Raw genomic sequence first — 144,179 nt, forward strand, 5'->3', positions numbered from 1 at the left:
TCCAAAGTCTGGTTTGTTCTCTCCGTCTGCCCATTGGTCTGAGGGTGAAATGCAGAGGAGAAGGACAACTGAATTCCCAGCTTGGAACAGAAAGTCCTCCAAAATGTAGACACAAACTGAACTCCTCTGTCAGATACAATGTTCTCAGGAATCCCGTGCAAGCGAACCACGTGTTGCAAAAACAAGGGCACCAACTCAGAGGAAGATAGCAACTTAGGGAGTGGTACAAGATGGACCATCTTAGAGAACCTATCACAAATCACCCAAATAACAGTCATTATCTGAGAGACAGGCATATCAGAGATAAAATCCATTGAAATATGGGTCCATGGCCTCCTGGGCACCGGCAAAGGCATCAACAAGCCACTAGCGCGAGAACAAGGTTTAGACCGGGAGCAAGTCCCACAGGACTGCACAAAATTCCTGACATCACGAGACAAGGCGGGCCACCAAAAAGACCGACTCACCAGATCTCTAGTACCAAAAATACCTGGATGACCAGCCAATGCAGAGCAATGAACTTCAGACATCACTCTCTTCCTCCACTGGTCAGGAACATACAACTTTCCACTGGGACAACGCTCAGGTTTGTCCTCCTGAAACTCTTCCAGAGCACGTCTCAAATCGGGCGAGATGGCAGAAAGAACTACCCCCTCGCCTAAGATGGTAGCAGGCTTAGTCACAACAGGAGAATCAACAAGGAAACTCCTAGAGAGGGCGTCTGCCTTGACATTCTTAGTGCCCGGAAGAAAAGAGACCATAAAATCAAAACGTGTGAAAAACAAGGCCCACCTAGCCTGTCTAGGATTCAAGCGCTTGGCCGACTCCAGGTAAATCAAATTCTTGTGGTCAGTAAGGACCACGACTTGGTGTTTGGCTCCCTCCAACCAATGTCTCCACTCCTCAAATGCCCATTTCATGGCCAACAGTTCCCGATTCCCCACATCATAGTTACGTTCGGATGGGGAGAACTTTCGGGAAAAGAAAGCACAAGGATTCATTTTAGATGTCACAGGATCTTTTTGGGACAACACCGCTCCTGCACCAATCTCAGAAGCGTCCACCTCCACCTGAAACAGGAGTGAGACATCAGGTTGCCGCAAAACCGGAGCAGAAGTGAATCTTCGCTTCAGCTCCTGAAAGGAAGAAACAGCCTCCGGAGACCAATTCAGCACATCAGCACCCTTCCTAGTCAAATTCGTCAATGGCTTGGCAATATCAGAAAAATTAGCTATAAATTTCCGATAAAAATTAGCAAAACCCCAAAACTTCTGGAGGGCCTTCAAAGAAGTGGGCTGAACCCAATCATAAATGGCCTGTACCTTGGCCGGGTCCATTTCAATAGTTGACGGAGACAAAATAAATCCCAAAAATGAAATCCTCTGTACCCCAAAAAGGCATTTCGATCCCTTGACATACAGGGAATTCTCCCTCAAAATCCGGAACACAGTCCGAACATGTTCCACATGAGAGTCCCAATTCTTGGAGAAGATCAAAATATCATCCAGATAGATCAAAAATTTATCCACAAAGTCTCGGAATATATCGTTCATGAAGCACTGGAAGACAGAAGGGGCATTAGTGAGCCCAAAAGGCATCACCAGGTACTCAAAATGTCCCTCCGGAGTATTAAATGCCGTCTTCCATTCATCCCCATGCTTAATGCGAATAAGATTATATGCCCCCCTGAGGTCAAGCTTGGTAAACCAGCAAGCACCTTTAACTCTGGAGAATAGATCAGAAATCACGGGTAACGGATACTGATATTTAACAGTAATTTTGTTGAGGGCACGATAGTCAATGCAAGGCCTTAATGAACCATCCTTTTTAGCCACGAAAAAAAAACCCAGCACCTAAGGGTGAAGAGGATGGTCTAATATGACCCTTCTCCAATGCCTCCTTAATATAGGATCGCATAGCCTCGTGCTCGGGTACAGATAAATTGAAAAGCCGAACCTTGGGGAATTTACACCCCGGGTTCAGCTCAATAGCACAGTCATAGCTCCTATGAGGAGGCAAAGACGCAGACTCATTCTCACTAAATACATCATAAAAGTCAGTCAAATAGTCAGGAACATCATGCGACTGGGGAGAGGTGGAGAAAACAGGAGCATCACTAAGGGCACACCGACAACCCCAACTCACCACAGACAAAGATTTCCAATCCAGAACTGGATTATGGATTTGCAACCAGGGAAACCCCAGAACAATGGTATCATGCAAATTATGCAACACCAAAAATCTGCAATTTTCTTGATGGTCTGGGGCGACCCGCATTACCACCTGGGTCCAAAACTGAGGTTTATTCTCCGCCAAAGGAGTAGCATCAATACCCCTCAAAGGGATAGGCAGCCCCCAACATATAATGACGGTGAAGCAAGATGAAAACACTAACACAGATAGAAAGATAGGTTGAGCAAATGATGGGGCCCAAGCTAACTACATAGGACAGGATAGGAAAGCTGCTGTCTGCCATCCGCAAAAACCCTATCAAAATGAGCCAACCGACTGATAGGAAAAACAGGCCCTGAAGTCGCTAGGCGTCAAAAGACTATATCAGCACTCAGGTATATTCTGAAGACAGAGCAAAAGATCAACAAATCAGAGACAAAAATGGAATTCAGCTCACCCCCGGCCGGGCATGGCAGAACTCCCAAAAAACAAGGCAAAACAAAAACAAAACTGAAGAGTACAAAGCAGAGCAGAAAAACTTAGCTTTGAGATGCAGGAATCAGACTGGTCTCCAAGAATCCAGCAGGAAAATCACCAGCCTGGAAGAAGGGCGTCGGCAGCCTTATATCCAGTCCTCAATTCCAGCCACCCAGTTAACATCTAGCTGCCCAGGTGTTTGGTAATCAGTCTCACTACCTTCCTTCACCAGAGGAGGGAGTTCATCAGACCTCAATGATGAAGGGAAAAATGAACTCACAACAGGAGTTCTCCTTCCAGACTCCCTCTGGTGGTAACAGAGGGTAGTGAGGCGGATTTGATCGGTGGTGATCTGCCACCTGAGAATGAGGATGACGATTGGACTTCAGGAGTCTCAGATTGGATTTAAGGCAGCCGACGCCCTACTCAGTTGCTTGTGATACTTCCTGCTTGTCAGTTCTTGGTTCTCAGCTCTGTTCCAAGCTAAGTTTCTCTGTTAATGTTCACACTTGACTTTGTTGCTTTATGCAGTTTTTTGTGGTCAGCCAGCCCCGGCATGGGCTGTGCTGTATTTCCACTCTTTTTTATCTGTGTTTGCCAGTTTGCTTTTTGTCCCTTATTTGGCCTCTTTTTGCTCTGTCTCAGAATTTTTCAGAGTGCTGATATAGTCAGAGAAGTCTAGTGACTTCAGGGTTATTTTTGCTGTCAGAAGTGTTGGACATTATTTTTGTAGTTTTTTTTGCAGATTGCAGACAGTGTCTTTCCTTTCCTCTCCTTTCTAGTTAGTTTGGGCCCCATCGTTTGCTCAGCCTATTTTCCTACCTGTGTTTGTGTTTTCATCTTGTTTCACAGTCAATACATGTGTGGGGACTGTCTATTCCTTTGGGGTCTACTCTGGGGCAGTTAGTTTTCCCTTTTCTTACTTTAGGCTTAGTTAGTCCTCCGGCCGTGACGAGGCGTCTAGGTTCATCGTAGGCATGCTCCACAGCTGCTTCTAGTTGTGTGGTAAGATCAGGGATCTGCAATCTGCATAGTTACCAACCTCTCTGGTTTTTTCTGGGCTTAGCATGCTTATGTTTTTTCCTCCTTGGTGACCCATTCATCACAGTGTGTGTGTACGTGGTGTACGGCGTGGAGCCGTTTGTGTATGAGGTGTACGGAGCAGAGCCGCTAATATACGAGGTGTATGGAGCAGAGCCGTGTGTGAACGGGGTGGAGCTGTGTGTGTACAGGGTGTACGAAGCGGAGCCGCGTGTGTACAAGGTGTACAGAGTGGAGCTGCCTGTATACGAGGTGTACAAAGCGGAGCCACGGGTGTACAAGGTGTATGGAGCGGAGACACGTGTGTACGAGGTGTATGGAGCAGAGCCGTGTGTGTACGAGGTGTGCGGAGCGGAGCTGCTTGTATACGAGGTGTATGGAGCGGAGTCGTGTGTGTACGAGGTGTACAGAGTGGAGCCGTGTGTGTATGATGTGTACAGACCGGAGCTGCGTGTTTATGAGGTGTACGGAACGGAGCCGCATGTGTACAAGGTGTACGAAGTGGAGCCGCATGTGTAAGAGGTGTACAGAGTCGTGTGTGCACAGAATCATCGAATTGGAAGTGACCTCCTGGGTCATCTGGTCCATCCCCTTGCTCATTGCAGGATTCACTAAACCATTTCAGACAGATGTCTGTCCAGCCTCTATTTGATGACTTCCATTGAAGGAGAACTCACCACCTCTCGTGGCAGCCTGTTCCACTCACTGATCATCCTCACTGTCAAAAAGTTTTTTCTAATATCTGATCTGTATCTTCTCCCTTTCAGTTTTATTCCATTGTTTCTAGTGTTTCCATGTGCAAATGAGAATAAGGATGATCCCTCTACACTGTGACATCCCTTTAGATATTTGTAGACAGCTATTACCGTATTTTTCGGACTATAAGATGCATCGGACATAAGATGCACGCAGGTATTAGAGAAGGAAATTCGAAAAAAAAAATTGAATCAAGAAATGTGGTCAATTCTATACTTAATAACCTGGTATTCATCGCCCCATCCTTATCCTGGTATGATTGGCCCAATCCCTATCCTGGCATGCATGGCCCCCAGCAAAAAATAAAAATCATTCCTACCTTCCCTGCACACCCTCACAGCGTCCTGCTCCAGTGCAGCAGCTGCTTTATGCTTGGAAGCAGTGAATGGCAGTGATGTCATGCGCTGCTTACAAGCCACCGAAGACAGCTGCTGGAATACTTGCTGTTCTCCACGCCGGGACTATGTGTGTGGAGCGCAGTGAGTATTCATTGTTCTTTAGTGAGCACAGTGTCAGCCGCAGCCGCCGGGTTACTGCAGCTACTGGGCTTTCATGTGTGCCGCTACTAAAGGAAAGACAATATAAATTGAGGGGGCACCACAGGAAAGTCTAAAAAGGATCCAACTCCAGCCTATATTAGCAAAAGTCCCAACACAACCAGAAAAAAGATATAGGCCATAAAGAGGGGATCACCAAGAGGCATGGAAATCACATATAAATTTTATTAAACACATAAGAACACAAGAAAACCATTAAAAATAGGGATGAGCGAGTATACTCGTTAGGGTTCGGTACTCGGCGAGTAATGAGGTACTCGCGGTACTCGAATCCTAGCGAGTAAATTTCATTACTCGCCTTGCAATATTTGGATCTCCCACCCGGCATGTGTTAGCCAATCACTGTGAAGCTGCTGCCTTCTTTGGTGTGGCATTACTGTGATTGTCTGGCCGCGCAGCATCACTGTATTGCTGGAGCCCCTTGAGAGCGGTTGCATCAGCTGATGTGGCTGCTCTCCAAGGGAGATCGACGTGGGACCCTCGTTATTAATGGGATTACGGCAGAAAGTTAAGTATAGGTTACTTTATTATTTTTTTTACAGGTGATCAATGGCTTCGGGGAATTAGGTGCGTGCGGTGAGTACGTACTCTATGTTATGTGTTGTATGTGTGGTGCCCCTGAGGGTTCAGTCACCACAGAGGTACTGCACTTCCTCCTGAGGTGTAGTATTCCACTCCTCAGGTAAGATGGTAAAACCTGACCAGACTCCAGCACCTGCACCTAGCACAGACACCTTAGAACAGCAGAGCACCCTTTATGGTAGCTGCTTTGGTTCATGAAGGGTGCTGGGAGGTGGGTGGAGCTTAGATTGCACTTAGAGGGGAATGTTATGATTGAGTCACCGTAGGAGGCAAAAACAGAAATGCTAGCTAAGTCCTGAAAACCAGAGAAGTTGGCAACTATCAGATTGCAGACCCCTGAACCTATCAACACAACTAGCAGTAGCCGTGGGGGGTTCCTACGATGACCTAGACCCCTCGATCACAGCCGGAGAGATACATAGGCCTAAAGAAGGAAAGGGGAAATCTAACTGCCCCAGAGCAGACCCCAAAGCAATAGACAGCCCCCCACATATAATGACGGTGAAGCAAGATGAAAACACTTACACAGACAGAAAGACAGGCTGAGCAAAGACGGGGCCCAAAAACTACCTAGATAGGAACGGATAGGAAGGCTGCTGTCTGCAATCTGCCAAAACCCTATCAGAGACAAAAGTCAACAAGCTGATATAAAAATGGCCCTGAAGCAACTAAGCTTCAAAAACTAAATCAGCACTCAGGTACTTTCAGAAGACAGAGCTTACGGAACACTGCACACTCCAGCAGGGAGTGGCAGAATCCAAAAAGCAAGAAAAACAAAAACAAATCTTAAATGCAAAAAAGGCAAAACAGAAAACTTAGCTTTAGGAGAGCAGGAATCAGACTGGTGTCCAAGAGTCCACAGAGAAATCACCCGCAGGGCAGAAAGGGCGTAGGCAGCCTTAAATCCAGTCAGAGACTCCACTCAGCCAATCGTCTTCATTAGTCCCAGGTGCCTGATAATCAGGCTCACTACCTTCCTTCACTAGAATAGGGAGTTCACCAGGCCTCAGTGACGGAGGGGAAAATGAACTCACAACAGTACCCCCCCTTGAGGAGGGGTCACCGAACCCTCAACAATGCTACCAGGGCGATCAGGGTGAGCCCGATGAAAGGCACGCACCAATCTTTTGGCATGAATATCAGAGGCAGAGACCCAGGAATAATCCTCCTGACCATAACCCTTCCACTTAACCAAATACTGGAGTCTCCGTCTAGCCAGACGGGAATCCAGAATTTTCTCTACCTCATATTGCAAGTTACCTTCAACCAATACAGGGTCCGGAGGTGCCACCTCAGGCACCACTGGCTCAACAAACCTCTTCAACAAGGACTTATGGAACACATTATGGATCTTAAATGTGACAGGAAGAGCCAAACGAAAAGAGACCGGATAAATAATCTCCAAAATCTTGTAAGGTCCAATAAATCTAGGCTTAAACTTAGGAGAAGCCACCTTCATAGCAATATTCTTTGATGATAACCACACCATATCACCAATCTTAAACTGGGGACCAATGGTCCTATGTCGATTGGAAAACCGCTGGGCCTTTTCCTGGGAGAGAGATAACTTATCCACCACTTGGTCCCAGATCTGGTGCATTCTCTCCACCACAGTGTCAACACCTGGGCAGGCAGAGGGCTCCACCTGCCCTGAAAAAAATCGAGGATGAAACCCAAAGTTACAAAAAAAAGGTGACATCAAAGTGGCAGAACTAGCTCTATTATTTAAAGCAAATTCGGCCAAGGGCAAAAACGAAACCCAATCATCCTGATCAGCGGAAATAAAACATCTCAAATACGGCTCCAAGGTCTGGTTTGTTCTCTCTGTCTGCCCATTGGTCTGAGGGTGAAAAGCAGAGGAGAAGGACAACTGAATTCCCAACTTGGAACAGAACGTCCTCCAAAATTTAGACACAAATTGAACTCCTCTGTCAGATACAATGTTCTCAGGAATCCCGTGCAAGCGAACCACCTGTTGCAAAAACAGGGGCACCAACTCAGAGGAAGATGGCAACTTAGGGAGTGGTACAAGATGAACCATCTTAGAGAACCTATCACAAATCACCCAAATAACAGTCATTCTTTGAGAGACCGGCATATCAGAGATGAAATCCATTGAAATATGGGTCCATGGCCTCCTGGGGACCGGCAAAGGCATCAACAACCCACTAGAGTGAGAACAAGATTTAGACTGGGAGCAAGTCCCACAGGACTGCACAAAATTCCTGACATCATGAGACAAGGTGGGCCGCCAAAAAGAGCGACTCACCAGATCTCTAGTACCAAAAAAAACCCGGATGACCAGCCAATGCAGAGCAATGAACTTCAGACATCACTCTCTTCTTCCACTGGTCAGGAACATACAACTTTCCACTGGGGCAACACTCAGGTTTGTCCTCCTGGAACTCTTGCAGAGCAAGTCTCAAATCGGGCGAGATGGCAGAAAGAACTACCCCTTCGCCTAAGATGGTAGCAGGCTTGGTCACCACAGGAGAATCAGCAAAAAAACTCCTAGAGAGGGCATCTGCATTGACATTCTTAGTTCCAGGAAGGAAAGAGACCACAAAATCAAAACGTGTAAAAAACAAGGCCCACCTAGCCTGTCTAGGGTTCAAGCGTTTAGCCGACTCTAGGTAAATCAAATTTTTGTGGTCAGTGAGGACCACAACTTGATATTTGGCTCCCTCCAACCAATGTCTCCACTCCTCAAATGCCCATTTCATGGCCAACAGTTCCCGATTCCCCACATCATAGTTACGTTCAGATGATGAGAACTTTCGGGAAAAGAAAGCACAGGGATTCATTTTAGATGTTACCGGATCCTTTTGGGACAACACTGCTCCTGCACCAATCTCAGAAGCATCCACCTCTACCTGAAACGGGAGTGAGACATCAGGTTGCCGCAGAACCGGGGCGGAGGTAAATCTACGCTTCAGCTCCTGAAAGGAAGCAACCGCCTCCGGAGACCAATTCAACACATCCGCACCCTTCCTGGTCAGGTCAGTCAATGGTTTGGCAATACTAGAAAATTTTGCTATAAATTTCCGATAAAAATTAGCAAAACCCAAAAACTTCTGGAGGGCCTTCAAAGAAGTGGGCTGAACCCAATCATAAATGGCCTGTACCTTGGCCGGGTCCATTTCAATAGTTGACAGAGACAAAATAAATCCCAAAAAAGAAATCCTCTGTACTCCAAAAAGGCATTTTGATCCTTTGACATACAGAGAATTCTCTCTCAAGATCCGGAACACAGTCCGAATATGTTCCACATGGGCATCCCAATCCTTGGAGAAGATCAAAATATCGTCCAGATAGATAATCAAAAATTTATCGACAAAGTCTCGGAAAATATCGTTCATGAAGCACTGGAAGACAGAAGGGGCATTAGTGAGCCCAAAAGGCATCACCAGGTACTCAAAATGTCCCTCCGGAGTATTAAACGCCGTCTTCCATTCATCCCCCTGCTTAATGCGGATAAGATTATACGCCCCCCTGAGGTCAAGCTTGGTAAACCAGCAAGCACCTCTTACTCTAGAGAATAGATCCGAAATCAGGGGTAACGGATACTGATATTTAATAGTAATTTTATTGAGGGCACGATAATCAATACACGGCCTTAAAGAACCATCCTTCTTGGCCACAAAAAAAAAGGCACCTAAGGGTGAAGAGGATGGTCTAATATGACCCTTCTCCAACGCCTCCTTAATATAGGACCGCATAGCCTCGTGCTCGGGTACAGATAAATTGAAGAGCCGACCCTTGGGAAATTTACACCCCGGGCTTAGTTCAATAGCACAGTCATAACTCCTATGAGGAGGCAAGGACGCAGACTCATTTTCACTAAATACATCATAGTAGTCCGCCAAATAGTCAGGAACCTCATGCGACTGAGGAGAGGTGGAAAAAACCGGAGCCTCACTAAAGGTACACCGGCAACCCCAACTCACCACAGACACAGACTTCCAATCCAAAATTGGATTATGAATCTGCAACCAGGGAAACCCCAGAACAACGGCATCATGCAGACCATGCAACACCAAAAATCTGCAATTTTCTTGGTGGTCTGGGGTGACCCGCATGACCAACTGGGTCCAAAACTGAGGTTTATTTTTAGCCAGAGGGGTAGCATCAATCCCCCTCAAAGGGATAGGCGTTTGCAGAGGTGTCAACGGAAATCCACAACGTTTAGCAAAATCCAAGTCCATTAGGTTTAGCGCTGCTCCCGAATCCACAAAAGCCTTGGCGGAAAAGGTGGACAGGGAACAGATCAGAGTAATCGCCAAAAGAAACTTAGGCTGAACCCCACCAACAGAAAACGTGTGTGCAAAGCGTTTCTCACGTTTAGGACAAACAGAAATAATATGTGAGGCATCTCCACAGAAAAAACACAGCTTATTGCGCCTTCTGAATTCCTGACGTTGCGCCTTAGACAAAACTCTATCACATTGCATAGGTTCAGACGTCTGGTCAACCGGTGGCAACACCTCTCGTGTAATCCTGCGTTCACGTAAACGCCGATCAACCTGAATGGCTAAAGACATAGAATCGTCCAGGCCAGAGGGAACAGGAAATCCCACCATAGTATCTTTTACGGCTTCTGACAAACCCTTCTGAAAGAGAGCAGCCAAGGCACTATCATTCCAGGTAGTAAGGACCGCCCACTTTCGGAACTTTTGACAGTACAACTCTGCAGATTCTTGACCCTGGTTCAATGCTAACAGGGTCTTTTCAGCCTGATCAATAGCATTAGGTTCGTCGTACAGCAACCCCAAGGCTTGAAAAAAATGCGTTCACATTAGTCAGAATAGGGTCATCTGGTTTCAAAGAAAACGCCCAATCCTGGGGATCGCCGCGCAGCAAAGAGATGACAATTTTAACCTGCTGCGCGGGGCTCCCTGACGAGTTAGGCTTCAAAGCAAAAAATAATTTACAATTATTTTTGAAACTCAAAAATTTAGATCGATCCTCAAAAAATACATCAGGTATGGGGATCTTTGGTTCAACAGCATGTGAACGAGCAAGGTAGGCGGAAATTCCTCGCACTTCAGCAGCGAGCTGCTCCACACGATCAGACACTTGCTTTATCTCCATTGAGAGAAAAAAAAAATTCCCCCTACGGCCTCAGAGATATAGAGGAAAGAATATACACACCTTTTTTTTTTTTTAAACACAATTCTTTCCTGCTATTGAGTACCCCAGGATCTGCGGTTTGGCGGGTGATTCTGTTATGATTGAGTCACCGTAGGAGGCAAAAACAGAAATGCTAGCTAAGTCCTGAAAACCAGAGAAGTTGGCAACTATCAGATTGCAGACCCCTGAACCTATCAACACAACTAGCAGTAGCCGTGGGGGGTTCCTACGATGACCTAGACCCCTCGATCACAGCCGGAGAGATACATAGGCCTAAAGAAGGAAAGGGGAAATCTAACTGCCCCAGAGCAGACCCCAAAGCAATAGGCAGCCCCCCACATATAATGACGGTGAAGCAAGATGAAAACACTTACACAGACAGAAAGACAGGCCCAAAAACTACCTAGATAGGAACGGATAGGAAGGCTGCTGTCTGCAATCTGCCAAAACCCTATCAGAGACAAAAGCCAACAAGCTGATATAAAAATGGCCCTGAAGCAACTAAGCTTCAATAACTAAATCAGCACTCAGGTACTTTCAGAAGACAGAGCTCACGGAACACTGCACACTCCAGCAGGGAGTGGCAGAATCCAAAAAGCAAGAAAAACAAAAACAAATCTTAAATGCAAAAAAGGCAAAACAGAAAACTTAGCTTTAGGAGAGCAGGAATCAGACTGGTGTCCAAGAGTCCACAGAGAAATCACCCGCAGGGCAGAAAGGGCGTAGGCAGCCTAAAATCCAGTCAGAGACTCCACTCAGCCAATCGTCTTCATTAGTCCCAGGTGCCTGATAATCAGGATCACTACCTTCCTTCGCTAGAATAGGGAGTTCACCAGGCCTCAGTGACGGAGGGGAAAATGAACTCACAACAGGGGAAAGCTGACAGGAAGTTAGGTCAGTTCCCCACTGGGGGAAGCAGAGGGAGGACATCTCTGCAGGAGTTCCCCTGAGGGGGAAGGAGAGGAGGGATGTAGATGCAGCAGCTTCCTGTGAGCTGGAGCTGCTAGCAAGGAAAGAGAGAGAAAGAGAAGGATCAGTTGTTCAGAAGATAGAAAAGTATGGAACGTGAGGAGAGAGAACTGGGATCGGAGATAGAGCAGAGCTCTTTCCTAAGTTTAATGCGCCAAAGGCCGGGCGCCGGTATCCGAGGCTGTGTGTGATACTAATGATCCTATAGCAGAAACCAGAGGAATAGAAGTTGTGACCACTTTATTCCCACCTAAGACTTGACGACACAGCAGCAACGTATGAGAACCGGGACATGATTGTAAGGAGTCCCCGAAGTAGGCTACAGCTGCCTGTCATGCGAGTCGAGTTCTAAGGAACAGCACAAAGGAGGAACTTGAGTGTAATTTATAACTACAAGTACTTCAGATTAGCGCTAGAAAGGAGACGTTCAGAAAAGGCACACTGAAGGGAGTGCTGGAAGAGTGTGCTCCGTCTGCCTGGGAGTTGGCTGCGCCCCTGACCTGGAGGACACAGCACTGAAGCGGGCACCTGTCTATGCCAGAAACGTGAGTAAAGCATTGGAACTGCATTCAGCTGTGTCATTGCCTTCTTCCTGCGCCAACCTACTCAGCACTGCTACATCTCTGTGCCCAACACTACACCATCTACCTCAACATCTATTCTACCGCTGCCCTGGGACTACAGCTCTGCCTGAGGAGAGCTATTACATCTTTGCTGCACCACACCATCTGTCCGAGAGGATCTGCACTGCAGCGCTGGTCCCCCTTCTGACCAGATACCACAGGTGGCATCACGAACTATCTACATATAAACTTTATTCAATTCCACCTATTTTACATGGACACCCAGGGCCATGGACCGGGTCACTGCCACCGCGACACATCCCCATTAAGACACCGGCCCGTTACCAAGTAAGGTCAGGGAACCCTCACCTGCTCTGGGGGTGATCCATATGTTATGTGTATGTACTGTATGTTATATGTTGTATGTTCTGTACTGTCATAGCTGCACCATGACTTCATTCATGGGCAGTCTTTACAGCACTTGCTGTGATTCTTGCTGTGTCTGCACCTGACTTACGATCTTAATCACTGCTCATTTCAGCGGGTTTTATCTGGCTTCATAGCATCTCTTTGTCCCTTATGCAACTGTTTATTTATACAGGATGGTTAGACTTCTGTTTTTGGGTAAGCTGCGCTCTCTTACGGGTTCCATTATTCACATATGGAGGGTTTTTATTCTTTCTATAAGCTGCCTATAGTCCTTCAATCTGCACAAGGCATTTTGTACTTATTAGGGATATATGTGTGGATATTGTTCAATAGTTCTCACAAGCAGTGGACTGGTTATTTTCTCTTTTGATGGTATGCTGTTTATATGGGCATTCAGTAGATTACACACATTTGGGTCTCGTGGGTAATGGCCTTGTCATGAGCCTATGTACTGTTTGATTGTGTCACATGTGTGACCATTTTAATGTTTTTAATGGTTTTCTTGTGTTCTTGTGTGTTTAATAAAATGTATATGTGATTTCCATGCCTCTTGGTGATCCGCTCTTTATGGTCTATATATTTTTTCTGGTTGTGTTGCTACTAAAGGAAAGGAACATTCATTGCTTTCCATGCCTATGGGAGTGGAAGTCAGTGAATATTCATTGCTTTAAGTAGCCGGCCCATGGGCGTGGAAAGGAGTGAATATTCAATTTTCTTTAGCAGCGGGCACAGGAGTTAGCCGCAGCAGCCGGCTCCAGCCTCCTGTGACCCGCTGCTCCCCCACCTCCCCAACACAGCCAGATCAGGGAAATCTGGACTCTGCCCCCTCCTGTGATAAACAGCTTATTGCGGGTGGGGTCAGCTGGGGTGGGGGTGAGGTTTGCTTTCTCAGCTCTGCTGCATTGCTAAACCTAAGCATTCTGATTGTGTCAGAACCACTGCACGCAAGAAACTAAGTGATACACTGTTGGATTCAGCTTCTCTTTGCCTACGTCAAGCTGCTCTCAGATGAATTAGCAAGAACCTGCTGACAGATTCCCTTTAGACCACGTTCACATGTTCAATATTTTAAATCAATATTTGTAAGCCAAAACCAGGATTGGGTGAAAAATTTAGAAGTGGTGACGTGTTTCTGTTACACTTTTCAAATAATTGTTCCACTCCTGATTTTGGCTGATGTAAAATTCCTTCCAACCACGTGAATGAGGCCTCACAAAAAATCCTAAAAAAAAAATCCTATAGAAAAAAAAAATTATATACTGAGGTTAGAATATTAATTTCAGATATAAAAACATATCAAGGATAGATCAATTAAACAAAAAAATGTTGTGTGCAAAAAGTAGTAAGATATTAACCCCTTAAGGACCGTTAAATCCATCTCTTTACTGACCTGAGATATAAGAGAATAGCCTCCCCATACAGGTGACAATCCAGCAACTGTTGGCTGTGCACTATAGCTGACAACTTGCTGTATCACAAGCGATAAGTGTTGGCACGGCCATATCTGTTTAACCCCTCTAGATGCTGCTGTAAATAGTGACTATATCATATAAATGGTTAACAGAGTATGGGGGCTTCCTCTTTATCCCCATTGGTACCCTAAGATCGTGATTGTGTGGTCCTGGTGATTGCCATGGCAATTCACGGCCAATTAGCGGCCTTAGGCTCCTGGCTGTTGTAACCTGTTCAGAAGCTAGCGGCATTTAGGTGGTAAAAATACACTTTTTCATTCCTTTCATGCCACTTTGCATTAATTCCTGAAAATCACCTGAAGGTTAAATAAACTACCAGACAGCAGTTTTTAATATGTCGAGGGGTGCTGTTTTTAAAATGGTGTCACTTTGGGGGTTTTCCAATATATAGCACCCCCAAAGTCACTACAAACCTGGATTGGTCCCTAAAAAAAAATGTAAATTTCCTTGAAAAATTGTATAATCGCAGCTACAATTTTAAACCGTCTAAAATGCTAACAAAATAAAATAACATTTTACAAATAGTGGTGATTTAAGGAAGACATGTGGGAAATGTTATTTATTAATGTTTTCTATGGTATGACTATCTGGATTAAAGGGATAATCAAAGTTTGAAAATTATTAATTGTTTAATATTTTTGTCAAATTTCTGATATTTTTTTTATAAATAAACACAAACTATATCGACCTAAATTTACCATTATCATAAAGTATAATGTGCCGCGAAAAAAACAATCACAAAATCACTGGGATTTCTTGAAGCATCCCAGAGTTATTACCACATAAAGAGACACTGGAAAAAAGTACAAGAAACTAAATAAACAAAAACGTTGCTATAACTAAAGAAGTAAAAAGCAAAAAGTGCGTTTAAATAACACAGGGTTCTTAGTAATATGTTTTTTGATCAAAAATCGCATGAAAGCCATCTCACCGTGGCCAAGATGACCCTGATCGAGACGGTCCTACACTGTCTAATATTAAAACCTTATCATGTGTCAAAGTCGACCTCAGTGTGTGAATAGGGCAGACAAAAGGACCAGGTCCCGACCTAAGGACACCAGCCCGGGGAGGTTTTGAAATGTGATTTACAGCTCAAGAGATGAGGCCACTGGTCAGATTTTAAAAATCTGGCCCAATCACTAAGGGGTTAAACTAAATAGAAATCTGGTATCACTATAATCATACTGATGTAGGTAACAGCAGGTTCGCAGGATGCAGTGACGAGACACGAGACTGGTTGAATTTTGAAAAGCAAACTTTTTATAATTTAAAGCCGCTAGGGCTATACTAAGCAACCAAAAAGGGGTAACAACAGTTGTCCTCACAGGGACTCAGTACAACCAAACACTATTTGAAAAGAACACGACTAACCCGGCCGAGGCCGGTTACTATGGGGCCACAGTATGGCCGTCTACGGGTCCTTATACTCTATAATTTCACTTATGCGTCCTGACGTCCCTCGGCGCCTCTGTGGAAGCTGCGTTGTTGATGAAGCTGCTTTGGTGTCTTTGTTGAGGCTGCTGTGGCGTCTTTGATGAGGCTGCCTTGGCGTAGAAGCCGCTGGGCCCAGCTGCTGAAGATTTGGAATAGTCTTCGGGCGCCTCAGCGCCCAGGAGGAGTTGGGGCACAACAGGCCCCGATGGAGTCCTGAGATGGACTAACCCCCTGTTGTAACAGCGGGGTTGCGCTTTTTAGCGAGTTCAATGGACTCCTGTCCCCAAGCAGGGTTGTGTCGCAGTGCTCAAGAGTGGCGGTTTACTGGCCGCGCGCACAGCCTGGGGCTGTGTGCAGAATGCCTTTGTTGATGAGGAGCAGGTCCCAATTGCTGACTGCAGCGGGGTGAAGGTGGCTGTATGCGGTGATAGACAGGCCGCAACCATGGGCTGACGTGAACCAGCAGCGTCCGCGGGTGGCAGCAGGCAGGCTGCAACCGCGGGCTGATGGGGAATGGCAGCAGCCGGGAGAGGGAGCGGAGGGCTCGAGCTCAGCGGTAACGGCCGAGGATGACCGGGGGCAGATCGTAACCCGGGATTGGGGTGAAAGACAGTCCCCTGTCGGTAAGCTTGGCACCTCTTTCCTGAGGTCCACTGCGTATCTACCCTCTGCTGCTGGTCTCTTCTCTGAACTGTCAGTGTCCTTCCCGCTCTCTCACGCCTCCTCCGTGTCTGACGTATCACCAACTGCCTCCTCTGCGTGCTCCCTGCCCCTTTTATACTCGCCCCTCCCCTTGCTGTCCTGTCACTCTCAACAGTCCACTCTCCTCTGTCCCCCGGGTACTGTTTCCTTAGGAACACAGATTGCAGTCCCCTTGGTTCTGGCCCGGACACTCTGTGGGGGTCCTCCTCCCTACACTGACACGAAGAACAAAGTTGTCTTGCTGTCTCATCATTTATGTGGTGGACAGCGTTAAATAGACTTTGCATGCCGCATCTCCTACCTCTTCATTGTAGGCCAGCAGATCCGGCCGCGTGAAGGCCTTGGAGGTCACTGCATGTTGTAAGGTTGCATCGTCATGAAATGCACCACAATCGTATTGCAGTAACCTCCAAGTCCTGGACTACAGTGAAGAGGCCGGAGACATTGCATTCAGTCACGGAAAGAAGAGGACCAAGAAGCAAGTCGGCCGATGAGGTGAGAATTTTTATTATTTTGTTACCAATATTTACCTCATCACTGACCTCTCCAGACACACTGTTGCCTGCCATCCAGTCCTCTTTCCACTGTTACATGCTGCATCTCTGCATTATAGGCCATTACTTGTAGTTGCGTCCATGCCTTGGAAGTCTGCGCGTCATGAAGTCAAGACCTTACAACACACAGTGACCTCCTGGATGAGGTCGAAAGTCCCAGCCTATAGTAAAAAAGCTGTAAATGCGGCTCAGGACAGTGGAAGGAAGAGGCACAGATGGCAGGCTACAGAGTAGCTGGAGAGGTGAGCAATGAACATCTTAGGTCAGCATCTTATGTTCATAACTATGATTTGTACGCAAGTCGAATGTTCACTCAGCGACTGACTTTAAATTATTTGCCGCTTATAGAGCTCTAATTTTGGTGAAAATATTTCCTCTTCTGTTTGAAGTTTTTGATGTGTAACAAAAGACATTTTGAGGGAAAAAAAAATTCTTCCATATTTTGAACGTGAATATGGCTTCACCCCTGTAAGTGCCCTTCAATCTCTAACAGCCCTTGTATTTATTTTTTCTTATTAGATCAGAATTACACCTTGTGGAATGGTACTGAATGAAAAGCCTGAATTCAATTACTAAAAGTTGTGTCCCAATATTTCTTTCTACGTAAAGTGTAGATACAATTACATAACAATATGAAACACTTAGAACACATTATTGAGTTTTTTAAGTTTTGAAAAATAGATTTCTATTAGTTATTGTATACATTTTTAATTTTATTTTAAATGGATTTTCCAGACAGAAGATTTTAATGAAAAATATAATGTATATATAAAAAAACACCAGTGCTTTCACTAAAGATGAAAATACTGAGTATGAGTTTATGATCTACACTCTTCACAACAGGAAATAAGTGTATCTGTTCACTCAAATAGTAATATCAAAAGTATAAAAACATTACACTTAATTTGCACTGACGTTACTGAGACAACATGATCATTTGTTTTTGAGAGACTCAGTCGGCTAGGGCACTGTCAATGTTGGATCTCATCAGATTCAACCTCTGTATACACGTTTGACTACACGTCCATCCTCTATTACCTCTGGATACTTTCACCACAACAGACAGGCCTATCATCCTCTCCTCTACAGATTATGCGCAGGTGTACAGGACACTGGCAGTATATCCCAAAGTACTATTAACGTGTACCCGTATGTATTACCGGGATATCACAGGAGCAGTGATATAAGAAGGGTGGGTTATCAGACACATTCTGTAAAGCATGGTGCACACACTGAGTCAGTGTAAAAAATTTTTATACGGAAGATATTAATGACCTATCCTTCGAATAGATAATCAATATCAAATCAGTGGAGTCCAACACCTAGAATCCCATCAACCAGCTGCAATATGCCCCAGTGTCTGGCAGGATTTAAACACATTGAATAGAGCTATAATGTGTAGCTCAATTTACGGAGTAGTGGCAGCTCCTCGGTACTGTAGAGCAGAACCTACGCCTTTGAATACAAACTATTCTGCAGGAACCGGCGGCAGCCACTACACGATTTCCAGTTCCATTTCATGTGTCTGCATCCAGCAAATGCTGGAACTTATACTGACTCATTGGAGGATGTACCTGATGACAGAACACCACCGATCTGATATTGGTTATCTATTCTGTTGACAGGTCATCAATGTTTTTTACCTGGACCCCCATTACCCTTTCTTGATAACTTATCTGACTTTATCTGTTATATGTTTTCTTGTATAATTTGAAAATGCAATATAAGGCTTCTCTCTGTGCAAATTTTTATTTTTTTAATTGTCTTCAAAGTATGATTTTCAAGTAAAACAATTCTCATTTTTTAGTTGTGAGAATCGCTTTTCCCATGAGTTTTTTGGTGTCTAACTTGATGTGATTTCAAGGTAAAACATTTCCCACATTCTGAACATGAATATGGCTTCTCCCCTGTGTGAATTCTCCCATGTTTCACAAGATCTGATTTAGCTATAAAACATTTTCCACATTCTGAACATGAATATGGCTTTTCTCCTGTGTGAATTCTCCTATGATTCACAAGTTCTGAACTAAATGTAAAACACTTTCCACATTCTGAACAGGGAAATGGCTTCTCCCCCGTGTGAGTTCTTTGATGTAAGAGAAGACGTGATTTATCTGGAAAACCTTTCCCACACTCTGAACATAAAAATGGCTTCTCCCCTGTGTGAGTTCTTTGATGTATAAGAAGATGTGATTTAAATGGAAAACCTTTCCCACATTCTGAACATAAAAATGGCTTCTCCCCTGTGTGAGTTCTTTGATGTATAAGAAGATGTGATTTAAATGGAAAACCTTTCCCACAATCTGAACAGGCAAATGGCTTCTCCCCTGTGTGAATTTTCCTATGGGTCACAAAATCAGATTTAGCTGTAAAATCTTTTCCACATTCTGCACAGAAAAATAGCTTCTCCCCTGTGTGAGTTCTTTGATGTATACGAAGATATGATTTGATGGCAAAACATTTCCCGCATTCTGAACATGAAAATGACTTCTTTCCTTTGTGAATTCTCTGGTGTTTCCCAAGATCTGATTTATCTGTAAAACATTTCCCACATTCTGAACAGGAAAACGGCTTCTCCCCTGTGTGAGTTCTTTGATGTATAGGAAGATATGATTTGTCTTTAAAACATTTCCCACATTCTGAACATGAATAAGGCCTCTCCCCTGTATGAGTTCTCTGATGTCTAACAAGTTTTGATTTATCTTGAAAACATTTCCCACATTCCGAACAAGAAATTGGATTGACCCCTGTGTGACTTCTCTGATGTATAACAAGATTTTTTTTCTTATTAAAACATTGCCCACAATATGAACATGGAAAAATCTTCTCACATGTGTGAATTCTCTGATGGGAAAAAAGCTTTGACCTGTTTACAAAACATTTTCCACATTCTGAACATGAGTGTGTTTTTTCCAATTTTTCTGCGTGAATTATTTGATGTGTAACAAAAGACGTTTTAAGGGAAAAAGTTTGTCCATTTTCTGAACAGGTTAGTGGCTTCTCTGCTGTGGGAGCACCTAGATTTTTAATGTGTCTTTTGTGGCTTTTATTTTCCTGAACAGTCTGTGATGAATCTGAAGATTGATCTTTGCTGTGAAGGGATGATGAAGATATTAGATGTCCATTTGATCTCCTGGTACAGTCATCTGTCAAGAATAAAACCAATTATTATTTTTTGAAAATTCTATATTTTTTACAACATTTCTCTAAGAAAAAAAGCTTATAGAATGTGCAAATTATTCACTAGGACAAAAACAGTTCAGTTCACAATCCAAAAGTTAGGCCGCAGAACACGAACTAGTAGAGAGTTAGGTTTGACTGTTCGTTCTTTCTACTAAATATTGGGAAAAAAAATTATTACGCAGCCGAAAGTGATACCAATAATAAAAAAAAAAATCTACTCATCCCACAACTTAGGCTCATAATCAGTCTTAAAAAATTGTTTTTACATTGTTAGAAGCAGAAAAGCTTTTGAAACGCAACATGGCTTCCATAAACCAATTCCGCTAAATATGTACTGCAAAAGCCAAATCTCTCCCCTCATTCGGAGTCTTGTAGTGTGCCCAGACCACAATTAGCATCCACATGTTTGGCATTGCTGCAGTAAGAAGAACCAACTTACTGTATTTTTGGACTCTAGGATGCAATTTTTAACGAGAAAAATTCTTGCTAAAAATGTGTGCATCTTATAGTCCGGTGGCAGCTTCCTGTTACGTAGGGGAATGGTAAGACAGTCTCTATCCTGTTCACTTAGAGAACTGCTTTCTCTCCTTCTGCCCTACACTGATCTATTTGACCGATACAGAACAGCAGAGGAAGATACTGGGACCTGCACAGGGGTTGCATAACCTGAGAAACTCAAGAACCTTCCATCCGATTAATTCAACGACCTGCTGGGGTTACATTTTCAGTTTCACTTTGAAGTTCACATGTTCAGCGATTAAATTTTTTTTTCAACTCTTCATTTTTGTTAGTTTGGTTTTAACAGTTGTTTATTTTTACAAATGAGTTCTAACACCGAGGCCAACAACTACTTTTTGAGTACATTTTTATTAAACATTAAAAAGTTTACTGTCCTTCAAACAAACACATTAAAAATTAATAGGAAAACAGCTTAGTGCAACCCTTCACCCCTCCCCCTGGTGTAACCTATCAGTGGTTAACGGACAAAGATTGCTTTAGGCCGGGTTCACATTAGCGTTCAGGGGCTCTGTGGAGGGCAGCGTACTTCCTCTGTTAAGCCCCGTCTACTTCTACATGCGTCCTGAGTACCTATCTTTAACATTGGGTATGCATGACACGCGGACGTGTCGCTTTCACGTGCCCACCGTCTTCGCAAAACGCAACTTGTTGCGTTCCCGTGCGGTCGGTGGTCGCGTCAAAACAATACATCCGCATGTCCTGCGTACCCAATGTTAAAGATAGGTACGCAGGATGCATGCAGAAGTATGCATAAGTAGGCGGGGCTTAAGGAAGTACCCTCCGCAGAGCCCCCAAACGCTAATGTGGACGTAGCCTTACCGATACACAGCCGTCTATTGTAGCACTTTTAAGTGAACAACATTTTTTTGTTTTACCTTCAGGTGCATGTATGAAAAGATTTTGGCGGTTAGACACCCTAGGGCAAGCAACGTAAAGTTAATGTGAAAAAAACAGGCTCTCCAGATGAATTAGGAGTACTTTAAGTGATTGACCTTTGTTTATAGTAATAGCAAATGCAAGTTGGATTGGGAACTGCAGACCCTTAAAATAGAAGGACATGGTGCTTGGTAGCAAGGGGATATGTGAATGTAAACATTTTCTATCTAAGCATTTTCTTAATGGGAATCGGTCACTCTCTGGACGATTTTGATCTATTACTAGGGTCATATAGGTAATAAAAAGGTTAAACCATTCTTACCTGTATGCCTCATAGCTGCGGTGGTAGATCTTGAGAAATTAATTTATAATGTTATATGCTAATGATTTCTTCCAGGTTCCAGGGTGTGCGGTGCCTGGGAGAAATCTCTGCCTCCTGACTTCATTATAATGGTACCCCCCCATCAGCATTACACTGACCTGTTCGGCGATGTAATCCTGCACATGAGCTATACACACGCATGGTTACGCGAACCCTGTCCGCCTTTCAATGGGTAGTGTCTGCATTGATCTTCAGATCTAAACTGTCAAAAGTGCAAACTAAGCAGCCTCGTTCCCATGGTCGTGTGGAGGGAGGCGACCAGGGAGTGTATATTTCCTCCATTTTGCCCTCTCAGTGTACTTTGTCAGCAGAAGTGGTGGTTGGCGGGGTACCTGAGGATATACCAGTGTTTGTGGACAGTGGAGCAGGAGTCAATTTGGTTGACGCTCACTTTGTCCAGACTCATGGCCTGAGGGGTAGGATACTGGACAAACACCTAAGCGTCCAGTTCATTGACTCTGTCCCACTGAGCCAGGGGAGGTTGACCCAAGTCGTTGAAAATATACATCTGCGTATAGGGACTCATCATGTAAAGTCCCTGTCATGCCACGTCTTGGGGGGAATGCCATCACCTATCGTTTTAGGCCTCCCTTGGTTAGAAAAACAAATCCCGGTTATAGATTAGCGGTCAAGGGAAGTAGTCAGCTGGGGTCAGTCGTGTGAGGGGTGCTGCCTGGGGGCTACTGTCTCTGCCGTCTTTCTACAGCCGTCCCCTTCTACTCCAGTGGGGGCAGCAGAGTTGCTGCCAGTGAGTACAGGCAAGTCTCAACCCTCACCATTAGCCAACCCTGAGAGGCGTTGTCCTCGTAGGAGGAGGGGTCAAAGGAAGGTGGTGACTCCTTCTGAGCAATGTGGGGGTGTGAGTGTAACGACACAGGGGGACGCCTCTGTTGTCGGTTCTGGGAAGAGTTCACCATTTTGTGGCAAACGTGTGCATGGCAATAAATGTTCAGGTCTGGACCTGTGTGTGAATGAGTACGTATGGGTGTCCACCAAAAACATCCGGTGGAAGTGTGCTGCAAGGGTCTGGAGTTTTTGGGTGATCGGGTGTCGGCCATTCTCGGCCCGGGGACTTACCAGCTGGAGTTACCCCCAGTAATGCCCATACACAACTCATTCCCCAGGTCGGCGCTCTGGAGATTTGTGGTGCCTCCGGAGCATACGTTGCCACTCCCATCTGCTCATGTTTGCCATAAACCTGAGCGTCAGGTAGTTGCTGAAGTGAACTCTGGTGGAGCTAGGCATCCTCAATGTAGGTGGTTTTCCGGTGAGGTGCGGTGTTGAGGGTCCAGAGGCCCCTCATTGAAGGAGGGGTATTGTCACGATCCATTTTCGGATCTGTGGCAGAGTCTGGACTCTCTTATATAAACCTTTTTCCTTTCTGGAATCGGGGGTTAATAAGGAGTTTTGCCCCCAGTGGCCGCTGGTGTTACTACAACTGTAGTTGGTCGGCTGCTGGGTTTTTGCCCCCCCGGTGGCCGCTGGTGTTACTACATGTTTAATTAGTAAGCAGGTGGTGACCTCCCCCCTCCTTCCTATAAAAGGTCATCAGCTGCTCCCTGTTGGTAATACTGGTCATTTGCTAACCAACCTTAGTGAAGACTGGACCTACCTGGTGCAGAGGGGGTTCAGCTTATCTGGAGCAGTGGAGTTGCTGCTGGATGCTGTTTGGGTGCCTTACTCTGCTGCTTTGAGCATTGGCAGCAGACAAAGCTAAGTTTGGGTTTTTAGTTCCTTTAACCCTCATGGTGTATTTTATTTTTCCTTGTTTGTTATTTGGCGCAGTTCACTTTATTCCCTGTCTCACTTCCTGGGGAGGGGGTTGTGGGTTTAGCTCAGGGCTAAACAGGAGATAGAGACAGGTCGGGGACTTGGGCCTCACTACCATCCAGTGTACCCCCAAGTTAAGGAAAGTCAGGGCACCGCCTTAGCCTGAGGGGCAGTTCAGGGGCCCAGGTTCCACGTCTCCTGTTTTCCTCCTACTGCCTCATGACACCTACTTGCTTTAATTCTCTAATTGTTTTATTTTTTGTTTCTTATTGCACCCCTTACAGCTCTATTTAACCATAGTGGTTTCCTCCTATTTCTAGCTTGTTTATTCCCATACGGTATATACTGTGAACAGGTCCTATTCAGGATGCTAATAAACGTCTCCTATTTTCTTTGTGTATTTTTATGTCTCAGGATATCGTCCCAGTTAATTGCACCAAGATCATCTCTCATCCGTTGGAAATTTGCCTTCCTGAAGTTTAGTGTCCTAGTAACCCCTCTATTACACATCTTATTAAAGGATACACGAAAATTAATTATTTTGTGATCACTATTACCCAATTGACCCCCAACCCTTACATTTGATATGCGGTCCGGCCTGTTGGTTAATATTAGATCTAGCAGTGCCCCCCCTCTTGTTGGGTCCTGAACCAGTTGTGAAAGGTAATTGTCTCTCATAGTAGTCAAAAACCTATTACCTTTGCTGGAACTGCAGGTTTCGGTTCCCCAATGTATTTCAGGGTAGTTGAAGTCCCCCATAATAATGACTTCTCCTTGAGTCGCAGCTTCATCTATTTACTTTATGAGGATATTCTCCGTTGCTTCCATTATTTTTGGAGACTTATAACAAACCCCTATCAATAATTTATTATTTTTTCTCCCTCCCCTGATCTCTACCCACAGGGACTCTACATTTTCATTAGATTCATATATATTATCAAGCAGGATGGGTTTTAAGGATGATTTTACATATAGACACCCCCCTCGCTTATTTGTACGGTCAGCTTATAAGGAGCTATGGCAATTCTATACTAGAACCCTTTCACATGAACCCTATTTCTTGGTATGAAATTAGTAGCTAAACAATGGATGTTAGATTCCCCACCAACACTGCAGGATTCTAGAAAGCAACATCACCCTCTGCTTTTTCTTAGTCCACCATACAAATATTTTTCAGCAAATGATTTTCTAAGTTGGCAGAACATTCTACATATTTTATAATTTGGCTTCTCAGATAATAGATCTGCACCTGTAAGGGTCAGTGCCTTCTAATTCCAGGGGGTAGGGTGATACTCCTGGCTGTAAGCTTTCAACAGTACAGATCTCATTCCAACAGAAGGGCGACCCATGCAAAAAAGGAATGGAGCAAGTTTCAGGTAAGGCTGCAGCCACACTATCAGTATTTAGTCAGTATTTCACATCAGTATTTGTAAGCGAAAAGCGGGAGTGGGTCAAACATGCAGAATTGGTGAACTTGTTTCTATTATACCTTGTCCTCTGATTGTTCCTTGCCTGGTTTTGGCTTACAAATGCTGAGAAAAAATACTGATACTGAGGCCGTAGCCTAAAGGAGCATGTGGTAGTTGAACAGGAGATTAGGGACCACATGATTATAATTCCAGAGGGCAGGGTGGATCCTATGCACCAAATCAGATCTCAATTCAAAAGAAAGGATTCGAATGCCAAATTCATGGGGATAGTTTCAGGTAAAGTTGCATTTAATAGCTAAAGAGGAGACTGGAGACCACTTGATTGCTATACACCCTGACTACACCACTTATAAAGCAGCCACATCGGATAATAGAAGAATCTGTGACTTCTTTGTAGCTTGTGGTTACCACTCACCTAGGCAGTTATCTGTAGGAATCTCCTCTTTACTCCGCTCATCACTCCTCACATATGTCTCTGTAGTATTAATATGGATCAGATCTTCACCCTGAAACAAATATTGTAAAAGTCACAGACAGATGGAGAAGTCACATCTATGATCAGCTCTAATCCTGCCATCTCCACCGTTCTCATTACACAAGAATATATAATCGTCTTATTCTGTCTGCCGCGACCAATCAGCGACAGGCGCGGTCGGGCGCAGCGCTTAATCTGTAAAAAACAGAATTAAAATTAAAAAAAAGGTTATTCTCATCTTCCGACGGCCTCCAATATCCTTTCCACTCGCCTGGCATCGTGGTCCCAGTAATGCTTAGCGCAAAGGACCAGAGATGACGTCACTCTCACGAGAGCGCAACGTCATCAGCGGTCTAAGGTGCAAAGGATCACTGGGACCGCGAGGCCAGGCGCGTGGAAACGAGATAGGAAGCCGTCAGAAGGTGAGAATAACCTTTTTTACATTTTTTATATTATTTTTTTACATGCTATGTTGGTCGTGGCCTACCAATCAGCGACCAGCATAGCATATGAAAAATAATAAAAATTAGATGGCCATGGGTACCATAAATCATTACAAAAAAAAAAATAATAGTTATATACTCACCTTCGGACGGCCCCCGAACTATTTCCCTTCTCTCACCACGCGCCCCGTATCTTCCGGTCTCAGTAAGGCTTTGTGCCAAAGACCGTTGTTGACGTCACGCTCTCACGAGAGTGACGTCATCTTCGGTCCTTCGCGCTAAGCCTTACTGGGGCCAGAAGATGCCGGGGCAGGAGTGCGCGTGAGAATCACGCATGCGCATAGCGCTATCCGGCGCCATTTTCCTGAATACACATTTGCAGTGTGTCGTCAGGAAAATGGCGCCGGACAGGGCGGTATGGGCATGCGGGTACTCTGGCGCCAGTGCCACACTTCTACCCCAGCCTCCGGCAGAATGGGACAGCGCTGGACCACAGGAAAGATGGGTGAGTATAAATGTCTTTTTTTGTATGTGTGCAATTTCCTAAGGGTGAGGGGGACCATGCATACCAGGAAAGGGGAGTGAGGGGACCATGCATACCAGGAAAGGGGAGTGAGGGGACCATGCATACCAGGAAAGGGGGGTGAGGGGACCATACATACCAGGAAAGGGGGGGTGAGGGTGACCATACATACCAACAAAGGGGGGGGGTGAGGGTGACCATACATACCAGCAAAGGGGGGTGACGGGACTATGCATACCAGGAAAGGGGGGTGAGGGTGACTGTCATGTCCCACGACTTGGGAAATCATTTAATATTTGCATTGTTTGTGTTGCATCATCTGTTGCTAGGCAGAAGTTTGCCTTTCCCTGTATTTTGTTCCAACTCTCTCCCTGTAGTCCTGTGATGTATGTTTGTTCCCTCCTTCATTCTCCATTTTGTGATCGTCCCTCCATCTGTATGCATCCTGTTACATGTCCTCTGAAGAATATTCCTTTTTACCTGCTGCTTTCATCATAATACAAGAATTTCAGTTAAAGCATCCCTCTTTTCCTGGAGTCTTCTTACATGAGATCGTGGCTGAGTTAAGCTGTCTGATTAATCGGTATGAAAGTGAGTACAGGTCGATACGGAAGGGGCCCAGAAAGAGAGGTCTATCCAGGCACCATACGTTCTACATATCCATGAGTCAGAATAGTAAAAAGGAATAACCTGCCTTCAGAGACAGTAACTCAAGGACTGTGCTAAATCTCAGTGGAAAAGGATATTTCCCAGACAGACTGTAACCCAGTTCCAGCCAGACCCCAGCGTGCATAGAAGCCACACTGCAGCTGAACAGAGAGGAATATAACTCCCATCATTACACAGGACCCTGCAGCTGCTCCAGCATTAGATACAAAGTATCAACTCTGTGCAGAGTGTCTGTGTATTTCCTGTTGCTGAACAGTGGGAAGTATAACCCCCATCATCAAATCTTCCTGCCTGCAATCTAATCATGTCTGAAGCAAGGAATACAATGTCCCTACCAGACTTACAAGCACAGGAAAGAGACCCAGACCCCCATCCACCATCTAGCGAAAGGGGAAAACGTACAGTCAAACCCACATGGAAAGTCATGGAGAATTTAGAGACTGCAAAATGTGAATTATATAGTGATGTGTCTTCAGTATGGAAGAAAGTGCTGAGTCATATAGACATTGCATCAAGGCCTGCTTCTCATGAGTTACCACCAGAGGGAGTCCTAGAACAATTATGCACAGCATACCAAATGTATATGGAGAAGAGTGACCAATACATTATTCTCCTGAAGAAACTGAATCTCCCAGAGACTTTAAACGAATTGCAAGGTTTCCAGCAGCTTAATTCTGAAAGAGACTGCACTGTACGTGACATTAAAGCCAAGATAGAGGCTAGAATCGCACGAACACCAGATGCATCAACTCGCACATCCAAATCGTGTAAGCACTCAAAACGTTCATCTAAGTCAAGTTCATCAAAATATTCTACTCTTACTGAGCAGCTTATAAGAGCACGTGCTAAGGCTGAAACTACTAAGGTACAAGCTGCCTTTGCACAAAAGAGAGCAGAAATGGACACAGCTGTTGCACAAAAGAGAGCAGAAATGGATGCAGCTGCTGCACAAAAGAGAGCAGAAATGGACGCAGCTGTTGCACAAAAGAGAGCAGAAATGGATGCAGCTGCTGCACAAAATAGAGCAGAAATGGATGCAGAAGCGGCACGCGTGAAAGCGGAAAAGGAAGCTCTAGAGAAGGAATGCGAGCATGCAACAGCCATGGCAGAATTAAAGGTACTCGAGCAGGCTGTCAGTGGGAGTCAAAGAGACAGCGTCAGTTTGTGTGAAATGGAGGCAGAAGACCCTATTGAACGCACAAGAGACTACGTGCTAAGCCAAGATGGCGAACCGCAGATCATCACTAACACTCTTGATGGTGTTGACGCTTCTCTAGAGCACCAGGATGCCGATCCACTTACAGAATCCTGCATTCAAGGTCATTATACCCTCGACAACCACACAGTGCCACCTCCACATGTAGCAGAAACTATACCCACCAAACCAGTTGCTGGACTAAATGCATATGCCACTCCATACTTCCCCATGTTTCAAGGCCAAGACGTCTCCACCTCTATGTACAACACCGCTCAGCCTACAATTGTGCATCCTAAGTCAGAAAGAACAGACATGTCCGACTTCGCAAGGTACATGATTCGCCGTGAACTTACTAAAACCGGTTTCACAAGGTTCGACGACCAACCTGAAAATTACAGAGGTTGGAAAAGTGCCTTTAGAACCGTAACTGGTGACCTCGGCATCACTGCTGCGGAAGAGCTGGACCTGCTGATCAGATGGTTAGGACCACAATCCACAGAGTGTGTCAAGAGACTCAGGTTTGTACATATCAGTAATCCAACGGCTGGTCTCATGGCTGCATGGGAAAGGCTAGAGAGAAACTTTGGCAGTCCAGAAGCCATAGAGGATGCACTGTTTAAGCGACTACAGAGTTTTCCAAAGATATCCAGCAAGAACAGTTCAAAGTTCCTAGAGCTCAGTGACCTGCTGTTAGAGCTCCAGCTGGCCAAGGCAGACACCCACCTACCTGGCCTTAGCTACCTGGACACTGCTCGTGGAGTAAACCCCATTATCTCCAAGCTACCATACAATGTACAAGAGAAGTGGACTGCAATAGGGTCAAAATACAAGAAAGACCATCAAGTTTCATTTCCTCCGTTCTCCTACTTCTGTGAGTTTATAAAAGACATTGCAGAGCGTAAGAACGACCCAAGCTTTTCCTACGGAGAATCCAGTGGCCCAGCTTCACCTCCCTCTAAATACGTGAGCACACGCTCGAATGACAGAAACCGCAGGGGTCCTGTGTCAGTGAAGAAGACGGATATTCTTCCCTTACCAACATCAGCCCCAGGCAAGAGCAACAAGGGTGAAAAGATAGAGAACCCAAATCGTGAGTGTCCCATCCACAAGAAGCCACATCCCTTAAAAAAGTGCATCGGCTTCAGGAAGAAACCGCTCCAAGAACGCAAGGAACTTCTAAAGAAGTTCGGGGTATGCTACAGATGTTGTGCTTCTACTGAAAACCTTGCTAAAGACTGTAAAACTACAATTAAGTGTATGGAGTGTGACAGTGAGGATCACGTACAAGCACTCCACCCATACCGTCCTGACTCTACACGTACTCCTTCCCCCACCACGAGCCATGGCGGGGAGGACGCAGCTCAAACTGCAAGTCATACCACAATATCTTCTTCATGCACAGAAGTCTGCGGAGAAGGTCTCTGGGACAAGTCCTGTGCGAAGATTTGCCTGGTGAACGTATATCCCAACGGTCACCCAGAGAAAGCCGCGAAGGTGTACGTCCTCTTGGATGATCAGAGAAACCGATCACTTGCAAGGTCAGAACTCTTTGATATGTTTAACTTAAAGGGAAATGCTTACCCTTACACCTTAGGTACCTGCAGCGGTGTTACAGAGGTCTCTGGGAGAAGGGTCAGTGGTCTTATAGCGACATCTCTCGACAACACCGTTGAGATACCCTTACCCACACTTGTCGAGTGCAACCAGATTCCATCCAATCGAGAAGAGATCCCAACGCCAGAGGCTGCTCTTCATCACCCACATCTCAAGGGGATAGCAAACAAGATACCAGCCCTCAACAACAGCGCAGATATCCTGATTCTGCTTGGCAGAGACATTCTCCGGCTGCACAAGGTACGTCAGCAAATTAACGGACCACACGACACACCATTTGCCCAACGCTTTGATCTAGGCTGGGTAATTATAGGCGATGTTTGCATACACAAGATGAAGAGACCTAATAACATCTCCTCTTACAAAACACACATCTTGCCAAATGGTCGCAGCACTCATTTTCAGCCATGCCCACATCATTACTGGGTGAAAGAGAAAGTGAGCAACACCAAGAGGCAACAGGAATCCTTCAACAACATGAACATGCTCCAGCCCTGGGACGAAAACCTCGGGTCAACAGTGTTCGATTCCACAAGTGAAGACAACAAGTTAGCACCCACAAGGGAAGATAAAGAATTCATAAAGGTTATGGACAAAGAATTTGTTCAAGATGACTCCAACAGTTGGGTAGCTCCTTTATCCTTTCGTTTCCCAAGAGCGAGGTTGCCAAACAACCTGCAGCAAGCAACTGCAAGGTTCTCATCCTTAAAAAGTACCCTAAAGAGGAAACCAGAGATGGAGAAGCATTTCATTGACTTTATGCAGAACATCTTTGACAAAGATCATGCTGAACCTGCGCCACCACTGAAGGAAGGAGAAGAATGTTGGTACCTTCCATCCTTTGGTGTCTATCACCCTCGCAAGCCTAACCAGATCAGAGTGGTGTTTGACTCCAGTGCTCAGTATGAAGGTCTCTCTCTCTCAACAACCTGCTACTAACTGGACCCAACCTGAACAACAGCCTCCTTGGAGTATTGATCCGCTTCAGACAAGAACCTGTTGCTATAATGGCCGACATCCAGCAGATGTTTCATTGCTTCATCATGAAGGAAGACAGCAGAAACTATCTTAGGTTCCTATGGCACAAAGACAACAATGTCAACAATCAAGTCATAGACTACCGGATGAAGGTCCATGTCTTCGGCAACAGTCCTTCACCTGCTGTGGCGATCTACGGACTGAGACGGACAGCCCAGGAAGGTGAGAGAGAGTACGGATCCGATGCTCGTCAATTCGTAGAGAAGAACTTCTACGTAGACGACGGGCTCAAGTCCTTTCCCACAAGTGAAGAGGCAATTGACCTACTCTCCAGGACACAGGAAATGCTATCCACATCAAACCTCAGACTCCACAAGATCATCTCTAACAGTCAAGAAGTAATGAGCGCGTTTCCATCTGAGGACCATGCCACGAACCTAAAGGACCTCAACCTAGGTTCTGATGTTCCTCCCACACAGCGCAGCCTTGGTCTACTGTGGGATATCAAACAGGACACCTTCACCTTCCAAGTGTCGCCCTGTGACAAACCCTTTACCAAACGAGGAGTCCTATCTGTCATAAACAGCATCTACGATCCTCTCGGGTTTGTAGCATCCGTCACTATTCAAGGCAAGATACTGTTAAGACAGCTCACTGCCGAGAACACTGATTGGGACACCCCGCTTCCGACTCAGAAACAGCAAAGGTGGGAGACATGGAAGAAGTCCTTGAAGTTCTTAGAGCAACTCCAAGTCCCACGTTGTTATTCTCCAATGATTCTTACCCCAGCTACACTTCTTTTACACAGAAGATTGGAGCTGCTACAATTCCTCTCGGGAATTTCGATAACAAGGACATTTACAAACGTCAGTGGAAGCAAGTACAACACATAGCCAACGTGTTTTGGCACCGTTGGAAGACCGAATACTTGCACCTGCTTCAAAACCGTCACAAATGGCAGACACCCAGTCCCAATCTCCAAGAAGGAGACCTTGTTCTCTTAAAAGACAAAGAGGCTCATCGTAACGACTGGCCAATGGGTCTTATCACCAAGGTCATGCCCAGCGAGGACGGAAAGACTCGTAAGACAGAAGTTAAGGTGACAAAAGGGGGCTCTACCCGAACCTTCCTCCGTCCGGTCACCGATCTCGTGCTGCTACTGCCAAAGGAGGACGTCACATGAACTGAACATTGCTCCTGGACGTTGCTCACGGCGGGGAGCATTCCTCCTCATTCCTCAGTTTTTTATTGAACATTGACATTTTCCATTGGATTGCTGGGTTGGTGGAAGAGTTGGCATGTTTCCGGCTTCCCCAATCCGAAGATGGGTTTATAGTCTTGGACTTATCTTCCGGTGTGATCTACGGGTCAACAACAACGAGTTGGACTTTAAAAATGTTTGATGTTTATTATTGCATACATGTTTTTCTCTTTTCTCTTGTTTTTCAGGTTCGAACGACTTCGAAGAATTACGGACATCGTGAAATCCAAGGATTTCAGACGGGGAGTGTCATGTCCCACGACTTGGGAAATCATTTAATATTTGCATTGTTTGTGTTGCATCATCTGTTGCTAGGCAGAAGTTTGCCTTTCCCTGTATTTTGTTCCAACTCTCTCCCTGTAGTCCTGTGATGTATGTTTGTTCCCTCCTTCATTCTCCATTTTGTGATCATCCCTCCATCTGTATGCATCCTGTTACATGTCCTCTGAAGAATATTCCTTTTTACCTGCTGCTTTCATCATAATACAAGAATTTCAGTTAAAGCATCCCTCTTTTCCTGGAGTCTTCTTACATGAGATCGTGGCTGAGTTAAGCTGTCTGATTAATCGGTATGAACGTGAGTACAGGTCGATACGGAAGGGGCCCAGAAAGAGAGGTCTATCCAGGCACCATACGTTCTACATATCCATGAGTCAGAATAGTGACCATACATACCAGCAAAGGGGGGTGACGGGACTATGCATACCAGGAAAGGGGGGTGAGAGGACCATGCATACCAGGATTGGGGGGTGAGAGGACCATGCATACCAGGATTGGAGGGTGAGGGGGACCATACATATCAGGATTGGGGGGTGAGGGGACCATGCATACCAGGATAGGGGGGTGAGGGGACCATGCATACCAGGATAGGGGGGTGAGTTACCATACATATCAGGATTGGGGGGTGAGGGGTACCATGCATATCAGGATTGGGGGGTGCATTATTGCATTATTATTAAATCTTCATAAATAAACTACATACATATTCTGGAATACCCGATGCGTTAGAATCGGGCCACCATCTAGTAAAAGATATAATACTGGTGGATAAAACAAGCCTGAACACAAGACCGTCACAGCCGTCTACACATCATAGGGGAGATCTCATGACACCTCCTCTCCATCTACCTGATGATCCTGAGGAACATTGTGATCTTCTTGTTTACAGTCCTGTGGAAGAAGAGGACGGGGACATCTCTCTGGTGTTGTCCTCTTACTGGATAGATCTGGAGGGAACACATACAGGGACTGAATTCATTCTTTACATACAGATAATTATAGGCCATGTGTATTTAGTCCTGTCTATTACCTGGTGATGTGAGGGGCTGGGGAACCTCCATCATGACGTCCTTGTACAGATCTTTGAGTCCTTCTAAATACTCCCACTCCTCCAAGGAGAAATAGACGGCGACATCCTGACACCTTATAGGAACCTGACACATACAACAATACCGTCATCCCTCCGATCCCTTCATAGTGTTACTGTATAATGTCCCAGCATTCCCAGCAGTGTCACCTCTCCAGTCAGCAGCTCAATCATCTTGTAGGTGAGTTCTAGGATCTTCTGGTCATTAATGTCCTCATGTATCAGGGGGTGAGGTGGAGGCCAAGTAATTGGACTCAGGGTTCTTACCCATCCCTCAGACACAGGGTCCTGACGGCGCTCACTAGAGGTCTTCTTCACTACTGTGTAATCCTGGTTATGGAGAGACACATTAATAAATCTCACTACAGACATTTCCAGAGTCCTCACCTCTCCAGTTCTGTCCATCTGTTATTCCCATAAGAATGATGTAATGTGACGTCATCAGAATCTCTCACCTCTCCAGTAAGCCGGAAGAGGATCTCTAGGATGAGGTGTAATATTCTCTCTGCCATCTTGTCTCTGTCCAAATTCATCTTTGAAGCGTCAATCAAGGTAATTCCATTATGTAGATCTCCACTAAGAGGATTCGACATTGTATGGATCTGAACGGGAAGAAGATGAGCCAATGTAAAATCATAAATGTAATAATATAATTACTGGAGATACAGTGGCTTGCAAAAGTATCCACCCCTTTGACTTTTTACCTATTTTGTTGTATTACAATCTATATTTAAATATTTTTGTACGGTAATCTGATTTGTGTATGATGCATATTCACAAAATAGTCTAAGTTGGTGAAGTAAAAAAAAAATTTAGCCATTAAATTTATGGGATCAAATAACTAAAAATTGGCATGCGCATATATATTCACCCCTTTTGCAATGAAGCCCCTAAAAATTTCTGGTGCCAGAAATTACCTTCATAAGTCACAAGCTTAGTGAAAGGAAGTCCTCCTGTGTGCAATCTTAGTCTCACATGCTCTGTCAGTATATACACAGCTTTTTTGAAAGGCCACAGAGGCTGCAACACCATTAAAGGGAATCTGTGACCTTATTTTTGGCCTATGAGATGCAGCCACCGCCATCAGGGGCTTATGCTAATGGACTTGATGGTACTCCGGGAGATCATCAAAGAATGGGATATTGTGATACTTCTCAACAAGTGTGTCCCTGGCTTGTCTTGCGATCTCTTTGGTCTTCATGGTGTTGTTTGGGTTAGTGGTGCCTTTTGCTTAAAGTGAATCTGTCACCTCATTTTCGGCCTATGAGATGCGGCCACAGCCATCAGGGGCTTATCTACAGCATTCTGTAATGCTGTAGATAAGCCCCTGATGTAACCTGAAAGAGAAGAAAAATGAGTTAGATTATACTCACCCGGGGGTCCGGTCCGATGGGTGTCGTTGTCCGGTACGGCGCCTCCCATCTTCTAGCGACGACGTCCTCTTCCTTACTTCTGCTGCAGCTCCTGCACAGGCGTACTTTATCTGCCCTGTTCAAGGCAGAACACAGTACTGCAGTGCGCAGGAGGCGGGAAAGGTCAGAGCGGTCAAGCACCTGCACACTGCAGTATAACTTTTCTTATCTTTCAGGTTACATTGGGGGCCTATCTACAGCATTACAGAATGCTGTAGATAAGCCGCTGATGGCTGTTTCCGCATCTCATAGGCCAAAAATGGGGTGACAGATTCCCTTTAAGCAAAAGGCACCACTAACCCAAACAACACCAAGAAAACCAAGGAGATCGCAAAACAAGCCAGGGACACACTTGTTGAGAAGTATCCCAATAGCATCAAATGGAAAGAACATGGTACCACAGCAAACTTGCCAAGAGAGGGACACCCACCAAAATTCTAAGCCCAGGCAAGGAGTGCATTAATCAGTGAGGTAACACAGAGAACAAAGTAACCCTGAATGAGCAGCAGAATTTCCCACCAGAAACTAGAATACCTCTCCATACGACCACAATAAGCGTACACTCCACAGATGTGGCTTTTAGGGAAGAGTGGTCAGAATAAAGACTTTACTTACACACAAAAATTGTAAGGCTCTTTTTTGGTTTGCCAAAAGACATGTGGTAGACCCTCAAATGTATGGAGGAAATTTAACACTTTGGCCACCAAGGTAAACGTTATGTCTGGCGCCAAACCAACAAAGCTCATAACACCAAGAACACCATTCCCACAGTGTAATTTGGTGGTGGCAACATCATGCCATAGGGGTGTTTTTTGGCAGCAGGGACAGGGAAAATGGTCTGAGTTGAGGGGAAGATGGATGGTGCAAAATACAAGTATTTATTATTAAGCAAAACCTGTTTCAGTCTGTCATTGATTTGAGACGGGGACAGAGGTTCACCTTCCAATAAGACAATGACCCAAATCATACTGCTAAAGCAACGCTCAAGTGGATTAAGGGGAAAAGTGTAAATGTTTTGGAGTGGCCAAGTCAAAGACCAGACCTTAATTCAATTGAGAATCTGTGCTGAGACTTGAAAATTGCTGTTCACCAGAGGTTGTGAGGTAACAATCACAAAAAAATCCAAAAGGGTGAATACTTTTGCAAGCCACTGTAATAAAGGGAAATATATGAGGAGATAGAACATGTAGATATTTTATTCTTTCTTTGTATGGACCCGTTGCTCTAGTCAGGAAGAACTGATGGAAATGACTAAGTACAGTACTTGTTTGTTCCTGTCAGCCCCATGCAAATGTGTAGGGAAACTGTATGTGAAAGCCTATCACAGTAATTTAATTGCACATTCTGATTCACCAAGAAATGTGGAAGGTTATTGATACAGTGGATTTTCCATTCACAGCTCTTAGGCCGGTTTCTCACATCAGTGTCTCTGGTACGTGTGGTGACTGTTTTCTCACGTATCGGAGACACTGACATACGTAGACCCATTCAAACCCATACATATCAGCGTGTTTTCACGGACCGTGTGTCTGAGTGCAAAACACGCTGACATGTCCGTTTTTGAGCAATAACATGGACCCATACAAGTCAATGGGTCCACGCAAACACGTACCGCACACGGATAACCTCCGTGTGCATTTGAAAAGTCATAGGGTTTCCTTCTCCCTCCTTGACATCCTGCAATCTGGCTTCCGCCCCCTCCACTCCACTGAAACTGCCCTGACCAAAATTACTAATGACTTACTCACAGCCAAAGCTAACATACAATTCTCCATCCTCCTCCTTCTTGACCTGTCCTCTGCCTTTGACACAGTTGACCACTGCCTACTGCTACAGATTCTTTCTTCCCTTGGCATCAAAGACCTTGCCCTGTCCTGGATTGCCTCATACCTTTCTGACCGCACCTTCAGCGTTTCCCACTCCCACACCCACACCACCTCCTCATCCCGCCCCCTCTCTGTTGGAGTCCCCCAAGGCTCTGTCCTGGGGCCCCTACTTTTTTCCATCTATACTCTTGGCCTAGGACAACTCATAAAGTCCCATGGCTTCCAGTACCACCTGTATGCAGATGACACTCAGATCCACCTCTCTGGCCCAAATGTCACCTCTCTGCTGTCCAGAATCCCGGAGTGTCTATCAGCCATATCCTCCTTCTTCTCCTCTCACTTCCTAAAACTCAACGTAGACAAAACTGAACTCATTATCTTTCCTCCATCTCCCATATCTTCCCTACCCGATCTATCTATTATGGTAAATGGCATCATGCTCTCTCCCGCATCTGAAATCCGCTGCCTTGGAGTAACTCTCGACTCTGCCCTGTCCTTCAAAACGCACGTCCAATCTCTTGCCACCTCCTGTCGCATCCAACTCAAAAATATTTCCAGAATCCGTCCCTTCCTCAGTCTTCAATCTACTAAAACTCTTGTACATGCCCTCATCATCTCTCACCTTGACTACTGCAACACCCTCCTCTGTGGCCTCCCTGCTAACTCTCTTGCACCACTCCAGTCTGCCCTCAATTCTGCTGCCCGACTAATCCACATCTCTCCTCGCTACTCCCCTGTCTCTCCCCTCTGCAAATCCTTCCATTGGCTCCCAATTTCCCAAAATGTGGCAGGCTAAAGGGCCAGGTAGCTGGGAGACACCAACATTCAGAACAAAATTATTTAGCAATATGTCCCTAAGGTACAGAGAGACTAGTTTTTTTCACTGCTGCACCATCAAAATCATCTAACAGGTGCCCACTAGTGAGGAGCGAGTATACTCGGTGCTCGGGTTTTTCCAATCATGCTCGGGTGTCCTCCGAGTAGTTTGGCATGCTCGGAGATTTAGTTTTCGTCGCCTCAGCTGCATGATTTGTGGCTGCTGTCCAGCCTGAATACATGTGGAGATTCCCTAACAAACAGGCATTCCACACGTGTATGCAGGCTGTCCAGCAGCCGCAAATCATGCAGCCGAGACGACAAAATCTAAATCTCCGAGCACACCAAAATACTCTGAGGACACCGGAGCAGCGAGTATACTCGCTCATCACTAGTGCCCACAGCTCTCAAAGAAAACTGGCCAGGAAGGGTCACCTAGGGTGCGAAAATAGTCAAGGAGGGGCTTCAGTGGTTTAGGCCTGAGCGGCTTAATGATGTTGAATACACTGTACAAGGTCCTGAACCGGTTAGGCTCGGTCTGAAGGTGCTCAATCTTCTTTTTTGTGTGTGGCATAAAAAAGGGCTTAAAGAGGATAGATTTTTTCAAGGCCACTCTATTTTGCAGGTCTCAGAGGAACAATGGCCTTCACCCCTTAATCCTAGTACAAGAATCTGACATACGTCAGGGTCCTTGAGGTTACGTTTACGGAGTGGATGCCAACCAGTAGAGTGCGCTGGCAGAGGAGAGTTGAGAAATGGGATGAAAACCAAAGAGGGGCGGGACAGAGTCAGAAATATAGTCCGGAGAACCGGTGTCAGAACTAGAAGAACGGAGCCAGAAGCCGAACTGACAGACAGAGTTACGTCAGCTCAGGGTCAACGAGCGGTATCAGAGAAACTAAGTCAGGGAGCAGGGGATCACAGGAAGACAGACCAGCGCCGTGTAATAAACGACCTCCTCTACGTATCCAGCATCACAGGAACTAGACAGGAAAGCAATGCGGGAATTCCTGACGATCTTCTGTTCCAGAAAATATACTAATAGGAATCAGATACATTATATGGAGCCAAAAATGGCGACAAAATCCAACTCATCCTGTAATAAGGAAAACCTGATCCATGGGAGGAAAGAGAAAGGTCCCAGCACCAGAGATAAGGGAGGCAGAGGGCCAGTGGTGTCAGCACTGAAGGGGTTACTGCCCCCTGCGCCCAGTAATGAAGGGGTTACTGCCCCCTGTGCCCAGTAATGGAGGGGTTACTGCCCCCTGCGCCCAGTAATGAAGGGGTTACTGCCCCCTGTGCCCAGTAATGAAGGGGTTACTGCCCCCTGCGCCCAGTAATGAAGGGGTTACTGCCCCCTGTGCCCAGTAATGAAGGGGTTACCGCCCCCTGTGCCCAGTAATGGAGGGGTTACTGCCACCTGTGCCCAGTAATGGAGGGGTTACTGCCACCTGTGCCCAGTAATGAAGGGGTTACTGCCCCCTGTGCCCAGTAATGAAGGGGTTACCGCCCCCTGTGCCCAGTAATGGAGGGGTAACTGCCACCTGTGCCCAGTAATGGAGGGGTTACTGCCACCTGTGCCCAGTAATGGAGGGGTTACCACCCCCTGTGCCCAGTAATGGAGGGGTTACTGCCCCCCTGTGCTCAGTAATGAAGGGGTTACCGCCCCCTGTGCCCAGTAATGGGGGGGTTACTGCCCCCTGTGCCCAGTAATGGGGAATCTCCAGCACCTACCTCCACCTGCAGAGCCGCCCTCCACATATATGGCTGCTCTGTGCGCACAGGACCTGGGATGAGGTCACAGGAGGGGAGGAGTCAGGGGTCACATGATCAGGGGCCTCAGTGTATGCAGGACTCTGCTGTGCTGGTTGTCATGGTGCTGGATGAGGGGAAGTTTCTGTGTGGGGTCAGGAGGGGTTTACAGGGTGGATGGAGGAGCCGTGTGTGTACGAGGTGTACGGAGCAGAGCCGTGTGTGTACGAGGTGTATGGAGGGGAGCCGTGTGTGTACGAGGTGTATGGAGGGGAGCCGTGTGTGTACGAGGTGTATGGAGGGGAGCCGTGTGTGTACGAGGTGTACGGAGCAGAGCCGCGTGTGCGAGGTGTACGGAGAGGAGCCGTGTGTGTACGAGGTGTATGGAGGGGAGCCGTGTGTGTACGAGGTGTACGGAGCAGAGCCGTGTGTGTACGAGGTGTACGGAGCAGAGCCGTGTGTGTACGAGGTGTACGGAGCAGAGCCGTGTGTGTACGAGGTGTACGGAGCAGAGCTGCGTGTGTACGAGGTGTATGGAGGGGAGCCGTGTGTGTACGAGGTGTACGGAGCAGAGCTGCGTGTGTACGAGGTGTACGGAGCGGAGCCGTGTGTGTACGAGGTGTAAGGAGCAGAGCCGTGTGTGCGAGGTGTACGGAGAGGAGCCGTGTGTGTACGAGGTGTACGGAGCAGAGCCGTGTGTACGAGGTGAACGGAGCAGAGCCGCGTGTGTACGAGGTGTACGGAGCGGAGCCGTGTGTGTACGAGGTGTACGGAGCAGAGCCGTGTGTGTACGAGGTGTACGGAGCAGAGCTGCGTGTGTACGAGGTGTAAGGAGCAGAGCCGTGTGTGCGAGGTGTAAGGAGCAGAGCCGTGTGTACGAGGTGTACGGAGCAGAGCCGTGTGTGTACGAGGTGTAAGGAGCAGAGCCGTGTGTGCGAGGTGTAAGGAGCAGAGCCGTGTGTGTACGAGGTGTACGGAGCGGAGCCGTGTGTGTACGAGGTGTACGGAGCGGAGCCGTGTGTGTACGAGGTGTACGGAGCGGAGCCGTGTGTGTACGAGGTGTACGGAGCGGAGCCGTGTGTGTACGAGGTGTACGGAGCGGAGCCGTGTGTGTACGAGGTGTACGGAGCGGAGCCGTGTGTGTACGAGGTGTACGGAGCGGAGCTGTGTGTGTACGAGGTGTACGGAGCGGAGCTGTGTGTGTACGAGGTGTACGGAGCTGAGCCGTGTGTGCACGAGGTGTATGGAGCGGAGACTCGTGTGTGCATGAGTTGTACAGAACGGAGACGCATGTGTACTGAGAAGAGCCATGTGTGTACGAGGTGTATGGAGCGGAGACATGTGTTCAGCTTGTACAAAGTCGTGTGTGCACAGATTCATTGAATGGTAGAGTTGGAAGGGACCTCCTGGGTCATCTGGTTCAACCCCCTGCTCAGTGCAGGATTCACTAAACCATCTCAGACAGATGTCTGTCTAGTCTCTGTTTGAAGACTTCCATTGGAGGAAAACTCACCACCTCTCGTGGCAGCCTGTTCCACTCATTCAACACCCTCACTGTCACTGTGTTTCCATGTGCAAATGAGAATAAGGCCGGGGTCACACTAGAGAGAAATACGGACGAGTGAGAGGTGTAAAAACCAAGCATTGCACACGGACCAATGATTGTCTATGGGGTAGCTCCCATCAGCCGTATATTCTCCAGTCCGTGCCACTCGCAGCATGCTGCGATTGTCAGTGTACTATGCCCGTAATACGCCAATGCAAGTCTATGGGTGCAAGAAAAATACGGATGACACACGGACCAGATGTGTGACTTGCGAGAAATACGCACCTGGTGTCCTTTAGAAAAGCCGGCAATTCAGTGAGCGATACAGTAAAATCACACTGACAGGTTTAATAAAGAAATGAAAGCATAGATATATACACATAGAATACATATATATATACACACATGTCACTGAGACACATATATATTTATATTTCATAGAGTTCTACATAGCAGAATAGCCGCTAATTCAATTGCCGGCTTCAGTAAAATTATTACAAAATCCGACATGAAATGATGCATAGTTTACATACAGTAAACCATTTAATTTCATGTATTTTTATATGGCCCTGACTAATAATTAGATTAGGGTTTGTGTGTAAAATTTGGGACGTCTAGGTGTTAAATTAATTAGTTGGAAAAAAATGCGTGGGCTCCCGCAGCAAAAATCGCAACCAGAGAGGTAAAGCAAGTGAGTGAGGACAGATTTTAATAGCCTTGAGAGAGACCATTGTTTTTGCCCCCCCCGCTACAAAAATCTGCCCCCAGACACCCCAAAAAAGGCGCATCTATATTTATCTTCTCTATTCCCATTGCCCTGTAGCCATGGCTAATGCATTATTAATGGATTAATGTCACCTTGCAATTGGAAGGTGACATTAAGACGATTAATAATGGAGAGGTGTCATTTGGACACTTATCCATTATTAACCCTAGACTATTAAACGATTAAAAAACACACAGACATTAATGAAAAATTCTTTTAATAGAATAAAGACACCTAATTTTTTGATAAGATTTATTGCTTTGGTAATCCAAAACTAAACCATCGAACTGTAACAAAAATAAAACAAAAAAGCAACCATATCCTTACCTCTCTGCTGCTCAATCAGGTCCCCCGCTGCAATCCCTAATCAAATTTGCAGATGTTGCATAGCTAAGAGGGATATCAAACACTAGAGAAGACAGACCAGATTCAGAAAGATCTAGATAAGCTTGAACAATGGGCAGTGACTAATAGAATGGTAAAAAAACAGGGAGAAATGCAGGATTCTACATCTGGGAAAGAAAAATTAATATATCTACAGAATGGGAGGAATAGAAATAAGCAACAGCATGTGTCAAAAAGACTTGGGTATACTAATAGATCACTTACAGCACATGAGTCAACAGAAGGGGTTAAGTGGGTTACACAGGGACCGGTGCTATTGCGACCAGCCCCATGTAAACCACTGCCAAAATGAATTATTTAATCTCTGCGCAGCCTCCCTGGCTGCCTGGAGATGAACTAATGAGTGTGGGAAATAAAAAATTGAAGCAAGAAATGTGGTCCATTCTATACTTAAGATCCTGATATGATTGGCCCCATCCTTATCCTGGTATGCATGGTCCTATCCTAGAACTGTTTGCCTTTTTTGCTGCTGCATCACACTGTTGACTCATGTGCTGTAAGTGATCTATTAGTATACCCAAGTCTTTTTGACACATGCTGTTGCTTATTTCTATTCCTCCCATTCTGTAGATATATTCATTTTTCTTTCCCAGATGTAGAATCCTGCATTTCTCCCTGTTTTTTTACCATTCTATTAGTCACTGCCCATTGTTCAAGCTTATCTAGATCTTTCTGAATCTGGTCTGTCTTCTCTAGTGTTTGATATCCCTCTTAGCTATGCAACATCTGCAAATTTGATTAGGGTACTTTCACACATCAGTTTTTTCCCGTCATGCGCTAGCCGGCGTGTCTCCGGAGTGCCGGATCCGTCTAACGGATCCAGCAAAAAACACGGATCCATTTCTTCCGTTTTGTCGGGTTTTTAATCTGTTTTTCACCGGATTACGAAGGATCCGTTTTGTAAAAACGCCCATGGGGGTGCTCAAAAACATGATTGGCTACGGAAAACCTATTTTTATAGTGTTCTCAGCCCATCTTTCACAGTTTGTAGAGGAGCAAATGCAGGTTGGAGTGAGAGGAGAGAAAGTAGCTGGCTGGCGAAGATGGACGATGTGATAGCAAACATTATGAAGAATTTGGTGGATTTCACTGTTGAGGCGAATCGTTTGAAAGCAATTGTTCTTGAGAAGGAGAGAAAGATACCTGCAGCGCATCATGCGTCAGCGCCGACAACATTTGTGGATCCACCCCATCACAGCCCAGAGAATGACACGTGGGGTTTATTCTACACTCTACATGGAGCTAAGAGGAAACCCTGAGAAATTTTTCGCATATGTTAGGATGAAAATGGAGAACTTTGATTTATTGTTGGAAAGAATTGGACACCTCATCAGAAGAAGTGCCACATATTGCCGCTTCTCCATTTCACCGGCGGAGCGTCTGATGGTTACTCTTCGGTAAGCCATATTTAATTTGATCTGCTTGCTTGAGAGCACAATTGCACTGGAATGTTGTTGAGGGTCGTTTGGAATAATTGTTTTTATAGGTTCCTCAACTGTTGTATTTGACTTATATGTTATGTTATTGCTGTGAATTTGAAATGATTTTAAACTTTTTTTTTCACAGATTCCTTGCAACTGGAGAATCCCTTTCGTCACTCCATTTCCAGTACAGACTTGGTATTTCCACCATATCTGGAATTGTGAAGTACACATGCCATGCATTGTGGGACTCTTTAGTTGACGAATTTATACCAGAGCCCACAATGGAGAGATGGCTTGAAATTGCTGACAAGTTCCAAAAATATGTCAGTTTCCTAATTGCTTGGGTGCAGTGGACGGGAAACATATCCACATCATCAAACCTGCTAGATCTGGATCAGAATATTTAATTACAAGAAGTATTATTCCATTGTCCTCATGGCCATCGTTGATGCAGAATACAAGCGGTTGATATTGGTGCCTATGGCTGGTCCAATGATTCCCAAGTCTTTAAATTGTCAGCAATGGGCCGGCATCTCTATGGAAACACCTTCCAAATCCCACCCCCTAGACCGCTGCCTGAAACATTAGGCCCACCAATGCCTTTTGTTTGTGTAGGGGATGAAGTCTTCCAGCTCTCAGAACACCTATTGAAACTTTACTCCAGCAGTGCATTGACACCTACAAGAAGAATTTTTAATTACAGCCTCACACGTGCACGAAGAATGGTGGAGTGCGCTTTTGGTATTCTTACAGCAAAATGGCATGTTCTATTGACCACGATCAACCTCAAGACTGAAACTGTGGACGAGTTGATCAAAGCTTGTGTGGTCCTGCACAATTTTGTTATCTGCAACGAACACATTTCCAGTGAGGACCACTCTGAAGAAACCACCTTGTATGATTACCAGAACATTACCTTTAGAAGTTCTGCGGCTGTTTCCAGAATGAGGGACAAATTTGCTGAATACTTTAATTCACGTGAAGGACGAATCGACTGGCAGGATGACAGAGTTTGAAAACTTCTTCCTTTACCTTTTTTACCCAAATTCATGTACCTTGTGTAACCACATTATTTGAAATTTTTAACAAATTGTTGTACCTTTCTGTTACCTACATGATGTTACCTTTTAACCAAAGTTGGGTACATGGATGTGTATTTTACCACAATATTTTTACCTTGTTGGCAAAGTTGTGTACCTGGTTGTGTATTATACAAAATATTTTAACTTCTTTTCCTAAAGTTATGTACCTGGTTGTGGATACCCAATCAATTTAACCCTATGTAAAGACTTTTTTTTTAACCTTTGTTTTACTATTTAACCTTTGAAATAAAAGACAGACAACTTTTTGAACCAACAAAATATCAAAATATTTTTTTATTGAATTGTTATTAATCATTTTTTCCTGAAAACGATTTTTATTACTCAGAAAAATTATGATTTTTTATTGCAAAAAAACTATAAATTAACATAGTGTTGGGTGGAGATAATGCTTGAGGGGCTTTGGGACACTTCGACATTGGGAGTGTGGAGAGAGGACGAGGACAGGGATGGTGGTGGTGGTGGGGAAGGATCAGTAGGTAAAAGAGATGAAGGGGTTGAAAAAGAATAAGAATGGGAGGACATGTGGGAGGCAGGAGAGGATGGTTGGGCAAGGACTGGAGGTGCAGAAGATGTGGTTGGGAAATGGTACGGGGAAGGATGTTGGAATGTAGCAGGTTGGTGGTACGGGGCAGTTTGGTGGTATGGGGGAGGTTGCTGGTACTGGGGAGGTTGCTGGTACTGGTGAGGCTGCTGGTACTGGGGAGGCTGCTGGTATTGAATAGGAGGGGGAGGGGGGACAGAGGCTGAAGGGAGGGCAGGTGTGGGTGGAATTACCGGGGTTGGTGGAGGAGCTTGGGAGGTAACCTGCGCTAGAGCAGCGTGGCACGACTGCATTACATGCATCTGCTGGTCAGGAGATAGTCCATCTATGCGCTCCACTACAGACCTGAAAAATGTGTGGTTTGGAGTTTGTCTTGCATCTGAATGCATGCTTTGCAAAAGTGTTTTGACCTCAAGAATGCTGTTGTGGGGCATATTAAAGCCTGCGGCAATTTGCTCAGACAACACTTTGAGACAGTTTTGAAAAGATGCATTCAGATGCAAGAATTCTGGCGCATAGCTCCTTTCCTGACCCCTCTGCTGCCCAGTAACCGCAGGTGTACTAGAGGTGGCAGCGGCAGAAGGGTGGGGTAAAGGGAAAACTATTTCCTCACCAGCAGATTCATGGAATGGAGTTGGCCACGATGCTCCAGCGCTGGTGGATGGGATGGAGGGATCACTTGTGAGGGCAGGCTGTGAAAGTGCAGATGGGCGAGGGCAGTCGAAGTGTCCCTCGGTGGCGGTCTCATGAAGGATCGCCCCAGAAGGGTTCAACTGTGCAGGCTCCCGAGTGCTGCTCACGGTGCTGATGAAGAAAGAGAGAAAAAACAAAATTAATATATTGCTACTGCATGTCCCTGGCTGGAAAAAAAAATAGTTATACATGTTACATTTTTTTTCTACATGGGGTTTTAAATATATACCTTCTGGTCACCATTGTTGTCCAGAGGTACGACGGGGTGTGCGCATACTTGTACTTGCTCCTGCGTCCTCCAGAGCCACTCGGGGCCTGCATTTCTTTGTTGAACTCCTTCTTGAAGCGATCCCTGATAGACCGCCACCGCTTCACAATTCTCTCCCCTGAAAAGAGAAAGCACAAATTGGTTATTAAACAACATCAGGGTTTCCCAAATTCCACTCCTCAAGTCCCCCACGGGTCCTGTTTACAGGATTTCCATAGTGTTGCACAGGTGATATAATCACAGATGCCTTGATGATACTTCCACCATCTGCGCGATACAAATGAAATCCTGAAAACAGAACCCAAATAGGGTCCACGAAGACTGAAGTTTGGGAAACACTGGTTTACATGCAGCCACATTACTGAAATGTGTATACTTACGGTTTTGAATCTTGGCCCGAGCATCGAGGTCCTCCCAGTTGGCCACAAGTTGAGCACAGATTTCCTCCCACATCTTCTGTGTCACTTTGAGATCGGCATGTCGGCGGTCACCCATGTTCCACAGCGGCTCCCTTTCTCGGACCAGATCAATGAGGAGGTCAATGTCCAGCCCCCCCCACCGTCCGAGTCAGGAGCATGCTGCGAATCCTGTTAAAGGAAAAAAAAAATGTTACCCTCAAAACTAGACAAAAAAAAACCATCAAAAAACATTCTACCAAAAAGACCTCAAAAATTTTTTAAAAAATAAGTATCAAAAAAAGGGTGTACAAATTTAAAAAAAAAAAATAGAAAAAAAGGCCAATAAAATTAGTAAAAAATTATTTGGAAAAAAAGGCCCAAAAAAAAAAAAATTTTAAAAATGCCAAAACTATTTAAACCAAAAATTTTGAATAAATTGAGAAAAAAAAAAAAAAGGGGGAAATAATAAGGGGAAAAAATTATTAGAAATAATGAAAATAAAGGTGAAGCAAAACAAAAGGTACTTAAACGAGAACGACCCGCTGTGTTGCACATGCCGACTGCCCTGGGAGGCACTTGGAGGACCTCTTGAACGACCAAAAGATTCCGAAGACTATAATAAAAAACATAAAACAAAATACATTTGTGCTTGGATGTAGGCATATGTGCTGTGTGATATCTGCAATCATCTATTTTTATTTGTTGTCTGCCGTGTGGTGTCTGTACTAAATAGTTTTATATGTGTTGAGTGTACTGTGATGTTGTGTTTCTGTGATGTATGCAGGAAACTTACAAATTGCGAGCCCACTCCAGGTATCTCTCCACCCCTTCTTTCTTCTTCTGGTAGCACCTCTTCAACCACCTCTTCATCTTCAAAATCCTTTCAAGAAAAAAAAAAAAATATTAATAACTCTCTCTCTCTTTATATATATATATATATATATATATATATATATTCTTTATATCATGTCAGGTCTGTCTGTCACAAAAATCACACGTAGGTGCTTGGTTGGTTTCCGCTAGGGCGCGACAAATCAGTGACAGACACAGACGCAGTCCGGAGTTCTAAAGACGCACGCCACCACTAACGTCGGTGGATCAGCGGCGCTAGAAAAACACAATAAAGCAAAAAAGGAATAAAGTCACCATCCAACAGCCTCCAGACTCTGTCCCTACTCTCACCACGAACCAGGCATCTTCCAGTCACAGTATATGCTTTGCTCAAAACGCTGATGATGTCACTCTCGCCCAACGTCATGAGCAGTCTTTGGCGCAAAGCATTACTTGGAACAGACGATGCAAGGAGTGTGTAGAGAACAGAAAGAGTCCAGAGGCCATCAGATAGTGAGTATGTAATTTTTTAAAAATGTTTAGATCCTATCTTTAACTATTGAAGCTGAATCTACTTTACCAAAAAATATAAAAAAATTAAAACATTTTTTACCTGTAAACGCTGTCGATGCGAGGGAGGGCTCCCAGAAGAAGAAGACATTTCCACTACTGCTGGTGGCGTGTGATGATGGCGGCCAGCGTCTGATGCTGGTGGCGTCTGCTGCTGTGCGGCGTCTGGTGCTGGGAGCATCTCGTGCTGCTGCCCGGCGTCTGCTGCTGGTGGCGTTGGCTTATGCTGGGCGGCGTGTTCTTCAGCTGCGCGGCGTCTGCTACTGGCAGCATGCACTTGAGCTGCGCGGCGTCTGCTGCTGGCGGCATGCACTTCAGCTGCACGGCGTCTGCTGCTTCTGGCGGCGTTAGATCCTGGCCGCCGTCTACAACTGGTGCTGGCAGCATCTGCTGCTGCTTGCGGCCTCCGCTGCTGGCTGGCTGATGCCTTGATGGCCTTTGAGATGTTCCTTGGCAGGCTCCATGGTAGTGGCTGAGGGTGAGGGCCCCACTGGCATAATATATGTTTCCTGGGGGTTGGCCAACTTCTGAGCATGCTCAGACGTAAAAACCGGATCCGGCCACCAGATCCTTCTTTTGCCAGATCCGGCGCATTGCGGCGTCCATAGACTTCAATTGTAGCAAAAAAAACGGAATCCCCGGATCCGGCGTTTCCGGCTTTTTTGCCGGAGACAAAAACCGTTACTGTTGCCGTTTTTTCCAGACGCCGGAATGCAACGTTTCGCCGGATCCGGCAAAAAACGGACGAAACGCAAGGCCATGCGGCATGATCTGGTGCTAATACAAGTCAATGGGTAAAAACCGGATCCGGCTTCAGATTTAGCCGGATCCATTTTTTTAAAAAGAAGCTGGATCGCGCCTGACGGGAAAAAACTGATGTGTGAAAGTATCCTTAGTTTACATTTAGTTCCGTTATCTAGATCATTTGTAAAAATGTTGAACAACACTGGGGCCAGGATAGAGCCCTGTGGTACCCCACTTAAAACACTCTTTCAACTGGATGTTCAACCATTTATTACCACTCTTTGAGTACGATCACTGAGCCAATTATGAATCCATCTAAGCGTAGCCTTGTCAATCCCATACTTGGTCATTTTTTCATTAAGGATAGTATGAGATACTTTAATAAATGTTTTGCTGAAGTTGAGATATACTATATATACCGCATTTCCCTGATCCACACAGTTAGTGATTTCATCATAGAAGGAATTTACATTAGTCTGGCATAGTGTAAAGGAAATTTGTGGATAATGTCCGCGCTGCCAAACAGTACAAATCCAGATTATTTATAAGACAAGGTGGTTTATTCTATGGGTTTCAAAGTCTACCTGACTTTTTCAGGAAATGCCAAAAAACATGAAGACAGTGCTGTTACTATGTTTAAATAGCTTCAAACTTAAAAAAACGGCGCCAAAGGAACCACCTGACATATAGCGTCAGAGTTCATGACACAGTGTCACATGATGCAATACATAATATTAGAGAATTTTCTGATTAATACATTAGCATAATTCATGTTTATTAACAATTTATCCGATTATTACATTTTTTGTCTTTTTTTCAGAATTATTTGCAAGGAATCAAAAGAAAAGGAGAGAAAAAAAGAAAAATTGCACATATTTTCCACAGAGGGAAAAGAACCCATGAAGAGATGCCATTGTGCTCCCCATTCAGCCTCCTAGCTCTTTTTTTTATAAAAGAAAAAGGCGAATGAATATTTCATGATCAAATATTTTTATATAAATTTAATATATACAATTTTATACAATTTTTAAACTAATTTTATTTTAGACTAATAAAAATATTTTATTCAAGGTTTTTTTATGGTGGAATTCTAAATTTTCCATTCATACTATTCCACAGACATATATATAGGACCTTGGAGAGGTTCCTTGTTTGGATCCTTGGCGTATGAAGCTGGGAGGCTCAATTACTCAGTGAGATTCTAACCTCTACAACATGGACAAGACCAAAGAGCTTTATAAGGATGTCAAGAACAAAATCATAGACCTGGACAAAGCTGGAATGGGCTACAAAACCATAAGTAAGACATTGGGTGAGAAATACAAAATGACTATCAATTGACATCGATCTAGGGCACCAGGCAAAATCTCACAAGCACAGGTTTCATTGAAGTGTCGCATGTCAGGCTGTGTGCTGTTTACTTACAATGAAGGTTTTATCACCTGATGATTGTCATTGTCTGGACGACAATAACGTATGCATGTTAGTCCGACTGCGCTCCCTCCTGTGATAAACAGCTTACTGCAGGTGGGGTCAGCTGTGGTGGGGGTGGGGTTTGCTTTCTCAGCTCTGCTGCATTGCTAAACCTAAGCATTCTGATTGTGTCAGAACCACTGCACCCAAGAAACTAAGTGATACACTGTTGGATTCAGCTTCTCTTTGCCTACATCACGCTGCTCTCAGATGAATTAGCAAGAACCTGCTGACAGATTCCCTTTAGACCACGTTCACATGTTCAGTATTTTAAATCAATATTTGAAAGCCAAAACCAGAATTGGGTGAAAAATTTAGAAGTGGTGACGTGTTTCTGATACACTTTTCAAATAATTGTTCCACTCCTGATTTGGGCTGATGTAAAATTCCTTCCAACCACGTGAATGAGGCCTCACAAAAAATCCTAAAAACAAAATCCTATAGGAAAAAAAAAAGTTGAATACTGCTGCTAGAATATTAATTTCAGATATAAAAACATGTCACGGATAGAACAATTAAACAAAAAAAGTGTGCAAAAAGTAGTAAAATATTAATCCCTTAATGACCACTAAATCCATCTCTTTACTGACCTGAGATATAAGAGAATAGCCTCCCCATACAGGTGACAATCCAGCAGCTGTCGGCTGTCCACTATAGCTGACAACTTGCGGCATCAGCCACAAATCAGTGTTGGCACCGTCCAACTCTGTTTAACCCCCTAGATGCTGCTGTCAATAGTGACTATATCATATAAATGGTTACCATAGTATGGGGACTTCCTCTTTATCCCCGTTGGTACCCTAAGATCGTGATTGTGTGGTCCTGGTGATTGCCATGGCAATTCAAGGCCAAATAGCGGCCTTAGTCTCCCGGCTGTTGTAACCTGTTCAGAAGTTAGCGGCATTTAGGTGGTAAAAATACACATTTTCATTTCTGTCATGCCACTTTGCATTAATTCCTGAAAATCACCTGAAGGTTAAATAAACTACCAGACAGCAGTTTTTAATATGTTGTGGGGTGCTGTTTTTGACATGGTGTCACTTTGGGGGTCCTATATATTGGAAACTCCCCAAAGTCACTTCACACCTGGATTGGTCCCTAAAAAAAGAAATGTTGTAAATTTACTTGAAAAAATATAGAATTGCAGCTACAATTTTAAACCTTCTAAAATGCTAACAAAATAAAATAACATTTTACTAATAGTGGTGATTTAAGGCAGACATGTGGGAAATGTTATTTATTAATGTTTTCTATGGTATGACTATCTGGATTAAAAGGGATAATCAAAGTTTGAAAATTGTTAATTTTTAATATTTTTGTCAAATTTCTGCTTTTTTTTCATAAATAAACACAAAATATGTCGACCCAAATTTACCATTATCATAAAGTGTAATGTGTCGCGGAAAAAACAATCTCAAAATCACTGGGATTTGTTGAAGCATCCCAGAGTTATTTCTACATAAAGAGACACTGAAAAAACCTACAAGAAACTAAATAAAAAAAACCCTGCTATAACTAAATAAGTAAAAAGCAAAAAGTGTGTTTAAATTGTGAAGGGTTAAAACTAAAATCAAAGGTGAAGTTTCGTTTCTCCATTCTCTGAAGGTTTCATTTCTCCATTTTTGTTGCTTTAAGATACATTTTTTGTAATTGGGATAAAAGTTCAGGCTGTTATGAAACCAGACTGTTCCTCACCAGGTGCAAGATAAGGGACCCGGGGGTGTATTACTCTGAAGAATATGCCATTATACTACTTTCTATGCTATGAAGATACGGACATATATGTAGTTTCTGGTTTTCTTGCAATATTATTGGCTTATAAAGTGAAGCATTACCATGATGCTATTGGTAGTTGAGAACTTTGCATAATTAAGCAAAATATTATAAAAGAATTGACTAAAATAAATGGGACTAGTGATTTGTCTTGATCCTCCCATACAGAGACCCCTGTCTCTGTCTGGTTATTTCCAGTTGCTAGCAACACCCTGTGGATTAATTTGGAAATCACTTGGTCAACCGTGAAGGGTTAATTTAGCCCTCCCTCAATAGCTCCCTCGACAGCTGCCGCCAAACGTGGGGCCCCCCGAATAGGGACGCCTCTGCCCCCGGAGGACAACAAGACAAAGGACCCTCGGAGCGGACACAGGTGCTGGAAAATTGGGACTGATCATCCCCCATGACAACCACGGTAGGTTGGCAGTTATACTGTTCAGACTGACCGTTGGTGTGGCTTTCCTGTGTCTGTTGCTGCAAAGAGGATCTGAGGTTTGTCCTTGATGGTGGGGTGATTCATGGGTGGAATCATATAGAGGTGCAGTCCCCTTGGGGGCCCAGTGCTTGAACCGTACCTCATAAGGGACGGACACCCCGGATTGACCAGTGATTGTGACTCTCTTTATAGTCAAAATATCCTGAAATCCTGATCACTGTTAGTATCGGGTGTGGTGAGGTGATCAAAGATTGGGTAGGATACGTAACTCAGGTATATATAGATATATATATATATCTATATATAACCAGAGGTGTCCGGAGGGATAGTCTGAGACGCCCTCCTCCTTTCACTGAGTACCGCATTGAATTTTGGGCTTCCCAGAGGGGGATTGACTCTGTGAAACAGAGACTGATATGGCCGCCAGTACTGTGCACAACTGAAGTAAGGATATTTAGCTCTAAATGAGAGAATCTGTGGAAGGAAAAGAAGAATTTTGTGGCTTGGCACATAAATTGTGTGACGAAGGTGTTAGGAAGAACAGAGGAAGTGAATTCTGATTGTTTCTGTTACTGCTATATTGAAGAAGAAAAATTGTCTATTATGACAGGGACTGGATGTTTTGTGGTTCAAGTAAGTGACTGTGGTGTGAGAAAGTGATTAAAGAAGAAAGAACTGAGATTGAGACTAATGTGTCAGGCAGACAAATAGTTAAAAGTGATGATTTGAAAGAAGAGGTCTCCCTGCTAGATGATAAGGTCACTCCCCAGGAAATCAAGCCTCTCCTCCCGACTGTAAGCTCTGTGCCCCTTAACCCCAGGGCACCAATATATCCTGGTGCCCCATCCTATGATCCTGCTGAGTGGATTTGTGCTGTATGCGGAGTTACTAATCCTCAGTGGAGAGAGGTCTGTTACTATTGTACAAGGAGACAGGGAGTAGCAGCCCCCACCTTTCCTTTGTTAAACGCTATTATCATCCGCCGCCAGCCTCAGTCCCCGCTATGTGTAATATTGTTAGTGGTTATGATTATCCACCCCCTTTACCCCATCCCAAATAGACACCCATTGCAATCAATTACCCAATCCAGAGACTTCCCCCATGGCTTTCTACAGGCAAATGGCAGAAAATCGAGAGTAATGTGCCGACTCCGGACGATGCATTAAAGTAGGAAAAAAAAAGTTTCCAGAAGAAATTAACCTGCTCCGTATCAGCAAAAAAAAAAAAGCAAGCTAGCAGCCAGCAGCTGCTCCAGTAATCCCAGCTTCCCCTCACACATCCCCCCACAGCAGCTCGTTCACACACAGCAAACTCCAGCCCCTCCCTGCCAATTCTTGTCTGCAATGCTGGCGCTGTGCCCGACTCGGACACTTTCAAAGAGATTGTCATACCCCCGCTGTTTTAATCAGAGTAGATGGCAGACCCAATAAACATACTATTACAAAACCGATCCCTGTGGGACCCTTCCCTAAGGTTACTGCTCAGTTCGTAATCTCTCCTACATGTCCAGTAAATTTACTAGGGGCAGATTTATTATCACAGTTCCGCTCTGGAATACAATTCCAAGATGATGGTCAGATGGTTCTTACATTACATAATCCCTATGTAGATGAAGACAGTGAGGAAATCTGTATTTTGCATGCCTTTCCCACAGTTATGCCACAAGGGGCCCAAAACAGTCCCAACCAGTTTGCAAAAATTATGAGCGAGTGTCTTTTGCTATTGCTGCCACTGTTAGCCTCCTTAAGCATCTGGCAGCACTGAACTGTCGGGTTTCGGCCTCGAGACTTCAATTCTGCCTTGGTCAAGTGATATTCTTGAGTCACTGTCTCCTTCAGGGTGCCAGACACCTCGCAGAAGAAAGAAAAATAGCTGTCAGCCCCCTTCCTTTCCCAAAAGATGAAAATGAACTCCAGCGTTTTCTTGGACTATGCACTTATTTTTGTCAGTGGATACCGGATGCATCCCACATAATACAACCCCTTTACAATGCTTAGAAAGACGGTATAATGAATTATAAGGAAAGATGGCAGTGATGAGGATTACCTCCAACATGATTATTCCCAATTTCTGATTGAAGAAACAGCTACTCCATCAAATGCCAGTGAGAATCCATTCCCAAATCCCGATCTGGTGTTATACATGGATGGTTCAAGATATACTGATGAGTTTGGTAGATTCCACACGGGATATGCTGTTACCACAGAGGACACTGTAGTGCACGCAGCTGCACTCCCACCCTCACAGTCAGCACAAGAAGCAGAACTCCAGGCTCTGTCTACTGCATGTACTTTGGCCAAGAACAGACGGGCTAATATATACACAGACTCACGGTATGCATTTGGTATTGCTCACGATTTTGGGGCTCTATGGGCCAATGGAGGGTTTATTACTACTGCCGGAACCCCAGTGAAAAATGCTGAAGCTGTTAAAACCCTCATGGACTCGATCAAATTACCTACTCAGGTGCTATTATCAAAGTTAAGGCGCACGGTGCTAGGAACAGTCCACAGACTGTTGGCAACGCATTTGCAGATATACAAGCAAAAGCCGCCACTCTTTTACCAGTTGAACCAACCATACCAACTATGGTGACCACACACTCTCAGCATAAACAGTTGCAAGAAGCATTGACCCTACAAGAACCTGATGATCTACAACAGACTGAAGTTTTCTGTCGGACCCCGCGAGACCGCTTAATGACGATGTAGAGAATGTCTCCAAAGGAAGAGGTGAAGCAATGGAAGACTGATGGGGCACGTATGGATCATGATCTCTGGAAAAAGGACCAACTCGTGTGTCTCCCTAAGTGGATGTACCCTGCTATTGCCATATGGGCCTACATATCAAGGAAAGAATAAGGCCCTCGCCCTGGTGCAAAAATTCTACTGGGCCCCAGGAATTTCCACAGTTTTGACAGCGCTCAACCGTGCCTGTAATATCTGTCAGACTTGTAATCCCAGTCAACTTAAACGTGTACCGCTGAAGTATCTTGCTAAGCCCGACTATCCTTTCCCAAGGCTCCAGGTGGACCATATCACGTTGCCCAAGTCTGGAAGGTATGAATACTGTTTGGTTGTTGTTGACATGTTCTCCAGTTGGTCGGAAGCATTCCCTGTTACCAACATGACTGCAAAAACCACAGCGAAGAAACTGGTGATGGAAAACCAGGGGAAGAGTCTTGAGGAGATCATTTGCATATTCACAGTGCCTTCTGGGATAAGTGAAGAGTCTCCACGAGCTCAACGATCACTGGGTTTTGGCCGTTGCAGCTGAAAAGAGGAAATCGGAAAAACTGCGCGCCGAATTTTGGCTCATCTTTCATCGTTTTTAAGAAATCTCAAGATGGAAGAGGCTAGGAGCCATTTGGTGAGCTGCATTTCTTGCTACATGTTCACAGATTTACCAGTGGAAAAGCCAAACTTCACATGCCACAAATGCAAGCTTGTGACCCTGTTGGAGGAAAAGTTGCAAACTCTCGAAGAGAGGTTAGCTACTTTGAAGATCATTAAGGAAGGTGAAGAGTTCATGGACAGAGCAGAATTATCTCTTCATGTTACAGAAAGAGAAGAAATTCGAAGTGCACCTGAAGAAACAGAGGAATGGAGACAAGTGACCCAGAGAAGCAGGAGGATCAGGAGGCAGTCAGCACCCATACTGCTCAGAAACCAGTACCAGGCTCTCACGCAGGAAAACGATGAAGAAATACATCAGGATAAGACTTTGCCAACAAACAGCCACCTTGTACGCCTTCAGAGTCCTCCTGGATGGAGAAAGAAAAATGTTGTGAAGAAGAAACGGAGAGTGGTGGTCATGGGGGATTCCCTGTTGAGAGGAACAGAGGCCGCTATCTGCAGACCGGATATAACTTCAAGAGAAATGTGCTGTCTTCCAGGTGCAAAAATTAAAGATGTGTCTGACAGGATATCAGGACTCTTCAGACCTACAGATGACTACCCATTCCTGCTACTACATGTGGGGACAAATGACACCGCAAAAAACGACCTGGAAACCATCTGCAGAGACTTTGAAGACTTAGGCAAGAAAGTGAAAGAACTGGGAGCGCAGGTGGTCTTCTCTTCCATCCTCCCAGTGGATGGCCATGGAACAAGGAGGTGGAATAAGATTCTGCAGGTGAACAACTGGCTACGTCGATGGTGCCGTCAGCAACGATTTGGATTTCTGGATAACGGAGTGAACTACTTATACGATGGACTACTTGCTAGAGATGGGGTGCACCTTACGAAGACTGGAAAGCAGGTATTTGGAAGTCGCCTTGCTACACTTGTAAGGAGAGCTTTAAACTAGAACAACATGGGAAGGGAAGCAAAAGACCAGAAAAAGCCATACACCTGACAAATGCTATTGAGAACTCTGCTATTAGAAGTGGAAAGGAAGAACAAAGACGAAAGAATCTAATTAATAAAAATATTGGAGAAAGAGAAACCAATCACAAACTAAAATGTTTCTATACTAATGCACAAAGCATGGGCAACAAACAAGGAGAATTGGAACTACTAACACAGGAAAAGAAATATGATGTCATTGGAATCACTGAAACTTGGTGGGACAATACACATGACTGGAATACAAGACTAGAAGGATACAACTTATTTGCAAGAAACAGACTTGATAAACGAGGAGGGGGTGTCGCATTGTATGTTAGAAATGCGTATATCTGCACAGAGATTGAAGCTTCAGAGACTGGGAGTTCTGTGGAAACTGTTTGGGTAAGAATACAAGGACAGAACAATGGAAAGGACACCATTGTAGGCATTTACTACAGGCCGCCTGTGCAAGCTGTAGATATGGATGAACTCTTTATGCATCAAATGGCCAAGTTCTCCAAAAAATATGACATAGTTGTCATGGGAGATTTCAACTATCCAGACATTTGTTGGGAAGCTCTCTCAGGCAAAACTAACAGGTCAAGGAAATTCTTATCCTCTCTTGCTGACAACTTTATCTTCCAAAAGGTAAAGGAGAAAACAAGGGGAACTGCTACCTTGGATCTAATCCTTATAAACAGGGAGGAAATGGTTGAGGAGGTAAAAGTGGCTGGGACCCTAGGAGGTAGCGACCATGCTATTTTAGAATTTTGGATAACTAGAGGCGGAAGACCTGTGAAGACTCAGACGTCAAGGTTAGATTTCAGAAAGGCAGATTTTAAGGGATTCAGAAAGAGAATTGGAGGGATCCAATGGCTGGATATCCTTAAAGACAAAAATGTCCAGGAAGGATGGGAAATCTTGAAAAATGAAATTCTCAAAGCACAGTTGTTAACAATTCCGAAAAGAGGGAAGAATAGGAAGCATTTAAGGAAACCAGGATGGATGAACACAGAACTTAAGCACATGCTAAAAAGGAAGAAAAAAATGTTTATAAAATGGAAAGAGGGAGGCATATCTAAAGAAGAATATAATGCTGTCTGCAGAACCTGCAGGGCACAAATCAGATTATCTAAAGCTGAAAATGAATTGAGACTTGCAAGAGATGTCAAAAGCAATAATAAAGGATTTTGGGGATATGTCAAAAGTAAAAGAAAAGTCAAAGATGCTATAGGATTTTTACAGGATGAAAATGATGAAATGGTAAGACAGGATGTTGAGAAGGCTGAACTTTTAAATTCCTATTTTGCATCTGTTTTCTCTCAGAAAGGAAATGTAACATCAACTGTTATTCACTGTCCTATTAAGGGAATAGAAGAATCCAGGATATCTATAAACAGAAAGATAGTGAGGAAACACTTAGCTAACCTAAATGAATTCAAGTCTCCAGGTCCAGATGAATTACACCCCAGAGTACTGAAGGAGATAGCAGAAGAAATTTTTGAACCCCTCTCCATAATCTTTGAAAATTCTTGGAGAACAGGAGAAGTGCCAGAAGACTGGAGAAGAGCAAATGTTGTTCCTATCTTCAAAAAGGGGAAGAAGGTGGACCCAGGCAACTATAGGCCGGTGAGTCTGACTTCTATACCAGGAAAGATCTTTGAACAAATTATTAAACAACATGTATGTCAATACTTGGATAAGAATGAAGTGATTAAACAGAGTCAGCATGGGTTTGTAACTAATAAGTCATGTCAGACTAATTTAATTTCCTTCTATGATGGTATTACTGATTGGGTGGATCAAGGAAATGCTGTAGATATAGTATATCTTGACTTCAGCAAAGCATTTGACAAAGTCTCTCATACAATCCTTATTGAAAAAATGACTAAGTATGGAATGGACAAGGCAACTGTTAGGTGGATTCATAACTGGCTTAGTGATCGGACCCAAAGAGTGGTCGTAAATGGCTGCACATCCAGTTGGAAGAATGTCTCAAGTGGGGTACCACAGGGCTCTGTCCTGGGCCCTGTATTGTTCAACATCTTTATCAACGATTTAGATGAAGGAATTGAGGGTAAACTGATTAAATTTGCTGATGACACAAAGCTAGGAGGGATAGCTAATACTAGAGAAGAGAGAGAGGATTCAAAAAGATTTAAATAAACTGGAGAAGTGGGCAGCAACTAACAGAATGGTTTTTAACAGGGAGAAATGCAAAGTACTACATCTGGGCAATAAAAATGAAAAAAGCATATATAGAATGGGAGGAATAGGGCTAAGTGACAGCACATGTGAAAAAGACTTGGGTATACTAATAGATCACAGACTGAATATGAGTCAACAGTGTGATGCAGCAGCAAAAAAGGCAAATGCAATTCTAGGATGTATTAACAGAAGCATACAGTCTAGATCACGTGAAGTAATTATTTCCCTCTACTCCTCTTTGGTCAGACCTCATCTGGAATATTGTGTCCAATTTTGGGCACCACATTTTAAAAAAGACATCAACAAACTGGAGCAAGTTCAGAAAAGAGCGACCAGAATGGTGACCGGTCTGCAAACCCTGTCTTATGAGGAAAGGTTGCAGGATTTGGGAATGTTTAGTTTGCAAAAGAGAAGACTGAGAGGAGACTTAATAGCTGTCTACAAATATCTAAAGGGCTGTCACATTGTAGAAGGATCAACTTTATTCTCATTTGCACAAGGAAAGACTAGAAGCAATGGGATGAAGCTGAATGGGAGGAGACACAGATTAGATATTAGAAAAAACTTTTTGACAGTTAGAGTGATCAATGAGTGGAACAGGCTGCCACGAGAAGTGGTGAGTTCTCCTTCAATGGAAGTCTTCAAACAGAGGCTGGACAGACATCTAACTGGGATGATTTAGCGAATCCTGCTTTGAGCAGGGGGTTGGACCAGATGGCCCAGGAGGTCCCTTCCAACTCTACGATTCTATGATTCTATGATTCTAAGATATGGGGTTCCAGAAGTTGTTGAAAGTGATCAAGGTCGGCCTTTTCTTCTCATGTGTACCAAGAAGTTCTGACAATGCTTGGATCCACTGTAGCCCTCCATACTCTGTACCACCCACAATCCAGTGGGAAAGTTGAGAGGTTGAACGGCACACTTTAAGGGACAATTGACCAAAATGATGCAGGAGACTACGGCTCCATGGCCAGAGCTCCTACCCATTGTACTATACCACGTTTGTACTACCCCTATTGTAAAATATGGTTTGTTCCCATATGAAATATTGTTTGGTGCTAGGCCCCCAATTGCAAATTTCCAGCCTCAGCAGTTATCAGAAGAAACTGACCGTGCTGTTCAATGTGTTATTCAGCTTAGTAAAAATCTTGCTAACACCCATGCTCTAGTTTCTTCTTCTCTTCCAGATTGAGCAGAAACCGACATCTGTTATAACCTGAAGCCTGGTGATTTTGTAGTCGTGAAGAGGCATGCCAGGAAGCACGGACTAGAACCCTTGTATGACGGTCCCTATCAAGTTCTCCTCATCACCCAACAAGCCAATAGCAAATAAAAGGGGGAATAATGTTTTGGTTTTTCACATTTTTCATATGATTATTGGTAGAAGTTAAAAGTTAAAGTTAGAAGATATTCAAAGACAAAGAGATGGGGCGGAGCCTGAACGTTGGTGGAGCAAGAAGCAGGAAACCTGAGCTCCCGGACAAATGCACCAAAAGGGGCTCTAATATCACCAGAGCCTTCTTTTTATACCATCCCCGCATTACAACCCAAACCAGGACCCCACTGGATCGCATAGACCCTGGGTGGCAAGTCACGTTCGGGATAAAGAAGGGATTCATATAACTGTGGCCCTGCAGGCGGGAGATTGCCGGAGTGGCGGAAGGATATACTGCTAACAGCACCATCGCCTCGGGTAGAGGACTTCACCCCTGACCCAAGGCTGTCAGATAAGAGAGACACCGGAGCTAACCCTCCCCTGCAAATAAGGTACCATTGCGAAACCCCCTGACCAGGACACATAAAATCGCTACTATTCTCATAGCTGGGGGACGGCTACAGAGAGTGTGTATCACGCCGCAGCATTGAAAATAGTCCCGTCGGGCTTGCAGAAGACACGCGGCCCGGGACCTAGAATAGACGTGCAGCGGCACGCTTCAGCCTCCTCCCCTCTCTGCAATCAGTGAGAGAGATCTGAGGAATTCAAGCGTCTCCTGGAGCTGAGGTAACATTGAAATAACAGAAGCAAGGTGACGGAGTGTCTTAAGCAGAGGGGTCTGATTCAGGGGACAGAGGACCAGGAGAGCATGGTCATTCTCCCTAACTCCGTAGCAATAAAGGAGATAATCAATTAATCAAGTGGGGGCCTGAGACTGTCTGACCCGAGGGGTGCGAGGAGAGAAGGGAGTAATATAAGGAGCCTTAGATCTGTATTAAGCGCTCCCCCCCCACCAGTGCTGTCCCTACATCTTTCATCCCCCCCTTATTTGCTTTCTAATTAACCCATGTTATACCTAGCTGTACGAATATAAGAGAGGATTCTCTGGAAAACCAGCAGAAAGTGGTTATAGACTGCCATCTAGTGACCAGAGCCAGAACGACATCTCTTTCCATTGTTTATCACTTATAAGATTGGGCATAAAATGGAACATTAGCTAAATTCATAGCCAGCGAGAGGAATTCTAATCTTCAAACTGCTCTATTCTTCTCTGCTTTAGATAACTGCAAAAATGGGGAGATCCAGCGTAAAAACGCAAAAGAGCATGCCCAAACCTACAAAGTCCACTACGCAAACAGACATGGATGACTTTCTTACAAAACAAACGGTTCCGTCAGATTCTCTTAAACCATCCAAGCTTCGTGATTTGACCTCATTAGGAGATTCAGATTCTGAACCGGAGAGTGACTCTGACACGGGCAGCACAGCGAGAGAGGCCTTAGTCACTCGTTCGTTCATCAAACGTATATTGTCTAAAGCTCTTGAGCCAATAGGACAAGAACTTGCAGAGATAAAACACGACCTAAAACTTCAAGGCCACAGACTTGAGACATTGGAAAATTCGCAAGTTACCATGACGCAAAGTTCGAACGCTGTACTAGACTCTTTAAAAGTCCATGAAATCCAACTACATACAATTCACACGGTGCTAGAAGATCATGAGAACAGAGAACGTCGTAACAACATAAGAGTTAAAGGCCTTTCTGAAACGGTGGCCTTTGAGGCGTTATGGAAAGCAACACAAGAGATATTCAAAGAACTACTTAATGAATCAGATCCGCAGGAAATCGAACTGGTGAGAGTACACAGAGCATTGCGTCCGAGGCCTTCTCAAGGGGAAACTCCACGAGATGTGATCTGTCGCTTCCTCGATTATCGAGCAAAAGACTTAGTTCTTCGCAGAGCGCGGGAGGCGCAGGAGATCTCGTATGAAGGCTCACAAATTAAACTTTTCCAGGATTTATTGGCTAGCACTCTCAGGAAGCGGAGGATCTTGAAACCGTTCACTGAAGCATTGATAAAAAAAGGCGTCCGTTTTAGATGGTTGTTCCCGTTTGGAGTACATATCACAAATGGAGACAAAGGTATCTCAGCAAGAACATCACAAGACATCAAAGAGGCATGTGAGTCCTTGGGGATTGAGCTGGAGGCCTACCCGGACCTGGAGTCCTTCCATTCGGCGACCCTATTGCATCCGCTGCCAGATGACCCGGCGTGGCAGATAGCCCTGACGCCAAAATCACAAAGGCTGAAAAGGAAGCTGACAAAGACCTCGCTTCCTAAGGACTCCAGAGACAATACTTGATCTTTGGGTTAGACCCAGATTTTGCAGTTAAGTTTTCTTGGTGTCTACCCCAGTTGGGGTATTGAATGTGGTTGAAGCAAATCTGATGGGGTTGGCGTGCTTTTCCAAATATGGGTAAGCACTGCTGCCACATCTATCCAATAATTCGTTGTAAGGTTTCAACCTAGATTTAGTTACAGCCCAAACTGGGCATTCTCCTAGAATGGAGCATTTCATATTTCATATTTAGTTTATAAGGTTGATTGGAATTTTCCTCAAGCTGGCATTCTATGAAACAATGTCAGTAGGTAACTATGGTACGTTGGCATATTGGTCAATGATATTGTGCAACTTAATAACATGGATAATGTTAATATTGTGTTCTCCCCCTCTTTACCTTTCTGTTTTCTCTACCCTTTTCTTTCTTTCGTCTGGTCTACTTGTCCTAGACCCCCTCCCCACACCTATAGGCACAAGGATTCGTCTCCGTCGTGAGCTGCAAGGATGCTGCTGTGTACAGAAACATGATGGATTCGGATAAGGTACACACATTCATCTCTTTTAACGCACATGGGCTGAACTCTCCAAACACTAGACGCCACACATTACAACTATTCAAAAAACAGCAGGCAGCAGTATTGCTTATTCAGGAAACGCACTTCAAACCGGATAAATTGCCCTCCTTTGAAAGCTCGATTTATGATAAATGGTTTCATGCGACAACCACCCAGTCCGGTTCCAGAGGAGTGTCAATAGCAGTGGCAAGGGGAGTGCCCTTCCAGCTAAGAGAAACTATGGCGGACCCTCAGGGTCGTTACATCTTTGTCAAAGGTCTACTAAACGGTGCCCTGGTAACATTGTGCAGTTTATACGCACCAAATAAAAAACTATTGAGATGGGTACTCTCAACACTGAAAAAAATTGATGGCTTTAGAGAAGGTGCATTGATAGTGGGTGGGGACTTGAATGTTGCATTAGAGCCTTTGCTAGACACGACTAAACAGAAAAGTTCGCTCTCACCTAAAGATCTTTACAGAATAAAGTCACAACTGGGATCTCTACAATTGATTGACACATGGAGATATCTAAACCCCTCTGACCGAGACTACACCTTCTACTCCCACCCTCATAAATCTTACCACCGTTTAGACTATATTTTTATATCCAGTAAAATGCTTGCCAATATACAACAGGCGAAAATAATTCCGAATATTTATTCCGATCACTCTTCGGTTTTGTTAAAATTCTCATTATCTAAAGCCTTTCCCCGACATAGAGTATGGCGGCTCAATGAGTCAGTACTTGGAAGTACCGAGGTACAGACACGTATAAACAAAGTGCTCTCCCAATATTTTGAGCAAAATGCTTCACCAGAAATTTCCTCACAGATACTATGGGAAGCACATAAGTCAGTTGTCAGAGGGGAGTTGATATCTATCACTTCCTTTCTAAATAAACTGCAACAAAAAGAAATCCAGGATCTTTATGATAGTATATCACAGCTGGAGCTTACACATAAACATAAAATAGATCAACATAGCTTAGAGAAGCTGCAACAAAAAAGACAGCAACTTAAAGACATATTAAACTCGAGATCTGCTAAGCTATATGCAACATGGAAAAACAGAATGTACGTCCATGGAGACAAAGCATCCAAATTAATGTTATCGCAACTAAGGAAGCGGCAGTCACGTACGCTGATTAACTCAATTAAGAATGAACAAGGGTTCAGCTCGCAAGCTCCTGAGCACATGGAGCGGGCATTCCTTGACTACTATAAGAAATTATATAATCTCCGTCCGGAAGATAACGCCGATTCCGCACTTAAAAGAAGCATGGACACTAGGTCCTTCCTAAGCACTTTAGATCTGCCTGTCTTGTCTGATTCCCAAAAACAATATCTTACTAGACCTTTTTCACTGGGGGAGTTGCAGTCCGCCCTGTCAAAGTGCCCGAAGGGGAAAGCGCCCGGTCCAGATGGATTCTCAGCACTTTACTATAAATCCTTCTCTGGCCTCCTACTCCCACATTTATTGAACGTTTGCAACGCAGTTTTACAAGGCCACCCATTGCCAAACCAAATGCTTACAGCCAGAATATCCCTAATACACAAAGAGGGGAAGGATCCTGAACAATGTAGTAGCTATAGGCCAATCTCTCTCCTTAATGTGGACCTAAAAATCCTAGCAGGGCTGATGGCAAAAAGAATGGCCAAGTCATTGCCAAATTTGATTTCCTTAAATCAGACCGGGTTTGTGGGTGGAAGGGAGGGAAGGGATAATGTCCATAAAGTATTGCACCTTCTTCAATACGCAAAAAATCGTAAACTACCATTGATGCTTCTTGGAACAGATGCAGAGAAGGCCTTTGACAGGGTGGACTGGGTATACCTACGGGAAGTGCTGATCAAGTTTGAGATACCCGAAGCGTTTATAGCAGCCGTAATGGCAATGTACGATAAGCCCACAGCACATATTAGGATTAACGATTTTACAACAGATGCATTTACTATAAAGAACGGAACAAGACAGGGCTGTCCCCTATCCCCGTTGTTATTTGTGCTAGCAATGGAACCTCTCTTAAAGGCCATACAAGTACATGAGGGAATAGAGGGTATTCGCATCAATAAGACACACTATAAAATAGCGGCATTTGCGGACGATCTCTTAGTCTTGATGACTAATCCTTTGCTGGGACTCCCAACATTGATGGCTCTTATAGATCAATATAGCAAAATTTCCAATTTTAAAGTAAATATGTCTAAGTCGGAAGCGCTAGACATACATATATCCCCGAATACCTTAGCTAAACTAAAAAGTACATACCCATTCACCTGGCCAAAACAATATATCAAATATTTAGGTGTAAAGATAGGAAGATCGGATAGAGACCTTTTTCAACAGAATATTCCCCCCCTAATTGCCTCAGTAGAAACCATCATGAAATCATGGAGGGACTCGTATGTGTCGTGGATGGGAAGGAAAAATTTACTGAAGAGCCTAATCTTACCCAAGTTCATATATATTTTCCAAATGCTCCCTATAACCATCCCCAAATCGTATCTTTTTAAAATTAATACATTATTCCGCAGATATGTTTGGAAAAAGCAAAAGCCCCGATTAGCATACAGGACATTAACATTAAACAAATCGAGGGGTGGGATGGGTGCACCAGACATAATGAGGTACTACCAAGCGACAATGCTTACCAGAGTGGTAGACCTGTTGCGGTCTCCTAACAATAAGCAGTGGATTGAGGTGGAGGAAGCCCTAGCACCTTATCCCCTGAGATCCATCCTTTTGGCATATCCTTGTAAAAACATAAACAAAAATCTACCTAATATACACACCAAAGCTACCTTAAAATTATGGAAGGGATTGGTGAAAACTCTAGTTCCCCCTTTGTCCCCCTTACTCAAGTTGGCAGATATAATGCCACATGCATCTTATTCCCGAGACAATGATGTAATCAAACCCGGTTCCCTGGCAAATGTAGCGGTTGATGACCTCTTGGCGGACGGGGCACTCCCCTCCTTTCAGGAACTGAAGAAGCAACCAGGGCTTTCCAACTTGACCTTTATACAATTCGGCTCTATAAGAGACTCCTTGGCACGGTATCTTTTAGGAGCAGACGTTACCCGCCCACTGACTGCATTTGAGACTCTCTGTGCAACAAAGGATAAACCCAAAAAGATAATGTCGTCTATTTACCAGATTTTAAATATAACTGACTGTTGTCTCAAAAGAGCTTATATAACACATTGGGAAAAGGATTTGGGATTCAAGTTTACCCCAAATCAAATATCACACATTTATAATTCATCTCATGGCCCATCACAATGTGTTAGAGCACAAGAGAATTCCTTCAAAATAGTCGCCAGATGGTATATTACACCACAGCAGAACACTTATTGGCGGACGGGGTCTTCTGCTAGATGCTGGAGATGCTGTGATTCGGAGGGAACATACTTACATATGTGGTGGTCCTGTCCACCCCTGCTGCAGTTCTGGCGACTAGTAGAGGATTATATCGGGGAAATTGTGGGCAAAAAGCTTACATTGACACCGGAGATAGTGCTTTTAAATTTTCTGTCACCGACTGGACATAAAAATACTGCTCTGTTGACTCAACACATTCTTTCAGCAGCGAAACTTTTGATACCTATGAACTGGAAGTCAACTACCATTCCATCTATATCCCAATTGCAAGAGAAGGTAGATATGCTATATCAAGTAGCCAAACTGGCTGCCTTGGTGAATGGCTCACTTTCAGCTTTTGAAAGAGTTTGGCACCCATGGACCCGATTCAGATCCATTAGTAGAAGTTGATAAGGCTATGGTGGACTCCTTGCTTGGCTTTATCAGAGTGGACGAAATCCTTGTTGCCTAGTGTTCCCCCCCCCTTCCCCTTATCTCCCTTATATTCCACCCCTATATCCCAACTTCTTCCTCTAATTACTTGACCTCCTGTCCCTTTACTCCCTATACTGTTTTTTTTTTCTCTTCTCTTTTCTTCTTTTTTGTTCTTCTTCATCTTTGTTTGAAATCATGGCATATGTGATGTAGCAGGGGCGTGTGGATGGGAAGAACCCAGATTTGAACCCAGATAATCCTGCTGCTGGAAGTTCCTTTAAGGCTGTTGGTGTCCTTAAACCTCTATATATCAATAGTTTTTGCCATGAATTGATATTTCAAACTATCTGTTTAACTCCCGAAAAGTGGAATTTGTAGGTTATATAATAATTTTGTAAGCTACCCTGTTGATTGCTTTCTTTCGGATGTAACTTGCAGATTTCAATAAATAAAACATTAAAACAAACAAAGACAAAGAGATCAATATGATAAAGACAATGATTGAAATAAGGACAGTTGGTGGTCAGACACCTTCTCCTTTCTCAATCCAGCCAATTGATTTAAGGGAATTGTGGGCTGGATAGCTGGAATCTTACAAAGCTTGTTGCATATTGCTCCCTGTATCCTTGTTGTATATGTGATACTAAAACTTGTTCTTTGGTGTATTTCTGTACTAATGATGATACCAAAGGCGTCGTTGCCCCTGCTCTTCTCTGCACAGATCTCAAAAGGCTACTTGATGGAGATGTTGAAGCAAAGCGCATGGCTACCTACAAAAGATCTCCACCACCGTCATCAAAAATTATTATTTGTAAATGTCAGAATACAGCGGGGACGGGTGCACCGCAACAGCCAAGACTGATAACACGGCATCAGTAGTGTGAAGACCAGTACCCCTCAAGCTGTTAGCTGGGGATAGCACCTCTGATGCTGCACATGTGTTAAAAAATTTATCTAGGGGGGAGTGTGAAGGGTTAAAACTAAAATCAAAGCTGAAGTTTCGTTTCTCCATTCTCTGAAGGTTTCATTTCTCCATTTTTGTTGCTTTAAGATAAAATTTTTGCAATTGGGATAAAAGTTCAGGCTGTTATGAAACCAGACTGTTCCTCACCAGGTGCAAGATAAGGGACCCAGGGGTGTATGACTCTGAAGAATATGCCATTATACTACTTTCTATGCTATGAAGATACGGACATATATGTAGTTTCCAGTTTTCTTGCAATATTATTGGCTTATAAAGTGAAGCATTACCATGATGCTATTGGTAGTTGAGAACTTTGCATAATTAAGCAAAATATTATAAAAGAAGTGACTAAAATAAACGGGACTAGTGATCTGTCTTGATCCTCCCATACAGAGACCCCCGTCTCCATCTGGTTATTTCCAGTTGCTAGCAACGCTCCGTGGATTAATTTGGAAATCACTTGGTCAACCGTGAAGGGTTAATTTAGCCCTCCCTCAATAGCTCCCTCAACAAAATAACACAGGGTTCTTAGTAATATGTTTTTTGATCAAAAATCGCATGAAAGTCATCTCACCGTCACCAAGGTGACCTTGATCAAAACAATCCTACAATGTCTAATATTAAAACCTTACCATGTGTCAAAGTCGACCTCAGTGTGAATAAGAGTAGACAAAAGGACCAGGTCCCGACCTAAGGACACCAGCCCGGGGAGGCTTTTAAATGTGATTTACAGCTCAAGAGGGTGAGGCCACCCCCCGACTTGCACAGAATGCAAAAATTAAAAGAAAAAACACAAAAATTGAGCCTAGTTAACCCCTTTACCCCCCAGGGTGGTTTGCACATTCATGACCGGGCCAAGTTTTACAATTCTGATCACTGTCCCTTTATGAGGTAACAACTCTGGAAGGCTTCCAAGGATCCAGGTGATTCTGACAATGTTTTTTCGTGACATATTGTACTTCATGTTAGTGGTAAAATTTCTTTCATATAACTTGCATTTATTTGTGAAAAAAATGGAAATTTGGTGAAAATTTTGAAACTTTCACAATTTTACAACTTTGAATTTTTATGCCCTTAAATCACAGAGATATGGCACACAAAAAAACTTAATAACTAACATTTCACATATGTTTACTTTACATCAGCACAATTTTGGAACCAATAGTTTTTTGTTAGGAAGTTATAAGGGTTAAACATTTTTACAACACCATTTTATTTTTAGGCACCACATCACATTTGAAGTCACTTTGAGGGGTCTATATGATAGAAAATACCCAAAAGTGACACCATTCTAAAAACTGCACCCCTCAGGGTGCTCAAAACCACATTCAAGAAGTTTATTAACCCTTCAGGTGCTTCACATGAATTTTTTGAATGTTTAAAAAAAAATGAACATTTAACTTTTTTTCACAAAAAAATTACTTCAGGTCCAATTTTTTTCATTTTACCAAGGGTAACAGGAGAAATTGGACTGCAAAAGATATTGTGCAATTTGTCCTGAGTATGCTGATACCTGATATGTGGGGGAAAGCATTGTTTTGGTGCATGGCAGAGCTCGGAAGGGAACGAGCGCCGTTTGACTTTTTCAATACAAAAATGGCTGGAATTGAGATCGGGCGCCATGTCACGTTTGGAGAGCCCTAGATGTGCCTAAACAGTGGAAACTCCCCACAAGTGACCCCATTTTGGAAATTAGAACACCCCAAGGAACTTATCTAGATATGTGGTGAGAACTTTGAACCCCCAAGGGCTTCACAGAAGTTTATAACTTACAGCCGTACAATTAAAAAAATTATTTTTTCCACAAAAATGATCTTTTCACCCCAAATTTTTTTTTCCCAAGGGAAACAGGACCCCAAAAGTTACTTTGCAATTTGTCCTGAGTATGCTTATACCCCATATGTGGGGGTAAACCCCTATTTGGGCGCATGGCAGAGCTCGGAAAGGAAGCAGCACCATTTGACTTTTTTGGCTGTAATTGAGATCGGATGCCATGCCGCGTTTGGAAAGCCCCTGATGTGCCTAAACAGTGGAAATCCCCACAAATGACACCATTTTGGAAACTAGACCCCCCAAGGAACTTAACTAGATGTGTGATGAGCACTTTGAACCCCCAAGTGCTTCACAGAAATTTATAACGTAGAGACATATAAATAAAAAAAATCATATTTTTTTTCCACAAAAATCATATTTTTTCCCCCAATTTTTTATTTTCCCAAGGGTAACAGGATAAGTTGGACCCAAAAGTTGTTGTACAATTTGTCCTGAGTAGGCTGATACCCCATATGTGGGGGTAAACCATTGTTTGGGCACATGGCAGAGCTTGGAAGGGAAGGAGCACCATTTGACTTTTTCAACGCAGAATTGGCTGGAATTGAGATCAGACGCCATGTTGCGTTTGGAGAGCTCCTGATGTGCCCAAACAGTGGAAACCCCCCAATTATAACTCCATCCCTCACCCCAACACACCACTAACCTTAATCTCAGCCTTAACCCTAATGGGAAAATGGAAATAAATACTTTTTTTTTAAATTTTATTATTTTTCCCTACCTAAGGGGTGATAAAGGGGGGGTTTGATTTACTATTTATGGTGGTTTTTATATTTGGCAGCTGTCACATGCTAAAAGACGCTTTTTATTGTAAAAATAGTATTTGCATCACCACATTTTGAGAGCTATAATTTTTCCATATTTTGACCCACCGAGTCATGTGAGGTCTTATTTTTTGCAGGACGAGTTGATGTTTTTATTAGTACCATTTTCGGGCACGTGACTTTTTTTTATTGCTTTTTATTCCGATTTTTGGGATGCAGAATGAACAAAAACCAGCTGTAAGAGAAATGTCATGATCCAGGATGGGGTTTCGCTTTGGCCCGTCCTGGTCAGACAGGGGGTTAATTGTTTCTGCCTCTCTCTGGCAGAGGGCGGCTATTTAATGCTCACTGGACCTGGGTCCGGTGTCAGTTATACTCCTGCCCTCGGCTGAGTTAAGTAACCTCTTGTATACTAGTGCCTTGTGCCTGATAACTTGTTGCTTGTTTGGTTGTGATCTGGTTCTGTCCCTGTTACGAGTTCTGCCTGACCCTCTTGTACCATACCGTCCTCTCGTGTATGACCCTCTGCTTGTGACTCGACTGCTCTCTGCTCGTCCCTTTTGTACCACACCGCCCGTATTGTGTATGATCTCTGGTTTGCCCGACTCTGAGTGTTCTTCCATCTTAGCAAGCAGGATGCTAAGCCCCGCCCCCTTGTGGTCACATGACCGTAGGTCCCGTGCCTGCTTGCTAATACTTCAGCGTTCAGGTCCTCTGCGTCTGTACTTTCCAGCTGTTACTGTCCCCGAGACCCCTACAGCACTGGTGAGTCCCTGCTCAGCGAGGGCTGTACGCCGGCGCTGTCAGGATCCTGACATTATAACTGACCATTACCATTTTTTTTTCTCTGCTCCCATTCACCTGTGTTTGTGATGGATCCTATGCACGCTCTTTCTGAGCAGGTTAAGCAACTAACTCTGATGTCTCAGAAACTCCTTGGAGATCAACGAGTCCTGGCTCAGTCTCAGCAGCTGATCGCTGACACTGTGCAGGGGGTTTTTTCATCCGGGGCTCAGGATGTTACATTAATTTCCCCGGAGTCTCCAGTTAAGTTGCCAGATACCTTTTCTGTAGATAAAAGGGAATTCAGAGTTTTCAAGGAGAAATGTAAGCTTTTTTTTCTTTGAGACCACACTCGTCTGGGAGTGAAAGCCAGAGAGTGGGGGTCATTATATCTCTGTTAAGGGGGGCTCCACAGGCTTGGGCTTTCTCCCTTCCGACCACGGCCCCTGAGCGTATGACTGTGGATGCATTTTTTGAGGCCCTGGGGCAAATTTATGATGAGCCTGATCGGATGCATATGGCTGAGGACATGGTGATGAGTGTGTGCCAGGGGAAACACTCAGCCGAGTGGTTTTGTTCAGAGTTCAGATGATGGGCTGCTGAGGTCTGCTGGATTGATGCCGCCCTCCGTGGTTTGTTCCGTAGAGGCCTGTCTGAACATCTGAAAGACGCCTTGGCTCTCCACCCTCCGCCTGATTCCCTGGAGGAGGCTATGACACAGGCCATCCGAATGGATCGCAGGCTATGGGCGAGGGGAGTGATGCAGATTGAGACACCGTTATTCTCCCAAGGAAGGGGAGCCAGTCCTATATTGGAGACCATCGACCTCAAAGAGAAAGAAAGAAGACAACGACTCGTGGGTAAATGCTGTTTTTTCTGTGGCGATTCTGGACATTGGAAAAAGGATTGTCCCTCCTGTCCTCTGACCAACAAGCGACTGAGCCCGGGTGATTGTCGTGGAGATCACCCAGGCTCTCAGATACCCTTTTCTGCATTTTCAAAAATGTTGTTGCAAGTGAAACTTTGTTGTGGGAGTGTCTCCACATTCACTTCTGCCTTCATGGATTGCGGATCGTCATTAAACTTTATTGACTGACTTGGTATCCAGGTGTAAGTTAGGGACAGTTAGGTTGGAGACTCCTATTCACATTGTTGCCATTGACAAAACACCACTGGTTAAAAATGACGTTATGATTCGTGCAGAAGAGTTTCTCCTTAAAGTAAGTTCCTTGCACCAGGAACATATTTCATGTTTTGTTATGGACAACCTGCCTGCGGGACTGGTGTTGGGGTTCCCCTGGTTACAAGTGCATAATCCAGTGATTAATTAGGAATCTCGGGACATTGTTAAATGGGGTCCCTATTGTTCTGAGAAATGTCTTGTTACTGTGTCTGTGTTGTCCATGGGTCTGGAAGGTATTCCGGAGTGCCTGAAAGACTATACGGACCTTTTCTTCAAAAAAGAGGCCGAGGTTTTACCACCACACCGCCCATTTGATTGTGCCATTGACCTGGTTCCAGGTGCTAAATTGCCCAAAGCCCGCTTGTATAACCTTTCAGGTCCAGAACGGGCTGCAATGAAGGAATATATTTCCGAGAGCCTCCGGAAGGGACACATTCGTCCTTCTGTTTCTCCCGTGGTGGCGGGGTTCATTTTTGTAAAGAAAAAAGACGGTGGTTTACGCCCATGCCTCGATTTTCGTGCGTTAAATAAGATAACTGTGAGGAATACGTATCCCCTTCCACTTATTCCTGATTTATACAACCAATTATCCGGAGCTAAGTGGTTTTCGAAACTAGATCTACGGGGAGCATATAACCTTATCAGAGTTCGGGATGGAGATGAGTGGAAAGCTGCTTTTCTCACTACTGAAGGGTTGTTTGAAAATTTGGTCATGATTTTCGGTCTGACCAATGCGCCAGCAGCAGTCTTCCAAAATTTCATAAACTACGTGTTCTCTGATTTTATTGGACGTTTTATGGTGGTATATTTGGATGACATACTGATCTACTCTCCTGATAAACAGGCTCACATTGGTCATGTTCGGGCAGTTCTCCAAAGGCTCTCTTTGCTAAACTTGAAAAATGTCTATTTTGTGCTCAAGAACTGTCGTTTCTGGGGTTCATTGTGTCTGCAGAAGGGTATCGCATGGATCCTAATAAGGTGCTGGCCATTGTCGAGTGGGTTCAACCTTGTGATTTGAAGGCTCTGCAGCGTTTCCTAGGGTTCGCTAATTATTATCGCAAATTTATAAGGGGGTTTTCACATGTGGTTAAACCCCTCACAGACATGACTCAAAAGGGGGCTGATATCAAGAATTGGTCAGCCGCAGCGGTAGCGGCGTTTCAGTTTTTGAAAAAATGTTTCATGTCTGCCCCGGTTCTTATTCAACCGGACCCGTCTGAACCATTTATTGTCGAGGTAGACGCCTCAGAGGTGGGGGTGGGGGCGGTATTGTCCCAGGGACCCGCCACTTTGACTAATTTGAGACCTTGCGCCTTTTTCTCAAAGAAATTCTCTCCTGCGGAGAGAAACTATGATGTTGGGAATCGAGAACTTCTGGCCATAAAGTTGGCCTTTGAAGAATGGAGGCATTTTTTCGAGGGGGCTGTCCATCCTATAACCGTAATTACGGACCACAAAAACCTAGCTTACATTGAGTCAGGTAAAAGGTTGACTCCCAGGCAGGCTAGATGGTCAGTTTTTTTTTCCGATTCAACTTCTCGATCACTTTTTGGCCAGGATCCAAAAATGTCAGAGCGGATGCCTTGTCACGCAGTCTAGATCCGGTGTCCCCCCCGGAACCTCCATCCTCCATTCTTCAGCCTGGGGTGGTGGTGGCAGGTGTTTCTAACATGTTGGAACGGGAGATTCAGGAAGCCCAGTCTCTTGCACCTCCGGCTAAGCCGGTGGATAAACTTTTCGTGCCAGCTCAGTTTCGTCTCAAGGTCCTCCGAGAGTTCCATGACTCAGTTCTGGGTGGACATCCAGGGATCTCGGCTACCCGGAAGGCCATTGCTAGAGTATTCTGCTGGTCTTCTTTAGCCTCTGATGTTGAGGAATATGTGTCTGCATGTGATGTTTGTGCCCGTGCAAAAACCCCCCATAACCGGCCGGCCGGGGAATTGGTACCACTGCCAATTCCTGAGAGACCATGGACCCATTTGTCCATGGATTTCATCACCAACCTTCCCCCCTCCAAGGGTAATACCGTCGTTTGGGTTGTGGTGGACAGGTTTAGTAAGCAGGCACATTTTGTACCTTTGGCAGCTCTACCTAATGCGGAAACATTGTCCAGATTGTTTGTTGAGCATGTGGTGCGGTTGCATGGGATACCCTTGAATGTGGTGTCTGATAGAGGAGTGCAATTTGTTTCCAGATTTTGGAGGGCTTTTTGTAAGAGGTTGGGTATTGGTCTGTCCTTTTCATCCGCTTATCATCCAGAGTCTAATGGGCAGACCGAGCGGACCAATCAGTCTCTGGAGCAAATTCTGCGTTGCTTGACCTCAGCCCGACAGGATGATTGGTGTTCTGTGTTACCGTTGGCCGAGTTTGCATTTAACAACCGCATTAACCAGTCTACGGGTACATCTCCCTTTTTCTGCAACTATGGGTTTCATCCACATTTTGGAGAATTTTCCCATTTGAATTCTGGGTGTCCTGGGGCGGATGAGACAATCCAGCAGTTGGAGTAGGTATGGCGGGAGGTCCAGAGTAACATTACTAAGGCTCAGGATAAATTTAAATTTTTTGCAGACAAAAAACAATCCGCGGGACCAGTGTTTCAGGTTCAGGATAATGTATTGTTATCCACCAAGAATATAAGGCTCAAGGTCCCCTCCGCGAAGCTTGGACCCAAGTTTATAGGTCCCTATGAAATTACTGAAGCAGTTAACCCGGTGGCTTTTCGGTTGCGTCTCCCGCCATCTCTGCGGATCCCAAATGTTTTCCATAGGGCCCTTTTGAAACCTGTGAGGTCCGGTGGGGAGGGACCATCAGCTTCGCCGCCACCGATTTTGGTAGATGGGCAGTCCGAGTACGAGGTGGAACGAATTGTCGACTCCAGGTTGGTCCATCGTGCCCTTCAATATCTTGTACATTGGAAAGGCTACGGTCCGGAGGAACGCTCATGGGTTCCTGCTCGATCAGTTCATGCGGATCGGTTGGTCCGGGCCTTTCACGCCAAGTATCCTGAGAAACCTGGGGGTCTGGTGGCCCCCCATTGAGAGGGGGGTACTGTCATGATCCAGGACGGGGTTTCGCTTTGGCCCGTCCTGGTCAGACAGGGGGTTAATTGTTTCTGCCTCTCTCTGGCAGAGGGCGGCTATTTAATGCTCACTGGACCTGGCTCCAGTGTCAGTTATACTCCTGCCCTTGGCTGAGTTAAGTGACCTCTTGTATATGTGTGCCTTGTGCCTGATAACTTGTTGCTTGTTTGGTTGTGATCTGGTTCTGTCCCTGTTACGAGTTCTGCCTGACCCTCTTGTACCGCACCGTCCTCTCGTGTATGACCCTCTGCTTGTGACTCGACTGCTCTCTACTCGTCCCTTTTGTACCGCACTACCCTCTTGTGTATGACCTTTGGCTTCGTCTGACCTCCCATCTATTGTCCCTCCTGTACCTCGTTCGCCCGTATTGTGTATGATCTCTGGTTTGCCCGACTCTGAGTGTTCTTCCATCTTAGCAAGCAGGATGCTAAGCCTTGCCCCCTTGTGGTCATATCTGATCGTAGATCCCGTGCCTGCTTGCTAATACTTCAGCGTTCAGGTCCTGTGTGTCTGTACTTTCCAGCTGTTACTGTCCCTGGGACCCCTACAGCACTGGTGAGTCCCTGCTCAGCGAGGGCTGTACGCCGGCGCTGTCAGGATCCTGACAAGAAAGTTCTTACTGAGAGCTGGAAGAGCCAGACAAAAATTGAAGACGATCCTCTTATCGAACTGAGGTGAAGTTTATTCAGGAGATACATGGCAAAACAGAACAGATAAACAGAGAAGTTGAAATATGCAGGCAAAAACAGGAATTCAGACGGGCAGAGATTCGCTAGGAAGTCTGGCGATGAAAAGGCTCCGTACTAAACTAGGGGTGCCTTTTTATACATAATACAAACATTGAGAAAGCTGCATTTTGCCGCAGAGGGCGTTTACATGATAATTCTAAGGCGTTTACATGATAATTCTAGAGAAACCTGTATTTTAGAACAAGGAATATAATGATATAATACAAAGATATTAATTAACGTTTCCCCAAACAACACTAAACCCATAAAAGTCATTAGTATCTATAGCTAATGCCTTCAATCTTATCATTGCCTCCAGACTATATCCATAAATTCATGCATTTGACATTTTAATGAGTTTGTTCTTCTTCCAACATCACGTATACACACATTGACCATATATTTGTTAACCCTATTCCCCTATTGATCCAATTTTCCTTTATGCAAGCCTGCCAGATCTGCTAGCAGACATGATCTCATTTCACATCCTCCATTTCAAAGTACATCTCATTAGTTCTTTTGTAAAAGTTGAATCTTCTCTAACTTTGACAAGATGGCTGCCTGATTCATCATGGCCGCTCAGTATATTATGGCTAACCATTCTCTTACACCAGCATTCCATGAATTTCTTTTGGGGGGTGCGTTTACACCGTTTCGCGTGTGGTAAAATTCATAAAGCTTTTTTATTCTTCGGGTCAGTATGATTACAGCGATACCTCATTTATGTCTTTTTTTATGTTTTGGCGCTTTTATGCAATGAACAATTTTATATAAAAAATAATTATTTTTGCATCGCTTTATTCTACGAGCTATAACTTTTTTATTTTTTCGCGGATGACACTGTGTCGTGGCTCGTTTTTTGCGGGACAAGATAATGTTTTCAGCGGTACCATGATTAGTTATATCCGCCTTTTTGATTGCGCGTTATTGCACTTTTTGTTCGGCAGCATGATGAAAAAGCATTGTTTTTTGCTTTTTTATTTCTATTTTTTAAGGGGTTCACTAAAGGGGTTAACTAGTGGGACAGTTTTATAGGGCGGGTCGTTTTTTTTTTCTTAATTTCCATAAAATGAATTTATTAGGGAATATTTTTTTTTTCAGTTTATTTAGTGAGTTTTTATAAATTATTTTTTACACTTATTTCTTTTTTTTTTTTCACCTTATTATTTTGTCCTGGGGGGGTGACATTACTGTAATGTGTCAGATCGCGGATCTGACACTTTGCAGTGCAGTGTCAGATCGGCGATCTGACACAGGCGCTGCAGCAGTCTTCCTCTGTGCCTGCACTAATGCACTGAGGAAGCCGCCTCCCTGCAGACCCCAGTGGCCATCTTGGATCTGGGGGCTTGCAGGGAAGGAGACCATCAGAGTAGCGCAGCACATCGCGCTGCTTTGAGGGTCTCAGGGAAGCATGGAGGGAGCCCCCTCCCTGCCGATGCTTCCCTAATCCCCCGGTACACTGTGATCATGTTTGATCGCAGTGTGCCAGGGATTAACGTGCCGGAGGCGGTCCATGACTGCCCCTGACACATAGTGCCGGGTGTCAGCTGTGATAATCAGCTGACACTCGGCCGCGATCAGTGGCGCCCCCCCAGGAGCGCCGCTAATCGCTTAGACGTACTATCCCGCCCCCGGTCATATGGGCCCGGGTACCGTGGACAGGATAGTACGTCTGATGTCAGAAAGGGCTTAAAGTTCACTTTGGCCATAAAACATTAAAAAACCCTACAAGAAACTAAATAAACAAAAACCCTATAGCTAAAGAAGTAAAAAGCAAAAAGTGTGTTTAAATAACAGAGGGTTCTTAGTAATAAGTTTTTTGATCAAAAATCGCACGAAAGTCATCTCACCATGGCCAAGGTGACCCTGATCGAGACGGTCCTACACTGTCTAATATTAAAACCTTATCATGTGTCAAAGTCGACCTCAGCTTGTGAATAGGGCCGACAAAAGGACCAGCGCCCGACCTAAGGACACCAGCCCGGGGCAGTTTTTAAATGTCATTTACAGCTCAATAGAGATGAGGCCACTGGTCAGATTTTAAAAATCACTAAGAGGTTAAACTAAATATAAATATAAATCTGGTATCACTATAATCGTACTGACACGAAGAACAAAGTTGTCTTGCTGTCTCATCATTTATGTGGTGGACAGCGTTAAATAGACTTTGCATGCCGCATCTCCGACCTCTTCATTGTAGGCCAGCAGATATGGCCGTGTGAAGGCCTTGGAGGTCACTGCATGTTGTAAGGTTGCATCGTCAAGACATGCCCGCCCCACAATCTTATTGTAGTAACCTCCAAGTCCTGGACTATAGTGAAGAGGCCGGAGACATGGCTTTCAATCACGGAAAGAAGAGGACCAAGAAGCAAGTAGGCCAATGAGGTGAGCATTTTTATTATTTTGTACCAATATTTACCTCATCACTGACCTCTCCAGACACACTGTTGCCTGCCATCCAGTCCTCTTTCCACTGTTACATGCTGCATCTCTGCATTATAGGCCAGTACTTGTAGTTGTGTCCACGCCTTGGAAGTCTGTGCGTCATGAAGTCAAGGCCTTACAACACACAGTGACCTCCGGGATGAGGTCAAAAGTCCTAGCCTATAGTAAAAAAGCTGTAGATGCGGCTCAGGACAGTGGAAGGAAGAGCCACAGATGGCAGGCTACAGAGTAGCTGGAGAGGTGAGCAATGAACATCTTAGGTCAGCATCGTATGTTCATGACTATGATTTGTACGCAAGTCGAATGTTCGTAACTCAACGACTGATTTTAAATTATTTGCCGCTTATAGAGCTCTAATTTTGGTGAAAATATTTCCTCTTCTGTTTGAAGTTTTTGATGTGTAACAAAAGACATTTTGAGGGGAAAAAAAATCTTCCGTATTTTGAACGTGAATATGGCTTCACCCCTGTAAGTGCCCTTCAATCTCTAACAGCCCTTGTATTTATTTCTTCTTATTAGATCAGAATTACACCTTGTGGAATGGTACTGAATGAAAAGCCTGAATTCAATTACTAAAAGTTGTGTCCCAATAGTTATTTAACCCATTAATAATAAAGCTTTTAATTAATAATATTTTGCCTTACGTCCTACTTTTAATGTTCATCCACATTGGCTCAACCATTTTTTATACTTGATACCGAATGGCCTGCCATTCACCCTCTCTTAGCAGACTTACATTTTACTTAAGGGTAAATCACCTTATTTTATATACATCAAACTAACATACATATACTTTTCACTCTGCTGTGTTCATTAACATTCTGTAAAGCATGGTGCACACACTGTGTCAGTGTAAATTTTTTTATACAGAAGATATCAATATGCCCCAGTGAATAGAGCTATAATGTGTAGCTCAATTTAAGGAGTAGTGACAGCTCCTCGTTACTGTAGAACAGAGCCTACACTTTTGAATACAAACTATTCTGCAGGAACCGGCAGCAGCCACTACACATGATTTCCAGTTCCATTTTATGTGTCTACATCCAGCCAATGCTGGAACTTATACTGACTCATTGGAGGATGTACCAGATGACAGAACCTTACCGATCTGATATTGGTTATCTATTCTGTTGACAGGTCATCAATATTTTTTACCTGGACCCCCATTACCCTTTCCCTTTCTTGATAACTTATTTGACTTTATCTGTTACTAGCGGAAGAGCCCGGCGCTGCCCAGGCATAGTAACTACGGTTAGTTATAACAAATAGTGATTATATCTGTATACATATAAAGCTGAGTGTAGAGCCCTGCCCAATCCGCATAGCCACATCTAATATATAAAGCTCAATGTGTGTATGTATGTGTGTGTGTATGTCCGGGATTGGCATCTGCACCGTCGCGGCTACAGCCACAAAATTTTGCACAGTCACACGTCTGGACCCCGAGAGTGTCAGAGACTATGTTGTGAGGTGAAATTTTAACCCTGCGCATTCCAATTCACCAAACAATTTTGTCCCTAGGTACATAATGGGGAAAAAGTGTATGTATGTATGTGTGTATGTCCAGGATTGGCATCTGCACCGTCGCAGCTACAGCCACAAAATTTTGCACAGTCACACGTCTGGACCCCGAGAGCGTCATAGGCTATGTTGTGAGGCAAAATTTTAACCCTGCGCGTTCCAATTCACCAAACAATTTGGCCTATTATTCTTATCATTTCTATGGTGTTATCATCCTTCTGTAAAGCTTGAAATAACACAATTTATTACCGTGCCAACACAGACCACCCTCTGACACAGACTGCAGGGGGAGCTCAATACTTAGGAGATGTTCCAGCAACTTCGACCAAAGGATGGTTAAAATCAAAAGACTTTATTCCAAAAAAATTATTAAAAACAGAATAGATGCATAAAAAACATATGGTTCACCAATGTGACAGCCGCTTACGCTAGCTATGAGTAAGGACCCTCTAGTCCGAAACGCGTAAGCGTCTATCACATTGGTGAACCATATGTTTTTTATGCATCTATTCTGTTTTTAATCATTTTTTTGGAATAAAGTCTTTTGATTTTAACTATCCTTTGGTCGAAGTTGCTGGAACATCTCCTAAGTATTGTGCCTACAAGATTTTCCGGAATCCAAGTTCCCTGCACCGCCCAGGATTGATTGCATTCCTCCAGACTTCGCATTTGCTATGGTTTGGTGACCTTTCAAAAAATTTTTTTCCTTTGTGTACTTGCAGGGGGAGCCCAGTATCACACAGGATAGGATTAGATTCACGGCTCGGCAGTCAGTATCACACAGGATAGGATTAGATACACAGCTCAGCAGTCAGTATCACACAGGATAGGATTAGATACACAGCTCAGCAGTCAGTATCACACAGGATAGGAATAGATACACGGCTCAGCAGACAGTATCACACAGAATAGTATTAGATACACGGCTCAGCAGACAGTATCACACAGGATAGGATTAGATACACGGCTGAGCAGTCAGTAACACACGATAGGATTATGTACACGGCTCAGCAGTCAGTATCACACAGGATAGGGTTAGATACACGGCTCAGCAGTCAGCATCACACAGGATAGGGTTAGATACACGGCTCAGCAGACAGTATCACACAGGATAGGATTAGATACACAGCTCAGCAGTCAGTATCACACAGGATAGGATTAGATACACAACTCAGCAGTCAGTATCACACAGGATAGGAAGAGATACACGGCTCAGCAGACAGTATCACACAGGATAGGATTAGATACACAGCTCAGCATACAGTATCACACAGGATAGGAATATATACACGGCTCAGCAGACAGTATCACACAGGATAGGATTAGATACACGGCTGAGCAGTCAGTAACACACAGGATAGGGTTAGATACCCGGCTCAGCAGACGGTATCACACAGGGGGAGCCCAGTATCACACAGGATAGGATTAGATTCACGGCTCGGCAGTCAGTATCACACAGGATAGGAATAGATACACGGCTCAGCAGACAGTATCACACAGAATAGTATTAGATACACGGCTCAGCAGACAGTATCACACAGGATAGGATTAGATACACGGCTGAGCAGTCAGTAACACACATGATAGGATTATGTACACGGCTCAGCAGTCAGTATCACACAGGATAGGGTTAGATACACGGCTCAGCAGACAGTATCGCACAGGATAGGATTAGATACACAGCTCAGCAGTCAGTATCACACAGGATAGGATTAGATACACAACTCAGCAGTCAGTATCACACAGGATAGGAAAAGATACACGGCTCAGCAGACAGTATCACACAGGATAGGATTAGATACACAGCTCAGCACACAGTATCACACAGGATAGGAATATATACAGTACACGGCTGAGCAGTCAGTAACACACAGGATAGGGTTAGATACACTGCTCAGCAGTCAGTATCACACAGGATAGGATTAGATACATGGCTGAGCAGTCAGTAACACACAATAGGATTAGATACTTTCTGCTGAGCTGTGTATCACACAGGAGAGGATTAGTTACACAGCTCAGCAGACATTATCATACAGGATAGGGTTAGATACGCAGCTCAGAAACAGGATGTGCCAAAGGAGGGGACATTTTCATTCTAAGAATTCCACTCATTCCATCTGATTTGTTTTTTGATTTTAAACTCCTCCAGCTTCCAGTTCAACTGCTATTTGCAATGTCCATTAACAATGCTCAGGGACAGTCCTTGAAAGTAGTAGGGATCGATTTGCAATCTCCATGCTTTTCTCATGGTCAACTTTACGTGGTCTGTTCAAGAGCTGGAACTGCCAAAAATCTGTTCATCTTTGCACCGAAAAGAAAAACCAAAAATCTTGAATGAGTTGAAAATAAAATATTATCAATACTTGGGTAATCGTTTAGTTAATTTGTGTTGCAAATCTGTAGTGTTGAATATATGATGTGAAATGTTTTTATGTGCAATATAATCATCATGATTTGTTATAACTAACCACAGTTGGTTACTATGCCCAGGCAACACCGGGCTCTTCATCTAGTTCACTATAATATCCTATATCATCCCTTCAGCCAGAGCCACCAGACAACTACCCCTAATATCCCACATCATCCCGTCAGCGAGAGCCCCCGCACTACTACCCCTAACATCCCACATCATCCCATCAGCTAGAGCTACCAGACTACTACCTCTAATATCCCACATCATCCCGTCAGCCAGAGCCACCACACTACTACTCCTAATATCCCACATCATACTGTCCGCCAGAGCCACCGAATTACTACCCCTGATATCCCACATCATCCCGTCAGCCAGAGCTACTGGTCTACTACCCCTAATATCCCACATCATCCCATCAAAGCCACCTGACTACTACCCCTAATATCCCACATCATCCCGTTAGCCAGAGCCACTGGACAACTACCACTAATATCCCACATCATCCCGTCACAGCCGCCGGACTACTACCCCTAATAACCCTCATCATCCCGTCAGCCAGAGCCACCAAATTACTACTCCTAATATCCCACATCATCCCGAGCTATCGGACTACTACCCCTAATATCCCACATCATCCCGACAGAAAAAACAAAAATGGAAAGCGCACATAAGGTGTATTGTCTTGAAGAACCACAATAGCAAGCAAGCCCAATCAGTTAGACTCACCTGCTGAAGTTGTGTGAGTCACAACAAACTGGGAATCACTCATAAATGTCCAGTTGTCGCTGGTATCCCGCTGGTAGTAAATGAAACAAATCCAAAGTGGAAAAAAGAGCTGGGCTGAATAAACCGCGCTGACCAGAAAAAAATGCACCTTCGGCAGTCCATATAATAAAAAACTTCTTATTAAAGAAGTTTTTTATTATATGGACTGCCGAAGGTGCGTTTTTTTCTGGTCAGCGCGGTTTATTCAGCCCGGCTCTTTTTTCCCACTTTGGATTTGTTACATCATCCCGACAGGCAGAGCCACCAGACTACTACCTCTAATATCCCACATCATCCCGTCAGCCAGAGCTATCGGACTACTACCCCTAATATCCCACATCATCCCGTCAGCTAGAGCCACCGCACTACTACCTCTAATATCCCACATCATCCCATCAGCCAGAACCACTGGATTACTACCCCTAATAACCCACATCATCCCATAAGCCAAAGCCAGTGGACTACTGCCCCTAATATCCCACATCATCTCATCCCGTCAGCCAGAGCCAATGGACTACTACCCCTAATATCCCACATCATCACGTCAGCCTGGGGTCAGAACCAGAGCGCTGAGTGGAACGGTCCTAACTTCCATACCGGGGATCCCTTTAAGAGAGGCCTGGCGTCAGAACCAGAGCGCTGAGTGGATTTGCCCTAAATTCCATACCGGGGATCCCTTTAAGAAAGCCTGGGATCAGAACCATAGCGATGAGTGGATTTGCCCTGACTTGCATACCAATGATCCCTTTAATTTAACCATGGGGGTCAGAATCAGAGAGCTGAGGGATTTGCCTTAACTTCCATACAGGAGATACCTTTAAGAGAGCCTGGGGTCAGTACCAAAGGGCAGAGTGGATTTGCCCTAACTTCCATACCAGTAATCCTTTTAAGAGACCCTGGGGTCAGAACCACAGAACTGAGTGGAACGGTCCTAACTTCCAAACCGGGGATCCCTTTAAGAGAGGCCTGGGGTCAAAACCAAAGCGCTGGATGGCTTTGCTCTGACTTCCATACCAATGATCCCTTTAAGAGGGAAGATGTGCCTATAGGATGGAGGATGTGTGATGAGGATATGGGCACAGGAGGGGGGATTCATTTCTGTCATGTCCTCTCTGCTCCTTTCTGGGGGGGCAGACAATGACTGGGAGCTTATGTTCCCAGGGATGCTAGATTTCTCCCACCATGTCAGTGTCTGCTGAGGTGTTGTCAAGTGGGAAAACTTGCTCATAGCAACCAATCACAGCTCAGCTTCTTTTAACCAACTCTGGTGAAATGAGAGATTCTTAGTGATTGGTTGCAAGGAAAACCATTGCTCATAGCAACCAATGACAGCTCAGCTTCTTTTGAACAGCTCTGGTGAAATGAGAGATGCTTTGTGAATGGTTGGTGATACACACACACACACATTCAGTTTTATATATAGAGATATGTTTTCTTGCATAATTTGAAAATGAAATATAAGGCTTCTCTCTGTGCAAGTTTTTATTTTTTTTAATTGTCTTCAAAGTATGATTTTCAAGTAAAACAATTCTCATTTTTTAGTTATGAGAATGGCTTTTCCCATGAGTTTTTTGGTGTCTAAGTTGATGTGATTTCAAGGTAAAACATTTCCCACATTCTGAACATGAATATGGCTTCTCCCCTGTGTGAATTCTGCTATGTTTCACAAGATCTGATTTAGCTATAAAACATTTTCCACATTCTGAACATGAAAATGGCTTCTCTCCTGTGTGAATTCTCCTATGATTTACAAGTTCTGAACTAAATGTAAAACACTTTCCACATTCTGAACAGGAAAATGGCTTCTCCCCCGTATGAGTTCTTTGATGTATAAGAAGATGTGTTTTAGTTATAAAAAGTTTTCCACATTCTAAACAGGAAAATGGCTTCTCTCCTGTGTGAGTTCTTTGATGTATAAGAAGATGTGATTTATCTGGAAAACCTTTCCCACATTCTGAACATAAAAATGGCTTCTCCCCTGTGTGAAATCTCTGATGTCTCACAAGATGTGATTCATCTGGAAAACATTTCCCACAATCTGAACAGGCAAATGGCTTCTCCCCTGTGTGAATTTTCCTATGGGTCACAAAATCAGATTTAGCTGTAAAATCTTTTCCACATTCTGCACAGAAAAATGGCTTCTCCCCTGTGTGAGTTCTTTGATGTATGCGAAGATATGATTTGATGGTAAAACATTTCCCACATTCTGAACATGAAAATGGCTTCTTCCCTGTGTGAATTCTTTGGTGTCTCCCAAGATCTGATTTATCTTTAAAACATTTCCCACATTCTGAACAGGAAAACGGCTTCTCCCCTGTGTGAGCTCTTTGATGTATAGGAAGATATGATTTATCTTTAAAACATTTCCCACATTCTGAACATGAATAAGGCCTCTCCCCTGTATGAGTTCTCTGATGTCTAACAAGTTTTGATTTATCTTGAAAACATTTCCCACATTCCGAACAAGAAAATGGATTGACCCCTGTGTGACTTCTCTGATGTATAACAAGATTTTTTTTCTTATTAAAACATTGCCCACAATCTGAACATGGAAAAATCTTCTCACGTGTGTGAATTCTCTGATGGGAAAAAAGATTTGATCTATTTACGAAACATTTTCCACATTCTGAACATGAATGTGTTTTCTCCAATTTTTCTGCGTGAATTATTTGATGTGTAACATAAGATGTTTTAAGGGAAAACGTTTGTCCATCTTCTGAACATGTTAGTGGCTTCTCTGCTGTAGGAGCACCTTGATTTTGAACATGTCTTTTGTGCATTTTATTTTTCTGAATAGTCTGTGATGAATCTGAAGCTAGGACCTGTTCAGTAGAATTAGATGATAGGTCTTTGCTGTGAAGGGATGATGAGGATATTAGATGTCCATTTGATCTCCTGGTACAGTCATCTGTCAAGAATAAAACCGATTATTTTTTGAAAATTATATATTTTTTATAACATTTCTCTAAGAAAAAAAGCTTATAGAATGTGCAAATTATTCACTAGGACAAAAACAGTTCACAATCCAAAAGTTAGGCCGCAGAGCACGAACTAGTAGAGAGTTATGTTTGACTCTGTTCGTTCTTTCTACCACATATTGGGGGGAAAAAATACTACGGAGCCGAAAATGATGCCAATAAAAAAAAAATAAAAAAAATCTACTCCTCCCACAACTTAGGCTCATAATCAGTCTTTTAAAAAATTGTTTTTACATTGCTAGAAGCAGAAAAGCAACATGGCTTCCATAAACCAATTCAGCTAAATATCTACTGCAAAAGCCAAATCTCTCCCCTCATTCGGAGTCTTGTAGTGTGCCCAGACCACAATTCGCATCCACATGTTTGGCATTGCTGCAGTAAGAAGAACCAACTTACTGTATTTTTTGGACTCTAGGATGCAATTTTTAACAAGAAAAATTCTGTCTAAAAAAAATCGAGTGCATCTTATAGTCCGGTGGCAGCTTCCTGTTACGTAGAGGAATGGTAATATCTCACATCATCCCGTCAGCCAGAGCTACCGGACAACTACCCCTAATATCCCACATCATCCCGTCAGCCAGAGCTACCGGACTACTACCCCTAATATCCCACATCATCCCGTCAGCCAGAGCTACCAGACTACTACCCCTAATATCCCACATCATCCCGTCAGCCAGAGCTACCAGACTACTACCCCTAATATCCCACATCATCCCGTCAGCCAGAGCCACTGGACTACTACCCCTAATATCCCACATCATCCCGTCACAGCTGCCAGACTACTACCCCTAATATCCCACATCATCCCATCAGCCAGAGCCACCAGACTACTACCCCTAATATCCCACTGTCATGATTTGTAGTCTTGCCCTGTCCTGTATTTTGTATAATAGGTCATTTAACTTTCCTCTGATTCATTTGCTGTAAATTAACCATGTCTCCTTCCCCCAATACTTTGCAATGTCTTGTGATGTACCTGGACCATAATCTAATTTAGGCTTGTGTCAACAGCTAGTGGAACTTTGGCTATTGTTTTCCTAAGCAGAAGATAACCTACAATACACATCCTGTAGACTAAGTGGAGCCCTTACATTTCTAGAATCTTCTGATGGACCAAACCATTGAATAGTAGGTGTGACCCCTACCCCCCTTCAGATGGACTGATCCCAGGAGCCCTGACAATACATTCTTGCTTTAAGATCAGATGTGAGTTGGATGCTAAAAGAGAAGGATGAGGCTGTCTGAGGAAGCTTCGGCCTCTGTGTGATCGTGGTGGATTTCTGGGACTCTTAAAGGACTATGGTTTTGTGATCTGGCACAAGGATTGTCGGGAGGTGCCCCCGAATCAGTTTCCTGTGGACTTATTTTGGGACTCTGCAAATTACCTTCGTGTTGTTCCTGTTTTTTGGTCAATAAATCTGTTGGATTATTCCCAGGCCTGTTGTCCCTCCTTGCTCTGGAGAATACTCCCGTCACAAACTGGTGGCAGCAGTGGGATCAGAGCAGAAGGAATGGAGGACAACGGCCCATCAACATCTGGAACCAGCACCGCAGAGTACAAGAACTGGACTGAGGTGAACCTACAAACAAAGGCCCGTGAACTGGGAGTCAGCTACAAGGGACTCTCCAAGGAGCAGCTGATTGAGGCTTTGGAAGCAGTTCACCTGCAAGATGATGCTGAGGAAGGATCCTCACAGCAAAGAGAGGAAAGGCGGCAGTCGGAGGTAAATACCCAAAAAAGTCAGTGGGTTGTGTGGTACGAGGAGGAGATGGCCTTGCTGGGAGAAGAGGCTACCATAGAAGATAAGAGGGAGGTCATGCGCACAGCCAAGGAGAGGCAGCGCAGGATGGAGGAGAGGGCAATGCTGGAGAGGGAGATCACTTTGGAGGCAGCGAGAAGCTCCAGACAGACTGTACCCACAGCATCCCCCATGAGGGAACTCCCCAGAGTGTCCCGCAAAGACTTCAAGCCGTTTAATGAGGCTTCCGGTGACATTGAGGGCTTCTTCCTGGACTTATAGCAAACAGCTGATTGTTCCTCAGAAATACATAATTCCCCTATTACACCTTGCTCATGATATTCCTACTGCTGGCCATCAAGGCAAAACCCGCACCGAGAGGCGATTGACTCAATCTTTCTATTGGCCTGGGATTTCCCAAGCAGTGGCGCATTTCTGCCGAACTTGCGACATATGTCAGCGTAGAGGGCGACCCGGAGATCACCCAAAGGCACCCCTGCAACCGCTCCCTATAATAGAAGAACCCTTTCAAAGAGTAGCTGTTGATATCATTGGACCTCTGGCTAAACCAAGTAAATCTGGAAAGCAGTACATTCTCACTGTTGTGGACTATGCCACCCGATATCCAGAAGCGGTGGCCTTGTCAAGTATTTCTGCAGCCAAGGTGGCCGAGGCCCTGGTTACCATTTTCACCAGAGTAGGATTTCCCAGTGAGATCTTGTCGGACCAAGGCTCCCAGTTCATGTCAGAGCTGGTCCAGTGTCTGTGGCGCACCTGTGGAGTACGAGCGATCCGCACGACCCCGTATCATCCCCAAACAAATGGACTTTGTGAACGATTTAATGGCATTCTGAAGAATATGCTGAGGGCCTTCACTGACAGAGATTCAAACTGGGAGAAGTACCTACCCCATCTCTTGTTTGCCTATCGGGAAGTTCCCCAGGAGTCCACTGGGTTCTCCCCCTTTGAACTACTCTATGGAAGAAAGGTCCGAGGACCCTTAACCCTGCTCAAGGAATACTGGGAGGGGCAAGTTGAAGATACAGGGGCCCCTGTTGTCCCTTATGTCCTAAAGCTGCGAGAAACCCTGGCCCAACTTGCTAGTTTTGCCCAGAGTCATGTGCGGATGGCTCAAACCAGACAGAAGACATGGTATGACCGTAAAGCACGCTACCGGGAGTTTGTAGGAGGACAACAGGTCTTAATGATTGTTCCCCATCGGCAGAATAAACTGCAGACAACATGGGAGGGTCCCTTCCGGGTTCTCAGAAAACTGAATGACACCAATTACCTTCTTGCTTTAGATGATCAGGGGCTAAGACAAAAGACTGTCCATGTGAATATGATTGAGGAGTACCATGACCGGACCCTTCCAATGATAGCAAGCTGTTGGCTAGCTTCAGAGGACGGTCAAGAGGATGAGGACTCCCTACCTGATCTCGTGGAAGCAGCGAGAGCCCCATCCACTGTGGAACAGGTTCCTCTGGGAGATCACCTGGATTCCTTACAGAAAAACCAGATGCTGGGAGTGCTTCAACAGAGACGTGCTGCTTTCTCATCCCAACCAGGTCGAACCACCGTCACCCAACATCATGTGGACACTCAGGGCATCCGTCCCATACAACAGGCTCCTTACCGGGTACCTGAATCAGTTCGAAACACCATGCAGCACGAACTGGAGGAGATGCTACAGCTTGGGGTAATCCAGGCCTCCCATAGCCCTTGGGCCTCTCCTGTGGTGTTAGTACCCAAGAAGGATGGGAGTACTCGATTTTGTGTGGACTATCGAGGACTAAACGACCATACCGTCAGTGATCCTTACCCAATGCCTCGTATTGACGAACTTCTAGACCGACTGGCTGGATCCCGATATGTCACTATCTTTGATCTCAGTAAGGGATACTGGCAAATCCCTCTGACGGAGGAGGGGAGAGAACGGTCCGCTTTTATCACCCCCTTTGGTCTGTATGAATTCCTAAATATGCCCTTTGGAATGAAGAATGCCCCGGCCACCTTCCAGAGAATGGTGGACCAGATCCTCCGGGGATGTGGTGACTTTGCTTGTGCCTACTTGGATGATATCGCCATCTTCAGCCAGACGTGGGAGGAACATCTGAACCAAGTAGCCGTTATTCTTGACCTGCTTCTTGCAGCAGGCCTAACCATTCGACCAGATAAATGCCAATTGGGGATGGGTGAAGTCCAGTACCTAGGGCATAGAGTAGGAGGAGGGAAGCTCCGTCCCGAACCTGCCAAAATCCAGGCTATTAGAGACTGGCCTGTACCCCAAACTAAGAAACAAGTTATGGCTTTTTTGGGCACTGCCAGTTATTACCGAAAATTTGTTTCTCATTTCAGCACTGTGGCCAAGCCTCTTACCGACCTGACCAAGAAAACGATGCCCCGGCTGTTGATCTGGACTCCAGCCTGTGATGAGGCTTTTAACCAGCTGAAGGACGCTCTGGTCTGTGACCCTGTTCTGGCTGCTCCAGACTACAAGAGGAGATTCATTGTGCAGACGGACGCCTCTGCTTATGGACTGGGAGCTGTCCTCAGCCAGGTGAATGCAGCTGGGGACGAGCACCCCATTGCCTACCTCAGCCGGAAACTGCTGGACCGAGAAGTGGCCTATGCAACTGTTGAAAAAGAATGTCTGGCTGTAGTGTGGGCCCTTAGGAAACTAAGGCCGTATCTGTATGGACGAGAATTCACTGTCATTACTGATCACAATCCCCTCACCTGGCTGAACAGAGTCTCTGGGGACAATGGACGCTTACTACGATGGAGCCTGGCACTGCAGCCCTATAACTTTACCATACAGTATAGAAGAGGCAGCCAACACCAAAATGCAGATGGACTGTCCAGGCAAGAGGAGCCCTGAGTCCTGTCAGCCATGCCTGTGTGTACTTAACCAGTGACCTGTAGAGGTCCCTAGTACGTACACAAATTGGGAGGGGAAGGGATTGTCATGATTTGTAGTCTTGCCCTGTCCTGTATTTTGTATAATAGGTCATTTAACTTTCCTCTGATTCATTTGCTGTAAATTAACCATGTCTCCTTCCCCCAATACTTTGCAATGTCTTGTGATGTACCTGGACCATAATCTAATTTAGGCTTGTGTCAACAGCTAGTGGAACTTTGGCTATTGTTTTCCTAAGCAGAAGATAACCTACAATACACATCCTGTAGACTAAGTGGAGCCCTTACATTTCTAGAATCTTCTGATGGACCAAACCATTGAATAGTAGGTGTGACCCCTACCCCCCTTCAGATGGACTGATCCCAGGAGCCCTGACAATACATTCTTGCTTTAAGATCAGATGTGAGTTGGATGCTAAAAGAGAAGGATGAGGCTGTCTGAGGAAGCTTCGGCCTCTGTGTGATCGTGGTGGATTTCTGGGACTCTTAAAGGACTATGGTTTTGTGATCTGGCACAAGGATTGTCGGGAGGTGCCCCCGAATCAGTTTCCTGTGGACTTATTTTGGGACTCTGCAAATTACCTTCGTGTTGTTCCTGTTTTTTGGTCAATAAATCTGTTGGATTATTCCCAGGCCTGTTGTCCCTCCTTGCTCTGGAGAATACTCCCGTCACACCCACATCATCCCGTCACAGCTGCCAGACTACTACCCCTAATATCCCACATCATCCCGTCAGCCAGAGCCACCAGACTACTACCCCTAATATCCCACATCATCCCGTCACAGCTGCCAGACTACTACCTCTAATATCCCACATCATCCCATCAGCCAGAGCCACCGGACTACTACCTCTAATATCCCACATCATCCCGTCAGCCAGAGCCACCGGATTACTACCCCTAATCTCCCACATCATCCCATCTGCCAGAGCCACTGGACCACTACCACTAATATCCCACATCATCCTGTCAGCCAGAGCCACCGAACTAATGTCCCCAATATCCCACATCCTCTCATCCAGTCAGCCAGAGTCACTGGACTACTACCACTAATATCCCACATCATCACGTCAGCCTGGCATCAGAACCAAAGTGTTGAGTGGATTTGCCCTGACTTCTATAGCGGGGATTCCTTTAAGAGAGCTTGGGGTCAGAATCAGAGCGCTGAGGGATTTGCCCTAACTTCCATACAGATCCCTTTAAGAGAGCCTGGGGTCAGTACCAGAGCATCTGAAGGCAATTGCCCTGACTTCCATACCGGGATCCCTTTAAGAGAGGCCTGGGGTCAGAACCAAAGCTCTGGATGGATTTGCCCTGACTTCCATACAGGAGATCCCTTTAAGAGAGCCTGGGGTCAGTACCAAAGCGCAGAGTGGATTTGCCCTAACTTCCATACCAGTAATCCCTTTAAGAGACCCTGGGGTCAGAACCACAGAGCTGAGTGGAATGGCCCTAACTTCCATACCGGGGATCCCTTTAAAAGAGGCCGGGGTCAAAACCGAAGCGCTGGATGGATTTGCTCTGACTTCCATACCAATGATCCCTTTAAGAGGGAAGATGTGCCTATGGTATGGAGGATGTGTGATGGGGATATGGGCATGGGAGGGGGGGGGATTCATTTCTGTCATGTCCTCTCTGCTCCTTTCTGGGGGGGGCAGACAATGGCTGGGAGCTTATGTTCCCAGGGATGCTAGATTTCTCCCACTATGTCAGTGTCTGCTGAGGTGTTGTCAAGTGGGAAAACTTGCTCATAGCAACCAATCACAGCTCAGCTTCTTTTAACCTGCTCTGGTGAAATGAGAGACGCTTAGTGATTGGTTGCAAGGAAAGCTGTTGCTCATAGCAACCAAAGACAGCTCAGCTTCTTTTGAACAGCTCTGGTGAAATGAAAGATTCTTTGTGATTGGTTGGTGATACACACACACACATTCAGTTTTATACATAGAGATTAAAAAGTTTACTCTCCTTCCACAAACACATTAAAAATTAATAGGAAAACAGCTTAGTGCAACCCTTCACCCCTCCCCCCGGTGTAATCTATCAGTGGTTAACGGACAAAGAAGATTGACTTAAGCTGGAGTCACACATAGCGACTCACCAGCGATCCCCACAATATCAACGTTTCAGGATCGCTGGTGAGTCGCTATGTGATCGCTGGTGAGCTGTCACACAGACAGCTTCACCAGTGATCAGCACAGCGACGCCGAGCGCGTGGCGTCGCTGTGTTCGTTAGTTACCAGCGCGCTGATGCAGGGAGCTGGTAACTAACATACACATCGGGTATCTAAGGGACGTGCCTCCCTTAGATACCCGATGTGTACGTTAGTTACCAGCTCCCTGCATCAGCACGCTGGTAACTAACGTACACATCGGGTATCTAAGGGACACACGTCCCTTGGATACCCGATGTGTACGTTAGTTACCAGCAGATCGCTGGTCTCCCGCCTGTCACACGCAGCGATGCGTGCTGGTCAGCGGGAGACCAGCGACAAAAGAAATGTCCAGTGGTTTCCTACAGCGATACCGGCAGGGGGGCCGGTCGCTGATCGCTGTCACAAACAGCGATCTCGCTGGTGAGATTGCTGTTGTGTCACAAAACTTGTGACTCAGCAGCCATCTCGCTAGCGAGATCGCTATGTGTGACGGGGCCCTTAAGTTCACATTAGCGTTCAGGGGCTCTGCAGAGGGCTGCGTACTTCCTCTATTAGTGGCAGCAGGCCTAGGCTGATGGGAGTAGTGGTCTCACCAGCTCTCTGACTGATGGTAATGATTTTACCGTCGATCAAAGGCAATGTTTGCTGAGCTGTCATGCACATGACAAGGATGGTGGCCAAAACTGGATGTTCAGGCACTCCCATTCAAGTAGAGTTCGGGTACCTAAACTTTTTTTTCTTTTTTTTTAACTGTTAGAAATGGAAATGTATCTCTAGAAATCAGATGCTCTATAGATGATTCATATGAGATCCACATTTTTCTTTTTGCACACTCATAGACTTCAACAGGCGAGTCTTATTTGAAATACAGAAGAGACTGGTGTGTGCTCTGATGTTTTTCACACGGACATTTAGTCCATATTAAACTGCAATCTGAGTAGCTCAATTGCATAACGTTGCTCCTTGTGCTGTCCTTGTGATGTCAGGGTATTTTTTTCCACAGACAGCACTTGGACCGGAATTGCAGTTGTGTGACCATAGCCTGATAATACTTGTTGCAATATAGCTTATCGTATCAATTATTAGCAGTTGATCAAACAACAAATTGAAAAAAAGATGTTTGCCCACCCCTGTTCCACAGACATAGATCCACATCACATGGGGGGCAGGAGGTGATAGGTAGTGGGGGAGAAATCTACGTGTGCAGTCTATGGAGTGGATGTGATAACATCACAGGAGATCGGGTTAATCATTATCTCCACTGCACAGGATAACACAGCAGAATAACACAAAAGCTCAGTCCCTTTCCGGCCCTCCGTCCGTGTCCATCAGTAGGCCGGACAGGAACAGCCACAGGGCCGGATGTGGCCCACGAGATGCAGTTTGCCCAGGTCTGCATTAGATTACCTCAACAGCTCACTGTCAGTGGATGCTAAATAGAAATCATTGATTATCTCCATAGAGGCTGAGGATTGGGGGGGTATTTTATAATATTCTCTTCATGTATTTCCTTCTACAAACAATAAAATGATCCATCTGTATATCATACACACGTCCTGTTTGACCACAGTAAGATTGTTTCCTAACAGGGTAGGTTACCGACCTCTGAATGCCTGTGATGTCTGCACCTGACGGAGACTCGACACCTGATACTCTTATATTTTCTCATATTGGAGGTTACGGCTAACCTTTCTATTAATATTTACTCCTATTTCAATTGCTCTGATAAGGAGCTATGGCAATTGTATACCAGAACCCTTTCACATGAACCCTATTTCTTGGTATGAAATTAGTAGCTAAACAATGGATGTTAGATTCTCCACCAACACTGCAGCATTCTAGAAAGCAACATCACCCTCTGCTTTTTCTTAGTCCACCATACAAATATTCTTCAGCAAATGATTTTCTAAGTTGGCAGCACATTCTACATATTTTATAATTTGGCTTCTCAGATAATAGATCTGCACATGTAAGGGTCAGTGCCTTCTAATTCCAGGGGGTAGGGTGATACTCCTGACTGTAAGCTTTGAACAGTACAGATCCTATGCAAAAAAGTAACGGGGGAAGTTTCAGGTAAGGCTGCGGCCACACGATCAGTATTTAGTCAGTATTTCACATCAGTATTTGAAAGCCAAAACCCGGAATGGGTCAAACATGCAGAATTGGTGCACTTGTTTCTATTATACCTTGTCCTCTGATTGTTCCTCACCTGGTTTTGGCGTATAAATGCTGAGAAAAAATACTGAACAAATACTAATAGTGAGGCCATAGCCTAAAGGAGCATGTAGTAGTTGAAAAGATTAGAGACCACAGGATTATGATAATTCCAGAGGACAGGGTGGATCCTATGCACCAAATCAGATCTCAATTCAAAAGAAGGGATTCGAATGCCAAATTCATGGGGATAGTTTCAGGTAAAGTTGCATTTAATAGCTAAAGAGGAGACTGGAGACCACTTGATTGTTATACACCCGGACTACACCACTGATAAAGCAGTCACATCCGATAATAGAAGAATCTGTGACTTCTTAGTAGTTCGTGGTTACCACTCACCTAGGCTGTTATCTGTAGGAATCTCCTCTTTACTCCGCTCATCACCCCTCACGTATGTCTCTGTAGTATTAATATGGGTCAGATCTTCACCCTGAAACAAATATTGTAAAAGTAACAGACAGATGGAGAAGTCACATCTATGATCAGCTCTAATCCTGCCATCTCCACCGTTCTCATTACACAAGTATAAAACATATAATATTGGTGGATAAAACCAGACTGAGCACAAGACCTTCACAGCCGTCTACACATCACAGGGGAGATCTCATGACACCTTCTCTGCATCTACCTGATGATCCTGAGGAACATTGAGATCTTCTTGTTTACAGTCCTGTGGAAGAAGAGGACGGGGACATCTCTGTGGTGTTGTCCTCTCACTGGATAGATCTGGAGGAAACACAAACAGAGACTGAATTCATTCTTTACATACAGATAATTATAGGCAATGTGTACTTAGTCCTGTCTATTACCTGGTGATGTGAGGGGCTGGGGAACCTCCATCATGACGTCCTCGTACAAATCTTTGTGTCCTTCTAAATACTCCCACTCCTCCATGGAGAAATAGACGGTGACATCCTGACACCTTATAGGAACCTGAAACATACAATGCTACCGTCATCCCCCGATCCCTTCATAGCGTTACTGTACAATGTCCCAGCATTCCCAGAAGTGTCACCTCTCCAGCCAGGAGCTCAATCATCTTGTAGGTGAGTTCTAGGATCTTCTGATCATTCATATCCTCATGTATCAGGGGTTTAGGTGGAGGCCCTGTGATTGGGCTCAGGGGTCTTACCCATCCCTCAGACACAGGGTCCTGACGGCGCTCACTAGAGGTCTTCTTCACTACTGTGTAATCCTGGTTATGTAGAGACACATTAATAAATCTCACTACAGACATTTCCAGAGTCCTCACCTCTCCACTTCTGTCCATCTGTTATTCCCATAGATAAGAACGATGTAATGGGACGTCATCAGAATCTCTCACCTCTCCAGTAAGCCGGAAGAGGATCTCTAGGGTGAGGTGTAATATCCTCTCCGCCAACTTGTCTCTGTCCATATTCATCTTTGAAGCGTCAATCAAGGTAATTCCATTATGTAGATCTCCACTAAGAGGATCCGACATTGTATGGATCTGAACGGGAAGAAGATGAGCCAATGTAAAATCATAAATGTAATAATATAATTACTGGAGATACAGTGGCTTGCAAAAGTATTCACCCTTTTGGCTTTTTACCTAGTTTGCTATATTACAGCCTATATTTAAATATTTTTGTAATCCGATTTGTGTATGATGCATAGGCACAAAATAGTCTAAGTTGGTGAATTGGTGAAGCGAAAAAAAAAAATGTAGGCATTTATTAAATTTATGGGATCAAATAACTAAAAATTGGCATGCGCATATACACTGCTCAAAAAAATAAAGAGAACACTTAAACAACAGAATATAACTCCAAGTAAATCAAACTTCTGTGAAATCAAACTGTCCACTTAGGAAGCAACACTGATTCGACAATAAATTTCACATGCTCTTGTGCAAATGGAATAAACAACAGATGGAAATTATTGGCAATTATCAAGACACCCTCAATAAAGGAGTGGTTCTGCAGGTGGGGACCACAGACCACATCTCAGTTTCAATGCTTTCTGGCTGATGTTTTGGTCACTTTTGAATGTTGGTTGTGCTTTCACAATCGTGGTAGCATGAGACAGACTCTACAACCCACACACATGGCTCAGGTAGTGCAGCTCATCCAGGATGGCACATCAATGTGAGCTGTGGCAAGAAGGTTTGCTGTGTCTGTCAGCGTAGAGTCCAGTGGCTGGAGGCGCTACCAGGAGACAGGCCAGTACACCAGGAGATGTGGAGGGGGCCATAGGAAGGCAACAACCCAGCAGCAGGACCGCTACCTCCGCCTTTGTGCAAGGAGGAACAGGAGGAGCAATGCCAGAGCCCTGAAAAATGACCTCCAGCAGGCCACAAATGTGCATGTGTCTGCACAAATGGCTAGAAACTGACTCCATGAGGATGGTCTGAGTGCCCGATGTCCACAGATGGGGGTTGTGCTCACAGCCCAACACTGTGCAGGATGCTTGGCATTTTCCACAGAACACCAGGATTGGCAAATTGACTACTGGCGCCCTGTGCTCTTCACAGATGAAAGCAGGTTCACACTGAGCACATGTGACAGACATGACAGAGTCTGGAGATGCCGTGGAGAGCAATCTGCTGCCTGCAACATCCTCCAGCATGACCGGTTTGGCAGTCGGTCAGTAATGGTGTGGGGTGGCATTTCTTTGGAGGGCCTTGGTTCCTCCTAATGCAGGACAATGCCAGACCTTATGCGGCTGGTGTGTGTCAGAAGTTCCTGCAAGATGAAGGCATTGAAGCTATGGACTGGTCCGCCCATTCCCCAGACCTGAATTCGATTGAGCACATCTGGGACATCATGTCTCGCTCCATCAACCAACGTCACGTTGCACCACAGACTGTCCAGGAGTTGGCGGATGTTTTAGTCAAGGTCTGGGAGGAGATCCCTCATGAGACCATCCGCCGCCTCATCAGGAGCATGCCCAGGAGTTGTAGGGCGGTCAAATAGACACGTGGCGGCCACACACACTACTGAGCATCATTTCCTTGTCACAAGGCATTTCCACTGAAGTTGGATCAGCCTGTAATTAGATTTTCCACTTTGATTTGGAGTATCATGCCAAATCCAGACCTCCATGGGATATTCATTTTGATTTACATTGATAATTGTTATGTTTTATTGTTCTGAACACATTCCACTACGCAATGAATAAAAATTTGCAACTGGAATATGTCATTCAGAGATATCTAGGATGTGGTATTTTAGGGTTCCCTTTATTTTTTGAGCAGTGCATATTCACTAGTGATGAACGAGTATACTCGTTGCTCGGGTTGCCTCCGAGCATTTTGGCATGCTCAGAGATTTAGTTTCTGTTGATGCCGCTGCATGATTTGTGGCTGCTAGACAGGCTGAATACATGTAAGGAATGCCTGTTTGTTAGGGAATTCCCACGTGTATTCAGGCTGTCCAGCAGCCATAAATCATAGAGCTGAGGCAACAGAAACTAAATCTCCAAGCACGCCAAAATACTCGGAGATCACCAAAGCATGCTCGGGAAAACCAGAGCAACAATTATGAAGCCCCTAAAAATTTCTGGTGCAAGCAATTACCTTCATAAGTCACAAACTTAGTGAAAGGAAGTCCTCCTGTATGCAATCTTAGTCTCACATGCTCTGTCAGTATATACACAGCTTTTTTGAAAGGCCACAGAGGCTGCAACACCATTAAGCAAAAGACACCACTAACCAAACAACACCATGAAGACCAAGGAGATTGCCAAACAAGCCAGGGACACACTTGTTGAGAAGTTTCCCAACATCCCAATCTTTGATGATCTACTGAAGTACCATAAAGTCCATTAGCATCAAATGGAAAGAACATGATACCACAGCAAACTTACCAAGAGAGCGACACCCACCAAAATTCTAAGCCCAGGCAAGGAGGGCATTAATCAGTGAGGTAACACAGAGAGCAAAGTAACCCTGAATGTGCAGCAGAGTTTCCCACCAGAAACTAGAGTACCTGTCCATACGACCACAATAAGCGTACACTTCACAGATGTGACTTTTAGGGGTCATAATAAAGACTTTACTTACACACAAAAATTGTAAGGCTCTTTTTGAGTTTGCCAAAAGACATGTGGTAGACCCTCAAATGTATGGAGGAAGGTGCTGTGGTCAGATGAGATCAAAATTTAACACTTTGGCCACCAAGGTATACGTGATGTATGGCGCCAAACCAACAAAGCTCATAACACCAACAACACCATCCCCACAGTGTAATTTGGTGGTGGCAACATCATGCCGTAGGGGTTTTTTTTGCAGCAGGGATAGGGAAAATGGTCTGAGTTGAGGGGAAGATGGATGGTGCAAAATACAAGTATTTATTATTAAGCAAAACCTGCTTCAGTCTGTCAGTGATTTGAAACTGGGATGGAGGTTCACCTTCTAATAAGACAATGACCCAAATCATACTGCTAAAGCAACGCTCAAGTGGATTAAGGGGAAAAGTGTAAATGTTTTGGAGCGGCCTAGTCAAAGACCAGACGTTAATCCAATTGAGAATCTGTGTTCACACTTGAAAATTGCTGTTTACCAGAGGAAACCATGTGTGACCTTGAGGAATGGGCAAAAATCCCAGTGGCAAAATGTATAAAGCTCATAGAGACTTATGCAAAGTGATTTGCAGCTGTAATTGCTGAAAAAGGAGCCGCTACAAAGTACTGACATTAGGAGGGGTGAATAGTTGTGCACAATCAAGCTTTCGACTATTTTGTCCTGTTTATTGTCTGCTTCACAAAAAAACCCCAAATGTTCACAAATGTAGGCATGGTCTTCACATGAAGTGATGCAAACCCTCAATTAAAAAAAACAGAAATTACAGGTTGTGAGGTAGCAAACACAAAAAAAAATCCAAAAGGGTGAATACTTTTGCAAGCCACTGTAATAAACGGAAATATATGAGAAGATATAACATGTAGATATTTTCTTTCTTTGTATGGACCCGTTGCTCTAGTCAGGGAGAACTGATGGAAATGACTAAAGGGGGTTTTACACATGGCGATATCGCTAGCAATATTGCTAAAGCATCACCGATTTGGTGACGCAGCAGCGATATCGCTATGTGTGATACTTACCTCTGACCGGCTCCCCCGCTGTCCATCGCTGACGGCGCAGCTCCATTTCTCATCGGGTGCTTCCTGCTGGGCTTCCTGCTGGCGCCGACGAGCGACGCGTGGACGTGGACGGGAGGATGTCAGGATCGCCGCGTCTGAAAGGTAGGTATCGTCCGTTGTATCGCTGCTGCACCGCTGTGAGATCTTCCTGAGTGGCAGCTCACTAGTGACCACTTAGCGATGCACCAGCGATCCTGACCGCGTCATATCGCTGGTGCATCGCTAAATGTAAAGGGGCCTTAAGTACAGTACTTGTTTGTTCCTGTCAGCCCCATGCAAATGGGTACGGTAACTCTACGTGAAAGTCTATCACAGGAATTTCACTGCACACTGATTCATGCAGAAATGTGGAAGTTTATTGATACAGTGGATTTTCCATTCACAGCTCTTAGACCAGTTTCACAGATCAGTGTCTCCGGTACGTGTGGTGACAGATTTCTCACGTACCGGAGACACTGACATATGTAGACCCATTCAAATAAATGGGTCTACGTACATGTCAGCGTGTTTTCATGGACCGTCAGCCAGTAGAGTGCGCTGGCAGAGGAGAGTTGAGAAATGGGATAAAAACCAGAGAGGGATGGAAAAGAGTCAGAAATATAGTCCGGAGAACCGGTGTCAGAACTAGAAGAACGGAGCCAGAAGCTGAACTGACAGACAGAGAGTTACGTCAGCTCAGCGTCAGCAACCGGTATCAGAGAAACTAAGTCAGGGAGCAGGGGATCACAGGAAGACAGACCAGCGCCGTGTAATAAACGACCTCCTCTACGTATCCAGCATCACAGGAACTAGACAGGAAAGCAATGCGGGATTCCTGACGATCTTCTGTTCCAGAAAATATACTAATAGGAATCAGATACATTATATGGAGCCAAAAATGGCGACAAAATCCAACTCATCCTGTAATAAGGAAAACCTGATCCATGGGAGGAAAGAGAAAGGTCCCAGCACCAGAGATAAGGGAGGCAGAGGGCCAGTAGTGTCAGCACTGAAGGGGTTACTGCCCCCTGCGCCCAGTAATGAAGGGGTTACTACCCCCTGTGCCCAGTAATGGAGGGGTTACTGCCCCCTGCGCCCAGTAATGGAGGGGTTACTGCCCCCTGTGCCCAGTAATGGAGGGGTTACTGCCCCCTGTGCCCAGTAATGAGGAGTTACTGCCCCCTGTGCCCAGTAATGGAGGGATTACTGCCACCTGTGCAGCCCAGTAATGGGGAATCTCCAGCACCTACCTCCACCTGCAGAGCCGCACTCCACATATATGGCTGCTCTGTGCGCACAGGACCTGGGATGAGGTCACAGGAGGGGAGGAGTCAGGGGGTCACATGATCAAGGGCCTCAGTGTATGCAGGACTCTGCTGTGCTGGGTGTCATGGTGCTGGATGAGGGGAAGTTTATGTGTGGGATCAGGAGTGGTTTACAGGGTGGATGTAGCAGAGCCGTGTGTGTACGAGGTGTACGGAGCGGAGCCGCGTGTGAACGAGGTGTACGGAGCGGAGCCGCGTGTGTACGAGGTGTACGGAGCGGAGCCGCGTGTGTACGAGGTGTACGGAGCGGAGCCGCGTGTGTACGAGGTGTACGGAGCGGAGCCGCGTGTGTACGAGGTGTACGGAGCGGAGCCGCGTGTGTACGAGGTGTACGGAGCGGAGCCGCGTGTGGACGAGGTGTACGGAGCGGAGCCGCGTGTGGACGAGGTGTACGGAGCGGAGCCGCGTGTGGACGAGGTGTACGGAGCGGAGCCGCGTGTGGACGAGGTGTATGGAGCGGAGCCGTGTGTGTACGAGGTGTATGGAGCGGAGCCGCGTGTGTACGAGGTGTACGGAGCGGAGCTGCGTGTGTACGAGGTGTACGGAGCAGAGCCATGTGTATGTGGTGTATGGAGCGGAGCCGTGTGTACGGAGTGGAGCCGTGTGTGTACGAGGTGTACGGAGCGGAGCCGTGTGTGTACGAGGTGTACAGAGCGGAACCGCATGTGCGAGGTGTACAGAGCGGAGCTGGGTGTACGAGGTGAACGGAGCCATGAGTGTACGGAGAAGAGCTGTGTGTGTACGAGGTGTACGGAGCGGAGCCGCGTGTGTACGAGGTGTACGGAGCGGAGCCGCGTGTGTACGAGGTGTACGGAGCGGAGCCATGTGTATGTGGTGTATGGAGCGGAGCCGTGTGTACGGAGTGGAGCCGTGTGTGTATGAGGTGTACGGAGCGGAGCCGTGTGTGTACGAGGTGTACAGAGCGGAACCGCATGTATGAGGTGTACAGAGCGGAGCTGTGTGTACGAGGTGAGCGGAGCCATGAGTGTACGGAGAAGAGCTGTGTGTGTACGAGGTGTACGGAGCGGAGCCACGTGTGTACGAGGTGTGCGGAGCCGCGTGTGTACTGGATGCATGGAGCAGATCCTTGTGTGTACGAGGTGCATGGAGCAGAGCAGTGTATGTGTACAAGGTGCATGGAGCAGAGCCAGGTTTGTATAGTATCGTGTTTTTTCTCTGCTTACTGTAAGTAGTAAATTAGTTCTAATACAATGTATATACTTTTCTTATCACTTTTAGGCAAGGGGGTCACACAACCCTTATGAGGAAAGGTTGCAGGATTTGTGAATATTTAGCGTGCAGAAGAGAATACTGAGAGGAGACTTAATATCTGTCTACAAATATCTAAAGGGCTGTCACATTGTGGAAGGATCAACTTCATACTCATTTGCACAAGGAAAGACTAGAAGCAATGGGATGAAACTGAATGGGAGGAGACACAGATTAGATATTAGAAAAAAACTTTTGACAGAGTGATCAATGAGTGGAACAGGCTGCCACAGGAGGTAGTGAGTTCTCCTTCAATAGAAGTCTTCAAACAGAGGCTGGCCAGACATCTGTCTGGGATGATTAAGCGAATCCTGCTTTGAGCAGGGGGTTGGACCAGATGGCCCAGGAGGTCCCTTCCAACGCTACGATTCTATGATTCTAACCGTATTCTCCACATGTGAGAAAACCCGGTCGGATTGTGGTAATCACACTGTGTGTTCTATCTCCGACATAATTCACAACCTTTAACTGTCTATTTTGATAATATATACATTGATTTGCTGTGAATATCCGTAGTATTCAGTTTCAGCCATAGATTTAATGGTTTCATTGTTTTTGACTCCATCTAGTGACCAGAGTCATAACTGCATGTTATTATACACTGTACTTCCTAAATTTTATTTCCCTCTCTTCACAATGCATTTTGGGAAGGTTTGCAAAGCACCATGGTAAGTTGCAAGGCATCATGGTTAAGTCCAGCCCCCATTTTTCCCTCCAGTTCTCCATTTTCTATCAAGCCTGCATTTTGTCTCATTTCTCTGCTCCCCATGCGTCAGCATCGCTGGTGGGTGGTCACGCTTCCTGTATGTAGTCCCTATCTCATGTTGACCAGCTTGGTTAGCTCCCTTGGTTAGCTATTAGTGCAGATAATATACATTATGTATATATGTATTCCTATGAACTCAGTACTGACTGTATTTATGTGTTTTGTTGTAGTTTCACCGCATCAATATACCCTACGTTCAATAAAGCACAGATTCAACTACAGTCTCACTTATTGGACGCCGGTATAGCGGTTTAGCTGCCTGTTAAGCTACATGAATCCCGGTTCATTTAGTGAGGACATGATAGTGAAACACCGGCTCTCCAGCTAGTGGTCTAAATCTAATGGTCATTACTCCATGCTAATTCTCTTGGATCTCTCTGCAGCATTCGACACTGTGGATCATCAGCTCCTCCTCACTATGCTCCGTTCCATTGGCCTCAAGGTCACCGTTCTCTCCTGATTCTCCTCCTATTTCTCTGACCGCTCCTTTACTGTATCTTTTGCCGGTTCCTCCTCCTCTCACCTTCCCCTTACTGTTGGGGTTCCTCAAGGATCAGTCCTAGGCCCCCTCCTCTTCTCCTTGTACACTGCCCCTATTGGTCAAACAATCAGTAGATTTGGTTTCCAGTACCATCTCTATGCTGATGACACCCAATTATACGCTTCTTCTCCTGACATCACGCCAGCCTTTCTAGAAAACACCGGCGATTGTCTAAACGCTGTGTCTAACATCATGTCCTCACTATATCTGAAACTGAACCTGTCAAAGACTGAACTCCTTGTGTTTCCTCCCTCTACTAATGTACCTATACCCGACATTTCCATTTCTGTGTGTGGCTCCACTATTACTCCCCAGCAACATGCCCGCTGTCTTGGGGTCATACTTGATTCCGAGCTTTCCTTTGCCCCCCACATTCGATCACTGGCTCACTCTTGTCATCTGCACCTCAAAAACATTTCTAGAATTCAACCTTTTCTTACTTTTGACTCCGCAAAAACTCTTACTGTTTCTCTTATTCATTCTCGTCTCGACTATTGTAACGCTCTTCTAATCGGTCTCCCTCTTACCAAAGTCTCTCCTCTCCAATCTGTCTTGAATGCTGCAGCCAGGATCATATTCCTCACCAATCGTTACACCGATGCCTCTACCTTGTGCCAGTCATTACACTGGCTACCCATCCACTCCAGAATTGAGTATAATCTTATTACCCTCACCCACAAAGCCTTCCATGGCTCAGCACCACGCTACATCTCCTCCCTTGTTTCAGTATACCACCCTACCTGCGCCCTCCGTTCTGCTGATGACCTGAGGTTAGCATCCTCATTAATCAGAACCTCCCACTCCTGTCTCCAAGACTTTACACATGCTGCGCCAATTCTTTGGAATGCACTTCCCAGGTCAATCCGATTAGTCCCCAATCCCCATAATTTTAAGCGTGCCCTGAAAACGCATTTATTCAGACTGGCCTATCGCCTCAACATATTAATCTAATCTATCCCTGTGTGGCACAGCCAAATGTCTTACCATAACCAGGTTCCCTGCATCATGTTCCCACATGCTTTATGCATTAATTAGCCCTCTGTGTCTGTACTGATACACACTTAACATTATGGCTGGTCCATACAATCAGGGCAACTGTTACCACCCACCTTTCGTGTCTCCCTTTTTTCCTCATAGATTGTAAGCTTGCGAGCAGGGCCCTCATTCCTCTTGGTATTTGTTATAATCTATGTGATTATTGTTATGCTGTAATGTCCATTGTCTGTACAAATCCCCTCCGAAATTAAAGTGCTGTGGAATATGTCGGCGCTATAGAAATAAAATTTATTATTATATTATTATTATAGTGGAAATACAGAGAGAAGAGCCTTCCATCCTGCAGGACCGCAGTGAAACAATAGCTCTCCAGCTAGTGGAACTCAGAGATAGAAGAGTCTTCCATCCTGCAGATGCCAGTTACACAGTGCCATAGAGCTAGTGCAATTCATGGAAAAGACAGCCCTTCATCCAGCTTGCAGGAACTAGTGAAACTGCAGAAATCCATCTAGTGAGATTGAAGTCACCGGCTACACAGAGACTAATACAGCTACAGCAATCTCTGCACAGCCAAGCATCCCTCCAAGACACCATGTCGCACAAATCACACAGGACAAAATCTGCTACATCTGTCTCCTCAAAGACTGTATCTATCAGCGCAGTCGCAATTCCACGCACAAATGCTGAAGCCGCCAAAATGCGAGCAAAGTATGCTGAAGAAGAGATGCAACTTAAGTTAGAGAAAGCACGCATAGATAATGAGAAGGCGCTTGTGGATGCTGCCTTGGAGAGCCTAGCAGTAAAAAGAGAGCCTGCTGTAGCACTAGCAGAGGCACAAGCACTAGAAGCCACGCACAACCCTGAGCTGCATAGCCGTAGCAGTGCGTCAAGTCTGAAGTTGCCGCTGCAAGATTTGCCACAATGCACATCTCAATATGTTAATGAGCTTCCTGATCCAAAGTATGACCAAAAACACGACACATCCAGTGAAACGAGTGAGAGTCATCATGAGGCTCAGCTCCAGGAAAACATGGAACAACACAATTCTGCTAATGTCTATCTTGCCCCTCACCAGGTAACCAATGTGAATCACCTTGCTGACACACTACACGTCAGACCAAAGCAATATGACACCGGCTGGCGCCACCCTGAGGATACTAACATGTATGAACGCACCTCACATCACTCTCAGGGTGACCCATCACCAGTATACTCTGCTGACAACCGGTTCACATCAGAATTTGCTAAGCTCATCACACGATGTGATCTGGTTACCAAGGGACTCATGAAATTCACTGACCACGCTGAAGGTTACAGAGCTTGGAAAGCTTCCTTCCAAAATGTCACTAGAGACTTGGGGCTACAACAGGGACGAGATAGACCTCTTAGTCAAATACCTAGGAGAAGAGTGAGTCAAACACGCAGTAAGGATCAGAGACATTAACATAAACCACCCGCAAATCGGCCTCAAAGAGATCTGGAAGAGGCTGGATGAGTGTAACGGCTCAGCAGAGGTCATAGAGAGAGCCTTGTTCAAAAGAATGACTTTCCTAAAATATCTAGCAAAGGTCTCCCAAAACTTAGAGAGCTAGGTGGCCTGCTACAAGAGGTCCTAGTTGGCAAATGTGAAGGTGACCTACAAGGACTTGCATACCTTGACACTGCCAAAGGTGTTAACCCTATAGTCCAAAAGTTGCCCTACAATCTACAGGAGAGGTTGCTCACACGTAGTTCCACGTACAAATACAAACACAGTGTTTCATTCCCTCCCTTCTCCGTTTTTGTAGACTTTATACACGAACAAGCGACAATCAGAAATGATCCCAGCTTTGACTTTGCAATGTCATATGCCACATTGTCACCATCTGCAAACCCACGCAGAACATCTGTGGCAGTGCACAAGACTTATGTTTCTTCTCCAAGTTCCAATTACAGGTCTGCTGGCCGCTCTCAATCAAAGACAAAGGTACAGGACCCTGACAAGCAGTGCCCGCTTCATCATAAGCCTCATCCTCTCCTGAAATGCAGAACCTTCAGAGGAAAATCTATGCCAGATCACAGAAGCTTCCTAAAAGAGAACAGTATCTGCTACAAGTGCTGCTCATCCACCACTCTGCTCGCCAAGGATTGTAAGGTCAGTGTAAAATGCACAGAATGTGGCACCACAGATCATAACTGAAAAAAAGGTTGAGCTAGCTCACCTGTCATAACACTGCCCTACACCCTGGCCCAGCTCCATGGAGTGCACAAAACACGCCAGCTGACAGTGAGCATGGCGGGGAGGAAAGAAGCACTGATGCAGCTATGCCAGAGATCACTTCACAATGTACTGAAGTCTGTAAAGGGACAATAGACAGTAGGTCTTGTTCAAAAATATGCCTCGTCATAGTGTACCCAAAGGGTCATAGAGACAAAGCTGTGAGACTGTATGCTATCTTGGATGATTAAAGTAATCGCTCCCTGGCTAGATCAACATTCTTTGACCTATTCAACATCAAAGGACCAAGCACTCCTTACTCATTAAAGACATGTGCAGGTACTGTGACAACAGCAGGTAGGAAAGCTACTGACTACCAAATTGAGTCCTTAGACCGACAATTCTGCCTACCACTACCTACAATCCTCGAGTGTAATGAGATCCCAGACAACAGACCTGAAATTCCTACACCAGATGTGGCAATCCATCATGCTCACTTAAAACGCATAGCACACCTTATACCGGAACTCGACCCTCAGGCTCAGATAATACTGCTGTTGGGAAGAGATATCCTACAGGTTCATAAAGTGAGAAGTCACATCAATGGACTCTATGCCCAAAAGCTAGACCTAGGATGGGTCATAATAAGAAACGTATGCTTGGGACACATGCACGCCCCATCTTCTGTGACAAGTATGCTAACAAATGCATTGGAGAAAGGACGCCCATCTCTGTTTCAACCTTGCAACGAGTTCCATGTCAAGGAACTACCACACAGCATCCAACTACCCAATCATTTAATAGACTTTACTCATAGCAGTATGGTGTCAGGAAGCTATGAGGATCAGTTGGGGTGCACAGTCTTCCAGAGAACAAAGCAAGACAACCAAGTAGCAATGTCGGTAGAGGACAAGTTGTTCTTAGAGGTAATGGACAAGGGACTCATAAAAGATGAGACCAACAGCTGGGTTGCACCTCTTCCCTTCAGAAACCACAGACCATGTCTACCAAACAACAGAAATCAGGCATTAAAATGTTTCTACTCTCTTAAACATAATCTGCAGAAGAAACGAGAGATGAAAGATCACTTTTTTTCCTTCATGTCTGTGATGAACAAAGCAGGATTTAGGGCTCTAAGGTTGAATAGCCAGGCCTTTTAGTATGATAATGAGATAAGGCCCAAAACAGAACTTCAAAGCTGAGTAGGAGCCACGCCAGCATGGAGCATGGAGGCGCCTGGGGGCTTCAATTAGAATATATCTGTCAGCTAGACACAGAAATACACATCCATTGTCTCTCCCAGCCACCCCGACTCCATCCTAGGATCATGGATTATGAGCACATCTTTCGAGTTATGGACTTATGAAAAATATCCGAGTCACCCTGAGGAAATTGCGCATCTGGCAGTACGACTTGTTACACTCAGGATCACGGAAGTGAGAGTGAACCCACTGGACTGTGACGCCGAACCCTCCCCGAGCGAGCGCACCAAGTGGACCGACCCCTATACAGGGACCGTTAGGGAACAGACTCGGGGAGATCAAGCGCCACGGCAGCCAGGACCAGGGGTCGGCTCAAGAGGGTGAACAAATGATGAGGAGTGGTGGGAGGTCCAGAGAGGAGACGGGATAACCAAGATCCAGAGGCGGAGAGAGTTGGAGACAGAGGGAGGACAGCGGAACCAGCAGGAGGCAGGAAACGTGGCGCACTGAAAAGGGAAGGAGACACAGGGGTTTAATAGAAGGCACAGGCAGGAGACACAGAGGGTTAACAGGAGGCACTGGCAGGAAACAGAGAGTTAACGGAGCACGCTGCAAGCAGCAGCGAGCACGGCCTAGACAAGCGAGAAATAACTCAATAGTCAGGCACCTCCACTGAGGGAGGGCGGCCTGAAATACCTGGTGGTAGGCTCTGATAGGTTAGGAGAAGGGTCCGGGTCATGTCATGCAGGCAGGTGGCTGATGGCAGAGGCGCGCGATCTAACCCTCCGGCGCGTGCGCAGAGGTACCATGCGCGCGTCCGAAGGAAGTGGAGGAGCGCGTCCGGAAGCCGGCTGCTGGAAAGCGAGAGGAGCGGGGGCGCGCATCAAGGCAGTGTCAGAGGAGGAAGCCGGGGCGGAGGCGGTGAGTACAGCAGCGGGGGCCGTGGAACGGGGAGCGGTGCTAACAGTACCCCCTCTCTTACACTCCATTCCACTGCGTCTGGCTAAAAACCTCTTGAGAATGCGTGGAGCATTGATGTTCTCCCGCGGCTCCCAAGATCTCTCCTCGGGACCGAAACCCTTCCAATCGATTAGAAAAAATGTTCTACCCCTAACCCTTTTCGAGGCCAAAATGTCTCTCACTTCAAAGACATAATCAGAAGTGACAGGTAGAGGAGAAGGGTTTGGGGCCGGGTGGAACCGATTCAAGACAACTGGCTTAAGGAGAGAGACGTGGAAGGAGTTGGGGACCCAAAGCGAGACAGGCAACTCCAGTTTGTAGGACACGTTGTTAATGCATTTGAGAATCTTGAAGGGTCCAATGTAGCGAGGTCCTAGTTTGTAAGAAGGGAGCTTTAGCCTAATGTACTTGGCCGAAAGCCAAACTTGTTAACCCGGGAGGTAAGTCGGAGAATCCAAGCGTCTCTTGTCAGCGTGCCTCTTCATGCGTTCCCCAGACTTTCTGAGAGCCTCCTTAGTCTCGGACCAGATCTTAGAGAATTCCAGGATCAGGGAATCTGCTGCAGGCACACCGGAGGTACCGGATATAGGTAGGGGAATACCAGGATGCATCCCAAACACCACGAAGAATGGAGACTTAGCCGAAGACTCGCTGGGATGATTATTGTAGGAGAATTCTGCCCAGGGGAGAAGATGGGCCCAGTTATCTTGATGAGCGTTAGAGAACTGCCGTAAATATGCCGCTAGCACCTGATTAATGCGTTCCACTTGACCATTGGACTGAGGATGGTACACGGAGAAGTCCAATCTTACCTCCAGAAGTTTACATAAGGCTCTCCAGAATCAAGAGGTGAATTGTACGCCTCGATCAGAAACAATATGCTGCGGAAAGCCGTGGAGGAGGAAGACGTGCTGGATAAAAATCTTTGCCAACTCTGGAGCGGAAGGCAACGCTGGAAGAGGAATAAAATGGACCATCTAGGAGAAGCGGTCGACCGCTACCAGGATAGTTGTATATCTGGAAGAGTTAGGCAGATCCGTGATGAAATCCAGAGCTATATGTTGCCATGCAACCGAGGGAATCGGCAGAGGAAGCAGAAGGCCGGAGGGTGGCCGCCTAGGGACCTTGACCTTGGCACAAGAGGGACAGGAAGCCGTGAAGTCAGTCACATCCTGGCGGAGTGAAGGCCACCAATAAAAACGAGCGATGAGCTACATCGTCTTTTTGACTCCGACATGTCCAGAAACTTTAGAGGAATGTCCCCAGTGCAGTACCTCTTTTCTGCCTGCCTCAGGAATGTAGGTCTTACCTGGAGGAGGAGTAATCAGTCTCACAGGGGCTACTGTGATGATCTTCGCTGGATCGATGATGTGAGTCGGTTCCTCCACTAACTCAGGAGACTGCAGAGACCGGGACAATGCATCCGCCTTGAAGTTCTTTGACCCAGGACGGAAATGCAGCTCAAAATCGAACCGACCAAAGAAGAGAGACCATCTGGCTTGCCGGGGGTTAAGTCTCTGGGCCGACTGGAGATATGCCAGGTTTTTGTGGTCGGTAAAAATGGTAAACAGGTGGACCAACCCCTCAAGCAGGTAACGCCACTCCTCCAGTGCTAATTTTATGGCCAGCAGCTCGCGATCCCCGATGGAGTAGTTACACTCTGCCGGAGAGAAGGCTTTAGAAAAGAACCCGCAGGTAACCAGTCGGCCGGACGGGGATCTCTGAGAAAGCACTGCACCTGCTTCTGTGGAAGAGGCATCTACCTCCAGAATGAATGGCTTGTTAGCTTTGGGTCGGTGTAGAACAGGTGCCGTCGCAAAGTCTTGTTTCAGACAGGAAAAGGCCTCTTCAGCCTCCGGAGGCCAGGACAAGGAGTTGACGCCTTTGCGAGTGAGGCTGGAGATGGGTTTGATGACGGATGAAAAATGTGGCACAAATTGACGATAATAATTGGCGAAGCCGAGGAACCTTTGAATCGCCTTGACCCCCACCGGACGGGGCCATTGAAGAATTGCCGACAGTTTTTCAGGATCCATCTCCAGCCCAGAGTCAGAAACGATGTAACCCAAGAAAGGCAAGGAAGACTGCTCAAAGAGAAACTTTTCAAGCTTCGCGTAGAGGCGATTCTCCCGCAGGCGTTGTAGGACCAGACGAACACTCCTCCTGTGAGACGCCAGATCTGGGGAAAAAATAAGGATGTCGTCCAGATACACCACCACGCAGGAGTACAATAGGTCGCGGAAGATATCATTGACGAATTCCTGAAACACCGTGGGAGCGTTGCAGAGACCGAAGGGCATAACCAGATATTCGTAATGCCCGTCCCGGGTGTTAAAGGCAGTCTTCCATTCGTCACCAGGGCGAATGCGGACGAGATTGTAGGCTCCGCGTAAATCCAACTTCGAGAAGATGCGGGCTCCACGTAGCCGGTCAAAGAGTTCAGGGATGAAAGGCAAGGGATACTTGTTTTTTATAGTAATGTCGTTCAGACCCCGGAAATCAATGCAAGGACGCAGAGAACCGTCTTTCTTTTTCACAAAGAAAAACCCGGCTCCGGCAGGAGAAGAAGACTTCCGTAGGAAACCTCTGGCCAAATTCTCACAAATGTACTCAGACATGGCCGTAGTCTCAGCTGGAGACAGGGGATAAATTCGCCCACGGGGCGGAGTGGTCCCGGGTCGCAGATCATTAGGGCAGTCATACGGGCGATGTGGGGGAAGGGTTTCTGCCTCCTTCTTATCAAACACATCAGAGAATGACCAGTATGCGGCTGGTAAGCCCCCAGGGCCCAAGGAGACTGGAGGAGGATTGACCGGGCGCACAGACCCCAGGCACCTCTCTTGGCAAGGATGACCCCAGCGGAGGACCTCACTGGAGCGCCAATTCAGGACGGGTTCATGTGTCCTCAGCCAGGGAAGACCAAGCAGCAACGCATGGGACAGGTTGGGGAGAATGTAGAATGCGATCCACTCCTGGTGCAAGGCCCCGATTTGCAGACATACCTCCTCCGTAACCACGGACACGGATTCTTGTAGGGGTCTTCCATCTACAGAGGCGATAACACGTGGAGTCTTCAGGGTAATCACGGGAATCCGGTACTTCTTCACCTCCTTCAATCTTATGAACTTCCCCGCCGTGCCCGAGTCCACATAGGCCACCTCCGAACCACGTCTCTGACCAAAAACCAGCTGAACCGAAAGGGTAAGGGGGTGAGAGGAGTGAGACACACCTAGGACGGCCTCTCTTACCTGCCCTAGGTGGAGGAGTTTCCCGACCTCTCAGGACAGGAACGCAGGAAGTGGGACGTGCTGCCACAATACAGGCACAAACCCTCCATCAGTCTCTCCTTACGGCACTGTACCGCCAACTTGACTCGATCCACCTGCATCGGCTCTGGCGCCGGACTGGAGGACGGCCCAGGAGGACTTGGACTGGATGGCCTGTGAAAAGAAGCAGATGGTCTGAGCGGTCTCCTCTCTCTAGCAGCCTCTCGAGCGCGTTCCTGGAACCGGAGGTCAATTCGTGTGGCCAGAGAAATAAGATCCTCCAAGGTGGTCGGGGTATCTCGCCCTGCCAATTCGTCTTTGATTTTGCTAGAGAGACCACGCCAGAAGGCCCCAACCAAAGCCTCGTTATTCCACTCCAACTCAGAGGCCAAGGTACGGAACCGGATGGCATATTGTCTGACCGTAAGGGTACCCTGAGTGAGGCAGAAAAGGGACTCCGTAGCGGAAGCCAACCGTCCGGGCTCGTCAAAGACTTTATGGAAAGTGTCTGTGAAGGTCTGGACACTGGAGACTACGGGATCGTCCCGCTCCCACAGAGGATTCACCCAGGAGAGTGCCTCTCCCTCCAGATAAGACACAATGAAGGCAATCTTGGCCCGGTCAGTGGGATACTGTTGAGGCAAGAGCAAGAGTTTGAAATGCAACCTGCACTGATTTAGGAAGCCTCTACACAACTTTGGGTCGCCGCCGTACCGAGGCGGTTTACCAAGCCTGGGAGACGAGGCAGGTACGGGATCTGAACTGCGGGACGGATCGCATCCGGCAGCCGACTGAAGGGAAAGCAACCGATCGTCGACCGAAGCCATATAAGAGAGAATATGGGCTTGGGTGTCCCGTTGTTGAACCAGCTCTTGCTGGAGGCTGGCCAGTTGGGAGGCGTTGCCAGGGTTTGCGGCCTGCAAGGCCGATAAGCGGGAATCCATAGTCTTCATAAAAGACATTATACGGGTCTGGTTCTCCCTTAGGAACACCAACTCTTTTTGGGCGGCGGCCCCGGCGGGGTCCATGGCCTGACTATTCTGTTACACTCAGGATCACAGAAGCGAGAGTGGACCCACTGGACCGTGACGCCGAACCCTCCCCGAGCCAGCGCACCAAGTGGACCGACCCCTATACAGGGACCGTTAGGGAACAGACTCGGGAAGTTCAAGCACCACTGCAGCCAGGACCAGGGGTCGGCTCAAGAGGGTGAGCAGATGATGAGGAGTGGTGGGAGGTCCGGAGAGGAGACGGGATAACCAGGATCCAGAGGCGGAGGGAGTTGGAGACGGATGGAGGACAGCGGAACCAGCAGGAGGCAGGAAAGGTGGCGCACTGAAAAGGGAAGGAGACACAGGGGTTTAATAGAAGGCACGGGCAGGGGACACAGAGGGTTAACAGGAGGCAAGGCACAGGCAGGAGACACAGAGGGTTAACAGGAGGCACTGGCAGGAAACAGAGAGTTAACGGAGCACGCTGCAAGCAGCAGCGAGCACGGCCTAGACAAGCGAGAAATAACTCAATAGTCAGGCGCCTCCACTGAGGGAGGGCGGCCTGAAATACCTGGTGGTAGGCTCTGATAGGTTAGGAGAAGGGTCCGGGTCATGTCATGCAGGCAGGTGGCTGATGGCAGAGGCGCGCGATCTAACCCTCCGGCGCGTGCGCAGAGGTACCATGCGCGCGGCTGAGGGAAGTGGAGGAGCTCGTCGGGAAGCCGGCTGCCGGAAAGCGAGAGGAGCGGGGGCGCGCGTCAAGGCAGTGTCAGAGGAGGAAGCCGGGCCAGAAGCGGAGGCGGTGAGTACAGCAGCAGGGGCCGTGGAACGGGGAGCGGTGCAACGGGGAGTGGTGCAAACACGACTCCTGAGGCGGTGAGGGTTCTGGGGCCTGAGATACATAGATTGTCCCTCCACAGCGACCCAATGGGGCCATGTTTGCTCTCCACACGTCAGGCAAAACACCACATTCACTGGTACCTCTCATGTCCTGATCCGATCATGCTGTTGAAAGTCACCCCCTTTCTTAGATATTGGGAAGTTCTGCAGGGAGCTACAGGGTGGAGATTATTAGCCCACCATCTGACACAGTGGGAGGGACCTAGCGTGCTTAAGAACTAGCAGCCCATGGCAGAGGGTCTCTCTCACAGAAAAAAAACAGACAATGATGATCTAATAAGGAACTGGGGACAGATCTGCCAAGCGGAGCAGCGGCCCATGCTTTGGGGTCTGTCCGGCCACTAAGATTCTTGTACCTGTGGACTGCAGAGCTCCCGGCACCCACATGCAACCTACAAACTGGTAAATTGACCTCCAGCTTAATATCTCTAAGTCTTGTACCCTTATTGTTATATTTTACTCTGACTGCAAATCCACTGTAATTCCATTGTATAGCTTACTGTATATTTCTGTAAATTATCTAGTGCGCCCTTAAGGCAATTAAACCATAAAATTAATCTTGGGCTGATACTTTTACTCTGATTACGAATCTTAGAATACCCAGCGGGTAACAGGACATCCTCCCCGGCGGCCATTTGCTCTAGGTGCAGTTCCCTTACTGACCTGAGAGACAAAGGGGGCGCCGGAGAGCTGTGCCTGTGTAGTTACGTCACATTGGTGACGTGGGAGGAACGGGTCCTGCTTCCTCCACATTGGTGGCAGCGGTGGGATCAGAGTAATAGTGTGCGTGGGACCCCTACTCCCAGACACTAGAGACTACCAGCGGTAACTTTCACTGCTGGGGTATTAAGGTCAGCCCTGCACTAGACGGTCAGAGTGCAAATATAATAAGTTGTGTGCAAAGTCAGGGTTGCAGCTGTGTCAATAACCAGAGGTTCCCAAGATGGCGGAAGGCATGAGGAGTAAGGCAAAGGGGAGGCCAATGCTATGGTCTATGAGGAGGTGGTGGAGGACAATACCATTGAAGGCGAGGGGGAGCTCAGCCAGGGCTCCCCAAGGAGCCAGACCCCCGTGCTCAGTCCCGCAGTGGACTGTCCACCACCTGCCCGCCCCAGCCTGTCCAGATCAGAGGCCCTTTTCCAAGCAGCTATGGCACAGCTCGAGGCTGGTAACGACGCCACCCATGACAGACTCCTGGTGGCGGCAGAAAAAGCAGCGGAGTGTGAGCAAGCGGCGGCAGAGAAAGCAGCAGAGCGTGAGCATGCCGAACGTGTGCTGCAGGCTGCAGAATGCCGTGAAGCTGCGGAGCGCCGGCACTGACTGGGCGGAGGACTTCCCCCTGCTTGAAAAGGATGGAGACCTGGATTCCTTTCTGCTGGCCTTTGAGAGAATCTGCCTCCAACACCATCTGGCCCTGGATCAGTGGGCAAGGTACCTGACCCCCCGTTTGAGGGGTAAGTCCCTGGAAGTTTTGGGGGACTTACCTGCCGGGGAGGAGCAGGACTACAACAGCATCAAGCGGGCCCTGGTCCCACACTACAACCTCACCCCGGAGTCGCACCACAGGAAGTTCCGGAGCCTGCAGCGGAGCTCAACGGACACCTGGACCGACCACATGCGGGTACTGCTGAGAGCTGCGGAGCACTGGACCTCGGGTCTAGAGCTCACCATCCGCCAGGAGGTTCAGGAACTGTTTGTCACAGAGTAGGTCTTGTGGAACTGCCCACAGGACCTCCAGCAGTTCCTCCATGACCGGAAACCAAAGGGGGCTTCTGCTACAGCCACCCTGGCAGACGAGTATGCCAACAATGGCGTCCGAGCCAAAGAAGCCTGCCAGCAGCACCTGGAGAGGGGTAAGCCCAATCCTTCCCCTGTCCCCCCAGCCCCCAGAGTGCAAGGGGTGTACCCCCCTGCTGCCCTCTCCAGGCCAGGAGCAGAACCCAGACGTTGTCATCACTGCAACCAGCCGGGACACTTTAAGGCTGCGTGTCCCCAGCGCCAGGAGGCCCCATCCCTGTCCCAGAAACCGTCCACTGTTTTGTGTGTGGGAGAGGGTGGTGGGAGGTCCCTGGACAATTACCAACCCGTCACCATCTGCCGCTCAGCAGTCATGGGACTGCGGGTCACAGGCGCTGAACGAACCCTGGTACGTCCTGAGGTGGTGTCCTCTCAAGACTTGGTGCCTAGGAAAACCCTTTCCATCTCCGTAATTGGAGGTGTTGAACCGGCGCTGCCCGTCGCCAAGGTGTTTTGGACTGGGGCGCCGGGAGGGGAATGTGGGAGGTGGGAGTAACGCCAAATATTCCTGCCAATGTGTTGCTTGGGACCGATTTGGGGCGGTTAGTTTCTCAGTATGTGGCCACTGAACCCCCAAGTCCAGTTCCCCAAGAATGTCATGACTCTACTGTGAATGCTAATGTTAATATGTTAAATGTGCCTCCAACAGTGGAGGAGGGAGTGAAACCTGATGGTAAGCCATGAACTGACACTACACACACAGGGCTCACAGTGAGGACAGGTGAGAAGACTGCAGGGGAGAGCTCAGAGGTGGAGGGAGGGGCTGCTATGGGCAGTGTAGGACCCCTAAGTGAATCCAGCCTGCTGAGTCTAGGGCCTCTGCAGAAAGAGGAACAGGCCATACTGGGAGGGGGCGTCCCGGGAGAGGAGCCACCAGGTATGACCCCAGGGCAGGAGTTCCCCGCATCCGGGATGTCAGGAGGCCAGGGAAGTCTGCCTGCCCTGGCGACTTGGTCGGGTGCCGAGGGGAAGCAGGCGCTACCTGTGGTCTGAGCGGTCGTGGCCGCTGTTACCAGGAGTAGGAGCGCCGGAGCCCAAGGAGCCTCGCGGAGGTCTGACGGTTTCCCCCTATCCGACCAAGTGGCTGCCGAGTCAGACAGCGACCAGGAGACAGATCCGGGGGAGCTGACAGAGGATGTGGCAGTTTCGTCAATTCTTGCCACATCGAGTCAGGGATAAAAGGCAGCGTTGGAAGCTGACGCTAGCCTGAAAGCTCTCAAGGAGCAGGGGCACAGCCTCCCCTGGAATCCGACCGCGAGCGAGTGGTCTGGGACCAGGGCCGGCTGTACCGGGTAACAGTCCAGCAGGGTTCACCAGAGGCGTGGCCCAGGGACCGACAGTTAGTGGTACCCTATCCGTTCAGGGCAGAATTGTTGCGGATTGCACACGAGATTCCCATGGCCTGACACCTAGGGATCACTAAAACCAGGGCCAGGCTAGCTCAGCATTTCTGCTGGCCAGGAATGAGGACCAAGGTGATTGCCTACTGCCGTTCGTGTGACACCTGTCAGAGGTTGGGGAAGGCGGGGCGGCGCCCCAAAGCCCCACTGGTAACTCTGCCCATCATCGAAGAGCCTTTCTCGAGGGTGGCTGTGGATCTCATTGGACCTCTGTCCACTCCCAGCCGCTCCGGAAAATGCTTCATACTAACGGTAGTGGACTATGCCACCCGGTACCCGGACGCGGTAGCTTTGTCGTCCATTCGGGCTGACAAATTGACCACTGCCTTACTGGAGATTTTTTCCAGAGTAGGGTTTCCCCAGGAAATGCTCACCGACCGAGGGACTCAGTTCATGTCGCAGCTGATGGAGTCTCTCTGTAAGCAGGTACAACATCTGGTAGCCAGCCCGTACCACCCACAGACAAATGGCCTGTGTGAGCGGTTCAATGGCACCTTAAAGCAGATGCTGAAGATGTTGGTCGACTCCCACGGGAGAGACTGGGAGCGGTATCTCCCACACCTGCTGTTTGCCTACCGGGAGGTCCCACAGGCCTCAATGGGGTTCTCCCCCTTTGAGCTGTACGGGCGACGTGTACGGGGGCCCCTTGCTCTGGTGAAGGAAGCATGGTAAGGGGATTTGGCTACCCCTGGAGTATCGGTCATTGAGTATGTCGTGCGCTTCCGGGACAGAATGATGGCCTTGACACGGCTGGTGCATGACAATATGGCCCAAGCCCAGGCTGACCAGAAGGGGTGGTACGACCAGAATGCTTGTGAGCGGACCTACCAGGTGGGTCAAAAGGTGTGGATACTGGTCCCCCTAACTCAAAACAAGCTTCAGGCGGCCTGGGAGGATCCATACCTCGTGCACCAGCGGCTCAACGCTGTCACCTATCTGGTCACCCTGGACCACGCTCGTGGAAGGAGGAAGGCCTTCCACGTGAACATGATGAAGTCCCATCATGAGCGGGAGGCTTGTGCCCACCCAGTGTGCAACCTTCCCGAGGAAGGAGAGGTAGAAACCCTCCTGGATCTGCTCACCCAATCCAAGGCGGGTGGATCCATCGAGGATGTGGAGGTTGGCCATCAGCTCTCGGAGGACCAACATTCCAAGCTGGGGGTCACTCTACTCCCCTTTCAGGAGCTGTTCAGCAGCCTGTCCGGAAGGACTGAGACAACCATCCATGACTTGGACACTGGCAATCACCCCCCGATCCGGCGTTCAGCGTATCGGGTCTCTCTTGAGGTGCAGCAGCTCATGCGCCAAGAGATAGACGAGATGCTGAAGCGGGGGGTGATCCAAGTGTCCAACAGCGCGTGGGCTTCGCCTGTAGTCCTCTTCCCTAAAAAGGACCGATTACGCAGTTCTGCGTGGACTACCGGGGGCTCAACGCTGTGACGGTCACTGATGCGTACCCAATGCCGCGCATCGATGACCTGCTCGATCAGCTGGCCGGGGGCAAGCACCTGAACATCATGGATCTGAGCAGGGGGTATTGGCAGATTTCCCTGACCCCTGGGGCACGGGAACGCTCTGCCTTTATCACCCCATTCGGACTATACGAGTCCACGGTGATGCCATTCGGCATGAAGAATGCCCCTGCCACTTTTCAGATGATGGTCAACATGCTGCTCGAGGGACTGGAAGGGTATGCGACCGCGTACCTAGATGACCGCCATCTTCAGTCCCACCGGGGAGGATCACCTAGAGCACCTGGCGCAGGTGCTCAGGCGGATCCAGTGAGCAGGCTTGACCATTAAGCCGGAAAAATGCCAGCTGGGTATGAGTGAGGTCCACTACCTGGGACACCGGGTAGGTGGGGGAGCTCTGAAGCCAGAGCCCGGGAAGGTGGATGCCATCGCATCCTGGCCCACCCCCAGGACCAAGAAGCAGGTGATGTCCTTCTTGGGGACTGCCGGGTACTATAGGAGGTTTGTTCCACACCATAGTGCCCTGGCCAAGCCCCTGATGGACCTCACCAAGAAGAGGCTGCCCGTCGCAGTCGACTGGACAGTCGCCTGCGAGACAGCTTTCCAGGCGCTCAAGACCGCGCTTTCTAGCTCTCCTGTACTACAGGCAGCCGACTTCACGCGGCCGTTCGTAGTGCAGACCGACGCCAGCGACTTCGGCCTCGGTGCTGTGCTCAGCCAGGTCGACACTATGGGCCATGAACACCCCGTTCAGTACCTGAGCCGGAAGCTCCTGCCGAGGGAAGTGGCCTATTCCACGATGGAGAAGGAATGTCTGGCAATTGTGTGGGCCCTGCAGCGTCTGCAGCCATACTTGTACGGACGCCAATTCACCGTGGAAACAGACCACAACCCCATCAGCTGGTTACACATGGTCTCTGGGATGAATGGGAGGTTGCTACGCTGGAGCCTCACTCTCCAGCAGTATCACTTCACCATTCACCACAAAAGAGGCAGGGACCATGGTAATGCTGATGGGTTGTCCCGGCAAGGAGTGGGTGCGGAAGGGCGCATGGGGGAACACAGGAATGTGATACCCCCTAGCGCCCTCTAAAGCATGGAGGTGTGATGAACAAAGCAGGATTTAGGGCTCCAAGGTTGAATAGCCAGGCCTTTTAGTATGATAATGAGATAAGGCCCAAAACAGAACTTCAAAGCTGAGTAGGAGCCACGCCAGCATGGGGCAGGGAGGCACCTGGGGGCTTCAATTAGAATATACCTGTCAACTAGACACAGAAATACACATCCATTGTCTCTTCCAGCCGCCCCGACTCCATCCTAGGATCATGGATTATGAGCACATCTTTCGAGTTATGGACTTATGAAAAATATCCGAGTGACCAAGAGGAAATCGCGCATCTGGCAGTGCGACTCCTGAGGCAGTAAGGGTTCTGGGGCCTGAGATACATAGATTGGCCCTCCACAGCGACCCAATGGGGCCATGTTTGCTCTCCACATGACAGGCAAAACAAACCACATTCACTGGTACCTCTCATGTCCTGATCCGATCATGCTGTTGAAAGCCACCCCCTTTCTTAGATATTGGGAATAAGTTCTGCAGGGAGCTACAGGGTGGAGATTATTAGCCCACCCTCTGACACAGGGGGAGGGACCTAGTTTGCTTAAGAACTAGCAGCCCATGTCAGAGGGTCTCTCTCACAGAAAAAACAGACAATGATGATCTAAGAAGGAACTGGGGACAGATCTGCCAAGCGGAGCAGCGGCCCATGCTTTGGGGTCTGTCCGGCAACTAAGATTCTTGTACCTGTGGACTGCAGAGCTCCCGGCATCCACATGCAACCTACAAACTGGTAAATTGACATCCAGCTTAATATCTCTAAGTCTTGTACCCTTAATGTTATATTTTACTCTGATTGCAAATCCACTGTAATTCCATTGTATAGCTTACTTTATATTTCTGTAATTATCTAGTGCGCCCTTAAGGCAATTAAACCATAAAATTAATCTTGGGCTGATGCTTTTACTCTGATTACGAATCTTAGAATACCCAGCAGATAACAGGACATCCTCCCCGGCGGCCATTCGCTCTAGGTGCAGTTCCCTTACTGACCTGAGAGACAAAGGGGGCGCTGGAGAGCTGAGCCTGTGTAGTTACGTCACATTGGTGACGTGGGAGGAACGGGTCCTGTTTCTTCCACAATGTCAAACATTTTTGAGAACTGCCATGCAGAACTAGCTCCCACTCTCAAAGACTGAAGAATGCTGATTCCTACCCATGTTTGGAGTATACCACCCTAAGAAACCAGGCCAGATTAGAGTGGTGTTTGGCTCCAGTGCTAAGTTTGATAATGTCTCCCTGAATGATGTTCTACTGACAGGACCAGACCTCAGTAGCAAACTGCTGGGAGTACTTATGCGTTTCCGTAAGGATTCCATTGCCTTCATCGCTGACATCCAGCAAATGTTCCATTGTTTCCTTGTGAGAGAGAGACAGGAACTTCCTAAGATTCTTCTGGTACAGAGACAATGATCCTACTAAAGAGGTCACAGTATCGCATGAGAGTGCACATCTTTGGCAATAGTCCTACAGCAGTCACTAACTATGGACTCAAAAGGTCAGCTCAAGAAGTAGAAACAGAATACGGATCAGATGTCAGACAATTCATAGAAAAAGACTTTTATGTTGATGACTGTCTGAAAGCCATGCCTTCAAATGAGACTGTCAGCAGTCTTCTCAGGAGAGCCCAAGAGATGCTTGCTAGCTCTAACCTTAAGGGCATGTCACACTAAGCGATATCGCTAGCAATATCGCTATAACTTGTGACGTTATAGCGATATTGCTAGCGATATCGCTGTGTCTGATACTTACCTACGACCGGCTCCCCCGCTGGTTATCGCTGATCGCGCGAGAACGTCCTGGACCGCTTCTTGTCGTCAGCTTCCTGTGGCGCTTCCTGCTGTGACGACGAGCGACGCGTGGAGCCGGGCGGGAGGACGCAGGATCGCCTAGTGTGACGGGTAAGTAGCGACCCCCGTCCCCAGTGATGTCGCTGGTGAGATCTGCCTGTGTGGCAGCTCACTAGTGACCACTTAGCGATGCACCAGCGATCCTGACCGCGTCATCTCGCTGGTACATCGCTAAGTGTGACAGTACCTTTAGGCTTCACAAAATAGCCTCAAACAGCCAAGAACTCATAAAAGCATTCCTTTCACAAGACTTGTGTAACTGTCTCAGAGACTTGGATCTGGGGTCAGACCCCACACCAATGCAATGCAGCCTTGGGATTCTCTTGAATCTACAGTCAGACACTTTCACCTTTCAGGTCAGCCAGGAAGAAAAGCCTTTCACACGCAGAGGTGTCCTGTCTACCATCAACAGCCTGTATGATCCGTTGGGTTTTGCAGCTCCTGTTACTATACAAGGCAAAGCCATACTAAGGGTACGTGCACACGCTGCGGATTCCGCTGCGGATTAATCCGCACGGATTTTGCAAAAACCGCAGATAATCCGCAGGTCCAAAGACCTGCGGATTATCTGCGGTTTTGCCTGCAGTTTGGTCCTGCGGATTCACTATCTCCACAATGGTGGAGATAGGAACCCGCAGCGGTTTCCGCAGAAAGAATTGACATGCAATTCTTTCTGCGGATTCAAAACCGCAGCAAATCCGCGCGGATTTTTCCGCAGCGTCGGCACAGCGGGTTTTTTATACCATTCATTTGAATGGTACTGTACACCGCAGCTAAAACTGCTGCGGGTCCGCAGCGGCCAAAACCGCTGCGGAAACGCAGCGGAATCCGCAGCGTGTGCACACAGCCTAAGAGACTTAACTAAGGAAACATCTGACTGGGATGCACCTCTACCACCTGATAAGAGAATCCAGTGGGAAGTATGGAAGAACTCTTTAGCAGCCCTCTCCAACCTGAATGTGCCAAGACCATACACCCCTGTGCCGTCTACAGAAATACAAAGCCAAAGACTGCATGTATTTGCAGATGCTTCTGTCAAAGCAATTGCTGCTGTTGCCTATCTCAAAACCGTAGACTCCAAATGTCAGAGCCGCATTTGATTCCTCATGGGGAAGGCCAAACTTGCTCCACAGCCAGAGCACACCATACCAAGGTTAGAGCTTTGTGCTACAGTCTTAGCTGTCGAGTTGGCAGAGTTCATCGCAACCGAGATGGATATCGACCTGACACAAGCCAAATTCTACTCAGACAGCAAAGTAGTCCTGGGATACATCCACAATGAAACTAGACGATTCTACGTTTATGTCAACAACAGAGTGCTACAAATTAGGAGATCAGTTCATCCAAAACAGTGGCATTACATTCCCACGGACCAAAATCCTGCTGATCACGCAACTAGAGCAGTTGATGCAAGTTGACTAGGAAGCACAACATGGCTCTCAGGACCAAAATTATTGTACACTGATGAACGTTTTCCAGACACCTTTGAACTAGTGAGAGAGGAATCAGATGCTGAAATCCGCCCTCAGATGTCTACAATTCATACATTGACTCCAGCTACTCTCACCCAGAAAACAGGACTATCCAGTGCCCCTCCAGGAGGATTTGATGCTAAGGACCTTTACAAGCGCCAATGGAGACAGGTACAAAGTCTTGCTAATACATTCTGGGACAGGTGGCGCAAACAGTATTTGTCTACTCTGCAGCCACGGGAAAAGTGGCAATCTACCAGGCCTAATATGAGGATTGGTGACCTCGTCCTTTTGAAAGACTGTAAGGCCCTTCGGAACCAGTGGCCACTTGGACTAGTGACTGCAATATTCCTGAGTAAAGATGGCAATGTCCGCAAAGTTGAACTTAGGATAGCCAAAGGGAATGAACTTAAGACATTCTCCAGACCAGTAACTGAGCTGGTCCTATTGTTGTCTTCGGAAAATAAGAATGGTGACATCTGTTTGATGCCAGATGGGGAGTGTTCTGTCTCTGACATAATTCACAACCTTTAACTGTCTATTTTGATTATATATTGATTTGCTGTGAATATCCATAGTATTCAGTTTCAGCCATAGATATAATGTTTTCAATATTTTTGGCTCCATCTAGTGACCAGAGTCATAACTGCATGTTATTATACACAGTACTTCCTGAATTCTATTTTTCTCTCTTCACAATGCATTTTGGGAAGGTTTGCAAAGCACCCTGGTAAGTTGCAAGGCATCATGGTTAAGTCCAGCCCCCATTTTTCCCTCCAGTTCTCCATTTTCTATCAAGCCTGCATTTTGTGAACGTCATGTTTCTCTGCTCCCCTTGCATCAGCGTCGCTGGTGGGTGGTCACGCTTCCTGTATGTAGTCCCTATCTTATGTTGGCCAACTTGGTTAGCTCCCTTGGTCAGCCATTAGTGCAGATAACGTACGTTATGTATATATGTATTCCTATTAACTCAGTACTGATTGTATTTGTGTTTTGTTGTAGTTTCACCGCATCAATATACCCTACGTTCAATAAAGCACAGATTCAACTATAGTCTCCCTTATTGGACCCCGGTATAGCGGTGTAGCTGCCTGTTAAGCTACATTAATCCCGGTTCATTTAGTGAGGACATGACACTGTGATCAAAGTTGGATCCGTTTTTCTTGGATATGGAAAATAAAAATATTCTCCATTCTGTCAGTCCATGAAGTCGGAGCGCACGCGGATGTAATCTGAGTGCTGTCTAAGTTTTTTTCCAGGACCCATAGACTTGAATGAGCAAGTGCGATCTGATAACTCTGTTCTTCAGCCAAGTTGGTTCACAGACAAAGGCAGTTAAATCTGTTTTTTTGTTCTGAAAACAAATATGATGCATAAATTTGCTGATTGGCTCAAGATCCAGAGGAAATTGGAATTACTGATGACACCTTTCTTGCAGACTTATAGAAAAATTGCATCTTTATTATTTCTTCATCATTATTGCATTGTTAGTAGCTCATCTATTACATCATCTATTTAGTCTATTACATATAGAAAAAAAGGAAACAGCACAGTACTTAGCTTCGGGTGCACAGTCCTATTTTCAGCCACAATTTCAATATTCATTCCAAAAAAAGGCAGCACTCCATAGTAACTTTTTTCAAAGTGGTAGGTGAGTTTTATTCAGCCCACATATCAAGGCAACGTTTCGGCTCAACTGAGTCTTTCTCAAGCAGTGGGTGTTACAAAAAAGTGTCATTTTATAGACCATATAACAATCTCTCAATTGACAATCATTTTATAATACAAGAAATTACAATTCAGTGCATACAATTTCTTTCATTATAGTCAATAGGCTCCATATGTGCAAACAGTGCAAAAAGTGCTTTGTGCTCAATACAATCTTTATACTTTGCATTAAACTTCATCTTATTAGTGTTTGTGTGATTGCGCATTTAGTCATACAGTATTACAGTGTCTCATATTCCCTTTGGTTTACATATCACCACATGGAGGACGCCATAAACAACATTGAAAACACTGGTGTTCCTGTAGCAAGACACCATATTGTGTGTGGCAGAAGGTCATATAACACTATTAAGCCTTTATCCACATCCATATTAGGTTTTTAACCAGCGTTTTGACATAAACCATATAAGGCCACTACTATTATTAATCTTATGACACCATCAGTCACAATATTGCTGCGACTCTTGAAAAAACGGGAACAGGTGTCTTCAATTACACCGCTGAGGATGAGGAACGTATTATGGGTGCTATAGAAAGGGATGCAGCCTTCTTAAAAATGCCAACTATAGCTGAAATGAAACGCAAGAATGAAAGTGATGTTAAGAAGTTAATTAATTTTCAGCTTCATTTGACTACTTTGGGTCAATATTTTAAAGATAAAAAAATTCCAAGAGGCTTGAGGAATTTATTTGCTGGAAATTCTATTTTTTGTGCAAGATTCACTATGTTGTCTATCAAATATGCTTAGGACATTATATTATTAAATATTGAATTTTTGCAAATGGAAATTAAGTAACTACAACTAGTGATTGGTGATAATGAAAAGAATATACAGAGCATTTTGAAAAATGAGGACTGGATCCTGTTTAAAGAAAAGGTGGAAAAGGATGTGACAAAATTTAGAATGGATTTGGAAGAAGTAAAAAGAAAAAAATGGTGCAGAGATATGGAGGACTTATGAGAGTGGACATGTTTACACTTGGCAGAAAGATAATATAAAACCAGCATGGAAGAAAAGAGGTCAATTTCAAGAGGGTCAATATAATTTGGCTGGTTCTGAATACCTTACTAATAATTTTATTCCCTATAGATCTGGACAATGGTACAGGGGACCCCCCCCCGACGTAAAAGGAGAGGGGGCAAGCGTCACCACCGGAGCCAGAAGAAACTTTGAAAAGAACAGATTGCAGCCACAGAGACAAGCCACCCTGAAGAAAAAGGACTAGATCTTGTAGTCAACATATCCAGCAAGGTATTGACTGAGCCTCAAATCTCAATTTTAAGTAAGGGTTTGTCATTTAGCCCATGTTCACACACTGATTGGTTTGGACTGCAATTAGAACTGGAGCATTTTTTTAGGAATATTAAACTTAAAGTGTGGTTTTTTGGTAAAAATGATGTGAAAAATATGAAGAAAAGTGAATTTGACTTACAACATGTGGATTTAACCCCTTTCCTTCATTGGACGTAATATTCCGTCCATGTGCCCTGGGCCCTAATTACCAAGGACGGAATATTACGTCATAGCGATAAGCGGCGCTCACGTGCGCGTTCGGGTGTCAGCTAATTATCATAGCTGACACCCGGCACAATGTGTCAGGTGCGGTTACGGACCGCCCCGACACGTTAACCCCTTGTACACCGCGATCAAACACGATCGCGGTGTACCGGGGGTTAAAGGGAAGCATCGGCAGGGAGGGGGCTCCCTCCGTGCTTCCCTGAGCCCCCCACGGCAGCGCAATGTGGGGGGCTCCATCCCTGCAGGTCCCCGGATCCAAGATGGCGACGGGGACCTCCGGGGGCCTGCAGGAAGCTGGCTTCCTCACTGCCCGCAGAGCGCAGGCATGAGGAAGCCTGCAGCAGTGCCTGTGACAGATCAGCGATCTGTCACAGCGATCTGTGATGTGACAGATCAGCGATCTGTCACATGACAGTTATGTCCCCCCTGGGACATTGTAATAAAGTAAAAAAAAAAAAATGTAAAAATAATTTAAAAAAAAAATCGCTAAATAAATTTAAAAAAAAAATATTCCCCAATAAATTCATTTTTTGGAAATAAAAAAACAATAAAAGTACACATATTTGGTATCGCCGCGTCCGTAACGACCCACCCTATAAAACTGTCCCATTAGTTAACCCCTTAAGCGAACCCCTTAAAAAATAAAAATAAAAAATGAAGCAAAAAATAATGATTTATTATCATACCGCCGAACAAAAAGTGCAATAACGCGCGATCAAAAAGACGCATATAAATATCCATGGTACCGCTGAAAACGTCATCTTGTACCTCAAAAAACAAGCCATCATACAGCATAATCAGCGGAAAAATAAAAAAGTTATAGCTCGCAAAATAAAGCGATGTAAAAATAATTATTTTTTATATAAAATTGTTTTCATTGCATAAAAGCGCCAAAACATAAAAAAGACATAAATGAGGTATCGCTGTAACCGTACCGACCTGAAGAATAAAGCCGCTTTATCAATTTTATCGCACGCGGAACGGCGTAAACGCACCACCCAAAAGAAATTCATGAAACGCTGGTTTTTGTAAATTCTGCGTCCCAAAAAACGAAATAAAAAGCGATCAAAAAATGTCACGTGCCCGAACATGGTACCAATAAAAATGTCAACTCGTCCCGCAAAAAATAAGACCTCACATGACTCGGTGGGTCAAAATACGGAAAAATTATAGCTCTCAATATGTGGTGATGCAAAAACTATTTTTTACAATAAAAAGCGTCTTTTAGCATGTGACAGCTGCCAAATATAAATACCGCCATAAATAGTAAATCACACCCCCCGTTATCACCCCCTTAGTTAGGGAAAAATAATAAAATAAAAAAAATGTATTTATTTCCATTTTCCCATTAGGGTTAGGGCTAGGGCTAGGGGTAGGGTTAGGGCTAGGGCTAGGGTTAGGGTTAGGGGTGTGTTGGGGTTAGGGTTGGAGTTAGAATTGGGGGTTTACACTCTTTGCACACATCATGTGCTCTCCAAACGCAACATGGCGTCTGATCTCAATTCCAGACAATTCTGCGTTGAAAAAGTCAAATGGTGCTCCTTCCCTTCCAAGCTCTACCATGCACCCAAACAGTGTTTTACCCCCTCATATAGGGTATCAGCCTACTCAGAACAATTTGAAAAACAACTTTTGGGGTCCTATTTCTCCTGTTGTCCTTAGGAAAATAAATAATTGGGGGCAAAAATATCATTTTTGTGGAAAAAAATATGATTTTTTTATTTTCACGCCTGGGCGTTATAAACTTCTGTGAAGCATTTGGGGGTTCAAAGTTTTCACCACACATCTAGATAAGTTCCTTGGGGGGGTCTAGTTTCCAAAATGGTGTCATTTGTGGGGGGGATTCCACTGTTTTGGTACAACAGGGGCTTTCCAAACGCGACATGGTGTCCGATCTCAATTCCAGCCAAAAAAGTCAAATGACACTGCTTCCCTTCCGAGCTCTGCCATGCGCCCAAATTGTCGTTTATACCCACACATGGGGTATCAGCGTACTCAGGACAAATTGCACAATAACTTTTAGGGTCCTGTTACCCTTGGGAAAATAAAAATTGGGGGTGAAAAGATCATTTTGTGGAAAAAATATGATTTTTTAATTGTACCGCTGTACGTTATAAACTTCTGTTAAGCCCTTGTGGGTTCAAAGTTCTCACCACATATCTAGATAAGTTCCTTGGGGGGTCTAGTTTCCAAATTGGGGTCACTTGTGGGGGGTTTCCACTGTTTAGGTACATCAGGGGCTCTCCAAACGTGACATGGCGTCCGATCTGAATTCCGGCCAATTTTGCATTGTAAAAGTCAAACGGCGCTCCTTCCCTTCTGAGCTCTGCCATGCGCCGAAACAGTGGTTCCCCCCACATATCAGGTATCAGCGTACTCAGGACAAATTGCACAATAATTTTTGCAGTCCAATTTCTCCTGTTACCCTTGGTAAAATACAAAAAATTGAACCTGAAGTATTTTTTTTGTGAAAAAAGTTAAATGGTCATTTTTTTTTAAATATTCAAAAAATTCCTGTGAAGCACCTGAAGGGTTAATAAACTCCTTGAATGTGGTTTTGAGCACCTTAAGGGGTGCAGTTTTTAGAATGGTGTCACTTTTGGGTATTTTCTATCATATAGACCCTTCAAAGTGACTTCAAATGTGATGTGGTCCGTAAAAATAAAAAGGTGTTGCAAAAATGAGAAATTGCTGGTCAACTTTTAACCCTTATAACTTCCTAACAAAAAAAAATTTGGTTCCAAAATTGTGCTGATGTAAAGTAAACATGTGGGAAATGTTACTTATTAAGTTTTTTGTGTGCCATATCTCTGTGATTTAAGGGCATAAAAATTCAAAGTTGGAAAATTGCGGCATTTTCAAAATTTTTGCCAAATTTCCGTTTTTTTCACAAATAAACGCAAGTTATATGAATGAAATTTTGCCACTAACATGAAGTACAATATGTCATGAGAAAACAATGTCAGAATCACCGGGATCCATGGAAACGTTCCAGAGTTATGGCCTCATAAAAGGACAGTGGTCAGAATTGTAAAAATTGGCCCGGGAGTTAACGTGCAAACCACCCTTGGTAGTGAAGGGGTTAAGAAATAAGGGTCATTTTCTACCTCCTAGTAATTCGGCTGTTATAGAAGCCTTTTGAAAAGGCGGTTAGAAATGATATTGAAATGCCTGGGTAGTGCATTCCAAAGAATTGGCGCAGCACATGAAAAGTCTTGTTGACGTGATTGGGATGTTCTGATTAATGAGGATGTTAACCTCAGGTCACTAGCAGAACGGAGGGCACGGGTAGGGTGGTAGGCTGAGACAAGGGAGGAGATGTAGGGTGGTGCTGAGCCATGGAGTGCTTTGTGGGTGAGGGTAATAAGTTTATACTGAATTCTGGAGTGGATGGGTAGCCAGTGTAAGGACTGGCACAAGGTAGAGGCATCGGTATAACGATTGGTGAGGAATATGATCCTAGCTGCAGCATTCAGGATGGATTGGAGATAGCAGAGTTTGGTGAGAGGGAGACCGATTAGTAGAGAGTTACAATAGTCCAGATGAGAATGAATAAGAGAAACAGTAAGAGTTTTTGCAGTCAACAGTAAGAAAGGGTCGAATTCTAGAAATGTTTTTGAGGTGCAGATAACAAGAGCGAGCCAGCGATCGCATGTGGGGGGTGAATGAAAGCTCAGAATCAAGTATGACCCCAAGACAGCGGGCATGTTGCTGGGGAGTAATGGTGGAACCCTACATGGAAATGGCAATGTCGGGCATAGGTAGATTAGTAGAGGGAGGAAAGACGAGGAGTTCAGTTTTTGACAGGTTCAGTTTCAGATAGAGGGAGGACATGATGTTAGAGACAGCGGTAAGACAATCACTGGTGTTTTCCAGAGAGGCAGGCGTGATATCAGGAGAAGAAGTGTATAATTGGGTGTCATCAGCATAGAGATGGTACTGGAACCCCAATCTACTGATTGCTTGACCAATAGGGGCAGTATACAAAGAGAAGAGGAGGGGGCCTAGGACCGATCCTTGAGGAACCCCAACAGTAAGGGGAAGATGAGAGGAGGAGGAGTCAGTAAAAGATACAGTAAAGGAGCGGTCAGAGAGATAGGAGAACCAAGAGAGAACGGTGTCCTTGAGGCCAATGGAGCGGAGCATAGTGAGGAAGAGCTGATGATCCACAATGTCGAATGCCGCAGAGAGATCCAAGAGAATTAGCATGGAGTAGTGACTATTAGATTTAGCTGTTAGAAGATCATTAGAGACTTTAGTGAGGGGAGTTTCAGTAGAGTGTAGAGAGCGGAAACCGGATTGTAGAGAGTTATCTGAGAGATAGCGGATAAGATGGGTGTGGACCAGGCATTCCAGGAGTTTAGAGATGAAGGGAAGAATAGGGACAGGTCTATAGTTAGCGGCACAGTTTTGGTCGAGGGATGGTTTTTTAAGTAATGGCTGTATGATGGCATGCTTACATGAGGAAGGAAAGATACCAAAAGAGAGAGAGAGGTTAAATATTTTAGTTAGGTGAGTGGTGACTACAGGGGAAAGGGACTGGAGGAGATGTGACGGAATGGGGTCACTGGTGCAAATGGTAGGGCGAGAAGATGCAAGGAGCCTGATTACTTCTTCTGTTACTGGTTAAAAATCAAGAGAGTGAGCTAGGTGCAGTGGGGGAGGGAGGACAGTGCATGGCATGAGGGGACTGGGAGATAACTTCCTGTCGGATATGGTCAATTTTTTCTTTGAAATAATTGGCCAGATCGTCAGCGTGGAGATCCATGGTTGGGGCCTGCACTCTTGGGTTGAGTAGGGAATGAAAATTGTCAAAGAGACGTTTCAGGTTATTGGATAGTGAGGTGATGAGGGTGTTGAAATAGGTTTGTTTTGAGAGGTGAAGGGCAGTGTTGTATGTTTTAAGCATAAACTTACAGTGGATGAAATCTTCGGGTAGATTGGATTTTCTCCACAGACGTTTGGCGCACCTGGAGCACCGCTGTAGGAAGCGTCTTTGCAGCATGTTCCACTGTTGTCACCATCTGTGCCTAGTTGTTCTATGTATAGGAGGTGCAGTTTCATCCAGGGCACTTTGAAGTGTTTCATTGTAATTCTTCAGTGCAGAATCAGAACATGAGAGGGAGGAGATAGGATCCAATGATGACTGCATGTTTTTCATAAGTTTCTGGGTGTAAATGGCCTGTATGTTTCTAAAAGTGTGGAAAGTGGGGGTGACCTGGGTGGGATGGCAGTTTTTGATGGAGAATGATAGAAGGTTGTGGTCAGAGAGCGGGAGAGGGGAGTTTGTGTAATCATCCACTGAGCAAAGCCGGGAGAAGACCAATTCGAGGCAGTTTCCGTCTTTATGTGTGGTGGAGTTAGTATGCTGCGAGAGGCCGAAAGAGGGGAAAAGAGATAAAAGGTGAGAGGCAGATGGTGAGAGGGGAAGGGCAATGGGAATGTTGAAGTCTCCAATGATGAGGGTGGGGATGTCACAGGAGAAAGAGTGTGGAAGCCAGGTGGCAAAGTGATCCAGAAACTTATGGGAGGGGCCCGGAGGACAATACACCACCGCTACTCGCATGGAGAAGGGGACGTAGAGCCTGGCAGCATGGACCTCGAAAGAAGGGAAGACAAGTGAAAATTGAACGTATCCCTGTGGAAACTCAGAATCATGTACAACAACTCAGTAGAAAGGAAATATACTGGATATACAAGCTAAATACATTAAACCTAATAGACTCAATGAAATCATAGGTGTATTACTATGAGGGGATATGAAAATTGTTTTAACATTTCTCCTCTGTCAGACCAGTCTGACCTTGTGTAGGGAAGCGGGGGTCGGCGGGTGCTAGCCGAAACTGCATGGACCATGGATCATCCCTCCTAATGCCCTCCTCCTGTACCGTTAAACGTGGGCATAACGCTACTCAGGGTGAGAGTAAAACAGTGTGGCAATACTTTATTGAACCACAACACACAATAGCAAACAGAACAATCCCAGCAGATACCCAAGATGGTGCACATTACAGTGCCACCCTTCCACTGACCCACCAGGATAATGGCAGATGTTACATCAGAGCTCTCAGGGTCGCAACACCACCTGAGATACACACACAGAGAGGAGGTAATGTCAAGCATAGGGAGATGACAGGCCATAGAGTCCATACAAGGTCCAAAGCCAGTTGACACGAGAGTCATCACCTGGTTTATCTGAACACCTCCATGGAGCCAGGCAACCATCGGGTCCCAATCCTGGCTTTCTCCAGCTATATCCATGGTTCAGCGATGGTCAATGGATCTGTATCCTTCCAACTGGAGCCAAAAACCCCTAGGTTGTTTCCTATAGAATCAGATCTGTGTCCCTCGTGATGGTGCCCTGATGAATTGGCTGCAGTCCTGTCTGTCGTCCATTGGGTGTTTTTCAGAATGTCTGACTGTGTCGCTATGTGACCTTGTCTCTCTGTCTCTGAGTCTCTTTATACCTGAGGCATGTCATCTATATTTAGATTTACCCAGTGTCCTTCAGTCCAGCATCAAGATAAAACAATGGTGATGAGATAAAGTAGTATTACTTGACCATTCAAACTATTTGCATAGTCTTTCCCTCTCTGCTTTCAAAGTCAACAAACTGGTTCCATAATACAATGCACAATTAGTATATCAGCAGTTAAGAGAGGACCAACAGGGATAGTAAGTCCAGGCTTGGGACTGCAGAGGCACAAAGTCCAAAACATAATACTCAAGCAATGAAACAGAACAGGTGCTGGCTTTATATACAGCTTTGGCAGGAAGCAAGATGGCCGACTTGTGAAACATCAAGATCCATGTTAACTAAGGGCAAGTCTAAGGGCAAGAAAAAACAGATTCTAGAACTAGATACTGACAATAGCATAGCAATAAACACATACAGTAGATCAAAACAGATACCAATAGGAATGAGGGCCCTGCTCGCAAGCTTACAATCTCCATCCTGCCCCCTGTGTCTCCAATCCTGCCCCTGTTATGAATAGGTCACCGAGGAGGATGGCAGGAATAGGCTAGGCCACCAGAAAACCAGGAAGGTTGGTAACTTAGCGGATTGCAGACCCCTAATCCTAACAACATAACTAGCAGTAGCCGTGGGGCGTACCTACGTTGCACTAGACGCCTCAGCACAGCCGGAGAGTTAACTAAGCCTAAAGCAAGAAAGGTGGAATCTAAACTGCCCTGGAGTAGAACCACAAAGGAATAGATAGTCCCCAAATATATATTGTCGGTGAGACAAGATGAGGCACAAACACAGGCAGAAATAGACTGAGCAAATGATTGGGCCCAAACTGTCTAGATAGGATAGAACAGGAAAGACACTCTGCAATCACCCAAAAATCCTAAAAAATCCAACACGTCTGATGTGCAAAAACACTGAGGTCTCACGGCCTCTCTCCCACTATATCAGCATTCAGGTGTGAACTGGCAGCAAAGCAAAAGAGACTAATATAACAAGGGACTGAACAAACTGACACAAGCTGTAACATATGGAGCGGGGTCCAGCACTGCCCCAGCAGGGAGCACGCTGAACCCTCACAACAAAGCAGAAAGCAGAAAAGGCAAAACCAAATCAGATGCAAAGGATTAGCAAATGAACACCTTAACTGAAAAATGCAGGATCAGGCAGGAGACAGCAATCCTCAAAATGCACAGGAAGAAACCAAATCACCAGCAGCAACTGAGGGAAGCTTGTTCAGTTATATCCTCCCAGTCTGTAACCTTTGACTTCCAATCATTATCTTGAGCGGGCAGACTTCTATCAACCTGGCCAGCTCCACTACCCGCAGTAACCACCAGAGGGAGCCCCGACTCAGAAGTCAGATCATGAGAGTTCACAACAGTACCCCCCCTTGAGGAGGGGTCACCGAACCCTCATCCACACCACCAGGCCGATCAGGATGGGCCCGGTGAAAAGCACGAACCAATCTCTTGGCATGAATGTCAGAAGCAGAGACCCAATAATTATCCTCCTGGCCATAACCTTTCCACTTGACAAAGTACTGGAGTCTCCGGCTAGCCAGACAAGAATCCAATATCTTCTCTACCTCATACTCCAAATTACCCTTAACCAATACAGGGTCAGGGGGCGCCACCGTGAGAACTACTGGCTCCACAAACCTTTTCAACAATGATTTATGAAAAACGTTATGAATCTTGAACGTACCTGAGAGAGCCAAACGGAAAGAAACGGGGTTAAGGATTTCCAAAATCTTATAAAGTCCAATGAACCTTTGCTTGAATTTTGGAGATGCAACCTTCATAGGAATATTTTTTGAGGACAACGAAATCATATCACCCACTTTAAACCGGGGACCAATGGTGCTATGCCAGTTGGTCCTGAGAGTGAGACAACTTATTCACTACTTGGTCCCAAATCTGCTGCATTCTCTCTACCACAGAATCCACACTTGGGCAAGCCGAAGCTTCCACCTGCCCCAAAGAAAATTGAGGATGAAACCCAAAGTTACAGAAAAAAGGAGAAATCAAAGTGGCAGAACTAGCCCTATTGTTTAGAGCGAATTCGGCCAAGTGCAAATATGAGACCCAGTCATCTTGATTAGCAGATATGAAACATCTCAAATAGGATTCCAAAGTCTGGTTTGTTCTCTCAGTTTGCCCATTGGTCTGAGGATGAAATGCAGAGGAGAAAGATAACTGAATTCCCAGTTTAGAACAAAAAGCTCTCCAAAATCTGGAAGCAAACTGGACTCCTCTGTCTGACACAATGTTCACAGGAATCCTGTGCAAACGAACCACCTGTTGTAAAAACAAGGGCACCAACTCAGAAGAAGATGGCAACTTTGGGAGTGGTACAAGATGGACCATCTTAGAAAATCTATCACAGATCACCCAGATAACTGTCATTCTCTGAGAGACAGGGAGAACAGAAATAATATCCATTGAGATATGGGTCCATGGCCTGCTGGGCACCGGCAGGGGCATGAACAAACCACTAGAGCAAGAACAGGGCTTGGACCGAAAACAAGTCCCACAGGACTGCACAAAATTCCTGACATCACGAGATAAGGCAGGCCACCAAAAAGATCGACTCACCAAATCTCTGGTACCAAAAATACCTGGATGACCATCTGACGCGGAGCAATGAATTTCAGCCATTCCTCTTTTCCTCCACTGGTCAGAGACATACAATTTCCCCATAGGGCATTGTTCAGGATTGTCCTCTGAACTTCCTCCAGGGCAAGTCTCAAATCAGGTGAGATGGCGGACAGAACCACACCCTCATTTAGAATGGTTGTAGGCTCGGACACAATAAGAGAATCAGCAAAGAAACTCATAGAAAGGGCGTCCACCTGAACATTATTAGTGCCCGGAAGAAAGGAGACCACAAAATTAAAACGCGTGAAAAACAAGGCCCACCTAGCCTGTCTAGGATTCAAGTGCTTGGCTGATTCAAGATAACTCAAATTCTTGTGGTTGCTGAGGACCACAACTTGATGTCTAGCTCCCTCCAACCAATGTCTCCACTCTTCAAATGCCCACTTCATGGCCAACAATTCCCGATTCCCCACGTCATAGTTACGTTCAGATGGGGAAAATTTTAGAGAAAAGAAGGCACAGGGATTCATCTTAGAGGTTACCAGATCTTTTTGAGACAAAACGGCTCCTGCACTAATCTCAGAAGCATCTATCTCCACCTGAAATGGGAGTGAAACATCAGGTTGCCGCAGAAACGGAGCAGAAGTGAATCACTGCTTATCTCCTGAAACGCCGAGACTGCCTCTGGAGACCAATTCACCACATCAGTGCCCTTTTTGGTCAAATCCATCAGTGGTTTAACAATACCAGAAAAAATACTTATAAATTTACAGTAGAAATGAGCAAAATGGTGCCTCACAGCAAAGCAGAAAGCAGAAAAGGCAAAACCAAATCAGATGCAAAGGATTAGCAAATGAACAACTTAACTGAAAAATGCAGGATCAGGAAGGAGACAGCAATCCTCAAAATGCACAGGAAGAAACCAAATCACCAGCAGCAACTGAGGGAAGCTTGTTCACTTGTATCCTCCCAGTCTGTAACCCCTCACTTTCAATCATTGTCTTCAGCTGGCAGACTTCTATCAACCCAGCCAGCTCCACTATCCGCAGTAACCACCAGAGGGAGCCCCGACTCAGAAGTCAGATCAAAAGAGTTCACAACATGACCCCATGTCTTTCATCCTGCCCTCATGTCTCCAATCCTGCTCCCGTGTCTCCAATCCTGCATTATCTGTCTCCATTCTGCCCCATCTGTCTCCATCCCACACCTTGTCTCCATCCTGCCCCCTGTGTCTCTAATCCTGCCCTTATGTCTGTCATCCTGCCCCCATGTCTCCAATCCTACCCCCTGTGTCTCCAATCCTGCCCCGTGTCTCTAATCATGCCCCCTGTGTCTCCAATCATGCCCCTTGTGTCTGCAATCCTGCCCCGTGTCTGCAATTCTGCCCCCATGTCTTTCATCCTGCCCACTGTGTCTCCATTCTGCCCCGTGTCTCCAATCATGCCCCCGTGTCTCCAATCATGCCCCCTGTGTCTCCAGCCCTGCCCCTGTGTCTCCAAACATGCCCCCGTGTCTCCAATCATGTCCCCAGTGTCTCCAATCATGCCCCCTGTGTCTCCAATCCTGCCACCGTGTCTCCAATCCTGCCCCTGTGTCTCCAATCATGCCCCCAGTGTCTCCAATCCTGACCCCAGTGTCTCCAATCCTGCCCCCAGCGTCTCCATCCTGCCCACAGTATCTCCAATCCTGCCCTGTCTCCATCCTGCCAGCTTGTGGCTTTCAATACTAATTTATAAAAACAAACACCTTTCTCCTTACCTTGCCGAGCTCCAGCGGCGAGCAATCTTCTCCCCAACCTGAAGGCGCACAGTTGCTGGTGACTGACAATGACGTCAGACACCGGCAATGTACGCACTGACGTCAGTTGCCAGCCTCCAATCGGCTGGCGGCTTTAACTATTGCCGTGGATGGAGGTTCAGTTACTTGATTGGCAGAATCCTGCTGCTGCGATAGGTGCAGTGGGGCCCGATGGGTAGAGGTGACAGGGCCCAATGCGGGTCCCCTCTGCTGATCGGGCCCAATATGCCAGTCAGGGCAGTAATGCCCTGATGGCTTCACTGCCTACAGGGCAGATATTTTACACTGGGTTTTGTCCGCCACACGGATCACATATCAGTGTGCTCAAAATTGTGCCATTTCAGGCCTCCATTGATTTTTTATGCTGTGTCTCAGCCTAGTTATTGCCACCAGTTTGCTGAAAAAAAATACTTACCTACGGGGCAGATATTTTACTCTGGGTTTTGTCCACCACACGGATCGCATATCACTGCCATCAAAATTGTGCTATTTCAGGTCTCCATTGAATTTTCTTGCTGTGTCTGTTTGGCGTCACTATTCTCCCACCGTGCAGAATAGATCCCAAGCATTGCCTGCCATTGCAGTCTCCCATTTGGGTCCGGCCACTGTGAGTGCTGCTCAGCACAGATGTTCGTCCCAGCTTCTTGCTCAGGCTCATGGGATACATTTGGTTACTGCTGGCTCTCCAGCCAAGTCTATAGTAACCAGTGGTGTACAGGTGCAGCATTGCGTTTGGGAGTCTAAGTCCAGAAATCACCTTACTGAGCATGTCCGTGATGTGGCGTCATCTCATTTGTGGTTGGATATTAGCTGCTCTTGTGAGGTGGCAGCTCCGGATTGGCCTGCGGGTGTTGTCTCGGCTGACTGGACGTGAGTGTTTGGGGTGGAGCTTAGGGTATAAAAGGCTTCCTCCGGCATACTAGTATCTTTAATTTGTGGTGCGTGTGAGTGGATATGATACCACTCTGCACGTGTGAGTACATCGCTCTAAACGCGGGACTGTTCATGTTGGCAGGTAGGGTAGGACTGGGTAACTTCAGCTTGGCTTAGCCTCTGTCTCCTTCGTGTGTGTGGTTAGCACAGATGAGTTAGGCTATGTACACACGGTACAGATTCACCCGTGGATTTTGCACTATCCGCAGGTCAAAACGCCTGCGGTTTACCTGCGAATTACCCTGCGGTTTTGCCCTGCGGTTTATCACCTCCACAATGGAGGAGATGGCAAACCGCAGCGGAATCCGCAGAAAAGAATGACATGTCAATTCTTTCTGCGGATTTGAAACCGCAGGCAAAACCGCGCGGAAAAATCCGCACTGTCTGCACAGCGGTTTCAATTTTCCATAGGCTAGAATGGTACTGTACATCACCTGCAGTTCTGCTGCGGATCTGCAGGGCCAAATCCGCTGTGAATCCGCAGCAGAATCTGCACCGTATGCACATAGCCTTACAGAGCAAGTCCAACCCTTCAGCTAGACTTCCCTGGGAAACTGATGGGGTTCCAAATGTAGCGTCCTATGTGTTATCTTCCTTGGTTCAGCATCTGCTTCCTACAGGTGTGCAGTCAGCACCTTTGAGTTGCAGAGCGAGTTCAACTCCTATGCTACTTACCCCTGTGACATTTTACAGGGTCTAGAACTTTATTACTTTGCAGTACCACTCTGTGACTTAACTGAGTCGGGTATCCTGTGTTCTGTGCACACTGTGTGATGTTAACAGTCTATTTAAAGTGCTTGCACGCTGTCTCGATCCACCATTGTACTCACTAGCAGCAGTTGTACATGGTGGACCCCGGGTTGTGATTACACTTTAATATTTATTTTTATTTAGTCCAATCTGCCAACCCTAACAGTGTCATAGCCTAGTTATTATAAATTTAAAAAAACTGACCGTCACGTCCAAACATGAATTGTGTGAACAGGTGCATACCTAGAGTTGCCAACTCATATAATCAAACAAACAAGGCAGCACTCTGTAGTGCTATAGCATGCAGACATGAAATATGAAAATTGAATTGCATTACTGCACTAGAAACATGAAAAACTGAGAATACCCAGCGAATCTATTGGCCAAATCATGTGTACCTAGCAGCCACAGTAAGGCGATTCTAGGACCTAACTTAATGCCAATCCTCTCAGACAGTCTACAACTTTATGACAACCCAATGTGAATTCTCCCCTAGATTAAAGTCTAAATCTCTATGGAGGGGTAGTGATCCTGCTGTGATTAAAAATGCCTGAGGCTAAAGGGCGGAGTGCTCAGTAAGGCTAGTTTCACACTAGCGTTTTTGAGCGCAGCGACGGCCTGCGCACGGCCGCCGCTAAGCCCCGCCCCCTGCCGCGCCTCTGCCGGTAGCTCCGCCTACCGGCGCATGACGCTGCATGCGCCCTGCGTCCCCTATCTTTATCACTGGGGGCGCAAGCCGTGCGCAGTATGCGTTTGGCGGCGCATGCGCCTTTTTGACGGTGCGTCGGCGCAACCAAACTGCAGCAGGTTGCGTTTGGCGCAGGTCGGCGCACCGTCAAAAGGACGCATGCGCCGCCAAACGCATACTGCGCACGGCCTGCGCCCCCAATGATAAAGATAGAGGACGCAGGGCGCATGCAGCGTTATGCGCCGGTAGGCGGAGCTACCGGCGGAGGCGCGGCAGGGGGCGGGGCTTAGCGGCGGCCGTGCGCAGGCCGTCGCTGTGCTCAAAAACGCTAGTGTGAAACGCCTAAGAAATACAATGCATACAAATCAAAAAAGACCGTCATGTCCAATCATGAATTAGGTGTGAACAGATGCCTAGCTAGAGTCGCCAACTCATATACAATCAAGCAAACAAGGCAGCACTCTGTAGCGCTATAGCATGCAGTCATGAAATATGAAAATTGAATTGCATTACTGCACTAGAAATATGAAAAATTGAGAATGCTTTGCGCATTAGAGTCTACAATTCTATGTGCTAAGCATTCTCAAGTTTTCATATTTCTAGTGCAGTAATGCAATTCAATTTTCATATTTCATGTCTGCATGCTATAGCGCTAGAGTGCTGCCTTGTTTGATTGTATATGAGTTGGCGACTCTAGGTAGGCACCTGTTCACACCTAATTCATATTTGGATGTGATGGTCAGTTTTTTTTATTTGTATGCATTGGATTTCTGACTGAGCACTCGGCCCCTTAGCCTCAGGTGTTTTTAATGACAGCAGGATCACTACCCCTCCACAGAGATATACACTATAGTCTAGGAGAGAATTCACATTAGGTTCTTGTAGAGTTGTAAACTGTCTAAGAGAGGATTGGCATTAAGTTAGGTCCTGGCAACAAGAATTGCCTTAGCGTGGCTGCCAGATACACATGCATTGGTCAGTTAATGCGCTAAGCTTTCTCAATTTTTCATACTTCTAGTGAAATAGTGCAATTCAATTTTCATATTTCATGTCTTCATGCTATAGCGCTACAGCGTGCTGCCTTGTTTGATTATCCATCACAGAACATGTGAGACAGAGTTTGTCATCTACTTTGCAACTTGTCCTTGCAAGCTAATATATATATATAGGACTCACGTCAAGGAAACTTAGAGCCAGAGTAAGTGAACATGTCTTGGACACCAACAATTCTAAAATGATTGAAGACCTGACTCAATTAAAAGCTGTGCCGAGACATTTCAAGACAAAATATAACTGAGATTCCAGCTTACTACGTGTCTCTGGCATCGATAGGGTCCTGGTTACCAATAGGGGTGGCGACTGGAAAAAGATCTGGTCACAATTAGAAACTAAATGGATATTGCAATTGTTAGGCATCAGATTCCTGCCTCTACACAGGAGGAATCTCGAGCCTTACCTTCTGCGGTTTCCCATTCCGTCCCGGCCGCAGAGGAGGCTACTCAGCAAAGACGTCGTTCCCGGCATCTTGCTCAGACTAGCACTGTGGGTTGGGTTGCTGCTGCCACCTTTGGTCCAGCTATAGCAACGCATGCTGGTCAGCAGCGAGCTACTCCAGGGACTAAGTCCTCCTTTTGGTCCACTGAGCATGCCCGTGGGACGATCTCTCATTGGAGATCGGATGTCATATGCTCAGGTCCTTCTCCAGCTCGGATTGGACCATCAGGAAGGTCGCGGAAGGACACTGCTATAAAAGGTTTGCATGGCCTCTCGGCCATGCGCTAATATAGACTCTGATGGTTAGTTGTGTGTGTGATGACGGATGTAGACTGGTGACTGACTCATTATGAAACCCCTACCCACGGTTGTGTATGAGTTAAGGTTTAGGAAGATAGATTATGCCACTACTGGCGCTGACTCTATGTGCCACAGAGCATCCCGCTCTCCACACGAGCGTTAGCACCAGATAGCGCCAGTCAACACAACGCACCACTGGACCGCATGTGCAGCAGCGTTCCTCTCAGCGGCGCCGTACGCAAGTCACTTACCTCCCTGCTCTGGGTGGTTAGTGGCGTCTGCTGAACCGGTGCAGTGCACACGTGGTGCGATTATATTATTTAGTTCAGGCATCGCAGTTGCGGTGTCAAATGCTAGTGGGACTAGAGGGACTCTAACCCTGCGTCCTTGGGGCAGAGTCCTGTGTCTGTGTTCTAGTGTTCACTTTGTCGAGCCCTGTGAGGTTAACAGCCTCTGGCACTTGTGTTCTGCGGCTCTGTGCAGTAACTGAGTTCGCTCCTCTACACCGGTGTGTAGAGGAGCGAACTCAGTTACTGCACAGAGCCGCAGAACACAAGTGCCAGAGGCTGTTAACCTCACAGGGCTCGACAAACACTGACTGAACACCGGCGGGTAACCGCTGACCCGGTGGTCAGCGGTTACCCGCCGGTGTTCGGTCAGTGTTTGCCATTACCGAGCAGCAGTATATCATCTCTGCAGGGTGGACTCCGGGTTGTGAATGCACCTTATTATTATATTCTATTTGGTGCGTTCCGCCAACCCTAACAGCAATTAAATACTTTACATCCTAATGGTCAAAGTTAAGGTCTCAGTTTCTCCCCTTTCCTATAAGGTGTTTGGTAGAATTCGTTCTTTACACTTTTTTTTAAAAAAAGTTTTATCTGATTTTAATGTCTTATTTGTTTTTTTATTTCCCTTTTTTTAAAAGGTTTCCTCATAATACAATTGTCACAAGATAGCCTATCTGCACTTTAATCTCCTATGGTGAAGATCCTCTAGACATCCGGATAGCGAGGAACACTGGATACCATCTTTGTCTACCCATTATTCTAACAATGGATGGTCTCTCTGTAATCATTTACTCCTCTATACTAGAGTTGAGCGACTTTTGGTTTTTTATGGTCGAGTTTCGTTTCGTGAAACCCGACTTTTCCAAAAGCCGGGTCGAGCAAGATCGACCGATTATAGGGAAAAGTCGGGGTCGTCCCGAAACACGAAACCCAATGTAAGTCAATGGGGAATAAAAGTCGGCAGTGAGAGGAGGACAGGAAACACACCTACAGTGCTCATTTGAATGCCAAAAGCATCAATTCTTCTTACTTAAGCTGGTCAACCTTAATTAACTTCATAATACAAGTTACGCACTGAAAAATGGGGGTTATTTGGCTAAAGTTGTGGGGGGGTAGGGCTGGCTCCAGGTTTTCATGTGCCCTGGGCGAAAGAGCGCCCCTTTAACACATAATACCACAACTCATCATGCTCCGATACGGCAGAGAAATAGCGGTATAGTACAATGAAAAATACTTCACTTTTTACATCTCATGACGAGGCCCATCTATTTCTCCATACAGAATCATTGGTCCCATATAATGTTTGAAACAGTATATGATGAGCTCCACATAATGCTACAGTATATGTTGGTCCCCATGGATGAAGCTCCACTGTCTTATGGGCCCAAATAATGCTCCAAACATAATGGGCCCCATTTCTAATGCTCTAGTGTATAATGGGCCCTGTAAATGCTGCTCCAGTGTCTGATGTCCACCTTTGGAATGTTCCAGTGTATGGTGGGCCCCATCTATCATTCTCCAGAGTATAGTGCTCCCCAAAAATTGCTGTCCCAACATTGAAAACAATGAAATAAGTCTCCTCGCTAGGGAATCCCTGTACTAGTCTGGACTCCTCGTCGTCCCCATCTTCCATCTCACTGCACAGTATTTCAACCTTGCAAGTAATGTGATCATGAGCAAGCAGGGGGGGCCCACTCGTTGGTGACGGCACTGGCACAGGGCCCCTGATAGTACGGTGGTGTGTCTGATGGCGGGTGGGCAGAACCTGCACTT

General features: G+C 45.9%; 1 protein-coding gene across 1 annotated transcript; it reads right to left on the reverse strand.

Annotated features, from left to right (window-relative positions):
• Positions 1–17,120: 17,120 nt before the first annotated feature.
• LOC141053043 (uncharacterized) lies at positions 17,121–101,708 on the reverse strand. The gene is made up of 9 exons (XM_073550375.1): positions 101,567–101,708; positions 96,559–96,705; positions 96,250–96,429; positions 96,044–96,167; positions 95,863–95,960; positions 95,574–95,664; positions 84,839–86,140; positions 51,563–51,573; positions 17,121–19,622 (listed from the first exon to the last, which is right to left on the reverse strand). Exons 1-9 carry the CDS (start codon positions 101,591–101,593, stop codon positions 18,642–18,644), a joined length of 2,961 nt encoding a protein of 986 aa, XP_073406476.1. The 5' UTR covers positions 101,594–101,708; the 3' UTR covers positions 17,121–18,641.
• Between the last annotated feature and the right edge of the window lie 42,471 nt (positions 101,709–144,179).

This window comes from Dendrobates tinctorius, unplaced genomic scaffold, assembly GCF_039654945.1.
Source record: "Dendrobates tinctorius isolate UK_male_01 unplaced genomic scaffold, ASM3965494v1 ptg000164l, whole genome shotgun sequence".
Classification (NCBI taxonomy): domain Eukaryota; kingdom Metazoa; phylum Chordata; class Amphibia; order Anura; family Dendrobatidae; genus Dendrobates; species Dendrobates tinctorius.

Bases quoted from the DNA above. Each gene is read 5' to 3' on its own strand.
- LOC141053043 (XM_073550375.1), bottom strand. From the start codon at position 101,593: ATGTGGAGTGCGGCTCTGCAGGTGGAG. The intron at 96,430-96,558 runs GTGAGAGATTCT...CTACATAACCAG, and splicing joins TCTTCCGGCTTACTGGAGAG to GATTACACAGTAGTGAAGAA. The intron at 95,961-96,043 runs GTAATAGACAGG...TGTTTCCTCCAG, and splicing joins CCAGCCCCTCACATCACCAG to ATCTATCCAGTGAGAGGACA.